This window comes from Neoarius graeffei, chromosome 23 (assembly GCF_027579695.1).
Source record: "Neoarius graeffei isolate fNeoGra1 chromosome 23, fNeoGra1.pri, whole genome shotgun sequence".
Taxonomy (NCBI): Eukaryota; Metazoa; Chordata; class Actinopteri; order Siluriformes; family Ariidae; genus Neoarius; species Neoarius graeffei.
This window is the reverse complement of record NC_083591.1, coordinates 16767342-16894982: the sequence shown is the minus strand read 5'-3', so window position 1 is coordinate 16894982 and position 127641 is coordinate 16767342. Positions and strand designations below refer to the sequence as shown.

Genomic DNA, 127641 nt, shown 5'->3' with positions numbered 1-127641 from the left:
AAACATGAGCTAATTTTATCCCTAATCTATCCCCAATGAGCAAGCCTGTGGCGACGGTGGCAAGGAAAAACTCCCTCAGACGACATGAGGAAGAAACCTCGAGAGGAACCAGACTCAAAAGGGAACCCATCCTCATTTGGGCAACAACAGACAGCCTGACTATAATATTAACAGTTTTAACAGGTATAACCCTCAACTGTCCTCATGGGGCCGTCCTTCACAGGAGTGGGGCGATAAAACTCCGACCAGACACAGGGCACCAGGATGGATCAAGCAGGTCCGAGGGGCAGAAGAGGCCAGCATCTCAATCCCAGGATCAACATGTAACTCAGAGGGACAGATGGGGGGGGGGGGGGGAGAGAGAGAGAGAGAGAGAGAAAGAAAACACGTTGTTAGGTATGCCCTAAAAATGACAAGTATTAAATCTGTGTGGTAGGCTCGCAGAGACTAGAGTCTTTACATCAGGCATGACGCACAATGGCACGTTAATATGGTAAAAAATATATCATGACCTGCTCTGGCTGGATGCTTGATTGGGTGATGGGAGCACACTCCTCAGCAATGATGAGATGCAGATGGGACCGTTAGGCCTGGCCAAGACAATTCAGTTACATTTCACCGGGTCTGGGACATGCGACAGAATGTCTGACGGCCGATTCCCTGCAGGCTACAATAGCCAGTCGAGGTCCCCACCGTCTCCACCAAAAGATTTCCTGTTGACTCCATGTAACTCAGAGGGACAGATTTTGGGGGGGGGGGGGGGGGGGGGGAGAAAGAAAACACAGGTGGTTAGGTATGCCCAATGTCACCTGAATAAGTAGGAACAGTATACATATTGCACCGAGTACAAGCAGGGACTCCGGCAACTAACTATGACAGCATAACTAAAAGGAGAGAGCCAGAAGGTAACACAGGCATGAGGGAGCCCCGGGACATAAAGCAGCCAGCCACTGCACCGTCAACAAACTCGAGTGAGCAAGCGAGTGGGGACTGACAGCATCCATACATCCCAGTTTACCAAAACACTCTATGTCTGAGGACCCTCCAGATCTACTCCTTTACCTCATAAACACCATTAGCAAAAGGCTTGACTAAACAGATATGTTTTCAGCCTAGACTTAAATGCTGAGACTGTGTCTGATTCCCGAACATTACTTGGAAGGCTGTTCCATAACAGTGGGGCTTTGTAAGAAAAGGCTCTGCCCCCTGATGTAGCCTTCACTATACGAGGTACCAGCAGATAGCCTGCACCTTTTGATCTAAGTAGGCGTGGAGGGTCATAGAGGAGCAGAAGTTCACTCAGGTACTGTGGTGCGAGACCATTTAGTGCTTTAAAGGTCAATAGTAGTATTTTATAATCAATACGAAATTTGATTGGGAGCCAATGCAGTGTGGATAAGACAGGCGTGATGTGGTCATATTTTCTAGTTCTAGTAAGGACTCTTGCTGCGGCATTTTGAACTAACTGGAGTTTGTTTATGCACTTATTGGAACATCCAGACAGTAAGGCATTACAATAATCCAACCTGGAGGTAACGAAAGCATGGACTAGTTTTTCTGCATCATGCAATGACATTAAATTTCTTATCTTTGCAATATTTGTGAGATGAAAGAAAGCTATCCGGGTGATGTTATCAATGTGAGTTTCGAATGAAAGACTGGGGTCAATAATCACTCCGAGGTCTTTTACTGCTGCACGTGAAGAAACAAAGGCCATCCAGAGTTACTGTGTAATCAGAAAACTTACTTCTAGCTGTATGTGGTCCTAGCACAAGTACTTCAGTCTTGTCAGAGTTAAGCAGAAGGAAATTTATAAGCATCCAGTGTCTAATGTCCTTAACACATTCCTCAATTTTATTAAGCTGGTGTCTCTCATCAGGTTTTGCAGAGACATACAACTGTGTGTCATCAGCATAACAGTGGAAACTAATACAATGTTTACGAATAATATCGCCCAGAGGTAACATATATAGAGAAAAAAGCAGTGGACCCAAGACAGAACCTTGTGGAACACCAAACTTTACCTCGGTACGTCTAGAAATATCACCATTTATATCAACATACTGATAACGATCAGTTAGATAAGACCTGAGCCAGGAGAGGGCCATTCCCTTAACTCCCACAACATTTTCTAGTCTATCCAGAAGAATGGAATGATCAATGGTATCAAATGCTGCACTAAGGTCAAGCAACACAAGTAGCGAGACACAGCCCTGATCAGACGCCAACAGTAGGTCGTTTACTACTTTAACCAGTGCTGTCTCTGTGCTATGATGAGGTCTAAATCCTGACTGATACATTTCATGGATGTTATTCCTATGTAAATATGAGCATAACTGCTGTGCCACAGCTTTTTCAAGGATCTTGGAGATAAAGGGGAGGTCTGATATTGGCCGATAATTGGACAGCTGACAGGGATCAAGGTCAGGTTTTTTAATCAGGGGTTTGATAACTGCTAGTTTAAAGGATTTGGGTACATAGCCAATCGTAAGAGAAGAATTTATTATTTTTAGAAGCGGTTCAATTACTCCAGGCATTATCTGTTTGAATAGATGTGTCGGTAAGGGATCTAGTACGCAAGTTGAGGCTTTTGATGTAGAGATTAATGAGAATAATTCAGTTTCTTTTAGGGGAGTAAAACATTCTAACTGATGATCTGATACAGTTATATTGTTAACTACAAGGTCACTTTCATTGTCTAACCTTAAATTAGTAGTTTGAATTTTTTGTCGGATATTCTCAATTTTGTCATTAAAAAAATTAATGAAGTCGTTGCTACTACATACTGCAGGTGTGCATGTGTTGATAGTGGACTTATTCCTGGTTAATTTTGCTACAGTATTAAATAGGAATCTAGGATTATTTTTGTTATCTTCTATTAGGGAGGAGAGATATGTTGATCTCGCAGCACTAAGAGCTTTTTTATACTTCAGGAAGCTCTCCTTCCACGTCAATTTGAACACTACCAATTTTGTTTGACGCCATTTACGTTCCAATTTTCGAGTGGTCTGTTTTAATGTGCGAGTGTCATCATTATACCAGGGTGCTAATTTTTTGTCTCTGACCATTTTCCTTTTTAGAGGAGCTACATTATCTAAAGTATGGCGGAATGTTGACTCTAAGCATTCAGTTGCCTGATCGAGTTCTGCAGGGGTTGACAGTGACCCAATCAAAGTTGACAGCTCTGGGAGATCATTTATAAAGCTCTGTGCAGTAGTTGACGTGAAAGTACGTTTAATACAGTAGCGTGGTGAGGTGCATATATTATTACTCAGACATATTTTGAATGAGATGAGACAATGATCTGAGATAACTTCAGACTGTGGAAGTATGACTATATTGTCTACGTTTAATCTGAATGTTAGTATTAGATCAAGGGTGTGACCACCATTATGGGTCGGTCCTATGACATTCTGCTTAATCCCGACTGAATCTAAGATGGACACAAACGCTGTTTTTAAAGGGTCTTCTGGGTTATCAAAGTGAATATTAAAATCTCCGACAACTAAAGCTTTGTCTAAGGAAATAACCAAATCTGAGATAAAATCTGCAAATTCAGAAAGAAACTCAGAATATGGCCCCGGGGGCCTGTAAATAATAAGCAATGGAATTAACTGGGTAGACTTATTTTTCGAGGCTACATACATTATATGAATATGAAGAACTTCAAATGTATTAAATTTATAACCAGGTTTGTGTGTTACACCTAGATAATCGTTATAAATAACCGCGACGCCTCCTCCTCTGCCAGTTAGACGAGGCTGGTGTATATAACTGTATCCAGGAGGACTCGCTTCATTTAATGCTATATATTCATTTGGCTTAATCCATGTTTCTGTTAAACACAGTACATTAAACTCCTGATCAGTAATGAGTTCATTAACCATTAGCGCTTTAGATGTAAGAGATCTAATATTTAATAGCCCCACCTTTAGATCAAAGGTGCTGGCAGCAGCTGTACAGTCAGTCTGATCTAATTTTATATTGATTAGGTTACTGGAACAAACTCTCTGAAAATTTCTACCTTTTTGTTGAGCTCGGGGAACAGACACAGTCTCGATGTAGTGGGCCCTGAGTGACGACTCTGTGCAGCTAGCAGACAGTCGGTTTAGCCTGTTCGTCTGCTCCCTGGCCTTGGCTCTGGATTGTCAGAAATTAACTAGGCCTGTTCTGAGACTATGACCTATGCTGCAGGAAATGAGAGCAGCACCTTCCCGAGTGGGATGGATACCGTCCCGCCCTAACAGGCCAGCAGTGCCCTCAAAATTAGCCCAATTATCTATAAAGCCCACACTGTTTTCAGAGCACCACCTGGACAGCCAGCAGTTCAGCGACCATAACCTGCTGTAAGCTACATCGCCACGCCGCATTGGGATGGGGCCAGAGCATACTACAGCATCGGACATCGCCTTCGCTAATTTAAACACCTCTACAAAGTTACTCTTAGTAACCTCAGACTGACGAAGGCGTATATCATTAGCTCCTGCATGGATAACTATCTTTGAGAACCTGTGCTTGCCTAGGACCCTAAGATTACCTGCTATGTCCGGCACCCTGGCTCCCGGTATACACCTGACTAAAGCTGCTGGTGCCCCTAAAGGCTGAGCTAATTTCACGTGCCGTATGATAGAGTCCCCTATAACCAGAGCTCTTTCAGGTTTCTCAGTGGGTGCATCACTAAGGAGAGCAAACCTGTTCGACACGTGACGCGGAGAGGAGTGGTGCTCCCGTGGGCGAGCCTCAGCGGTAGCTTTGGCTCTACGCTTATGCCGCCAAGCCGTCACCCATTCGCCCCGCTGTAAGGGCTCTAATGCCGGAGTTGGGGGATTGCTAACCCCACCTAGGGCGTCCAGACTTTCCCTAACAGAAACTACACTGTTCTCACGCTCACTAACCTGCTCTAAAGCCTGGACACGCGCTTCTAGCACTGAAATCTTCTCCGTCAGAGAGCTAACTAATCTGCACTTATCACAAGTAAAGCTAATAGAGCTATCGCTAGTGACGGAGGAAGAATGACTAAACATCCTGCACTCAGCACACTGAACAGGCTGAAGGTGTGCCATGATGAAAAGATTCACGTACCTTAAATGAAGATCTGTTGATATTAAAGCAGATCAGATTGCCTCCGCTTGTGGACTTTACACAGGAGGAGAAAAAAAGAAAGCTTCCGGTCTCGGCGTTCTTCCGAAAAAAGAAAGAGAAAAAACCGGAAAAAAACCGGAAAAAGGAAAGCGAAAGTGAAAAGTACAAAAATGAAAGCGACAGTATAATAAAAATGAAGACGATACTGGAAATTTATTTATAGAAAAAAAGTTAAAAAAAAGGATTAGTAATTAACGCCGGCACTCGCGGGAAAAAGGACTCGGCGCGAACCATGAGTAGATAAAAACAAAATGGCGGCGCATATTGCTGAACCAACCGAGGACGAAATAAAAACTCTATTCCAAAACAAAACCCCAAAATATTATCAAGTATTTAAAAGAAACAGAAATAGCAAAAAATATACAGTTTTTTGTTTTTGTTTCCCTCCCATATCCCCTGTTCCACACTCCAGCCCAGTTGGTGGCAGTAATGCACCTTTAAGTTGGTTTGCCAACTACAAAAAAAACCCTAAAGAAGAAGAAAACCCCAAAAATACAAAAAAGGAAAAAAATATTAAATAAAAGTGTCTAATGGTAAGAACGTATCTGTAGCGCTTACGAAGTGTGGGTGGAGCACAGAGGACGGCAGGACAACGCTTTAGATGCAGAGAAGGCTTTTTATTTCTCAACTTTTCAGTTTAAATCGCCAGTTTCTAGCACGCGGCGTAACACACACACACACACACACACACACACACACACACACACACACACACACACACACACACTCTGTGTTCTTGTCCCGGGATGCGCTTCCTCTGCTCTCCCTCTGCCTCCTTAAATAGGCAGCGGTTACTGGGAAAACACACAAAACACAGGTTAATTACCGTCAGGTGTAGCGATTCTGCCACTCACCTTCCCCGGCTCCACCCTCCTATCACAGACCGGCGCTTGACCACGCCCCCGCTGCCACAGTATCTTTTTTATTTTTCAAGAATTATTATTATAGCATTTTTCACAAATTGCTGCTGTCATTTCGCCGGTTTGTTAACATTCTGAGTGGAAATTATTTTGTTGGACGTTTTGTATAAAGTTTTTATTTACCAAATTTGCGAAATTAAAAATAAAAATGCTGTTTCTCAAAATCCAGTGAATGTGGATAGAATAAAACAGCTATTCCACTCAATCTCATCATACATGGCTCATAGTCTACTCGGCGCTACGTACCTCATCGGCTATCAGCTCATGTACGACTCAGTTTCGTGGAATAACTGTTAAATATTAAAGGCACCGTATAAATCAAATTGAAATTGGAAAATTCATTTATGATCAAATAAAAAGAAAAATATTCCAACCACCGGAGACAAAGACATCGTGACATGACCTGAAATGGCATGAGTACAGATTTCAAGAGAAAGAGGAAATTTGTAATGCGCAATTCATCCATTATCTGTATCTACTTATCCTGTTCTACAGGGTCGCAGGCAAGCTGAAGCCCATCCCAGCAGACTATGGGCGAGAGGCAGGGTACACCCTGGGCAAGTCGCCAGGTCATCACTGACACATAGAGACAAACAACCATTCACGGTCAATTTAGAGCCACCAATTAATCTAATCTGCATGTCTTTGGACTGTGGGCGAAACCAGAGCAAACCCATGCAGACATGGGGAGAACATGCAAACTCCACACAGAAAGGCCCCTGTCAGCCACTGGGCTTGAACCCAGGACCTTCTTGCTGTGATGCGACAGTGCTAACCAACTGCACCACTGTGTGCAATTCATAACCACTCAATATTCTACATTATTATTATTCAGTATTTTTAATAGAGTAACCCATGACAAAGTTATATTTTTATCTGTGCAGTTCACTACATTTAAGTGCTAATGAACTCGTTACTGTGTGTCTCTCTGCAATTAACAATGTGTGTGTGTCTCTGTGGGGTTCACAGGATGCTCACATTACCGCACCTTCACACACCAATTAATGTTACAACAGTAAACAGCACACACCCACACACATTTAATTGGCCTTCGGTTTCAGTACACAGTTGGAAAGGGGCGGTTCATCGCACATTCCCCATAATGCATTGCAGCAGGAACTTGCAGTTAAGTCACCTCCATTAAACACCCCTCCTGATGCATTTCCTCTACATTACATCACTATAGTGTTGGTGAAGTAACGAAAGATCTGATTTTTGGAAAAGGAGCCAGACCTGGAAAGTAAACCAGCTGTGTTCTTTTATTCCTAAAGTCATATCAGTGATTTTTTTTAAGCGAGTTACACTTAGCTGAACACAAGGGGCGGGGTTTTGACATTTTGACAGGCGTTTGGGGAAATCATAGACATGCATGACACATCTTATGTTGTGGTGGCATGAGCAGCAGGTTGAATAGATGCTGCGGCTTGGAGGACGCCTTCCTCTAGTCTTCACCCTCGTCAGTTATTAGCTGTAGCATGATGGGGATAGAGCTAGATGGTGGGTGTGAATCAGCAAGAAACCAATTTGCGTGATAAACAATTTCTGAGAACTCTGACTCGGAGTTCCGTATCAGAAAATAATGAAGATTTCATAATGAAAGCATTAATCTACTGTCGTCTCAGCCTCAGATTCTTCACCATGTTTCATACGCTTTTCTGGCCATAAGCTTCAGGATCTTGAAAGACTGATTTTTGAACATCGGTGTGTACATGCAGTGAGCACACTCCTCTGTGTGCTAGTTCCATTAGGGAAACACACACCAGGACACAATGAGCTTTCTGAAGGAAGACATATTTGCTGGATTGAAGAAAGTTAACAGAATAATATCTTTCAAAGTTTTTGAGAAGCAGTTAGATGTGAGTAAATTAGATATTCTCACGTTTTTAAGTGACTATGGACAAAGTGGACGGTCAGCTGCCATGTTAGTCAGATTGCTAATTGATTTGATAGTAGGTGGTTCTTTTACTGATGTTTGCTGATGAAAGGAACCAGACTGGCTTCTGAAACTTATAGAACAATACAATACAATACAATACAATACAATACAATACAATACAATACAGTGTGAACTCCAACAAGAGCACAGTCTTTTGGGAAACTATAGGTTCATCATAGATAAGGAAGTACTCTCTCGCTGTGTGTGTGTTTTTGATGGTTAAAAGTGGACAGGAAACAGAAGGAAGCAGAGTGTGATATGTATCAGATCTCAGAAGGGGGCATTTTTCTCTCTCTTGCTCTTACACACACGTGCGCGCACACACACACACACACACACACACACACACACACACACACACACACACACACTGTAATGAAACCAGTCTTTAATTTCACCTTGCTGTCACAGTTTCTCCTTTTTCCTTTTTCCTCCAATTTGAGAGTTTTTAAAGGTCATGTGACCGAGCAAGGTCAAGAAACAAACAAACAAACAAATGAAAATTAGGACGTGGAAAAATTGTGTGTGTGCTTCTCATCTTGTCTTGTCCTCTCCCCCCTACTGACAGAGGCACCTCGGGCAGAGCCACACACAAGCACACAGAAATTCGTTCTTCCACTGAAAAGAAATGATTTACATAAAAGTACTGACTTGCTCTGCACCATTAATTATTATATTATTTATATGTTAATAACATGATGGTGTCATTGTTGAACTTTAACCTCTAAATAAAGTGTAGTGTTAAAAATCTTTTTAAAGTTTGAAGGAGAAACACTTGTCATGGCTATGTTTTTTTTTTTCTGCCAATGACATCAGACACAAGCTGGGTTTGTCCTGCAAAGTTATGCAAGGCTGACACTTGCACGACTTTTGGCCATGATTTTGTCGTGGCAAGTCGTGCCATTTTGGGGCACGAACTGGGAGGCTCCCGCACTGTTCACGACTAGTTCACGCATAGTTCACGACAAGTTCACGAATGCGTGCCCGTCCACATTCACAAACTGGCACGACGAGTTCACGCATAGTTTGCACATAGTTTACGCACTTCCCGCATTGGCACGACGAGTTTGCACAATTCGGACGGTGTCGTGCCGACTTGGGCACGCCATATAAAAAGGGGGCCTCCCCAACCCCTGGTCATTTTTGAATTGGCTGTGGAAGAGACAAAATGCTGAATACCAGAGACACAATCATTGCAGAGAAGAGAAGATGCCTATACCTGGCAGCTGCTCTAGCCATTGTTGAAGAGCAGCAGAAAAGGCTGGAAGAGGCAGAAGAGGCTGGAAGAGGCAGAAGAGCAAGAAAAGGCAACCCCACCTCGAAGAAAGACACAAAGGAAAGTGTGGGTCCAGGAATGGTTGACCAGAAGGCACGAGTTTGGACAGTATGACAGTCTACTGACTGAACTCCACAAGGAAGATTAAAGGGGCTACAAAAATTACCTCAGAATCACACCTGACCTGTTCCAAGAGATGGTTGAGAAGTTAACCCCTCGCCTCCAGAAGCAGTCCACCTTCATGAGGGAACCGCTTCAAGTTGGACTCAAGCTGGCTGCACCACTGTCGCGCAGTAGTCGTGAACTGCTCGTGAACTCGTCGTGAACTGCTCGTGAACTCGTCGTGAACTGCTCGTGCCATGCGCAAACTGTTCGTGAAGTGCGTAAACTAGTCGTGAACTGCTCGTGCCATCAATGCGTGACCATGTCAGTGGGAAGGCACGGCCACGCTGCGATGCGCACCAATTCGTGAACATGTCGTGAACTACTCGTGAACTCGACGTGAGCTGTTCGTGAACTATTCGTGGCAGTTCGTGACAGTCGTGGCATGGCGCGCACTTCCACGCACTGGCACGCATCCTCCCGCATTGTCCCGACGAGTTCACGACGAGATCACGAACAGTTTGCGCATAGTTCACGACCCGGTCGCGAAATTTTGTCATGACCAAAATTTTGAACATTTCAAAATTCTCGTCCCGACATGGCACGCAGTCACGACGGGTTTATGCACACTTCACGCCAGTTTACGACTAGTTTGCGCACTGGCACGGCTCAAGTCGTGCCAATGCGTGCCACGGAATCGTGCAAGTGTCAGCCTTGCATTAGCTCTCACACACTTCTTACACTATCTATCTATCTATCTATCTATCTATCTATCTATCTATCTATCTATCTACAGCAGGGGTGCCCAATACGTCGATCGCGATCGACTGGTCGATCGCAGGGCCAATGAGAGTAGCTCACAGAACTCCGCAAGAAAAAAAACGGAAAAAAAAAACGCGCGTTTTCAGAAAAGCAATTCATCCTATCACATAATGATATTATAACGTGCCCGCTGATTGACGTGTAGACAGGCCAGTCTGCTGGCTGCTAAAAAGTTTGTTACACCATTACCATAACAACCATAACATATCTCATAGCCTACTACAGACAAGCGCCAGTTGTTGCTTGCTTTCCTTTTACCACTGCATTTTCGTTTTCGCTGTAGCTCGATTCGCTGTGTAGTAGCCTACAAAAAATGATTCAGAAATGAATGAGGGAGATAAACAAATAAAAAAATCGAAGACTTACCATTTCCATCAAGAATGGGAAGAGGACTTCTTGTTCACGATGTCACACTCGAAGTGTGTCTGTCTGATCTGTCAATCCAGCATTGCACTTCCAAAGAAAGGGAACGTAGAGAGACATTTTCGAATGGTTCATCGAACCTTTGATACTGACTTTCCTCCAAGCACTGAATTGAGAAAGAGAAAGGTGAGGGAGTTGAAGTCTCAGCTTCTTGGACAGCAGTCTCTTTTCACTCGGCCAACGTCGAAAGCCAAGGCCGCCACAGAGGCATCGTTCCGGGTGAGTCGCACGATCATTAGGCACAAAAAGTGTTTCCAGGATGGAGTTATGGTGAAGGAAGCCTTCATCGAGGCATCAGATGCGTTGTTTAAAGACTTTAAAAACAAAACGGAAATAATGTCTGCAGTCAAAGCTGTTCAATTGACAGGAAATACAGTGACCAGGCGATGCGAAATGATGGGCGACAACTTAGTACAGCAGCTTGCTAAGGACATTGACTGTTGCGAGTGCTTCTCGTTACAGATGGACGAATCTACTGACATCACAGACAAAGCCCAGTTGTGCATTTTTATTCGGATGGTTCATGATATGACTGCAAAAGAGGAACTTTTAGCAGTTCTGCATATGAACGCACACACACGGGGGGAGGACATTTTTCAGATATTCAAAAACTTTATCGACAAGACTAAGATTCCAGTGTGCAAGTTGGTGTCTATCACCACGGACGGGGCGCCAGCCATGACAGGCAGGCGTAATGGATTTGTTGCCAAATGCCGAGAGGATGAAGCGTTTCCTGACTTTCTAAGTTACCATTGTATCATACACCAACAAGCGTTGTGTGCGAAAATGTTGAACATGAAAGAGATCATGGACGTAGCAACAAAAGTGGCCTGTTCTATCCGTGCAAAATCTCTCCAAAGACGACTCTTCTGCTTGCAGCTTGAGGAGGCTGACAGCGACCACACAGGACTACTGCTTCACACAGACGTAAGGTGGTTGAGTAGGGGGAAATTCCTGCAACGATTTCGCGATCTCCTTCCCGAGATAAAGCAGTTCCTTCAGGAGAAAAAACATGCAGAATACGAGCAACTTAATGATGATCATTGGTTGCTTGATTTGGCGTTTTTAACGGATCTGTCAAACATGCTCAATGAGCTAAACGTGGAATTACAGGGCAAAGAGAAACTCGTGATCAATATGATAAGCACAGTGAATGCCTTCAAAGGAAAACTTAAACTGCTTTCTTCAAAGATCCAACGCAATGATCTGGGAAACTTTAGCAACCTTGCATCTGAGCTGAATAATCAAGGAAAGGACTCAACGGAGTTTGACAGTGCATGTTATGCAGAACAGATTGACACCGTCCTGTCAGACTTTGACAGGAGATTTCAAGACTTCGCTCTACTCGAGCCAGTTGCCATGTTCATGTGCTTCCCTTTTCAGGAGGATGCTGAGGTCGATGTCCTCGCTTCCAAAATCTCAACAATGTTTCAGCTCAGTTCTGCTGAAGTTGAGGATGAGATCTTGACACTGCAAGCAGACATTAACCTGAAGTCCAGGGCCAATGAACAGTTCTGGAGTTTGCTCACAGAAGAAAAGTATCCCAACATGAGAAAATGTGCAACATCTCTGACTGCAATGTTTGGGTCTACTTACTTGTGCGAGTCAGCCTTTTCACATATGAAAATTATAAAATCCAAATACCGCTCCACCCTGACCGACGATCATTTGGAGGCGTGTCTGAGACTGGCTATCAGTAGCTATATCCCGGACTATGCATCCCTTGTTGACTCCATCCAATGCAAGTCATCATCTGAATAAGGTAGCCTACTGACCACTGATGTGAACATGCCCCTGTGTATGCACAAAAAAAGACTACATGCATAAAGTTAATTGTCTGAAAGTTTCAATGTTTCAACAGTGAATTGTAGTGTGAGAGGGTGTGTAATGTAGGCCAATTGCCACTCTATGTATGTTAAAAAAAAGTCCTAGTTTTAAAAAAGTTCATTTTCAATGTGTGGACTTTGATCATAAATGTAGGCCTGAATTTTATGGGCAATGTAATGTGAACCTGCCACATGCAAAAAAAAAAAAAAGGCTACATGCAATGTACACAAAGTTAATTCATTGTCTGAAAGTTTCAGTTTGAACAGTGAGTTCTAGTATGAGAGTGTGTACTGTGGGCCAAATGCCTCTATCTATGTATGTATGTTAAAAGAAAATCGTAGTGTTAAAAAAAGTTACATTTCAATGTGTGGATTTTTTTTATCATAAATGTAGGCTACTAAATTGTATGAGCAATGTAATGTCACTGTGTATGAAATCACATGCTGATTAGTAGCCTCTATTGTGGATGTTACTGTTGTTATTTCCAGGGTTGGTATGGAAATAAAACTCAATCATAAATGAATTCAGCTTGTGATTTAAATGTGAAACCTTAGTGAAATAGCCCGTATGACACTGTGTTCATTTTGGTATTGTAAATTTAAAAAAGACACGTAATGTGCGTAGTTAGTAGATCATTCTGAGTCAGTCACTTAAAAGGTAGATCACCATTAAGAAAAGTGTGGGCACCCCTGATCTACAGCATTCATCCATCTACGGTATCTATCCATCCATCCATCCATTGACTTACCTGTCTGTCTGTCTACCACTCTCTCTGTCTATCTATCTACTCCATCCATCCATGTACTTTATCTATCTACAGCATCCATCCATCTATTCATCCACCTACAGTATCTATCTATCTATCTATCTATCTATCTATCTATCTATCTATCTATCTATCTATCTATCTATCTATCTATCTATAGCATCCATTCATCCATCCATTTATCTATCTACAGCATCCATCCATCCATCTACTCTAGCCACGGTATCTATCTCTACAGCATCCATCCAACCATCCATCCATCCATCCATCCATCCATCTACTCTAGCTATCTATCTACAGCATCCATCCACCTACAGCATCTATCTATCTATCTATCTATCTATCTATCTATCTATCTATCTATCTATCTATCTACAGCATCCATCCATCTATCTACAGCATCCATTCATCCATCTACAGCATCTATCTATCTATCTATCTATCTATCTATCTATCTATCTATCTATCTATCTATCTATCTATCTATCTATCTATTGCATCAATCCATCCATCCATTTATCTACAGCATCCATCCATCCATCCATCCATCCATCCATCCACCTAAAGTATTGTGGCAGCGGGGGCGTGGTCAAGCGCTGGTCTGTGACAGGAGGGTGGAGCCAGGGAAGGTGAGTGGCAGAATCGCTTCACCTGACTGTAATTAACCTGTGTTTGTGTGTTTTCCCAGTAACCGCTCCCTATTTAAGGAGGCAGAGAGAGAGGAGAAGGAGCGCAACCCGGGATCAGACGTGTGTGTGTGTGTGTGTGTGTGTGTGTGTGTGTGTGTGTGTGTGAATGAATGAGAGTACTTACACTGAAAAGTTGTAAAAATAAATCGCCTTGTCTGCCTCCAAACGTTGTCCTGCCGTCCTCTGTGCTCCACCCACACTCGATACGCGCTACAGTGGTGCCGAAACCCGGGATTAAGGTGGAGCACCAACACAGCAGCCCCATGGAATCCTCCCCGTTCGCGGACTTGGTCCACGCCCTCGCCACGGCTCAGCAGAGCCAGCACCAGGCACTTGTCACGCTCCGAAAGGAGCAGGAGCGCTGCTTTGAAGCCCTGGTGCTGGCCCAGCAGGAAGATCGAGAGGCGTTCCGGCATCTCCTCGCGTCGGCGGGGTCCACCAGCGCCCCGGCCACGGGTCCATCTCCCCTCACCTTGACCAAGATGGGCCCGCAGGATGACCCCGAGGCTTTCATCACATTGTTTTAGCAGGTCGCCGACGCCTGGGGGTGGCCGATGGAGCAGCGCGCGGCGCGCCTCCTCCCCCTCCTGACAGGAGAGGCGCAGCTGGCCGCACTACAGCTCCCCGCCGACCGCAGGCTGGCCTACGCCGACCTTCGCAGGGCTGTCCTCCAGCGCGTGGGGCGCACGCCAGAGCAGCAGCGCCAGCGCTTCCGCGCGCTGCGGATGGAGGAAGTCGGCAGCCCGTTCGCGTTCGGCCAGCAGCTCCGGGACGCCTGCTGGCGGTGGCTGAGGGCCGAAGATCGCGACGCCGAGGGAATCATCGACCAGGTGGCGCTGGAACAGTTTATCGCCCGCTTACCAGCTGGAACCGCGGAGTGGGTCTAGTGCCACCGCCCGGCGTCGCTGGATCAGGCCGTAGGACTGGCAGAGGATCATCTGGTGGCTGTTCCGGCGGCAGGACAGCGGACGACATCATCTTCTTTCTCCTCATCTCTCTCTCTTTCTCCCCCCCTCCTCCCGTGTCCCGTCCTCGCCCCATTCCCCCACCGCGGAGGCGGGGGCCGGTTCCACCCCAGCCGGCCCGCCGCACCCGTGGTGCCCTCCCGTTTCTCCCTTCTGTGTCTGTCTCTCCCCCCTCTCAGGTGAGTGAGCCCCAGAACACAGCTGCAGAGGGAAGGCCCGGGCCGGTTTGTTGGCGCTGCGGGGAACCGGGCCACCTGCAGCAACAGTGTGCAGCGATGGAAGTGGGGGCGGTGGTGCGGATCCCCGACACGCCAGAGGCTGCCCTCGATCGGGCCGGAGCGTATCGCATACCGGTAAGTGTACAAGGGGCTACATATCAGGCATTGGTGGATTCAGGTTGCAATCAGACCTCGATCCGCCAAAGCCTGGTGCAAGACGAGGCATTGGGGGGAGCACAAGGGGTGAAGGTGTTGTGTGTGCACGGGGATATTCACAGCTACCCGTTGGTGTCGGTCCACATACATTTCAGAGGGGAAAAATCGATAGTGAAGGCGGCGGTTAATCCTCGCCTTACCCACTCTTTGATCTTGGGGACTGATTGGCCGGGATTTCGGGGTTTAATGGCACGCCTAGTAAAGAGTGGGTCCTGCCGGTTAACAGGGGAAGGTCCCGGTGCTTTGGCTGGAGCTGCGGTCGCAGAGCCGTCTACGTCATCTCCGCGACAGAGTGAGGAGCCACCGGCCCCTCCTCTTTCTATTGGGGAATCCCTCGCGGATTTCCCACTGGAACAATCGCGATACGAGACTCTGCGACACGCGTTTGACCAAGTGAGAGTAATCGATGGTCAGACGCTCCAGCCGGGCGCCACCCCGTCCTTCCCCTATTTTTCCATTTTGAAGGATAGGTTATACCGAGTGACGCAGGACACTCAGACGAAAGAGCGAGTCACCCAATTGTTAATTCCAAAGAGCCGCCGGGAATTGGTATTTCAGGCGGCTCACTTTAATCCCATGGCTGGACACCTTGGGCAGGATAAGACACTCGCCCGGATAATGGCCCGATTCTATTGGCCGGGGATTCGCGGCGACGTCCGTAAGTGGTGTACGGCGTGCCGCGAATGCCAGTTAGTAAATCCAGCGGCCATTCCAAAAGCGCCCTTGCGCCCCCTACCATTAATCGAGACCCCGTTCGAAAGAATTGGGATGGATCTCGTCGGGCCATTAGATCGGTCAACACGAGGGTACCGCTGTATATTGGTTCTGGTGGACTATGCAACGCGATACCCGGAAGCGGTGCCTCTTCGCAATATCTCAGCACGCAGTATTGCGGAGGCCCTCTTCCACGTCATCTCCCGGGTTGGAATCCCAAAAGAGATTCTGACTGACCAAGGCACCTCGTTTATGTCACGAACACTGAGTGAACTGTATGGGCTACTGGGTATTAAGCCGATCCGCACCAGCGTTTATCACCCACAGACGGACGGTTTAGTTGAACGGTTCAATCGCACCCTCAAGAATATTATCAAAAAATTCGTAAGTGAGGACACACGTAACTGGGATAAGTGGCTCGAACCCTTGTTGTTTGCAAGGACCCTTTGAGGTCACACGGCAAGTCGGGGACGTCTACTATGAGGTTAGGCAAACGGACAGGGAGGGGGCACTACAGATCTACCACCTCAATCTGCTGAAACTCTGGAACGAGGAGGTCCCCGTGGCGTTGGTGTCGGTAGTTCCGGAGAAGGCGGAGCTGGGGCCAGAGATCCAAAAAGGGTCATTGGCATCACGTACCTCTCGAACATCTGAGGGCCGTCCTTAGGTCACTGAGGCGAGTGGGTCTCACAGCCAACCCGAGGAAGTGTGCGATTGGGTGGGTGGAAGTATGGTATCTGGGCTTCCACTTGGGCAACATGCAGGTGCGTCCCCAAATTAACAAGACAGCAGCAATTGCAGCCTGCCCGAGGCCCAAGACCAAAAAGGGGGTTAGACAGTTCCTGGGGCTGGCTGGCTATTATCGTAGGTTTATACCTAATTATTCGGACGTCACCAGCCCGCTGACTGATCTGACTAAAAAGGGGGCACCAGATCCGGTCCAGTGGACGGAGCAATGCCAGCGGGCTTTTTCTAAGGTAAAGGCTGCACTGTGTGGGGGGCCACTTTTACACTCCCCTGACTTTTCTCTCCCCTTTATGTTGCAGACGGATGCGTCGGACAGAGGGCTGGGGGCCATTTTGTCCCAGGAGGTGGAGGGGTGGATCGCCCAGTCTTATACATCAGTCGCAAGCTGTCGGTGCGTGAGGGGCGCTACAGCACCATTGAGAAAGAGTGCCTGGTGATCAAGTGGGCGGTCCTCGCCCTCCGTTACTACCTGCTGGGACGCCCTTTCACCCTCTGTTCGGACCACGCACCCCTCCAGTGGCGTACCGCATGAAGGATGCCAATGCACGGATCACCCGTTGGTATCTGGCACTCCAACCCTTTAACTTCAAGGTGGTCCACAGGCCAGGGGCGCAGATGGTTGTGGCGGACTTCCTCTCCCGTCAAGGGGGGGGGGGAGTCGGCTGCAGGCCAGACGGGCGCCCGGCCTGAGTCGAGCGGTGGGGGTATGTGGCAGCTGGGGCGTGGTCAAGCATCGGTCTGTGACAGGAGGGCAGAGTCAGGGAAGGTAAGTGGCAGAATCACTACACCTGTCGTTAATTAATGTGTTTGTGTGTCTTCCCAGTGACCGCGCCCTATTTAAGGAGAGAGAGCGAGAGAAGAGGGAGCTCTCTCCTGAACCAGATGGCTGATGTGTGTACATGTGTGCAGAAAAGCTGAATAAAAGAGTGTTTTGTGAACTCAGTTCTGGCCTGCCGTCCTTCTGTGCTCCACCCACCTACATGAACTGTCACACTATATATATATATATATATATATATATATATATATATATATATATATATATACAGTGGGGCAAAAAAGTATTTAGTCAGTCACCAATTGTGCAACTTCTCCCACTTAAAAAGATGAGAGAGGCCTGTAATTTTCATCATAGGTATACCTCAACTATGAGAGACAAAATGAGAAGAAAAAAAATCCAGAAAATCACATTGTCTGATTTTTAAATAATTTATTTGCAAATTATGGTGGAAAATAAGTATTTGGTCAATAACAAAAGTTCATCTCAATACTTTGTTATATACCCTTTGTTGGCAATGACAGAGGTCAAACATTTTCTGTAAGTCTTCACAAGGTTTTCACACACTGTTGCTGGTATTTTGGCCCGTTCCTCCATGCAGATCTCCTCTAGAGCAGTGATGTTTTGGGGCTGTCGCTGGGCAACACGGACTTTCAACTCCCTCCAAAGATTTTCTATGGGGTTGAGATCTGGAGACTGGCTAGGCCACTCCAGGGCCTTGAAATTCCTCTTACGAAGCCACTCCTTTGTTGCCCGGGTGGTGTGTTTGGGATCATTGTCATGCTGAAAGACCCAGCCACATTTCATCTTCAATGCCCTTGCTGATGGAATGAGGTTTTCACTCAAAATCTCAAGATACATGGCCCCATTCATTCTTTCTTTTACACGGATCAGTCGTTCTGGTCCCTTTGCAGAAAAACAGCCCCAAAGCATGATGTTTCCACCCCCATGCTTCACAGTAGGTATGGTGTTCTTTGGATGCAACTCAGCATTCTTTCTCCTCCAAACACAACAAGTTGAGTTTTTACCAAAAACTTCTATTTTGGTTTCATCTGACCATATGACATTCTCCCAATCCTCTTCTAGATCATCCAAATGCTCTCTAGCAAACTTCAGACGGACCTGGACATGTACTGGCTTAAGCAGGGGGACACATCTGGCAGGAATTTGAGTCCCTGGCGGCGTAGTGTGTTACTGATGGTAGTCTTTGTTACTTTGGTCCCAGCTCTCTGCAGGTCATTCACTAGGTCCCCCTGTGTGGTTCTGGGATTTTTGCTCACCGTTCTTGTGATCATTTTGACCCCACGGGGTGAGATCTTGCATGGAGCCCCAGATTGAGGGAGATTCAGTGGTCTTGTATGTCTTCCATTTTCTAATAATTGCTCCCACAGTTGATTTTTTCACACCAAGCTGCTTACCTATTGCAGATTCAGTCTTCCCAGCCTGGTGCAGGTCTACAATTTTGTTTCTGGTGTCCTTTGACAGCTCTTTGGTCTTGGCCATAGTGGAGTTTGGAGTGTGACTGTTTGAGGTTGTGGACAGGTGTCTTTTATACTGATAACGAGTTCAAACAGGTGCCATTAATACAGGTGGAGGACAGAGGAGCCTCTTAAAGAAGTTGTTACAGGTCTGTGAGAGCCAGAAATCTTGCTTGTTTGTAGGTGACCAAATACTTATTTTACCGAGGAATTTACCAATTAATTCATTAAAAATCCTACAATGTGATTTCCTGGATTCTTTCCCCCCATTCTGTCTCTCATAGTTGAAGTGTACCTATGATGAAAATTACAGGCCTCTCTCATCTTTTTAAGTGGGAGAACTTGCACAATTGGTGGCTGACTAAATACTTTTTTGCCCCACTGTGTGTATATATATATTTCCACTGGATAGTACAGTGGTAATGCTCACTGACTACGATGCAGGAGATCAGGGTTCGAATCCTGGTCGGGGCAAAACATCATCCAGTAAGGGTCCTTAGGCAAGACCCCTCATGATATATCAGCCTACCTCAGGAATGAGTGAAGACATAACTGATAGAGTCATACCAGCTCAGATGTCGCCTGGGTCAACAAGGTCTGCGTCAGTTGCTAGGGAACCAGGGCAAACTGATGAGAAATGGGCTACTGGAACAAGACATCGATGGATGAGGACAGAAAATACGGATTTGCTGGAATGCTACTATACAAGCAATCCCAGAGAGAGGGGATATATGCAGCGAATGTGGGACCATTGGATACTTTGAAACCCACAATCAAGGCTAACAAAGAAACCGCTATTAGCCCAGTGTTCCAACATCCATAATCGAAATCTACTATCACAACTAGAGATTAATGAAATACAACAACGATGCTACGGCAAGGGGGAGCCAGGAAGACAGGTCAGCGGGGAGATGTCATCATCCCCACAACCAGAGATTGGGTACCAAGCCCCAACAGCTAACAACCTCAACACAAGAGCTGCTGACCTGAGAAGGAAAATCGTGACCCAACTGGAAACCTGGAGCCCCCGACGAATACCAAAGCTGAGTTGCCAAGTACCTTCAGAAGATCTACTAGTAGATGTGAATGCTGCTCTGAAGACAATCTCCACAAGAACCATCACTGAGACCAACAAGCTGATACACAGTACAGCAACAGTAATCATGGAGATGCTTGGACACAAGGTGGGCTCGGGACATAACAAACAGTATCCACCATGGAAGAGGCCAAGATAAAGGCAGCACAGAGAGAAGTTAGCCAGCTAGCTGAACTATAGAAAGGGAACATGGTGAATAAAGGGCCACCCAGGAAGTACAACTCACTCTCCATACCAGAGGCACTCGAAACTGCCAAACAGCGACTAACAGCTCTGGCCACCCGGTTGAAGAGATACACCAAGGAGGGAGAGGCCAGGAGAATAAACAAGCTGTTCTCCACTGAACCAGCCAAGGTGTACTCTCAGTGGCAGGGGAACAACAACCGGTCAGACCCACCAAGAGCTGAGGTGAAAAAATACTGGAAAGACATATGGGAAAGAAAAGCATCACACAACACCGATGCCCAATGGTTAGTGGACCTAAGAGCTGACCACAGCAACCTCCCAGAACAAGAACCAGTAACCATCTCAATGGCAGACATCCAAGAAAGAGTGTCAAAGATGAAGAGCTGGACAGCACCAGGCCCCGATATGATCCATACGTACTGGCTGAAGAAGCTAACTGCACTCCATGAACGCCTAGCAGCACAGATGAACCAGCTGCTGAGGGATGGAACCCACCCAGAATGGCTAACCCAAGGCAGGACAGTCCTAATCATGAAGGACCCCCAGAAGGGACCCATCCCATCCAACTATCGGCCAATTATCTGTCTCTGCACAACATGGAAGGCCCTGTCAGGCATCATTGCGGCAAAAATGAGTAAGCATGTGGCTCAATACATGAGCGAGGCACAGAAAGGAATTGGCAGTAACACCAGAGGAGCCAAGCACCAGCTACTGGTCGATAGAACAGTCGCCCGAGACTGTAAGAAGAGACAAACCAACCTGTGCACTGCCTGGATTGACTACAAGAAAGCCTACGACTCAATGCCACACACATGGATACTGGAATGTCTGGAACTGTATAAGATCAACAGGAACCTAACGACCTTCATCCAGAACTCAATGGAAATGTGGAAGATAACCCTAGAGGCCAACTCAAAACCCATTGCCCAAGTCAACATCAAGTGCGGCATATACCAAGGAGATGCGCTATCACCACTGCTGTTCTGCATAGGCCTGAACCCCCTCAGTCGGATCATCACGAAGAGCGGCTACGGGTACCGATTCCGTAGTGGGGCAACAATCAGCCACCTGCTCTACATGGATGACATCAAGCTGTATGCCAGGAATGAGCGAGAAATAGACTCGCTTATCCACACCACCCGGATCTACAGCGATGACATAGGGATGTCATTCGGATTGGACAAGTGTGGCCGGATGGTCTCAAAGAGAGGCAAGATGATCTGGATTGAGGGGATTGACCTACCAGAGGGCAACATAGGTGATATCCAAGACAGCTACAAGTACCTTGGCATCCCACAGGCTAATGGAAACCATGAAGAAGCCACAAGGAAGTCAACCACAGCCAAATACCTCCAGAGAGTAAGGCAGGTCCTGAAAAGTCAGCTGAATGGTAAACACAAGGTCCGAGCCATCAACATGTACGCACTACCAGTCATCAGATACCCCGCTGGTATCATAAACTGGCCAAAGGAGGAGATAGAAGCCACAGATATCAAGACTAGAAAGCTCCTCACCATGCATGGAGGGTTCCACCCCAAGTCCAGCACCCTGAGACTATACACTAAGCGGAAAGAGGGAGGCCGAGGGCTAGTGAGCATCAAGACCATGGTCCAGGATGAAACATCGAAAATCCAAGAATACATCAGAAAGATGGCCCCAAAGGATGAACTGCTAAGTGAATGTCTCAGGCAGCAGAACCCTGATGAGAGCGCAGAGGAGGAGGAGGAACAGATAACCTGGAGAGACAAACCCCTACATGGCATGTACCACCATCAGATAGAGGACGTGGCTGATATCAAGAAATCCTACCAGTGGCTGGATAATGCAGGACTGACAGACAGCACAGAGGCACTAATCATGGCAGCACAAGAACAGGCCATAAGCACAAGAGCCATAGAGGCCAGGATCTATCAGAGTAGATCAGACCCAAGATGCAGACTGTGCAAAGAAGCCCCTGAAACAGTCCAGCACATAGTAGCAGGGTGTAAGATGCTAGCTGGATCAGTGTACATGGAGAGGCACAACCAAGTGGCTGGGATAGTATACAGGAACATCTGCAACCAGTATGGAATAGAAGTACCCAAGTCCCAATGGGCCATACCACAGAAGGTGGCTGAGAACAACAGGGCCAAGGTTCTGTGGGACTTCAGCTTCCAGACTGACAAACAGATCCTGGCTAACCAACCGGACATAGTGGTGGTGGACAAAGAGCAGAAGAGGGTGGTGGTGATAGATGTGCCGATCCCAGCTGACGCCAACATCAGGAAGAAGGAACATGAGAAACTTGAGAAGTATCAAGGGTTGAAAGAGCAGCTGGAACGGATGTGGAAGGTCAAGGGTTGCGTGGTCCCCGTGGTAGTGGGGGCACTTGGGGAAGTAACCCCCAAACTGGGAGAGTGGCTCCAGCAAATCCCAGGAACAACATCTGAAGCCTCAGTCCAGAAGAGCGCAGTCCTAGGAACATCGAAGATACTGCGCAGAACCCTCAAACTCCCAGGCCTCTGGTAGAGGACCCGAGCTTGAGGATGACATGGATACCACCCCCCTGCCGGGGGTGAGAAGGAGATTTTTATATATATAAGGAAGCTAGATAATTAATTTATATTGACTAAAGAAGAGGGGTGGTGGGATTAAATAAGTTTTTACTTCAGCCCACTCCTTTTCGGACATGTAAACTCAAAACTGCTTAGTGCGTCCTCGTTTGTATTTTTGTTTTGTTTTGTTTTGATTTTGATATATTATTATTACCTATATTATTTATGGTTTATTTTTTAATTTAGTGGCTTTTTACATGTTCTTGTTGCAAATGTTGTTTTGCTTTTCTTGTTTTCTGCTTATTTATTCATTGTTTGTTTACATGTTCGAAATAAACTATCATCAAATCAAAATCTATCTATCTATCTATCTATCTATCTATCTATCTGTCTGTCTGTCTGTCTGTCTGTCTGGAGACAGCTGTATTAAGACAGTGATATGGCTTAAGAAGGTTTGTAACTCCTTCTCATTAGTGAACATAGTAAGTGTTCACCTCATTAAATTAACACACACCAGTGAAGACAGAACACACCCTGTCTCCAGAGAGCCAGACTCTGTGTGTGTGTGTGTGTGTGTGAGAGAGAGAGAGAGAGAGAGAGAGAGAGAGAGAGAGAGAGAGAGAGAGAATGCTTGCTGCATCAAGTGAACAGGGTTTCAGGTTTAGAGGTTAAGATTTCACCCTTGCCCTAAAGTAAGCCAGTCTTTAAACACTTGCCGTACATCTGTAGAGAGTTAGAGACAGAGACAGAACACAAGAGAGACAGCGCAGGAGTGACTCATACTCAGAAAAACAAAAAAAAGAAAGAGCAGATGGAAAGGGTGTGTGTGAACATAATGCTGCAATGAAAGGGGTCTTCATGGGAAACATGAATATTCATGATTTATGCTAATGAGGAGTGTCTCACTGCACCAGTTGGCTCTCACAGGGACATTACAGTAATGACTTCATTAATTAGAACTGTGTCTCTTCGAGGCTAATTGAGAAGGTGAAACCCTGAACACACCCCTCCACCCACCCACTCTCTCTCTCTCTCTCTCTCTCTCTCACACACACTTTATTTTCTCTCTTTTTTTGGGGGGGGTGCATTTGAGGTTAGGGACAAAGGGACTTTGATGTCTTTCTTGTCGTCATGGTGATAGTAAGCTTTGAAAGTAAAGGGTTAATGAGACCAGTGATTAGAGGGACACACATTCACGGTCTCGGTGTTAGAGCACTGAGAACTGTAATTAGTCCACAGAGAGTCAAATAAAGACATACAGGACGGCTGTGTCTGTCTGCGGGGTTTGGTACGAGTGTGTGTGTGTGTGTGTGTGTGTGTTCATGCTGATGAATGTCTGAATGATGATGTAACTATTGCGGTGTGTTGATGTCATTACTTTATGGTTTGAGTGATGTAAATGCTAGTTGGGGGTTAAAACACAATTTTAAAAGTGGAGCAATGTCAAGTGACTGATGTAAAAATGCAGTAAACAGTAATAAAAAAGAAAAGAAAAAAGGTTCCATGAGGCCCATGTTTTTCTTGTTGATCTCCTGCTCAACCCACCTGAACATGTACTAACACTTGAACACTTCCTTAAATGTTTTTGACATTTTGCTGCAGGCCTATTTAATGTTTTGTTGTTGTTGTTGTTGTTGTTGTTAAAATACAGACCCTTTCCAAAAAATTAGAATATCATGGAAAAGTTGTTTAATTTCCATAATTTTATTGAAAAAGTTAAACTTTCATAGATTATAGATTCAGGGCCCACAATTTAAACGATTTCAAGTATTTATTTGTTTATTTTTACATAATTTGGGCTTCCAGCTCATAAAACCCACGAAAACAGGAATTCAAAAAATTAGAATACTGTGAACAAATCACCATTTACTTCTCAGTTTTTGCAGAAAAAAAGGAAAGAAATTAGGATCACATCAAATCAATCAAAATATGGTACTTTCAAAACGATATGTCAATCTTCAATACTTGGTTGGGAATCCCTTTGCCTTAATCACTGCCTCGATGCAACGTGGCATTGAGGCAATCAGCCTGTGACATTGCCTGGGAGTTATGGAAGCCCAGATTTCCTTGATGCTTGTTGTCAGCTCTTCTTTGTTGTTGGGTCTGGTGCCCCTCATTTTCCTCTTGAGAATACCCCATAGATTCTCAATGGGGTTTAGGTCCGGCGAGTTGGCTGGCCAGTCAAGCACTGTGATGGCATGGGCATCAAACCAGGTTTTGGTGCTTCTGGCGGTATGGGCAGGGGCCAGGTCCTGCTGGAAGAAGAAATCTGCATCTCCATGCAGATCCTCAGCAGAAGGAATCATGAAGTCCTCTAAAACATTCTGGTAGACTGTTGCGGTGACCTTGGATTTAAGAAAGCAGAGTTTACCAACACCTGCACCGGACATTGCACTCCAAATCATGACTGACTGTGGATATTTCACACTGGACCTCAAGCAGCTTGGGTTCTGTTCCTCACCCGTCTTCCTCCAAACCCTTGGACCTTGATTCCCAAATGAAAGGCACACTTTACTTTCATCAGAAAAAAGGACCTTGGACCACTGGCCAACAGTCCAGTCCTTCTTCTCCTTGGCCCAGTTGAGACGCTTCCTACGTTGGCTCAGGTTCAGAAGTGGCTTGACCCGAGGAACCCGACAGTTGTAGCCCATCTCCCGGATGCGTCTGAATGTGGTGGTTTTTGAAACTTTGACTCCCGCCTCATTCCACTCTTTCTGGATCTCTGCCAGATTTTTGAATCTTCTCTGTTTGATAATCCGCTGAAACCCACGGTCATCTCTTTTGCTGGTGCATCTTCTCCTGCCACATTTTGTCCTTCCACTAGACTTTCTATTGATATGCTTGGACACAGCAGTCTGTGAACAGCCAGCCTCCTTAGCTACGGTATGAACTTTTGTGGCTTACCCATCCTATGGAGGGTATCAATGATGGTCCACTGGCCAGTTGTCAAGTCTGCAGTCTTCCCCATATTGAACCGAACTGAGACAATTGAACCAAACTGAAGCAATTTAATGACACCTGGGGAAACCTGTGCAGGTGCTTTGAGTTTAGTAGATGATTAGTGTGTGACACTCAGTTTAAAACATTCATGCCCTGCAAAATTTGGGCTGATTTGTTCACAGTATTCTAATTTTTTGAATTCCTGTTTTCGTGGGTTTTATGAGCTGGAAGCCCACATTATGTAAAAATAAACAAATAAATACTTGAAATCATTTAAATTGTGGGCCCTGAATCTATAATCTATGAAAGTTTAACTTTTTGAATGGAATTATGGAAATTAAACAACTTTTCCATGATATTCAAATTTTTTGGAAAGGGTCTGTATTTAGCATTTTTTTCCAAAAGTGATATTTTTGGTGTATCCCTAATAGATATAAGGATGTTAGGCACATAGGTTAATTATATACTTGGCTAATGTTATCAAAATAATATACGCCAATCAGCCATAACATTATGACCACTGAGAGGTGAAGTTTTGCTCCATTTTGGAGCATCTCCAAAATGTCACATCTTGTGGGGTGTTCCCAATATGCAGTGGTTAGTACCTACCAAAAGTGGTCCAAGGAAGGACAACCTGTGAACCGGTGACAGGGTCATGGGTGTTGAAGGCTCATTGGTTCGCATGGGGCATGAAGGCTAGCCCATATGGTCCAATCCCATGACTGTCAGGTCTTCTTTGAATCTCCTGAATTTTAGAAAAGAAGCTATGTGGCTTTATCAGATTTCCAATGTTAAGGAATCAATCTCACAAAAGATACCATATAGTGTGCTGTTTAAATGAGCGCTTGCTTGCTTGCTTGCTTATGGTTGTCCATCATTATTGACGATGACATCTCTCAAATGATTCCTTCTATGACTTTTCTTGTGACTGAACAGGCCAATTCTGGATTTGCATTGCTTCTCACAGAACTGGCATGTTCACATTGGATCATCCAGATTGTGTGCCTGTTGTTTACGGCACTGGTGTCACTGCTGCCACCTCTCTTGTGAAAGTTTGACTCTCTGGGTCTCAAAGTATTCAACTCCAGTGACTACAAGCCTGCTCCATGTACTATTATCACTAACTAAAATCTCCAGTTCATTAAATGGAATGTTACAGTTACTCAGTAATTGCTTCATGTAATCACGATATCTCTTCTTGGGCGCTCCTATAGAATGTTTTCCTTCTGCCAGTTCTCCAAATAGGATGATCTTTGGAAGCCGATTACCAGACATTTTAATAACATGACCCAGCCATCAAAGCTGCCTTGTAGCTATCTGAGCTTCGATGCTCTGTAGTCGAGTATGACAGAGAATTTCCACATGTGGTATTCTATCTTCCCATGTAATACCAAGGATCTTTTGGAGGCGCTTAACGTGGAAGCTTTCCAGTTGTTTCAAATGTAGTCGGTAGAGTGTCCATGATTCGGCACCATATAGGAGAATGGAGTGGCATACTGCCCTGTACACACTGACCTTGGTTCTTAGGAGCAAATTTCAATTCAGAAATACCCTTGACTGGAGACGCCCGAAGGCAGCAGATGCAGCTTGAACACGGTGATTAATTTCCTCGTCCACAAATCCAGTATTTGAGATGATGCTACCAAGATATTTGTAGTACTCTGTATTGACTAACATTTCATTGTTCAAGGTCAAGGTGTTTTTATTTACCATTTGTGCATAAACCAACAGTTCAGACACATTGGAATTTTTGTGCAGGGCTCTCTCAGAGTTTAGGAAATAGAACACTATAATAAAAAAATATAAAATATAAAAACACTATACAATACAACGTTAGGAAATAGAACACTATAATAAAAAATATAAAATATAAAGCACTAGGGGAGAGCGGGGTAAGATGAGCCAGGGGGTAAGATGAGCCACCCCCTGTTTCTAAGAAACAGTAAACAAATGTGACCATGTGACCACATTCAAAGGGGGGCGGGACCATTTACTTACACTTGTGGAGAGGAGCACCACATGTCAAACTAGGTGAGGGAGATATTTATAAAAATGTGTTTTTGTGCTTTCTAAGTCAATTCCATGTTTGTCCACAGTGAAGGTGATTTAGAGAAGACAAAAGTAGAATAATATTTAGACACATTAGGGTTAAGTTAGTGGCTTTCTAAGCTATGATATGAATGCTAATAAAAATAATTTTGATTAGCCTAATCCCCTTTATTAGCATTTTTCTACAAAATGGTGGCCACGGGGTAAGATGAGCCATTAGATGTGGGGCAAGTTGAGCCACTGGCTCAACTTACCCCATTGGTGGCTGAGCTTACCCAATATGGATGACACTTAAGTTTTCACATTTGCTGGTCATATATGACAACAACAACAAATAAACAAACAAATAAATAACATGTTAATATAAATAATATGTTTAAAACGGGGCGGCACGGTGGTGTAGTGGTTAGCGCTGTCGCCTCACAGCAAGAAGGTCCTGGGTTCGAGCCCCGGGGCCGGCGAGGGCCTTTCTGTGTGGAGTTTGCATGTTCTCCCCGTGTCCGCGTGGGTTTCCTCCGGGTGCTCCGGTTTCCCCCACAGTCCAAAGACATGCAGGTTAGGTTAACTGGTGACTCTAAATTGACCGTAGGTGTGAATGTGAGTGTGAATGGTTGTCTGTGTCTATGTGTCAGCCCTGTGATGACCTGGCGACTTGTCCAGGGTGTACCCCGCCTTTCGCCCATAGTCAGCTGGGATAGGCTCCAGCTTGCCTGCGACCCTGTAGAAGGATAAAGCGGCTAGAGATAATGAGATGAGATGAGAGATGTTTAAAACGTTTTTAATAAATAAAATAATGCCCTCTGTTATTACAGGTATGCATGATGCCACACTCATACAAAAGAAAAACAGACAGGGCCGCACAGTCCCGTGCAGTTTTGGAGAGAGCCGCAGAGGAAGTCAGGAAAGGCAGGCCTATTCGGGCTGTGGCGAGGGATATGCATTTGGACAGGATGACGCTGACTAGGTTCATTGAAAAGATAAAGAATGGAGAGGTAGAGACAGGTTATACCAAGTTGGTGAAAGTGCATTTCTTCATTGGCCAGATAATCAAATTGGATGTCTTCGAAATAGAGGCAAGATTTCTCAAAAGAAGCCGGTCATGCCATGGCTCTGCAAGAAAGCCAACCTTTGTCTTCAAAGAGAAAGATGAGGCTGTCCTGTCAAGACAGGATATTGTGAAAAAATTGCCCCGCCCCTTTACTGTTGGGGGGACAGCACGGAGGGAGAGGCAAATGGTGTTCCCTTGCAATTTGAACGCTTGGAACATTGAATAATGATGAAATGATTGATGGAATGATTGCTGCATGTTTTAGCAATGTTTTAACCTACTGAAAGAAATAAGATTTTTTGGCACTGCTCTACTGTTTTAGTAATTTCTATAATATAGTATATCTCTCATTCCATCTCTAACCATCCCTCTTTCTATCTATCTACGCATATCTCTCTCTCTATCCATCTATCTATCCCTCCCTATCCCATCTCGTTCTATCACCTCTCTCTTCATCTCCCCTTCTCTATGCAACGGCCCTATCCCCCACTTGATTGACTTGACTTGATTCATTGATTGCATTTCTAATAATAAAAGTTGTTTACTTTGTTAACCTAACATGTTTTGTGTTGGCTCAGTTTACCCCACACAGTGGCTCATCTTACCCCGTGCATGGGGTAAGTTGAGCCACTTGACTTTTTTTTTTCAAGAGGTAATATCACTCTAACCATAAGAGCTTATCAATTGTTTTTTGCTCAGATAGTAACAGTACACTTTGAAATTTGGTATGGTGTGTAGACTGGAAGCAAAAATGGCTTTATCATGTAGTTATGATGAAAAATGTAAAAAGTGGCTCATCTTACCCCGCTCTCCCCTATACAAAACAGTGGTAATATGTACAAAATTAAAAAAAAGTACAAGTATTAAACACAAGGAGAGGGCAAATGTTAAATAACAGTAATGAAATGAAAGGCTAGTCCTGAGTGCTGTTCCTGGATTGTGAAAAAAGGGGAAAGTTATATGGAAATATTGCACATTTTGGGAGGGGGATGAGAGTTATATGGGGATATTGCAAGTTAGAATATTGCACATTTATCAGAGGGTATATAACACATAATCCTATTTCACAGATAATAATATATCACATATTGCATATGACAAGTGGAGTGAGGTAGTAATAGGTTATTGTTACACTTATTCAATAGTTTTGTTTTGCCATCAGTCTGACTGTGGCAGGTAAGAAGCTGTTGAAGAACCGTGTTCTATGAGTGATGATGCTGTCTGCTCTGCTGTGTCTCAGATTGTACGTGCAGTGTTTGTGTCTGAGCAGAGAGTGAGCTGGGTGGAGTGAGTCTCTGATGATTCCCTCTGCTCTTTTCCGACAATGCTGCACATACATAGAGTCCATGGAAGGAAGTTTTGTCCCTATGATCCTCTCCGCAGTCTTTATGACTCTTTGCAGAGCCTTCCTCTCTGCCTGTGTGGTGTTACCATACCAGACAGTGATGCCTGCGGTGAGGATGCTCTCTATCAGTCCTCTGTAGGCCAGGGTGAGAGGGCGATGGTTCAGACCAGCTTTCCTGAGCAGCCTGATGAAATAAAGCCTTTGCTGGGCTTTTTTTCACTGTGGCTGTGGTGTTAAGAGTCCAGCTCAGGTCAGATGTAACCTGTAGTCCCAGAAATCTGTAGCTGTCGGCCCTCTCCACCTCAGTCCCTTTGATGATGAGAGGCTGTAGAGGTGGAGGATTCTTCCTGAAGTCCAGTATTATTTATTTGGTCTTGTCTGTGTTGAGGATGAGGTCGTTCTCCTCTCTGTAGACAAGAATGTTGTTTACCAGGGTCCTGTACCCTGACTCGTCTCCCCCCTTGATGAGTCCCAGGATAGTGGTGTCATCAGCGTGTTTGATGATGATGGTGTTGTCCTGGGTGGAGACACAGTCATGGGCAGAGGTGGAAAGTAACGAATTACATTACTCGCGTTACTGTACTTGAGTAGCTTTTTTGTGTACTTATACTTTTTCAAGTAATTTTTAAAGAGTGTACTTTTACTTTTACTTAAGTATGTTTTCTTTTAAGTAGTGTACTTCGGTACATTTTACATCACAACCGTTACTGAGTAAAAAAAATAAATAAAAATAAATAAAAAAAAAGGCTAAAACGGAGAAGGGGAAATGCATGGGCGTCGCCACCATTGAATGTGAAGGGGACATGTCCCCCTCACATTTCATAATTCTTCGTTTGGACCCCCCCTTTAACATAAAATATTAGTTCACCCAGCGCCGTTTCTATTGCTTCGTGAAAGAATCCATTCCACTTGATCGATAAGAGAATACACAGACCACTGAAAATCCACTCCGGGGTTTCCGGGCGCTCCCTACAACAGCTCACCGCGCGCGAGTGAAGTGAATCTCAGCGCGAGCACAGAAATGTTGGTGCAGCTGCTGGAAAGTGGAGGAAGTGACGTCAGCCCCATTGCCACCTCACAATGTCTAGCTTTTGCTAAAACCTTATTCTTTTGTGATATGCCCTCAAAATTAACCCTAGGACACGTTAAATTAATATTCAACTAAACAGTGAAATAAGCTTAGCCTAATGGGGTATTCTTGATTGATGATGAATTGTTTGCAGTATTTGCTCCCTCCCCAGACACAATGGACATAAGGACATTCTTTACAAAGAAGCGAAAAGTCAGTCAAAATTTCCCCACAGGACAGGGTTTTTTGTCCCAATGGAAATGTTAGTGCAGTTAGCTGGCTAGTCAATGTTAGGAGATGTATCAGCTAGCTTAACGTTAGCTATCATTTAATTCAAACCCAGTAGGCCTGCCTTACTGTAATGCCAAGAATGAGGTCAAGTCTGCTCTGATGATATTTATTGATTCCTTGTTTTGTCTGGTCTTTGGCAGTTTTCTGGAAAGTAAGATGGGAAATCAGTGTATGGGGAAGGAATAGTAGAGAGGAAAGCGATGGAGAGAGATGGATGTTATTCCAGGTGGATTGTGAAGGAAAGGGGGATAAAAGGTATGAAGTGGTAGAAATTGTGGTGGCACCAATATAAGAAGGAGTTATATCTATAAATCTATTTGTTATACTAATCTGTAAATGCTACTGTAGCACCACCATTGCATGTAGGTTGACAAAACTGCACTTGTTCATTGTGTGAAGTTCTCTTTTATGTGTCATTGCTTGACCCAGTGTAATTTTGTGTTATGAAGACTGCATGATGCCATGCCATTTTTGTTATGAGTATCGCTAAATCGGAAAAAAGTAAAATGCACCCACTAAAGTCACTGTTGGTGGTGAACAAAATTGCACCTGTTCATTGTGTGAAGTTATTTTTTATGTGTCACCGTTGCTTGACACAGTGTGATTTTGTGTTATGAAGTTTGCATGATGCCATGTCATGCCTGTTCATTGTGTGAGATTATGAATATTCTTATTTTTAAACATACAGTTGAGTGTCACTATTGCTTGGCCCAGTGGCATGTTGTGTTACATCTAAAACTAAATAGAAAACACAAAATAAAAAGTAAAATGCACCCATAAAGTCATTGTTGGTGATAAATTGTGTCACATTCATCTCATTATCTTAGGCGTAGCGGTGGGTTTAAAAACAGGCTGAAGAATATATGGACTATTTGAATGAGGACTTATTGTTGAAAATTAATTAAAATTTTTCTGGCGGAGGACCCCCCGCCAGTGTGTCCCCCCCACATTAAAAATGCTTCTGACGCCCCTGGGGAAATGCGTTCTGGAAATGAATCACGGGAAGGACAGTTGTCGCGCGCACGAGTCTCACACAGACGATGGCGGACATGCACCGCCGCTTTAAGGGGGGGGGGCTTCGGGGGGCTCAACCCCCTGGGCCACAGCCAATCAGGGGCCTTGTAATATTAATAAAATAATAAACTGTCGGAACCGTGGACCTACATTAATGTACGGATAGAAATAAGGTTAGAAATAAATGAGCGCACAGTAGCCTGCTGTAAGAGACATGGTGGATGTGGTTCGCGAAACGAACACCCACAACTGTACCAGAATAAAATGTAACAAAATGTAACGTCACGCACGAAAGCGCGCCAAAGACTGCAGACTACAGAGACACAAATTTAGAGGCTTTGAAAGATGAAGCGTTCACATGTTAGCGGGGCGCATAAAAGGAAAAAAAGAGAGAGATGCAGGTAATGATAGAATCGTTGCCTAAAGTCACAGACTTTTTTAAGGTAAGGATCACCAATCTGTTCAGAATATCAGCTACTTATCAGTTATCAGCCTACCAGCAGCTAGGCTATGTGCAGCTAGGCTAGATATGCTATGATCTGTCCAACAGTAAAATAAATCAGTTGTGATTTGAATACGTGTCATGTGATTTGAGTTATAATCCTGTTAGTATAATAGCATATTTCGATGGGGATAATAAAATGTCTAAAACGGCATCTACTGAAGAAATTGATGAAAAGATTGTAGCCTATAATGTTCACAGTTCGGGCAGCAGACAGTGTAAGCATACTGAGGGGAATAGCAATACAAAGCTAGCGCATATCCACATTTCTCGCTAGCTGTGTTGGGTGTGTTGTTAACCCGTGTGGATTTAAGTGAAATACTTGAGAAGTTCTGTGGTCAAGACAACGTTTTAAGGTAAGGACGCTTGATTATTAATGTTTGCCCGCCGTGGCTTGTTGTTGATGAAAGGCCCACATGATTTTGCCTTATGCAGCTACTGCTAGCGTCATGCTTTGAACTAGGTTAAGCTCATTTGCGCTAAAGGATGGGTTTATTGAAGGACTTTGATGTAGCTAGTTTCTTTTTAAAAAATCGTATGCTCAAAACAGTATGCCCGTGTTCATCATGTTTAACTTTTTTCTTGATGGAGTGTGTGAAATATTGTTGAGTGGTATTTCGATGCAGTCATGTCAAAAAGGCAGTTGAATGCACGGTCTTATTCAAGGAGAAGGAAGACTTGCATGATGCTTGAACATAGATCGGTAAAATAGACCCTAGTAGGACTCGGTTTCGTGTATTTCGGTCTGTAGAGTTATGAGTTTGGCCGCTGTCCATGGTGTTTACGTTTCATGTGGCCGCCGAGCCAAGTACCTTCATCATCATCATCATCATCATCATCATGTTCCCCTGTCAAAAGTTAAACTCTCTAGGGGTGCTTCTGCTGTAGCAGTTGCAGCAGTTGCTCAAAGTTTGATTTGTCCATCATCATACGTCTTATCTGTTGGGTGTCTATGCCCAGCAGATTTTCCCATTTCGTCCATTTGTAACCATTTTTGTCAAACAGGAGCTGCTTTTGCACTTGGTTATTGCCCATCCGGCAAACGTGAGCAATATATTTTAGTTGTTGTACGTAGCAGGATAGTTTTATATCCTGGGTTCCTGTCAGTTTCCGGAGGTCAGCATTGGACATCTTGTAGCTCCAGTCTATATCTTCATTTATAGTGTTCTTTTGGTCAGGGGCATTCTTTCGTTTATATCCACCTTTAATCATTTTCTTTAGGAAGCCGTGCCACACTACCTCAATTTTGTGAATTTCACTGGATGATAGTTGCTATGCCTGTGTGCTGTACAGGAGACGAGATCGAACGCATGCCACTAGGAACTTTATACGTGTTTTTAGTAGTATTTGGTGGTCGGTTAGAACGTGTTTCAGTTCATTCCATTTCATGAATGCAGCACTTATCCTAGCATGCAGGAAGTGTGAGGATTCATCACAGTTGCTGACATTATAACCAAGATATTTAAAGGTGCGGATGTTTTTAATATTAGTGCCGCCAAGGGAAATGATACTTGGTTTACATTTGATATCCTCATTGACGTTAAAAGCCATTGTTTCTGTTTTGACATATGATATTTGTAAACCAAAGCGGGTGTAGGTCTTATCATACAACTGAAGAATATTCTGAAGCTCCTCGATGGATCCAGCGAGTATGGCCTGATCATCTGTGTATAGAATCTCTGTTATGCAACCCTCTCCTGATGCTCGTGCTTTCGTACGCATTTCTCTTGTGGATACCTCATTTGGAATGCAATATCTGAACTTGAAGCCTGTATCTGGGTACAGTTTTGATATCTCATGCTGTGCAATCCTGACAACAAAGTCCATATAGATATTAAAAACTGATGGCGATTCTAGGGCACCTTGTCTTGCAGTGAATGTTTGTTTTCATGCCGCTGAGCTATTTTTATGTATTTTATTTTTTAAAAGGACTTGTCTGTAGGTGTGTGTGTTTTATGTTTACAACACATAGGTCTACATTAGCGCACACGCGCTTGTGTGGTTATCTCTGGCCATGCCCCTGCGTGAAAGTTACGCAGTATCACTGTCCTGTCCGTGGTAATAATCAGAACCGGCTCTGTAATGATAATGCACGCGTTCTTCTCTCCCTCTGTGGTCGGATGTGTTGAGCGATGTGAGCGTGGGCCTTGCGCAGCTACGCTGAGCCAAACGTAACCTATCGTAGGCTTCTAGGCTAATTACGCGCTTACACTGTAAATGCTTGACACGTATTGCAAATAAAATTAAAGCCGCAAGCGGCCTCGACGGGCCCTCGCGCCAGCGGCCAAGGGGGGCGGGGGCATGCGTCCCCGCGAAATACCTTCCACAGCTTCTTCGGCAAGAGACATTACTCCCACAATGGCGACAAAGCACAGAATTGGACACATGGCAACAATAGGGTCTCGCACTGTACGGTGCTCGGGGGGCGCTATAGAGGCCCTGAGGCCCGCCTGGATCTGGGCTTCTGGTTCTCAGTAGCAGTGGCAGTCTAAGAAGAAGGAGCCAAATTTCGTGCGTTGTCGACCATGGCAAGCGCCCCAATAAGGGTCTTGTAAAGAGTTTGCTTGCCAAGTTTGACAAATCAGAAGCTGCAATATCATTTGTGCCATAACCAGCACCCCCAGGGGCGAAAGTGCACAAAATTTGGCGTATATGTCAGGTGAGCTATGAAGAGTTTGCGTATGAAGTTTGATGACAATTGAGTAAATAGAAGATGTGATATAGATTTTTGAAGAATAAATGTTTTGGTTTTTCCCATGTCAGTAGGTGGCGCTATGCTGTACATGAGCGATTATGAGTTGGAAAAATAAGTGTCTACAACAGCAACGTACTATCACAAGGTAGTGGTGTGAAGGAAGAGCATTATGGAATTATTTACCAAAAACCCGTTTTGGAGCAATTGCGTCGGCCAAAAGCAGCGCCCCCCATGGACGAAAATTCCCAAAATGTGGTATACATGACATGGGAGGTAGTAAGAGGGTGGCCGTGAAGTTTGACCAAATTTGAGGAAAGATTGGATTTTTTGCCCAAAAATAGCGCCCCCAGTGGCGAAATATCACAGAAATTGGGTAACATGTCAGAAGCCCAATGAGTGATTTGCGTGTGAAGTATGAGCAGTTTTGAGCAATTAGAAGATTTGTTATGAATTTTTAAGCATGTAAAATTTTGCAGTGAAAATTGATTGACGTATAACTTCTGAACGGTTTATGCTACGTGAAACGTATTTAGAAACTTTTGTCAGCCATGTCTGTAGATCATGTGTATCAATTTTGGTGACATTCCTATGAACGGTCTAGGAGGAGTTGCGCCGTGTTCGTGGCCATGCATTTCGCACAAAAGTGAAATTACCTCACTTCCTGTTGGGCGTGGCTAATGCATTGGCATTACATTTTTGTCCGGCTTAGTGAGATACATATGCGTACCAAATGGCATGCCACTACTACAAACTACATGGCAACCAGGCACCTTAATGCGGGAGGCCAAAATCACAACGAGTTAGGGGGCGCTATAGAGGCCCTGAGGCCCGCCTGGATCTGGGCTTCTGGTTCTCAGTAGCGGTGGCAGTCTAAGAAAAAGGAGCCAAATTTCGTGCGTTGTCGACCATGGCAAGCGCCCCAATAAGGGTCTTGTAAATAGTTTGCTTGGCAAGTTTGACAGATCAGAAGCTGCAATATCATTTTTGCCATAACCAGCACCCCCAGGGGCGAAAGTGCACAAAATTTGGTGTAGATGTCAGGTGAGCTATGAAGAGTGTGCGTATGAAGTTTGATGACAATTGAGTAAATAGAAGATGAGATATAGATTTTTGAAGAATAAATTTTTTGGTTTTTCCCATGTCAGTAGGTGGCGCTATGCTGTACATGAGCGATTATGAGTTGGAAAAATAAGTGTCTACAACAGCAACGTACTATCACAAGGTAGTGGTGTGAAGGAAAATCATTATGGAATTATTTACAAAAAACCCGTTTTGGAGCAATTGCGTCGGCCAAAAGCAGCGCCCCCCATGGACGAAAATTCCCAAAATGTGGTATACATGACATGGGAGGTAGTAAGAGGGTGGCCGTGAAGTTTGACCAAATTTGAGGAAAGATTGGATTTTTTGCCCAAAAATAGCGCCCCCAGTGGCGAAATATCACAGAAATTGGGTAACATGTCAGAAGCCCAATGAGTGATTTGCGTGTGAAGTATGAGCAGTTTTGACCAAGCAGAAGATTTGTTATGAATTTTTAAGCATGTAAAATTTTGCATCGAAAATTGATTGACGTATAACTTCTGAAGGGTTTATCCTACGTGAAACGTATTTAGTAAATTTTGTCAGCCATGTCTGTAGATGATGTGTATTAATTTTGGTGACATTCCTATGAACGGTCTAGGAGGAGTTGCGCCGTCTTCGTGGCCATGCATTTCGCACAAAAGTGAAATTACCTCACTTCCTGTTGGGCGTGGCTAATGCATTGGCATTACATTTTTGTCCGGCTTAGTGAGATACATATGTGTACCAAATGGCATGCCACTACTACAAACTACATGGCACCCAGGCACCTTAAAGCGGGAGGCCAAAATCACAACGACTTAGGGGGCGCTATAGAGGCCCGGAGCCCCGGCCAAGTTTGGGCTTCTGGTTCTGAGTAGCGGTGGCAATTCTCAGAACTGGTGCCAAATTTCGTGCGTTTTCGCCCATGGCAAGCGCCCCGAAAATGGCCCAACAGCGGAGAAAAATAAAGAAGAAGAAGAAGACGGAAGAAGAAGAAGAAGACGGAAGAAGAATAATAATAGTGAACTCTTACAAGAACAATAGGGCCTTCGCCCATAGGGCTCGGGCCCTAATAAGAGTGTTTTCCTGGCCAACGGTAAGGGTAGGGTTGACAGGTAGCCTATGAGGGGCCTAGCCCCTGGGCCACGGGTGTTGATAAAGCGCCCCTGCGGACATGGAGGAGACTGAGGAACCTATGGTGGACGACCCTGCAGAAAACGCAATTTCTTCCAGTAATGAAGTGCACCCCTGGCCCTACATACGTGATCACTTCAGCTTCGTAGAGAAAAGGGGTGACAGTTTCATTATGCAATGCAGATTGTGTGCCCAAGAAGGCAACCATTGCGGCATACAAAAATTCGACGTCTAATCTGTGCAAGCATGTTGAGGTAAGTATTGTCATTGACATCATAATCACGGGCGCAGATAGAGGGTGGGACGGGTGGGATTCGTCCCACCCAGATTTAAATTCACCTCGTTCGGTCCCCCCCACTTATAGGGAGGAAAAAACATCTATGCTGTCTTTCTTTGCATAAGGCAAACCTCACGGAAAAATCAAAAGACTAATTACCATTCGGTTTATTGAGGTGCACAGCAGTGTATACATAGTTGCAACAACTCACATAAAACAAAACAAAGACTGATATTCGGTTGGTTGAGCTGCGCAGACTGCACAGGTTTCGAGCTCGAGCTTGGTTGCTATGGTTACCCACAACAAGTTTGACAGGCATATCGGGGTTGGGGTTGGTTTGCTGGCAGCTTTGTCCCCCCCAGTTTTTTGTCCCCCCCAGTTTTTTGTCCCCCCCAGTTCAAAAAATGTATCTGCGCCCCTGATCATAATGTTTCCTTTCCATAGTAAAACCGACAATAGGCTGGTTATATTCCAAAAATAGTGGATGGCATTGCTAATGTTGAAGTAGCAACCTGTTGGTACTGTAACATAACGGTAACTAGTCTGTTATTCAGTTGGCTAATCATGCAAGCAAGTTAGCTCGCCAACCTGACGTGATCAGTCCGCCTACCATTCTACATCCAACAGGCCAGAAAGGAATACTAAGCAAAACAAATAATGTTTGAATTGAATTGTTCAATAACACACAGTGCACACAGGCAAGCTACGAGATTTCGGTGCAACATTTCACTTTCATATTTCGTGTACAATGCTTTGTGTGTGGTCAGGGCGATGTAAACGACATGACTGTGTGTATTGACCTTTTTTGTTTGTCTCAGTTTTAATGCAGCATTATCCTAAGCATTCAATTTGATACACTTCCTTTAAATAAAACATCTGGGTTGAGATGTACATATATCCTTGTTTCCTCTTCTTTTTCATTTTTGCACAACACAATGGAGGCAGAAAACACCCATTGTTAAAAGTAACGTTTTACTTTTACTCAAAGTACATTTTAAATGATCTAGTTTTTACTTTTACTTGAGTAGATTTTTTGTCTGGTAACTTTACTTGTACTTAAGTAAAATTTCATCAGAGTAACAGTACTTGTACTGTTATAATATTTTATATATATATATATATATATATATATATATATATATATATATATATATATATATATATATTGTATAATATTTTAGTACTCTTTCCACCTCTGGTCATGGGTGTACAGGGTGAAGAGTTTGGGGCTAAGGCAGCAGCCCTGTGGGGATCCTGTGCTGACTATGAGCTCAGCAGGCACCTGTCCTCCCATTCTCACCACCTGTGGTCTTTCTGTCAGGAAGTCCAGAATCTAGTTACAGGTGGGAGTTGGGACACCAAGGTCTGTCAGCTTCTCGATCAGCTTGCCCGGGCGGATGGTGTTGAAGGCAGAACTGTAGTCCAGGAAGAGCATCCTGGCATACGTTCTGCTGCTTTCCAGGTGTTGCAGAGTGTGGTGTAGGGCTATTGCACTGCAAAAAATGGCCTTTCAAAAATAAGAAATAAAAGATTAAAACAAAGCATATTTGCTTGAATCAGGTGAAAAAAATCTGCCAATGGAACTAGTAAAATTTGACTTGGTAAGATTTCTTAAAGTAAGATGAAAAATCTAACCTGTTTTTAGATGAAATAATTCCAAAATAAGATTGGGGAACTTATTATGCGAGATCTGATTAACTCAAAATAATCAAAATAGTTCTTATAACAAGATCGTACTTCTTACATTTAGCCATTCAAGTCATTTTTATTTATTTCATTTTAAGGGTATTTCACTTAAATTCATGACAAAGTCTTAGCAGTAAAAACTGAATTTAAGATAAATATACTAATATTAGGATTGTTAAATTCTACAACTAAGCATTGCTAGCTTACAAGATTCTCCTTTTGTGACCTGTAATTAGTAAAATACTCTAGATATGAGACCCGAGATTATCTTGAATCAAGTTGACGACACGTGTAGCATTGCAACAAGTTTATTTTTTTTCCCATTTCAACATTCAAACATTAAAACATCTCTTAAGATTCCACTTCCCCAGGACCTCAGGCACCAAAAAAAAAAATTATAATAAAAAAAGTCTACGCATTTTGACTTACAGTCCTTACACAACGCCAAGGCAACAGTGCATTTTGGGGGCACTGACTATTCATGTGTACGAGGGGTTTACAAGATCAGGCACAAAAAAAAAAACCAACCAACCAAACAAACAAACAAACAAAAAAAACACTGAACTTAACTCACAGCATTCCAAAAAGACCTCACTAAAACGCCCTCCACTCACTCATAGCTTTTTTGAAGGCACTTGTCTGGTCTAGAGTATGTACAGCATCTAGAAGGATCTCAATCTGAATGACTGAGTAAACAGTCACAGTAAACTAAGGATATAAAAGGTGACCCAAGCGTCTACGCATTTTGACTTACAGTGTACACAACGCCAAAGCAACAATGCATTTTGGGGGCACTGACTATTTGTTTGTTTTGTTTGTTTGTTTGTTTGGTTGGTTGGTTGGTGCCTGATCTTGTAAACCCCTTATAGAGGATGTGCAGTCACGTGACCCGTCCGTGTTCACTCCGCCATATTGGACAGCTTCAGGATTGTTTACCTTGCGCGAGTGTAATGGATCCAGGGAGTAATCTCCAAGAAAATTCTGAAAATACCCCATCTACATCGCACGATAACTTGTCTAAGTTTGTTCAGCATCTTGAAGGTGACGTGAGGCAGCGTTACGTGGAAAAGTGTTCCAGGTTGGGGATTGCAGATCCGTACAACTTGCCGCAATCCTTGTTCAGGGAAATTCGGAGCTGCGGTGCCGGCGATTTGCCCGATCTAGCCTACCACGACATTTATAATTTTCTTGTTAATCGTGAATCGTGTTACACTGGCAAAGCCCTCAAAGCTTACAAGAGCCTGGAAGCTTATAAATATTTTGTTGCGGGATGGGTATCCCAACTATACCTCTGGAAGGTTCCAAAGAAGAATGTCTACTTGATAACCTCACGGGTAAGTGGCATTAAGACGTTTATCATAAAGAGACTATGCAGGACGTTTTATCATAAGAATGTTCGAAATCTAAACTCAGTTCCAGATAATGACAGGGTTGTAAATATGTATGTTTTTGTCTGAAAAAAAATATCACAAATCACCGCTATCTTTATCTGTGCAGAATTATTATTCAATATCAGATATAAATGTATTAGAAGATTACACCTACCTGATATGAAGTGTTCACTACAAATTTGGCTGGTCGAACTGGGGTACCAGTTTTCTCTTCGCACAGCGGACACCCATTTTGCGCGTCTCTCCTCGTCTGCGGGGAATCTATAAAATGACAGGCCCTCCTTTTGGCCCTGTCTATTGGTACAACCAAATGCTGAACAAGATATAACCATTCTCGAAAGATCTACTCCCACACACTTGATAATTAGAACGGGTTTGTCTAAGTTCTATGCCGTCCAAGATGGCAGATAAACAAATATCACGTGACCTCATGACGTCACATGCACGCTCTCCATACACATAAAAAAAAAACCTCACGAGTGGGTGGGAAAAAAACAAACCACTGAACTTGTCCTCCACTCACTCATAGCCTTTTTGAAGGCACTTATCTGGTCTACACTGCAAAAAATGGCCTTTCAAAAATAAGAAATAAAAGATTAAAACAAAGCATATTTGCTTGAATCAGGTGAAAAAAATCTGCCAGTGGAACTAGTCAAATTTGACTTGGTAAGATTTCTTAAAGTAAGATGACAAATCTAACCTGTTTTTAGATGAAATAATTCCAAAATAAGATTGGGGAACTTATTATGCAAGATCTGATTAACTCAAAATAATCAAAATAGTTCTTATAACAAGATCGTACTTCTTACATTTAGCCATTCAAGTCATTTTTATTTATTTCATTTTAAGGGTATTTCACTTAAATTCATGACAAAGTCTTAGCAGTAAAAACTGAATTTAAGATAAATATATTAATATTAGGATTGTTAAATTCTACAACTAAGCATTGCTAGCTTAAAAGATTCTCCTTTTGTGACCTGTAATTAGTAAAATACTCTAGATATGAGACCAGATACTATCTTGAATCAAGTTGACGACATGTATAGCATTGCAACAAGTTTATTTTTTTTTTTCCCATTTCAACATTCAAACATTAAAACATCTCTTAAGATTCCACTTCCCCAGGACCTCAGGCACCAAAAAAATAATAATAATAATAATAATTTAAAAAAAGTCTACGCATTTTGACTTACAGTGCTTACACAACGCCAAACCAACAGGGCAGTGTATGAGGGGTTTACAAGATCAGGCACAAAAAAAAAAAAGTCTACGCATTTTGACTTACAGTGCTTACACAACGCCAAAGCAACAGTGCATTTTGGGGGCACTGACTATTCATGTGTACGAGGGGTTTACAAGATCAGGCACAAAAAAACCCCAAACAAACAAACAAACAAACAAAAAAAACACTGAACTTAACTCACAACATTCCAAAAAGACCTCACTAAAACGCCCTCCACTCACTCATAGCCTTTTTGAAGGCACTTGTCTGGTCTAGAGTATGTACAGCATCTAGAAGGATCTCACTCTGAATGACTGAGAAAACAGTTGCAGTAAACTTAGGATATGTAAGGTAGAGTTAAATTGTAATGAAAGATTCAAAGATTTCAGTAAAGTTCATTTATTCCCAAAACAAGCATACTTTGTTTTTTTTTCTTGAAACAAGATGAACCGCATTTGACAAATGTCCAAAATGTACTTACTTGTTTTAAAAAAAAACTTGTTTTATTTTCAAAGGTGCTCCAAATAAGACTTTTTCAAGACATTTTGTCTATACAAGATTTTCAAGATGGACTGTCTAAAAACTAGCCTTTCTAGCTAAATGAGGTTTTGCTTGTTGGGCAATTATGTCTTATAATAAGGGTGGCTAGATGTTTTGACTTGAAAATAGACAAATAAACTTCCTAAGATTTTTATTTTTTGCAGTGTGCTACTGCGTCGTCCACTGATCGATTGGGGTGGTAGGCAAACTGGAGGGGGTCAACAATGTCTGGGACTGTGTGGTTGATGTGTGTGAGGACTAGTTTTTCTAGGCACTTCATGGCAACTGATGTGAGTGCCACTGGCCTGAAGTCATTTAGGGTGGATGTATCTGGTCTTTTGGGGACTGGTATGATGGTGGAAGATTTGAAAATACGGGGGACTACAGCCTGGGATAATGACATGTTGAAGATGTCAGCATACACACCAGCTAGTTGTTCCGCACAGGCCTTCAGAACTTTGGCAGGGCTCCGTCGGGTCCCACAGCCTTGTGGGGGTTCACCTTCTTCAGAGTCTTCATGACCTGTGTGTGTGTCACCTGAAAGGCAGTGTCTGTGGGGTCACAGGGGGCTTTTGAGGGTGTGTCCGTATTCAGCCTGTCGAACCTGGCGTAGAAGGTGTTAAGGCTGTCTAGCAGGGTGGCATTTCGGGGGTCTGTGGTTGCTGTGGTTCTCCTATAATTTGAGACAGACTGGATTCCCTGCCACATACTGCGTGTGTTGTGGTTGAAGTAGTAGCTTTCAAGTTTTTGGGAGTGAGCCCTTTTTGCTGCTCTGATGGACTTCTGCAGCTTGTACCAGGCTCTCTTATACTCCACTTGATCTCCTGACTTGAAGGCCTCCTGCCGCTTCCTGATTTTCTGTTTTATGTCCCCATTAAACCAGGGTTTTTGGTTGGGGAACATACACACTGGGAGGTGCACATATGGACGGAGCCCAGCTGATGTAGTCGCTCACAGTCTCTGTGTATTTGTGGATGTCATTAGTGGTCTCTTTGAAAGTGCTCCAGTCTATGGTCTCTAAGCAGCTCTGCAGGCTAGCCTGTGCACCTTTAGTCCAGGTGTTAACGGTTCTGACTGTGACTGGTTTTGTCTTGAGCCTTTTGTTATAAACTGGTTTGAGCCGGATTGCCAGGTGGTCAGACTTTCCAAAATGGGGTTTTGGTTCAGCTGAGAAGGCATTTCTGATGTTGTTGTAGCAGTGATCCAGTGTTTTATTTCCCCTGGTGGGGAAAGTCACAAACTGATGCAGTTTAGGCATGTTTTTCCGGAGATTGCAGTGGTTAAAATCTCCCAGAATAATGACAGCAGCGTCAGGATATGTGTTTTCATGCTCATTGATCATATCATGTAGCTCCTTCAGTGCAGCCTCCTCCTTGGCAGAGGGGGGATATACATGACACTCACAATAATGCATTGCAGTTCTCTGGGCAGATAAAATGGTCTTAGCTTCAAAGTCAGATATTCCACATTTTCAGGACAAGATTTTGAGATGATCTTACAGTTGGTACACCAGGATTGTTTGACGAGGGAGGCCGTTCCTCCTCCGCAAGTCTTGCCGCTTTCCACAGCGCATCGGCCCTCTCTGAAGACCGTATAGCCATCTGGTGTTATTGCCTCATTGGGTGTCCTCTCCCCCAGCCAGGTTTCACAGAAATATGGAGTAATCCTGAATGTCCTTCTGCGTGGAAATCTGAACATGGAGTTCGTCCATTTTATTTTCCAGAGACTGAACGTTTGCAAACAATATGACCGGGAGGATTAGCCTTCCATTGCTAACCAAGCACCGGAGCCTTCGGTCAGCTCCTCCCCGTCTGCCGCGCCTCCGCTTCAGCCTGTTGTTCTCAGGAGAGCTCCCTGTCGGGGGCCAGTCTAGCGTAGAGTCAGCATAGCATGTTAGCACAGGGTGGGATTCCAGCATGCTCTGGTCGAAAAGTACGAAATGACTCCACTCTCTCAGCTGTAATAAGGTCACCCGATCATAGAAAACATTAGCAGAGTGTGTCTTAACTCAGCACAAAAAAATAAGAAGGAGAAGAAGACAAAGAAGTAACTTGACTCGGAGAGCTCCGCGACATCGCCCTCTGGGAGCACCATCTTGAAGAAGAAAAAAAAATGTTGAATTCATAGGGAGATGTGCTATTGATTGAATATTGTAACACTTCAGTTTTACAAGGATTAGTGTGCAAGCCGGCACGGATATAAGCTTCTGTGAATATATCAATCATTCTCTGTAGAGAATCCGGAGAGTGAGAGCCAATAACAGTGTCATCTGAATATTGCAGCTCATACAGTGTAGTACATGATGTCTTTGTTTTTGCTTTAAGTCTTCACAGGTTGAAAAGACTGCCGTCAAATCGATATCTAAGTGGGATCCCGTCTTCTGGTGAGAAATTACTTCTAGACAGCAATGTAATCGCCACAACATAGATATTGAAAAGAACAAGTCCCAGTACACAGCCTTGCTTGACTCCAGTGTTCACACTGAATGGTTCAGACTCCTCTTTCCCAACCACAACATGGGCCTGCATTCCATCATGAAATTGGCGAATCAGACTGAGGATAATTGGTGGGCAGCTGTACTTTTCTAGGATATCCCACAGAAGTTTTCTGTTCACTGTGTCGAATGCCTTGGTGCGATCTATAAAGGCAAGACAAAGACCACGATGCTGTTCATGATATTTTTAAAGTATGAGTCAAGATACAAAAATCATGTCAATAGTGCTTCTGAAACCACACTGTGATTCTGGAAGTATTCTGTTTGTGAATTGTCCAAGAAGCCTCATCAATATAATTAAAGTGAAGAGTTTGCCTGCAACGTCCAAAAGGGATATTCCTCTACTATTACCACATTCCAGCATTGGGGAATTCGTCTGCATTTCCAGCGGGATGTAAGGATGTGGTGCAAGTGTGTGATTATGCTTTCTCCAATGTATTTCAGGAGTTCACCAGCAATTCTGTCTTCACCAGGGGACTTTGTGTTTTTTAGGTGTTGTATTGCAACTTGGACTTCCTCTTTAGTTGGCTCAACATTAAGTTTTTGCATTGTGGGGACTGGAGTGTTGGTAGGTCATGCAGAATTGATTCATCATAGCACCAGTCTTGACTTAATAAAGTTTGAAAATGTTCTGCCCAGCGTTCCACGATCTCATTTTTGTTTTTGAGTAATCTAGAACCATCACTTGATCTAACGGGAGTGAGATGATGTCTAACAGGACCAAAAATATACTTGACTGCTTCATAAAATTTGTGCGTTTTATGTTCATCAGCAAATTTTTGTATTTCATGAGCTTTTCTTGTCCACCAATCATTTTGCAGATACCTTAGGTTTCGTTGCATGTCTGATCTTACTTGATGCCACTGTTGCAAACAGTGCTTAGATGAGGGATGTGCCAGATATGCATCGTGAGCTTTGTTATTCTGTGCTAGTAAAGATCTTATTTCATCTGCTGATTCATCTAACCAGTCCTGATTATGACGAGTTGTTTTACCAAGACAGTCTTGAGTGTTTTTTCTGATTACTGATGCTGTTTTTTCCCAGTAGGAATCCAGTTCCTCTTGTGTCAATTCTGGGCCTGAGTGTGTTGGATCAGATGAAAAGTTATCCAGAAGACTCTGTCTCATCTTTAACTGATAATCACGTTGCGTTTCTTCCTTCAAAAGTGACGCCGTGTTGAGGCAAAGTGCTGGCCGAATTCGTCTTAATAAAGGCCTAATGCTTAGGCACATTTTTGATCAAATAAGCCTATGATCTGTCCAGCATTCAGCTCCGCTCATAGCTCTAGTGATAAGGACATCTTTTACATCTTCTTTGCGGACTAGTACATAGTCTAATAGATGCCATTTCTTAGAGCGAGAATGCTTCCATGAGGTTTTATACTTTTCAGGAAGTTGAAATAGGGTGTTAGTGATGCATAGACAATTTTCCGCACAAAAAGTCAACAGTCGAAGGCCATTTCTGTTCATTTTTCCAACACTGTGCCTACCGATTGTGTCATTCCAAGTGATGTGATTGTGCCCTACTTTGGCATTGAAATCGCTAAGTAGTACAACTTTATCAGAGCGGTGAATTCCTTTAAACAATCTGTCCAGGGACTCATAGAAGTAGTCTTTTATTTCCTCATCTGCATCTAATGTTGGGGCATATGCACTTATGACTGTGAAGCACCGCCCTTTGACAAGCAGAATTCTTAAACTCATGAGCCTTTCACTGATTCCACAAGGTGTTTCTGGGAGAGCTTTTACAATGTTGTTCCAAATGGCTAAACCAACTCCCTGCATTCTAGGTGATCCATTTGGGTACCCCTTCCAAAAGAACGTGTATCCAGCAGTTTCCTCTATAAGAGAGCCCTCATCTACTATCCTTGTCTCACTGAGAGCAGCAATGCCAATTCCATATCTTTCAAGTTCCATAGCAACTAAGGCCATCTGCTGATGAGGTCGGTGATCGCCTGTATCCATATCCAAAAGTGTCCTAACATTCCAATATATTGTCCTTAAAGCCTTGGTCACAACCGGCCATACGTGCTCCTACGGCCGGTCTACGTGCAAAAAAACGCAAGAAATGGATGGAGGGCGCGCGTGTGACGTGCTGATTTTCGAGCCGTAGACTGGCCGCAGAGGTTCTTTGTCATGTCAAACAAACTCTACGGGCGCTTACGTTTTTTTCAGGTTGCAAGACAAACTTACGGCCAACGTGCATCTTTCTCCACGAACAAAAATAACGCAGCGATTTGGGAAATGCCAAAAATCGCACAGCCAAAAAAATTGTACGTCCGGTTGTGACCTAGGCTTAACTATGAAGGTGGGCAGTGCTATCCCTAAATAGGGCTGCCCAGACACACTGGTAGGACCGAAACTGAAGTTTGTCCCAAGTTCCTTCATGAAGCGACCATCTTGCCAGTGCCACCCATGTGCAAAGTTCAGACTAAGAACTTCCAGCCACATCCATAGCCTGTCCTCATCATCTGTTCATCGCTATGGGACTTTGTTTGACAGATAAAAGGAAATTGAAGAGGAGAGACAATGTATTTGAGAGAAACTTGTGCAAAGAGAATTGTTTAAGGTGATGAGAAAGTTGCACAATCCGTAGCCGCACCAAAGGTTCCAGTGGCGAGGAGGAGTTCCAGGACAACTGGGATTCTTAGTGAGACTGCAGTGAAGTGCCAGATTCACTTATTGCGGTCCACCTTAAAGCCACTCCACCTGGCTTGTAGGGGTGGACTAACTTTAGTCAGGCCTCTACCCTTCAACCTCACTGGCTTGGGTGACCCTACCAGGAGCATACGCTCCTGCCAGTACAGCTCTAGGGGTCGCTGAGGCATGCAAGCCTTCCTACCATGGCAAGGTATTAGTCCATGAGGAAGGACATGAGCGCTTGAGTAATCTAATAATTATCAAGATCAGAAACTGATCGTATTTTTACTATGTATGTGAACATGCATAGCGTGTGCTGATTGGCCAGCTGTTGTAACAAGATCTGTTGTTCAAATTTCCCAACATATTTTCATTGTGTTTCAACATGACATATTCAAACACAGAAGTGGAACCACACACGATTGATTTATTCATAATTTTATCCAGTTCAACTGCCAAAAGTGCATTTATTTGAACCATTAACTGTCAGGCATTTCAAAAATCTACAAAACATTACAGGAAAAACTGAATCTGATCCATAGTGTGTGCGCACGTACTCTCCTGATTTGAACAGTTTCACTTGGATCAAGCTCCACACAAAGCTGACTGTACATGAATGCAACACTAATCTTAATTTTATCAAAACGCAGATCTATACTTCATTGATTTGTGTTTTAGCCCTCAGTGCTTTGGCATCTGGCGCCACCTCTTTGGCCCCTCCTACTGAGCTCTCTGGAACTGTCAATCTGGCTCCACCCCCTGACTCTCAAGAGCCACCTTCAGCCCCCATTCAGCTTCGCTCTCTGATGCTCTACACATATCCTCAGCCATCTAGAGCTATTCAGCTGGTCACACCCCCTCGACTCTGGAGTTTTGAATTTGACCACAGCCCCTTTGGACCCTCTGGAGCGCTCCATATATCCCCCCACCCAAGCCAGAAGATTTGTAAACATATGGCTGTAATGCTGTAAAGCTGCAAAATAAGATTCATAGCTGTAACAGAAGAATAATTTTACTCGCCATTGCAGATTTATGAATCTGAGTGTAAATTTCCAGTTTGTAAACCTAAGTGTTGCATTTATAGATACTTTATGCTTTAGGAAAACATCTACAGTGGTTACACATTCCTCTGAAACAATCATTTTAATAATAATAATAATAATAATAAATAATAATAATCCTCTACATCACCCAACAGCAGGTTCAATAGCTGTAGTTTGAGTTACTTAATTAATTGGGTGGAGACAAAAGTATCATATGGCAAAAGGGGTGGGGCGAAACCCTTCAGCCCTGCCACAATCATTCCTGAGTTTCTTGTTTAAGGCTGTCTGGTTCATATGTGACGGGACCCTCAGCAGGTTGGTTTCCTGCATCATCCACAAGCCCTACGTCCTGTCCTGACTCCGCCCCCTCACTCTGGGTATATATGGTGCTGTCAGCTACCTCTGTCACAATATAATGCGTCCCCTCATCATTCACGATCACTTGTGTTAACCCTTCTCTCATCATCAGTTGGCTGGCAGCAAATTGTAGGACTTCCTCATGGGCATGGCCCAACACCTGTACAACCTCCCCGTAGACTTGCACTGCCTCCTGCCCTTCCCCCTGGGTGTGTGCTTGTTGTTCAGTGCTGGTTCTGATGTCCTGCTGAGCGGTACCATCCTGCTGGTCAATCTCTGACACGGCACACAGCAAAGCATCTAGTGCTGTAGAGGGTCCTGCTGCGTCCTGATTCGTTTCAAGCGATGTTTGGTCTGCTGTCTGCAATGTTTGCTCCACCCCCGAGCTTGAAGACTCCACCAGGACATAATTTTTGTGTGTGTAGGGAATAACGCATCCGTCCTGCGTAACCTGCAGCAGCTCAGTGTTGACGGAGGACATGGCCAGCGTTTGCAGAGTAGCAGCTGCCGATTCCTCCAGCTCCGCCTCCTCCATCTCTGTGCCCTGTAGCTCCGCCTCCTCTCCGTATCCTTGGATGATGATGACTTGCTGCAGTGTTTCGGCTCCTAAACGGCCCTCGTCTGGTGTGAAGGGGGCATCAGCCTCCACGTACGATGACCCCTGACCTTTCAGGCGACACTCAAATGACTTCGACACAATTCCTGAACACACACACACACACACGCACGCACACACACACACACACACAATTTTTTATTCTCTCAGTAATGAAACAAGTCTTCAGTCTGTGTTTGAAGAAAGTCAAGCGAGTTCATTCCAACACATGGGCACTGGTAGAAAGAAAATTCTCAATTGCTCTCTACTGCTCTTTCTCTCAGTCTGTCTCTGTCAACTTCTACTTTGTCTGTGAAGGCAGACTCCATTGCATATAGTGTAGCAATGACAGCTGTCAATCACACAGCTTGAGTTTAAGATAAAAACATCAACACAGAACGACAAACACACACCCAGAGGAGTCACAGCTGTCAATCAACCAAACCGACAGCACACACACACACACACACACACAGGTGCCTCAAACACAACAGGGTTTTCATTCTCTCTCATCTTTCCTCCTGCGTGTGTCAGACTTTACACATGCTGTGTGTGTGTGTGTGTGTGTGTATATATATATATATATATATATATATATATATATATATATATATATACACACACATTTTATATATATATATATATATATATATATATATATATATATATATATATATATATATATATATAAATAAAACCCTTTTCAGAACCTGATGGACAGATGAGTGAAGGGAAAGGTAAACAAGCTCAAAGAGGAAGTAGGCAGATAAATAAACTGCCAGTGATGAGGGGTGGAGGGAGTAGAGTAGTGTTCTACCTGCATGAAGGTAAGCAAGGTCAGGGTTCTCAATGTCCCGGTGTTTGTCCTTCAGGTGATTTCGGAAGTCAGATGGTGAATTGGTGCAGAAATCACAGCGAGGGCAGTTGTACATCATCACACCCTCATGTTTTCCCGTGTGCAGGATGTGCTTCCGGATATTCTCTGCACAGTTTGACCTAACAAACAGAGACAGAAGGTTAGGGTGCAGGGAGTAGGGTGTAGGGTGTAGGGATTAGTCTACGGGATGTCACCTGTAGTCACACCAGGGGCAGCGGTATGGTTTCTCTCCTGTGTGCACGCGTTTGTGTCGGGTCAAATGAGACTGAGTGGTCGAGGCAAAACTGCAGAGATCGCAACGGAATGGACGCTCACCTACAAACACATGCAGAAAGATGAGTCAGGCAATTGTACAGTGTCTTGCAAAAGTATTCATCCCCCTTGATGTTTGTCATATTTTGTTGCATTACAAGCTGGTATTAAAATGGATTATTTGGGGGGTTAGCACCATTTGATTTACACAACATGCTTACTACTTTAGAGGTGAAAATTGTTGTTTTATTGTGACAAACAATAATTAAGATTAAAAAAACAGAAATCTTGAGTGTGCATAAGTATTCACCTCCTTTCATATGAAACCCCTAAATAAGAGCTGCTCCAACCAATTCACTTCATAAGTCACATAATTAGTTGATTAAGGTCCACCTGTGTGCTATCAAAGTGTCACATGATCTGTTACATGATGTCTGTATAAATCAACCTGTTCTGGAAGGACCCTGACTCTACAATACTACTAAGCAAGCACAGTGTTTCCCACACATTGACGAGACTATGGCGCCCCGCCATAGTCTAATTTGGGCCGCCACAGTCTCAGTCCGCGCCCGTCCACACGCACGCATGGCGACACTGACGCACCCGGCCTGACATTGCGTGCGTTGCCTATCTGAGACAGCGTGAGGAGACAACTCTGATAAGCTACATCCTGTCTGCATCTACATGTTAAGGTAAGTTTATACAACTTTATGTAGCCTTTGACACGATTGAGAAGGTGACATTTAACTACGCTATTGTGCTTTATAGGCGTATGGAGAGCGCATTGATGGATGATGTTAAGTGTATTGTTTCAGTAAAATTGCTTTGTCCATTTCGTACTGGCAAACCTACCTTTTCTGTAAGGCAACAGTAGGCTATTTTGAGGCAATATTAGTTAGCCCTACATAGTTATCTAATTCGTCAAATTAACTTTATCATCCTACCAGGATCAGGTCGTTTCCAAATTCACCGGCGAAGTGCTTCCCGCTTGACATTGTATGTGCGCAGTCTATCCAAGTGATGGAGACGTGAAGTGACAGCAGTGATAAACTAATCTCGGTCTGCATGTACATGTTAAAAGATAAAAGTAGTCTATTCTAACAGAGAGCGAACTTCGATGTCACTTTTGAGAATTAGTGCTAGCAGCCTTAACGCGATTTGTTACTGGTGAGACAGAAGACGTTAAATTATTTTTAGCCTTTTCTAATAGGCTACCTTCTAAAGGTGAAGCTATTAGGCCACATAATTAAGGGAATGTAATGTTAGTTACCTACTTAATTAAATTAACTTCTTGACTCAAATTTGATCGTTTTTGATTGATGTGATGTGAATCTCAATTGGTGATCGTTTTTGATTCACCAGTGATGTGAATTTCAATTTACATTTACCCATTGTTTTCATGCTCAAATCCCACCTAAGTTCAATCTCACTTTCACTTAATTAAATATTTCAGAGTGAGCTCTACAATCACATGGCTCATTGTAGTAACAAGTTGTTTGCCATTTTAGGTCAAAACAGACCTTCATAACAGACTGCAAAGAGAGCACCTGGCCGCCTGCTTGAGGATTTCCATTAACGGGCCACAGCCAGAAGATATAAATTATGAAAGGGCACTCAAACTCTTTTTTTCTCAAAGCCAAGAAAAATCAAATGCACAAGTGCAGGGTGTGGTCTTTGTAAATAGGGCAGGCATTTGTCAGGGTCACTTCTGACATACAGCAGAGCTAGAAGTCCTTGTTTTGTAGGACTTTTTGTAGGATTTTTGGTTTGGTTTGGTTGCTATCTGTAATATGTTCTTCTTGTAGGACTGCCCTCTGTAGCAACATGCTAAAATAAAATACAAGGTGCATAACCAATACCAACGAATTTGTTCTTTGTTAGTCAGTTTAGTAGTATTAGTAGGCAAAAACAACCCCCGCGCACCCCTGCAATTCAACCGGACACGCGCGCCACGCACTAAACAACCCCCGCGCACCCCTGCAATTCAACTGGACACACGCGCCATGTGCGCCACGCATGCCACGCCCCATGGGCTGCCCCCATAGTCTCCAAAATTTCTGTGGGAAACACTGACGCAACATGAAAACCAAGGAGCATTCCAAACAGGTCAGAGACAAAGTTGTGGAGAAGTATAGATCAGGGTTAGGTTTTTAAAAATATCCGTAACTTTGAATATCCCAGGGAGCACCATTAAATCCATTATAGCAAAATGGAAAGAATGTCACCACTACAAACCTGACAAGAGAAGGCCACCCACCAAAACTCACAGACCAGGCAAGGAGGGCATTAATCAGAGTTGCAACAAAGACACCAAAGATAACACTGAAAGAGCTGCAAAGATGGGAATATCTGTCCATAGGACCACTTTAAGCCGTACACGCAACAGAATGGGGCTTTATGGAAGAGTGGCCAGAAAAAAAGCCATTGCTTAAGAAAGCATGTTTGGAGTTTGCCCAACAGCATGTGGCAGACTCCCCAAACACATGGAAGAAGATTCTCTGGTCAAATGAGACTAAAATTGATCTTTTTGGCCATCATGGGAAATGCCATGTGTGGCGCAAACCCAACACCCTGAGAACACCATTCCTACGGTGAAGCATGATGGTGGCAGCATCATGCTGTGGGGATATTTTTCATCTGCAGGGACAGGAAAGCTGGTCAGGACTGAAGGAAAGATGGATGGCACGAAATACAGGGCAATTCTGGAGGAAAACCTGTTTGAGTCAGCCAGAGGTCTGAGACTGGGATAAAGGTTCACATTCCAGCAGGACAATGACCCTAAACATACTACAAGCTACACTGGAGTGGTTTAAAGGGAAACATTTAAAATGTCTTGGAATGGCCTAATCAAAGGCCAGACTTCAATCCAATTGAGAATTTGTGGCATAACTTGAAGATTACAGTACACCAACGCAACCCATCTAACTTGAAGGACTTGGAGCAGTTTTGCCTTGAGGAATGGGCAAAAATCCCAGTGGCTAGATGTGCTAAGCTAATAGAGACATACCCCAAGAGACTTGCAGCTGTAATTGCAGCAAAAGGTGGCTCTACAAAGTATTGACTTTGGGGGGGTAAATACCTATGCGCACTCCAGATTTCTGGGTTTGTTTTTTTTATTTTTTCATTTTAATTATTGTTTGTATAACAATAAAAAAACAATTTGCACCTTTAAAGTGATAGGTATGTTGTGTAAATCAAATGGTGCTAACCCCCCCAAAATCCATTTAAATTCTGGCTTATAACACGACAAAACAGGACAAACACTAAGGGGGATGAATAATTTTACAAGAGACTGTATATGTATTAAAGGACATGTTTCGGTGTGCGTGTGTGTGTTACCTGTGTGTTGGCGCCGGTGTTTTGTAAGAGCGTGTCGAGTTCCACCAGCAAAACCGCAGAGATCGCACAGAAATGACTTTTCGCCTGAAAAAGAGATTGATTAACAACACAGACCACTCCCTCACATATTTTATGCACCTTTTTAAACAAAAGATTAACCATAATTTACACTTTTTAACCCCAAACTCACAGATTAACAGAGCCAGCTCACCCTTCTCAGAAGCCTCTCTGCTAAGTAGCGAATCGCCATTTTCAATGCCATTGAAACTCCACAACAATGCACACACAATTCAGTGACATCCCAAGCTATAGATCATAAATTGTAATGTGAAATTGAACATATTTTGTCAAAGTATCTATAATTTAAGCTCTTTCAGCTGATGAATTCAATTTTTGTATTGTAACAAACAAACAAACCAACCCAGAAATCTGGAGTGCTGTTATGGACCAGAACTGGCCTTTGTGGGCAGCCATGAAGGAAAGAAAATATCAGGCGTGTTGTGTTCAAAACTTCCATGTGGATGAAAAAAGTTCAAGATGGGTTTCAAAGGCATCACTAACGGTGAATTTGCAGAAGTTTTGCTGCAGCACATGCAAAGAGAGCTAGCAAGAGCTCATATGTAAACAAAAACAACAAATTGGATTTATCTGTGAAGAAACTCAGTCGTCCAGGTACATAGTAATCTGTGGTTGGTTGAAGAGAGCAACTGGACTTGCCTGACGATTCTTGAAAACGTTTCGCCTCTCCTCTGAAAGGCATCCTCAGTTCTGTCTGACTACTAGGGAGTATCCAGTATTTATTCTCTCATGGATCATCATAGAATCAGAATCAGAATGCTGATGGCTGCATTGTGGGCAGCTGATAAGATGTCATAGACACCCACCTCTGTTCAATGATGGTCGTTCCAGGTTGACAAAAATGAACGATCCACTCTGGCTAAGATGTCTGCCAGTTTTCTGGAAGTCCTCTCATACTCCCGCACCAGTCGAAGGGATCTCATTCCAAAGTGCGTACCTTTGGGATGAGATCCCTTCGACTGGTGCAGGAGTATGAGAGGACTTCCAGAAAACTGGCAGACATCTTAGCCAGAGTGGATCGTTCATTTTTGTCAACCTGGAACGACCATCATTGAACAGAGGTGGGTGTCTATGACATCTTATCAGCCGCCCACAATGCAGCCATCAGCATTCTGATTCGGATTCTATGATGATCCATGAGAGAATAAATACTGGATACTCCCTAGTAGTCAGACAGAACTGAGGATGCCTTTCAGAGGAGAGGCGAAACGTTTTCAAGAATCGTCAAGCAAGTCCAGTTGCTCTCTTCAACCAACCACAGATAACAAATTGGATTCTGGGAAGGGTGAGATGCTCCCTTTAACACACCTTCTGATACACCTTCACAATTAGCCACTGATTAACTCATATTTATTATTATATTAACCACACCCCCTCACAGGTTACCATCAACTCCACCCTTTAACAATATAACTACACTTTAAATATCAACCAAACCCCCTAACAAATTAACCACACCCTCAGGGATTAACCACACCCACTAATTAAATAATAATACAGTTTGAAATAATAAACAATTTTCTACTGATTCTTGTTGACTTTACACACAGTGTAAGATGGAGGAGGCAGGAGGAATGTGTGTGTGTGTGTGTGTGTGTGTGTGTGTACACACGTGTGTTTACCTGTGTGTGTCCTGTAGTGGTCCTTCATGGCTGAGTGTGTGAGAAAGGCATAGTGGCATGATGACCAAGGGCACTTAAAGGGTTTGTCTCCAGTGTGAAGCTTCATGTGGTTATTAAGGGCCCATTTCTCACTAAAACTCCGATCACACAATTCACAATCATACTTCCTACACACACACACATAAATAAATAAATCAAAACACAACAATAATACAGTTAAATTATATTACTATATATTAAGTGCTACACACATCATGACCATTGAGTCAGAGAGAGAGAGAGACAGTGTGTGTGTGTGTGTGTGTGTGTGTGTGTGTGGGTAAGCAGGAAAGTGCTGATTGGGTCAACAGTACTGATATGGCCATCTAACAAAACAACAGTGAGGAATGAACTTAATATCTCTCTCTCTCACACACACACACACACACACACACACACACACACACACACACTGCTGAATATGCAGCAAATGAATGCTCACTTTGTTTAATTTGAGCAATAATCACAATGTAATAAACACAGTTTATATTAAAAAAAGGTTATTAGTGTAAAATAATTTTAGTGTGATGATTTCTCAGCTCCCATGATACCTTGCATTAAGGGTCAGGAGTATAATTGAGACTTGGTTCTGTCATATTATACGGTATATAAATTCTGACATATATGTATCTACATCTCTGAAAAACTGTCAAACCCACAAACATACACACATCTTAGTGGTGTAAAAATATCCATTGGTTTGGACCAATGGATGGATGGATGGATGGATTGCAGTGATGAATGCATGCGATGCTTTTTGGCTGTAGTCCAATGTTCTCTGACACACACACAAAGCAGAGTTCCTACTCCCACACACTCCCTTATTCTATTATTTCTGAACCTGTAGTTAATATTCAGCCTGTGACAACCCAGTGCGAGACAGGAGGACCCTGCTCTGTGAAAGCTGTTTCAATTGTTTGTAAACTCAGACATGGCTGTCACACTAGTTCACCCTTCAACACTGAATAGGTCTGAACCAAATTCACCTGGTTGGTCACGAGTTTATGGGTGACACTCATAGCCTAGGCAACTGGACAATCCACAGGAGGACTTCTGAAGGAGCAGGAGGAGGATGCTCTACCAGCAATGGACCTGGTCAGTACTTTTAGCTCAGGACAATGGAGAAGAGGAGGTTGATGCCAAACCTGGGAGACCAGAATCCATTAGTCCTATTCCAAAAGAGCCAAGCTAAAGACGTATTTATCAAGGAACAGCAAGGAGAAGGACCTCCTGTAGATACGCCAACATCTCCCAAAGGAGGACTTCTGAATGTGCACGAGGAGGATACCCTGCCAACGATGGACCTGGCCAGTACTTCTAGCTCAGGACAATGGACAAGAGGAGGTTGAGAACAAACCTGAGAGACCAGAATCCATTAAACCTACATCCAAGCTAAAGGCTTATTTACAAAGGAACAGCAAGGAGGAGGACCTCCTGTAGATACACCAACATCTCCCAAAGGAGGACTTCTGAAGGAGCAGGAGGAGGATAGCCTGCCAACTATGGACCTGGCCAGTACTTCTAGCTCAGGACAATGGAGAACAGGAGGTTGATCCCAAACCTGAGCAACTAGAATCCATTAATCCTACAGTCAATCTACTCCAAAAGATCCAAGCTAAAGACATATTTACAAGGGGAGAGCAAGGAGAAGAACCTCCTGTAGATACACCTACATCTCCCAAAGGAGAACTTCTTATTAATCTTTTTGTGCTGTGAGGGGCACCAACTAACCTACTGGTGATACCTACTTCCAAGACAGACACTAATGTACCTGGTACATCTAACACTAATGCGCACAGCAAGGAGTGGACTCTTGCATGTCCGTGGGATTGGTTCCACTGTTCATCACAGTATGCAATGGTCCACAATTGTGGAACCTCAATGCTGCAATGTCTGACAGAGGACCATACCCCCCATAAATCACCAACAGTTCCCCTTTGTGATCCCACTACATCATCAAGGTGCCCCTTGAGCACCTCAGCAGGGATCTGCCAAAGCAGGGGTCACTGTCACTTTGGTGCAGGAATATCAATCCTGGTGATCTTCCATTACTGTACTGACTACCCTGAGGTACTGGCACTTAAGACAGCCCCCAAGAGCATACAAGTCTGCGGTTCAACCCATGGTTATGGTGTCAAAGCCAGATAGATCTCTCCAATTCTGCAGTGACTTTCAGGTGTTGAACAAGGTGTTTGAGTGATCTCTCCACTCCTGCAACAACACTGGGGTACTGAACAAGGTATCGGAGTCATCTCTCCACTCCCCACTCCTGGATTTCAGGAGTCCTTCAACAACTTTCAGGAGCTGAACTAGGTATCAGAGTCTATGACCTACTTGATGCCCCAGGTGGACAAACTTGTGTGATGCCTTGCAAGGTCAAAGTATTTTTCAATAACTGACCTGGTTAAGTGGTATTAGCAGCTACCCCTTGCCCCAGAAGCACAGTCAAAGATCACCTTCAGCACCCCCAGCAGCCTATGAGGGTCACTGCTACACTACCACATACTGTACCTAGATTACGCTGCGATTCATTCAGAGACATTGACCAAGCACTTTGACTAGAAGGTGCTGGAGGCACTGAGAGGAGTTGGATTAACCACCAACCCAAGAAAAGGCTACCTGGGCTTACATAATGGGCTGCCAGATCAGCTGTGACCTCCTGAGATCACAAGAAAGGCAGAACAAGCTTCCTGCAACCAATTAGTTATTAAACTAGGTATGTGTCTTTTCATAGTTGGTGGAATACTCCTGTTATATTTAACCCAATAATGTGTGCACTTTGTGTGTTCACACTACATTCTCTGCAGGACAGCATCACATACATGAGAAGTGTGTGTGTGTGTGTGTGTGTGTGTGTGTGTGTGTGTGTGTGTGTGTGTACCTCTCTTTTGGCTGGCCTAGTCCATGTTTTCCAAGTAAGTGTGTGTTCAGATGTTTCTTCATCACAAAAGCCCACCTACAACAAGATCAGAGTATGTGAGAACATATGAGTGTGTATGACAATGTGTGTGTGTTTGTTGTCTGTTCTCTTGAGTCAGTCAGTTAGCATCCATTATGTTTATCTCACATCGATTAAAAACTCTGCTTTGGTTTTAAAATGTTTTCACTCGTCCGCTGAGGACACTTAAAAGGGCAGACTAATACCACAATATCTCTCTCACACACACAACTACAGCCCAAATGAACCTAGGTTAATTGAGCAGTTGGCTTTTATTGAAGCAATAATGTGTGTGTTAAGACAAGCTCAGCAGTGCTGTGTAGTGAGACAAACTGTGAGTTACTTGACCAAAACACCCCTCGGTGCATCTCTGGCCTAAACCGGTCAGATCTATAAAACTTGATTATTACAATTATGCTTAATTATGAAGTGTAATGGAAATTTCTAATAAACACTTCAGGATACTTAGCAGTCGTCTTTTCAGTTATTTATTATAGTAGATCATATAAAGATATATAAAATAGGAAAGGAAAGAGAAGAATAGAAGAAGACACCACTTCTGATGATGCCGAGAGTACGCGCACTCTGAGTTGTGTTTTAGTGGCTGTTATCTATTATACTCTAAAGGCATTCGCTTACTGCTTGCATCTTCACGTGATTGGCTCAAGACTTTCTATGAAGCTTTGTTAAAGCGTGCACCTGGCGTGCTCTGGTATGTGCAGGAAGATGCGTAGTTATGGAGAACTCAGGCACCCTGCTTATCACCAAGGCCACAGAAAAGCGATTACAGCATGTGGAAAAACATCTCTTCTCAGTAACTAAGCCACTTTAGCTCAACATACAGAAACACAGAGAATAATAATGTTTGTCTATTAAATTTCCCTCACAGAAGTCAAATTATCTATTTCCTTTATCAGATTAATAATTAATTATGAAAATATGTTGACTCACCCACAGAGGTGGCATTTGTACTCCCTCATGCCGAGGTGTCTCTTTACGTGATTTCTGGCATCTCCGAGTTGCGCAGTTGCAAAATTACAGATTTTACACATAAATGGCTTTGAACCTATTAAAAAAACAATTACAAAACAAAAAGAAACAAGCGGAAATGTGTGCTCAGAGATTTAGAACATTTCTTTTACTTGTACCACATTCATTCATCTTCAGTAACCACTTAATCCTGGGTCACAGTGGATCCGGAAACTATCTCGGGAACAGGCAGGAATAAACCCTGGATGGGAGGCCAGTCTATCTCAGAGCACCATGTGCACACGTGGGTGATTGAGCATAGCCAATTACCTTACCCCCATGTATTTGGATAGTACGAGGAAACCAGAGATCCCAGACGAACCCCACACAAAGCCTGGGAGAACAGGCAAAACTCCAGACAGGGTTCATGATCGAACCTTGGACGCTGGAGCCAAGTGGCAATGCTACCTGCTGTACCACCATCATTCTGTCCATAACACATTATTATTACTGTATACCATGTGCTTGTGTGATACACTGTTCTTATTAGGGGTTGTTTTTAACGTAGAAGGAGACAGAGTGCGTACCTGTGTGTGTGCGGACATGAGCAAGAAAGGCCATGGAGTTGCTGCTCTTGCACACCTTGCCACAGTATTTACACACGTTTCCAGGGTTCTCCTCTCTTTCACGGTTGATCTGCTCCGTGTCCTCCATTACATACTTATTCACCTCGTGCAGTAGTTCCTCATGTTTCTCTTTGATGTGAACGAAAAGCTCTTGCTCGGAGTTGCAAGGATCATTACAGCGCACACATCGGAAGGCAGCGCCTCCATCAGGCCGCTCGTCCACACTGCCACGCTCCGTCCGCAAGTGTGCCGAGCTGCTTAAGTGCTGCTGCAGGCTGTTGTCTGAGTGGAAGGACTTCCCACACAGCAGGCAGTGAAAGTTCTTCTCCTTCGATGAGTGTTTCATGGTGATGTGGACGTTCAGGCCATTGAGCCCTTCCGCCAGGAACCCACAATCGTCACACCGGACCCGCGTGCTGACTTCATCTCCCTCTGACATTTTAAGCATTTTTGCGGCCTGATGGAGGGATGTATACGACTCTCCGTTGTCTTCGCTGAGCAGTCTGTCTGTCGTCGCTTTCAAGGAAAAGACGCACTCATCAAATGGAGCTGCTCTGAACACATGCCTCTCACTTGAAGGACTTTGGGCAGTTGTCTCACACACATTTTCACCCTCTACTTCTTCCTCATCATCATCACCATTGTTGTATTCTTCCTCACCATCCTCAGTGTTTGATGGATCAGGGAACTCTAATGAGTCTTTAGAGCCATTTGTATCTTCACTGGACTTCATCTGTGGGTTAACGTTCGTTGCTTCCTCACCTGCACCATTATTCAGACCATCGTTACTGCCAGAGCCTGCTTCGGGATCCGTGTTTTGACGCAAGATTTTGGTGTTTTGCTGCTTGTTGATGCAAAGTTGAGGGTCGGGCTCAGTGTGTTGGTGCGAGTTGTCAGTATTTTGGTGTGTGTATTCTATGTTCTTGTCCGTGCTGTTTGATTCTTGGTTCACATTTTCAGCAAGTTGGCTTGTGTTCTCGTTGTGTTTATCCACGTTCTTGTCAGATTGGTGTGTATTGTGCCGTTTCTGTAGGTATCTCTGGCATTTGAGTTTGTGTTTCTCGGTCGCAGTGTGGCGTGACATCTCTCTGCGTGTTACTGCGTAATAACTGCATGCCAAACAGACAAACTCAAAATCCCGCGTGTGTTTTCGGCGCACGTGCAGGGCCAGTGAAAGTGCAGAATGTGCAACAAAGTTACAGTGATCGCAGGAGTAAACTGAATCGTACTTGGGCTTTTTACAAGGAACGTCACTTCCTATTCCCTCTGTCTCTCCATCCTCTTTTACATTTGGTGTTTCCTGCTGTGCAGCATTCGGTACATTGTGTATTTTCTCGCCTGACTCTGCCTCGTCACAGAGTTGAGCTGCCTGCTCAGCATTTAGTATGATGACCGCCTCCTGTCCGTCTCCTTCACTCTGCACTCGTTTAATGTGCTTTTTGGTTTCGCAGTGCCGGTCCATGTCTCCTTTGGTCACGCAGGAGTAGTTGCACAGTTTGCAGTGAAAGCTGTACAGGCGGCTGTGTTTGCGGCGGATGTGCACGCTGAGGTTTGTGGGATTAGAGGCCACGAGGCCGCAATGACTACAGCTCATTACCTGAGATGACTTGGGCCTTCCGCGTTTCCGTTTGTGAGAAGCGCTTGATTCAACTAACTCTGCTAAAGCATGTTCAGCCGATTCCGTCTCACGAACGTCCTCACCGACATCCTCACTGATGACCTCATCACGCTCGTTCGGCTCGTCTCTCTGTTTTTGTTTGTCTGATAGAATGACAAGCACTTTTTCAACACACTGCTCAATCAACGGGCTGATGTTTTTCTCCATGGCTAAGTTTTGGTGGGACTCATCGCTCAGGTGAGCATTCATCTCCTCTGCTGTGCTGGTGTAAAAACTACAGCACCTGCAATACAGACGCTCAAAACGCTGGGCTCCAGTGCTGAGCTGGTCTATAGGGGGTGCTGTAGAGATGAGCTGCTCTATAGGGGGTGCATCAGTGCTGAAGGTGTCTATGGAGGGTTCGTCAGTGCTCAGCTGGTCTGTAGATTTCGGTTGCTCTGTAGGAGGCATCTCGTCTGCATCATTTTCAGCTTCAGCGTGCAAGCTACTGTGTTTCTTCCTGCAGTGGATTTTCAGAGCAGTAGGAGTTTTTGCTACAAAATTGCACTCATTACACGCACGGCCGTTATTCTCGTCTGAAGAGGCTATAGAGACTTTGTTAGCATGTTCACACTGACTCACAGTTCCTTCACATTCATCATCATTGACAGCGCCAGTGCTATCAGGGAGATCCGGTTTATCTTTATTGTCAGGCCACTCCTCGCTCGTCTCCTTCCCTGATCGCAACTTCCTCTTCAAACAATCCATTTCTTCAGCCTTAATGCACCATTTCACAAAGCAACTGTAAAAGAGGTTAGAAATCAATAAATACACACGTAATTCAGTAAAAATACAAACCGACAAACAGGTAAAACAGCGATGCAGGACTGATGAGTTTTATTTTGAGGTTTTGCTGCCATCTAGTGTTCAATTATCAGACTTGCATGAGAAAAATAACTACATTATTTTTAAAAATTGGATTTTTTTTTTAAACTTTGGAATAAAAATCACGTAGCTATCCAAAAAATCTGTGCAAACAAACTGAGTTTAAGATCGGATGCTAATGTAGGTGTCTTGTATAATGCATTTCAAATGAGATAAAAATTTTAATATGATGTGTAAAATCCAGTTTCTCCACTTAGCTCACAATTATAGTTTTATAGAAAATGCTGGAAGTTTTCTGTAAGGAGAAGTTTATTCAACATTCATGAAAAATAGCCTTCAGTGTCTGCGCTTTGTCAGAGTAAAGACAGAAGACTTTATGACAGAAAATAAATTGCAATCATCATTAAATTGCTGTGGTATAACAGGAATAAAACATTGTGAGACACACGGCTGTTAGAAAATAATCATATTTAGGGTATAACAGTAAATCTGCTTCACTTCAGGCTGCATCACACCACCCTGTCGTTGATTATTGTCCTAGAACAACACACCCCATTATGTTTATTCCTTACATAAAAGTAGCTCTGAAAGTAATGTTGACTGTAATTCAAATCACAGCTTTATATTACTGCATATGTTCTGAAGCATTATAATTTCTGCATTAACAGTTAATTCACAGGGACTTCTATGGCGGATGCTCTAAAACAGACCACAGACTGAACACTACAGTGTGGACTGTTTGAAGCTGTTGCTCACTCGTCAAAGATTTGGACACATTCACTTTAAAACAGATCCACTGAGAATAAGAGGTTGAATTGTAAAGCTGGTTCTTGTCTTAATGAAAGCAAGAATTATAGTAAATTAAAAAAAGTAGAGGAGAATGTGTAGATATTGTACAAAGTGTAAATAACACATACAGTATGTGGCCAAAAGTTTGTGGACACCTGACAACGACAACAACACTCATATGCTTGCTGAACATCCTATTCCATATTTAGATTTAATCCCCCTTTTGATGTTAGCCAAGCTGACCTCAATCGTGGATAGCCCCTCTCACCCCCTACATGAGGCTGTGAGGGCTTTAAGCAGCTCGTTTAGTAGTAGACTGCTACACCCACGGTGTAAGAAGGAGAGGTACCGCAGGTCATTCATACCTACTGCTGTCAGACTGTATAACACCCACAACTTGTAACGTAGCACCAATAACCTGTTTGTCATTATATTTGCACTACTTCACCACTACTACCTCTGCCATCTCTCATTGATGCAATTATTATGTGCAATTAATATAGGCCCTAAACTATTTTTATGCATACTTATATTTATATATCTCATCTCATTATCTCTAGCCACTTTATCCTGTTCGACAGGGTCGCAGGCAAGCTGGAGCCTATCCCAGCTGACTACGGGCGAAAGGTGGGGTACACCCTGGACAAGTCACCAGGTCATCACAGGGCTGACACATAGACACAGACAACCATTCACACTCACATCTATGGTCAATTTAGAGTCACCAGTTAACCTAACCTGCATGTCTTTGGACTGTGGGGGAAACCAGAGCACCCGGAGGAAACCCACGCGGACACGGGGAGAACATGCAAACTCCGCACAGAAAGGCCCTCGCCGGCCACGGGGCTCGAACCCGGACCTTCTTGCTGTGAGGCGACAGCGCTAACCACTACGCCACACACACACACACACATATATATATATATATATATATATATATATATATATATATATATATATTACATTTATGTATATATATACCATGGATTAAAGCAAAAAAAAAATTATTTGACTGAAAATTTACGGGGGGGGGGGGGGGGGGGGGGTTATGGGTGGATTTCGATGAAATTCTACGGGGGGGGGGGTTATGGGTGGATTTCGATGAAATTCTGAGAATGGTTAACTTAGAACTAATAACTTATCAGTTAATTAATGGATTAATATATTCAATTTATTGCACTTTCTTTCCATTGCTTCCGTATATTATTTTTTTGTGGCAAACCACACAAGTGCAAGCGCCTGGAATGTTGTTTTTTGCACCATGAACTAAATGGCTTTCCGTTTTCACCTATTTCGTACAGCCAAGCCCACCTCCACTTGTTTTTTACACCTTTATCGATGGCAGACACATCAGTGCCTTATTTCATGTAAAGCGCATCCATGCTGCCGAAACCGAAAGCAGAATGATATGCTCCTCTGTGCTCGACGTCAATATAGAAAAAAGATTGGATCTTCGCTTAAATTAAAATTAAAATTTGACCTTACTTTGTGTTGAATACGACTTCAAAAACAGTTCAAGATTTTATTAAGAGAAATATTGTGGCCAACACGAGTGTTAAGTTACCTAAAAGATCGCGTGAAGTTGGCTACTATCTACTTTGCGTTCGTTCTCATTTTCCTCCATCATTTCATAGACCAGAAACAGATGTTTTGACGTAATTTAACTTAGTAGGCTATGATTATTATTTAACCGTAGTCTTCTAGACATTTTGACTGTTTGGGGCATTGAACGCTGGTGGATGATTTTCAGGGAATAAAGTTTAGCGCATGTCGGAACATCATTGCGCTCGCAGCCTCCAACTCCTCAAACGTCCTTTTAACTGTGATATAACGTAGGCTATAAGGCACGGTTCTAACATACCTTACACATTGGCCTAACGAAAATAATAATTGTTGGGGCGTCTGCTGATTTGTTAGCTATAAATTTAGGTCTAATTACTTCTGACAGTCTGCAAGCATTGCACCGTCGGGTCTTCAAGTCTGGCTGAAGCAGAGGAGCGGGCTTTCTGGGGTTTATTTTTTCGTTTTTTTTTTAACATGCTCTATTTCTATATGTCCAGGTTTGAACCAAGTCATTTTGGCAAGATTTAATTTAATACAAAACAGAAGTTGTCAGACACAAGCACGCCAAGCACATGGGAATGTATTTTGCCAATTTTGACAGCGCATGTTTTTTTAATGCCGCACTGTAGACAGCGAACGTTTAAACATGATCAAACATAGGAAATGAACGACACAAAGCATGGCTCAAAAACAAAAAAGTTAAATAAACCCTGCTGATAGTTGATGGTGTTGCAACACATCAGTGTTATAACCCAATCTCTACCCAACCACCCGTCATTTTAATTCTCCTCGGATCAGCACCAACCTCACATTTGGCCTTGAGAGAGTTCAGTTGACGGAAATCCGTCACACGACGGAAAACTTTAATCCATGATATATACAGAGTCTACCTGTAATGTGCAATTTTTCCGAGCCTCTCAATAAGGCAATTTTTTCTATACTTTTTCACGGTAGATAATGCAAATAGCCCTCTGTATTTAATCCTTCGTTTGTCTAATTTTTATTTCAGTTTTATTTGTTATCTGTTTGACATTTTCTTGCTACTGTAACACGTGAATTTCCCCGATGTGGGATGAATAAAGTGAATCTAATCTAATAATAACCTCTGCTCATCTGGGAAAGCTTTCCACTAGATTTTGGGGCGTGGCTGTAGGGATTTGTGATCATTCAGTCACAAGAGCATTAGTGAGGTCAGGCGGTGATGTTAGGCAAGGAGGCCGGGGGGGGGGTTGATGTCAGGGCTCTGTACAAGACACTCGGGTTCTTCTACTCCAACCTGAACAAACCATATCTTCATGGAGCTCGCTTTGTGCACGGGGTATTATCATGCTGGAACAGGTTTGAGCCTCTTAGCGCCAACTAAGGAAAATTGGAACGCTGCAGTATAGAAAGACATCCTGTACAACTATGTGCTTCCAACTCCGTGACAACTTAGGAAAGGAACACACATGGGTGTCATGGGCAGGTGTCCACATACTTTTGGCTATATAGTGTATACAGGGGAAGGGAAGGGTCATAATACAACTGCACCTGCATGCATTGTCTCCTGGAGATTATTAGTATTATTATTCCCAGCTAGTTAATAAGCATCTTTAAGGCTAAATGTTATCTCCTGACTAACCAACAATAGCATCATTACTTAGTTAGACATTAATCGTGCACACAGAATGATTTCACAGCCGCCAGCAAAGTATGTTTAAACAATAATACCGAGTTAAACTAAATTTCAACTTCCAGCCTCCAATTTTAATATTTATTAACTTATTAGAACAAAATCCCCAATCTGACATCCTAACACTACCGAAGCGTTCAAGTAAAACGCAACGGATTTCAGTTTAACTAGCATACACACACTTCCTATTGAGACAAACGCATGAGCGGCGTGTCACCTGTCCAATAAGAACGCTGAACGGAGAGTCACTATCCAATAGAACGCGACAGAGGCGGGGATTACGAGTTCTCAGGCCCAGAAAACGACGGCAGCACAGACGCCCAAAAAGGCCACGATTTGCGACCTTCAAAACACATCACTTTGCATGCTTTAAAACAGCACGAATGTGTTTTGTAACAGCCACCGACCATATAGAAATATGTTACGCAGTTAAAATTGCCACGAAAAGACCAGCTTCTTTTTGTTTACCTCAAATAATTCCCGTTTCACTCAGTCCGCGCTTTCTGAGCTTAGTCACCAGCGGCGTTCCGTAGAGTGGTCGTGACGTCACACGCCCAAGCTCGCGAGGTATTAGGGGCTGGAAATAAAATGGCGACGGGTTTCTGAATGAATAGCATGACTTTTAAGCTTCAAAATTAGGTTCCTTATGTCAGTTGTTGATATGTAGTGAAATTCTAGTGGAATTTCTTATACCGAATAATCTAAAAGTAATGAGCTGATGCTGTTTAAATTACTGTAAATACATTAAAGAAATGTTTTATATGTGAGCATGGTGCATCATCCTTACAATGGTAGAAAAATGGTTTAGGACATCTGAGCAGACCAAACTCATAAAAATAAAATAAACTGTCAGGGAGGTCTCTCACACTCTGCAGTAGATCTGAACTTTACACCGCATCTTAATGAAGAAGAAGCCTTTATTAGTCACATGTACACTCAAGCACAGTGAAAATTCCTCCTCTGCATTTAACCCATCTGAAGCAGTGAGCAGCTATGCTACAACACACAGGAAGCAGTAGGGGTGAGGTACCTTGCTCAAGGGCACTTCAGCTATGATACAGAGGAAAAAGCTGTTCATTCACTCAACTCCCCTCACATTTTTCTGGGACTCAAACCAGCAACCTTTTGGGTCCAAAAGGTTTTTGATATAGTGCTTCTCTAACCTTCAGGCCATGGCTGCCCCAATGGAGTAGATGTACCTGGCAGTAACCCTAACCCATTATCCCTGTCTATGATACCTTTAATAAATCTTGAATATATGTATATAAATGTATATGAATAAATGTTTTGGCTGCCAGACAAGAAAGATGCAACGCGCACACACAGAAACACATAAGTTTCTCAATAGGGCGGCATGGTGGTGTAGTGGTTAGCACTGTCACCTCACAGCAAGAAGGTTCTGGGTTCGAGCCCAGTGGCCGAAGAGGGCCTTTCTGTGTGGAGTTTACATGTTCTCCCCGTGTCTGTGTGGGTTTCCTCCGGGTGCTCCGGTTTCCCCCACAGTCCAAAGACATGCAGCTTAGGCTAATTGGTGGCTCTAAATTGACTGTAGGTGTGAACACAAGTGTGAATGATTGTTTGCCTCTATGTGTCAGCTCTGCGATGACCTGGCGACTTGTCCAGGGTGTACCCCGCCTCTCGCCCATAATCAGCTGGGATAGGCTCCAGCTTGTCCATGACCCTGCACAGGATAAACACTTACAGATAATGGATGGATGGATGGATGGAAGTTTCTCAATAATAATCAAAGGTGAAATGGAGGGGTTGGTGGTGGGGTGTAATTTTGTAAATCTTCTTTCAGCTGTTCCTGTTAGGGGTCGCCACAGTGGATAATGTCCCTCCATCTTCTTTTTGTAGCACCAACCGTCCTCATGTCCTCCTTGACCACATCCATAAATCTCATCTATGGTCTTCCTCTTTTCCTTCTACCTTTAATGTTTTAAATAATTCTGTAACACAGTAGTTGTGGAAGTGGATTACAATACACAGATTACAATAGGGCTTGAGTGAAAAAAAGTATTAAAGTATCCTTCTGCACATGTAAAAAAGATTTTCACTTGTATAAACAGAACTACAAGATTTTCAGGTGTCTATTAATGAACACAGATCAGCATGATAGCACTGCTCATCTAGCCAAGTGCACTAATTCATTAAGATCAGCATATTTGCCAACTCTACTGATTCACGCAGTAGTCTACCACTTTTGGCAGGTGAATCCCGCCTATTGCTTTTAGTTCTAAAAACTACCACATTACAAAATAATCAGTGAACACTGTTGGATTTGCTCTTCTGATCTTGCTTCAGCTGTTTTTGACACAGGGGATACAAGTATATAGTTTCAAATAATCATATTAAATGAAGCCGAGAGCCAATGGAACAACAGCACAATAATGATGTAGAATCTAAATTGTATTGCTCTATCGCCATTCCACTGGTTGTTGTTATGGTTCGAGCCAATTGGCAATGAGGTCACATGTTACAACAAACATGCTCTGGTGATAACTCTGAAAAAAAAAGGAAGATTCACTATGACAAGTTTAAGACAACTTGGTTGTCAGATCATCCAGCAGCAAAGCATCAAGGCAAGGTGAGAAGCAGCATTTTGTGAAGTATGTGTTGGTGTTTTTATGCATATGTAACCACACACATATACATCAATGTAATCACACACATACACTGATTTGTCTTCTGGTGATTATATAATGATTCAAAGCCAATTATGTTGATTTTCAGTCGAGTAAATGACATTGATCCTACTTCAAAGAAATTGCAAGTAGATTTGTTAAAATATTACATTTTTACAGAACTTTGAATCATGTACAAAATCAGAATAAAGTCTTGTTTAAATGTTTTGGGTTTTTTTTATTTAGCTCAATGTGGCCTTGGAAATATTGGTAGCACGAGACCCTAAAGTATTCTTTTTTTTCTTTTCTTTTTTAAATAACATCGTCACCTTGAAAATATTGGTGGATACAAACTTGCAACTTACAGGGTTTATATGTGGACCAATAGAAAATATTGGTTGAAAAGAGGCCAAGTATGGTATGACGTGTGAACCAATCAGAATTCATTAAAGTTGTTAAATTGTATTCTGTGTTCAAGCACTATAAAATGAAAACTTTGTGATTTTGAGTCGGATCACTCTGTAGACTGACTCGGTTTTTGTTACTGATTTAATAAAAATCTATCTTTTCCGCAAACTCTTTGACCTTGGAGTGTTCTTGCTTGAGAGAGTTCCTGTGACATATGTTAGTTTGATGTACCGATCTATTTTCTTCACATGTGGCACTCAGAATGCAGGATAATGCATCATTTTACACTGAATAACCATAAACGTAAAATTTTAAATGTTTTGCAAAGGACCATGCCCTCGGTCCTTGCTAGAAGGGCAGGACTGTGCCACACAATCTGATCTACTGCTTTTCATTCTCTGGGGGTTGACAAGTATGGATCAGGAGGTTCTGTAGTTTTAATAAAACTGCCTTTTGACATAATGCCAAATTCAAATTTTATTGCTGTTACACACATAAGCATACAGTAGGCTTACAATGTGCAGTGAAACACTTTTTACAACTGTGAGAATAAAATGTATACTACTGTGCAATAGTCTTCGACATCCTATACTTTTTTTTAGAACAGACTCTCTTTTTCTAATGTAGAAACGTTTAATTGTATTATTTTCAAGGCATCTCTGCTCTACAGCACGTCTTTTCGTGTGTCTAAGAAAACGTTTGCACAGTACTGTACCATATCAGACACAAATACACGGTGGACTTTTATTTTGACAGGCTGCGTTGAATTGACGCACAGGAAATGGAAACAGCTGGGTTGGCTGACTTTCAGGCGATCTTTATAATTTTATGAGTGTGGAGAGAATCGACTGACAGCCTTTGGGGTGTTCGGTAATTACAATATTATAACTAATGTTAAGAATGTTTGTGGTGTCGGTTGGTGGTTAACTTCATTATACCGAGCAGTGATGAGGAGGGTTGTTTCCTGGCTAGCTAGTGTTAGGAGAAGAGAGGAAAACTCTGAGGTAAAATGCTGTGTTTTTCTGATAAAAATGTCAGCTGTTTATCTGTTTCTCAGTTGAATCTCTTTAAACAATACAGACTACCCAATTAATTAATTTAAAACTTTAATCTAGTTAGCTCGCTCGCTATGGGTGTATGTTGTCGTCAGTAACGTTAATGCTATTGTCCTGGATCTGTTAAGCGGCTCAATTCCAAATTAATGCTTACTCCCTATACACTACTACACAGGCCCTACTGTCAATACTCATACACTCACCCTAGTTAGTGCACTACGTGTTGAATCAGGAATCATTTAGGATGCGGTTAATGTCAACAATATGTAGCGTTAGCTCGTGTAAATTCATTTTGTGTACACGGAAAGTTATTTGTAGCAGAAACATTAAAGACTGAGAAACTTTTAACAATATGTATGGATAATTTAATAATAATAAATAGAGTCGACTTCGGTTCATGGTGTGTTGAGAATCTCTGGAGTCGCAGCGTTCCTCTTGTATTAAGTGGACTTGATGCAGGTTTATACCAATCAAACTGGCACAATTCAAATATTTGTACAGATCCAGGCCTCTCGATAACATAACATTTGCGCTCCACTCCAGCCTCTAATAAGAAAGACTTGATTTTGGACACCATCAAGCTAAAATAAACCTCTTTAGTTTGAGGTTATTTTAGCATAGAGTTATTCAGAAGAGGTATTCGGACTCCCTTTAGCCTTTACTTCAACACAGTACTTGATTTACAATTGAACAGAGTCCAGAAGAGTCTTGGACCAAACAACAGTGAAGGAATCCGAATTTCTTGTCGATTTCTAACCCGAACACAGAATGACACCGCTTTTTTATATCATACGTTAGTAGCTAAAAGAGCAGGGGTCAAGTTTTTCTGGCGCTTGTGGGAAATGGGCATCAAACTTTACAAGGTTATTATCACCCACACACAGTCAAAGGTTATGACATACTATTAGTGATTTTTGCACTGCTCTCTTTAAATGTATGTCGTTCACTTCAGTTTCTCATCTCATCTCATTATCTCTAGCCGCTTTATCCTGTTCTACAGGGTCGCAGGCAAGCTGGAGCCTATCCCAGCTGACTACAGGCGAAAGGCGGCGTACACCCTGGACAAGTCGCCAGGTCATCACAGGGCTGACACATAGACACAGACAACCATTCACACTCACATTCACACCTACGGTCAATTTAGAGTCACCAGTTAACCTAACCTGCATGTCTTTGGACTGTGGGGGAAACCGGAGCACCCAGAGGAAATCCACGGGGAGAACATGCAAACTCCGCACAGAAAGGCCCTCGCCAGCCACAGGGCTCAAACCCGGACCTTCTTGCTGTGAGGCAACAGCGCTAACCACTACACCACCGTGCCGCCCTATGTGGTATTAAGTTAACAAAAAAGGTTTTATTTAAAATTTGTTTACATAGACTTGTATTTAGTACAAAATATCTTTTCTATAAATATATGGGGCGGCATGGTGGTGTAGTGGTTAGCGCTGTCGCCTCACAGCAAGAAGGTCCGGGTTCGAGCCCCGTGGCCGGCGAGGGCCTTTCTGTGTGGAGTTTGCATGTTCTCCCCATGTCCGCGTGGGTTTCCTCCGGGTGCTCCGGTTTCCCCCACAGTCCAAAGACATGCAGGTTAGGTTAACTGGTGACTCTAAATTGACCGTAGGTGTGAATGGTTGTCTGTGTCAGCCCTGTGATGACCTGGCGACTTGTCCAGGGTGTACCCCGCCTTTCGCCTGTAGTCAGCTGGGATAGGCTCCAGCTTGCCTGCGACCCTGTAGAACAGGATAAAGCGGCTAGAGATAATGAGATGAGATAAATATATGGATGTCGGTGCTTATGTAAATGAGGGAGTAATTCTAATGTTTGTAAACAAATGAACTGATGTTTAACCTGTGTCAGAAAATCTTTTTGTTCCACTTTCTAAGTATTTCATAGATCACATTTTGTTAATCGTTCATTGCTTGTATTAATTTCTAGTTTTGTAGTTTACCAATAAATGTCAATGGGTAATTGACATTGGAACCACATGAAAATCCAGGTCAATGTCATTCCTCAAACCAAAATATAAAATGTCTACTGATATTGTAATCTGTGGTAGATATTTACAACAAACTGAAAAAAAAAATTAATTTCTGAATAAAATAGAAAAATCTGAATATAAAGTACTTCATCTACTTCAACAACGTTACACAAAGATCGATACAACATAACAGTTGTAAATGTCACTTAATTCCACATGGTGTCGATAATGGTGGACACCGGTGAAAGTGATCACTAATATCGACACCTCACGTAACTTCTCAAACACACATTTAATACAAAATGGTGACTGTTAAACAAAAGACTAAGAAACAAAGTAGGTTTTGACAAGGATATCATGAAATATGGGTGAATTTGAGGAGTAAAAACATGTCCATGATCTTTCCACCATGCTTACCTGCGATGATAACGTCCAGATTTTTCTCAACTTGCTGATCATGCTAAAAAAAAATTCCATCTCAGGTAATGAGTTGTGTCATCAGATGACAAGATCAAACAGCGAGGGGGTCTTTTGGTTGATTAATTAACCAATAATAATTGTTGTAACTGAAACTCACTTTTGTAAGATTGTTTTTTATTGGTAAATCTGAAAAGGTGTCTAATTATGGACTGTCGTTAATTGTAGCCGTCGCTCTAGTAAACCTTTTCATCAGTTTAATAAAAATATTGTTTCTCACTCACATATCTCTCCTTTAGAACTACAAAGACACCAATTCTAAGCTAAATTATGTATTAAGATATATATTACAACATTCAAAACCCAGATGACATCCAAGTCAGTTGTTTTGTATTAATCTCTTACTTTTTTTGAGGGTGAAAATACCGGGGGATATAGCCCCGAGTTATGGGGCCCATAGACCCGATTGATGGGACCTAACGACATTACTGCGTTTGCCACGGGAACTCAACATGCCATACCGCCCGAAACATGACTTCCTTCAGTCGCTTGCTGGCTGGCAGCACTTTCACTTTGGCATTGTCCCCCCCCCGACCCCTGTATTACTGACACTGTCCGATGTACTAGGGGACGGTCGGGGCTCTGAATGTGCCTCCCTCATGCCTGTTTCTGTCCTTAAATCATCTTCAGTGCTTGAAGAATCCCTCCCAAAAAAATTTGTCACTTTAGACTGCGCCATTGTTTGGTCCACACAGAGATAATTACACCACCGCACCAGGCCGATTAATTCGCTTTGTGATTGGTCAAGAGCTTGGTGCTCATTTGGTCATTATGTGTAGTCGATTTTTATTGGTCACAAGCATGTGCTCATTGTTTACACTCTGGCTTCCCGCTGTCTCTTCACTGCAGTTGGATTTCAGCAAACATTGGGGTTTGTGGAGGGATTTCTAGAAAAGATGCCTTGATGATGATGAATACATTCGTCATTGTAACGACTGCTAGTAATTTTCTCTTCATCACTGATGGATTATGTTCGTTAATGCATGACAAGTGCCAGTGGGAACCCTGGAGTCGATTCCACACAAACAAGTGTGATGTTTTATTAATTTTTGATAAAATACTACAAAATTGCAGATGTTTCTAGTATAAGTGAAAGATTTGGACAACCACTGCTCTCACCTGATAATTTTTCTCTGAGCTGAATCAGTTTTACTGGGTAGCATTGACTCCAAACCTTTCATTCGAATCCTGATTGACTCTAAGAATCGAATCTTACTGGATATAATTGATGCCAAACCTTTCATTTGACTCCTGACTGACTCCAAGAATCAAATCTTACTGGGCATAATTGACTCCAAACCTTTCATTCAACTCCTGATTGACTCTTACTGGAAATAATTGACTCCAAATCTTTCATTCAACTCCTGATTTACTCTAAGAATCGAATCTTACTGGGTATAATTGATTCTAAACCTTTCATTCAGCTCCTGATTGACTCCAAGAATCAAATCTTATGGCCCTTTTCCACTACCCTTTTTCAGCTCACTTCAGCTCACTTCAGCCCGACACGGCTCGCGTTTCGACTACCAAAAACCAGCACGACTCAGCTCGTTTCAGCCCTGCTTAGCCCCTAAAACTCGCACCGTTTTGGAGTGGGGCTGAAGCGAGCCAAGCCGTGCCGAGTGAGGTTGGAGGCGTGAGCAGACACTCCCCTGTGCACTGATTGGTGAGGAGGCGTGTCCTCACATGCCCACACACGCCCCGCGAGTGCGCTGGGATCTGTAAACACCGCAAACCCGGAAGGAGAATAATTACTATACTAAATAAGTTTATTTACTAAATAAATAAACTTGAATTACGAATTACGAGAATTTCTGAAGCCTTATGCGCCTCGCCTCATCTATACGCTCTTGCCAGTATCTGTTGGCGTTGTCGGTGACAACAAGCCACAGCACCAAGACCAGCAACACTAACGACACCATGTCCTCCATGTTTATTGTTTACTATTCGGGTCGTGAGATGACCGCTTAAAAGCTCACTGAATCAGTGACATACACAGAGCATCGTGGACGAGTTCGCGGAGCGCAAGGCTCGTCGTATGCCCTTCAAATAATGCACGCAGTAGGCTATTGATGTTTTATTATGAGCCATGTACAGTATGTCGCCTAATGTTTTTTTGTTTCTGAGTTACATGTTCGTTTGAAGGACTTAATGTACAAAATAACATAGTTGCACCCCGTAGTGTTGAAATTGGTAAACACAGTGCATTCAGTGAGGTTTGCACCGCCCTCCTTTTATTTCTGACTCTTCCTGTCACCGTTGCAACCTCTGAGCGCTCATTCGTATGCCCTTCAAATAATGTGCGCAGTATAGGCTATTGATGTTTTATTATGAGCCATGTACAGTATCCTAATGTTTTTTGTTTCTGAGTTACATGTTCGTTTGAAGGACTTGATGTACTAAATAACATAGTTGCACCCGGTAGTGTTGAAATTGGTAAACACCGCAGTTGCGGACATTTTGTAGCCTAAAATGATGTTATGATAAGCTTTAATAAAGGGCCCGGTCATTTGCCCCGCCCCCGGCCCGGCTCTGACTTGTTCCGCCACTGTCACTGATGTCACTGTTTGCGTTGCTTAACGACATCACGTGACGTCCACCCACTTTCGCTAACTCCACCCAATGTGTCCACCCACTTCCAGCCAGCACGGTTCAGCGCGGTTGTAGTCGAAATGCAACTCCAACAGCCCCGCTCAGCTCGACTCAGCACGGCACAGCTCAGCCGCGTTTGTAGTGGAAAAGCGGCAATACTGGATATAATTGACTCTAAACCTTTCATTTGACTCTTACTGGATATAATTGACTCTAAACCTTTAATTCGACTCCTGATTGACTCCAAGAATTGAATCTTACTGGATATAATTGACTCCCAACCTTTCATTCGACTCCTGATTGACTCCAGGAATCAAATCTTTTTGTGATCAAGCTTTAACTTAAAGACAACCTTCGACCCTTACGTTGTAATGAATTAACTGAAGGCGAGTGTGTGTTTGTCATTTAAATATAACTGTTCTGTACTACTTCATCCACATCCTAATACTGTGCAATATTGTGAGTTTTAGAAACGGACTTGGGCCCATCACAATGGCTGTTTGGTTTTTATAATAATACTAAATTACAGTTCATTGGTTAAGTTTCCAGCTTATACAGTGCTCAGCGTAAATGAGTGCACCCCCTTTGAAAAGTAACATTTTAAACAATATCTCAATGAACACAAACAATTTCCAAAATGTTGACAAGACAAAGTTTAATATAACATCTGTTTAACTTATAACGGGAAAAAGTAAGGTTAATAATATAACTTAGATTACACATTTTTCAGTTTTACTCAAATTAGGGTGGTGCAAAAATGAGTACACTCCACAACAAAAACTACTACATCTAGTACTTTGTATGGCCTCCATGATTTTTGATGACGGCACCAAGTCTTCTAGGCATGGAATGAACAAGTTGGCGACATTTTGCAACATCAATCTTTTTATGCCTCTGCCACCGTAAGGTGCAGGAGGCATTATGTTTTTGGGTTGTCCGTCCGTGCATGCATGCGTCCGTCCCGAAACCTTCCGTGCGTGCGTGCGTGCGTCCGTCCCGAAACATTGTGAACGCAATATCTCAAAGGCTAATGAAAGGAATTTCACCAAACTTTCACCATTTGTGCGCTTTGGGACAAACATGAACTGATTAGATTTTGAGATCAAAAGATCTAAGGTCAAGGTCACTGTGAGGTCAAATGTCTGTCCGAAAATCTTGTGAACACAATACCTCCAAGGCTAATACAAGTAATTTCACCAGATCATGATTACTGTGAGGTCAAATGTCCATCCCCAAATCACAACTTAATAAGGTCTACCAGGCGGAGGCATCCCCATCGACGCCGTTGGCGTCGAGTTCTATCTAGTTTCATTCTTCAACAATGACCTCTTTTAGTGACTGGATGCTGGATGGAGAGTGATGCTCAACTTATCTCTTGAGAATTCCCCATAGGTGTTCGATTGGGTTCAGATCAGGAGACATACTTGGCCACTGAATCACTTTCACCCTGTTCTTCAGAAATCCAACAGTGGCCTTAGATGTGTGTTTAGTCATGTTGGAAAAGTGCACAATGACTAAGGGCACGGAGTGATGGTAGCATCTTCTCTTCCAGTATAGAGCAATACATCTGTGAATTCATGATGCCATCAGTGAAATGCAGCTCCCAGACACCAGCAGCACTCATGCAGCCCCACATAAGGACACTGCCACCACCATGTTTCACTGTAGGCACCATGCATTTTTCTTTGTATTCCTCACCTTTGCGACGCCATACAGTTTTGAAGCCATCAGTTCCAAAAACATTTATCTTGGTCTTATCACTCCAGAGTATAGAGTCCCAGTAGTCTTCATCTTTGTCAGCATGGACCCTGGCAAACTCTAGGCAGGCTTTTTTGTGCTTGGGCTTTAGGAGAGCCTTCTTTTGTGGATGGCATCCATGCATGCCATTCCTTTGCATTGTACACCGTATTGTGTCATGGGAAATAGTCACCCCAGTTTGGCTTTCTACTTCTTTCGATAACTGCAGTGAACTTGCATGCCGATTTTCTTCAGATCTTCTCATCAGAAGATGCTCCTGTCGAGGTGTTAACTTCCGTGGATGACCAGGACGTCTCTGTGAGATGGTTGCCGTTCCATCTTTCTTAAATTTTTGTACCACTTTTGCTACAGTATTCTGACTGATAAGTAAAGCTTTGCTGATCTTCTTGTAGCCTTCACCTTTGTGGCGGAAATAAATTATTTTCTTTGGGGAATTCTGAAGAGACAAGTTGAGCATCACTCTGCATCCAGTCACTAAAAGAGGTCATTGTTGAAGAATGGAAAAAGATTGATGTTGCAAAATGTCGCCAACTTGTTCATTCCATGCCTAGAAGACTTGTTGCTGTCATTAAAAATCATGGAGGCCATACAAAGTACTAGATGTAGTAGTTTTTGTTGTGGGGTGTACTCATTTTTGCACCACCCTAATTTGAGTAAAACTGAAAAATGTGTAATCTAAGTTACATTATTAACCTTACTTTTTCCCGTTATAAGTTAAACAGATGTTATATTAAACTTTGTCTTGTCAACATTTTGGAAATTGTTTGTGTTCATTGAGTTATTGTTTAAAATGTTACTTTTCAAAGGGGGTGTACTCATTTACACTGAGCACTGTATCTTACAGTATAAAAATCTATGATAATGATGTGACATTTCTTCCAGTCCGAGCTTACCATAGTCTGGTTTTATCCTGCACAGGTGTACAGGGAAGAATGAGTTCAAGCACTGAACGTCGAGGAATCTATGTGGATCAAGCGGCCCTGCTCTGCATGAAAGGCTGCAGTTTTTATGGCAATTCAGCCTGGGGAGGTCTCTGTTCCAAATGTTGGCGCGAGGAGAACCAGAAGGCACGAGCCAAGCAGATTGAGGAGGACCACGCACTAGCAGAGAGGTGAGGGTCAAATCAGGAGTGTCTTCTCATTATCGAGTTCAAATCTCGACGATGCCACAGCTATCCATGACCTGGAGATAAGGGACCAGAATTGGGCAGGATGGCTTACTCTGTTCCCCCGTCAGTCACAGGGCACCCGTGAGCTCGTGCAGCGCTCAACATTAACTTTTTAATCCACTCGTCCAGTCGGACAAGCAGTAAGATTTTTTCACTTGTCCTGACCATAACCTTTTTATTCCTATGTATTTACTAGTTCAGTGAAAGGAAAGTGATTAACAACATTTATCAAAAATCAGGTATAGTTACGATAATCATTATGCTTTAACGATTTCTAATTTTTCAATAAAACTCAAACTTTAACTGTAACAACAAACAAAAACTATCCAAAGCCCCATTATGGTGCGTGTGTTGTTCTAACCCATTGGGATTGTAGTCTTTTTCACTTTCTTTCGATGAAAGAAATTAGATATTACGACGTGGTTATTTTTACACACACACAACTGCTGTACTCGGCTTCCCCGGAATTTCGTGAACAAAACACAGCCAGATCACTGAGGGGATTGAACTAGTTTTGTTGGAACTTTATTAATGTACAGTAACTCTTGAATAATTACGATAAAAATTGTAGTTTTCAACAAATATTCAACTTGTCCCATCAGACAGGCAGATGCAGATTTGACTTGTCCGGACTAAACATTTGGTTGTCCCGGACAGTGGGACTCCCATTAATGTCGAGCCCTGACATGTATGTGAAAGATGGTACAACCCCGATTCCAAAAAAGTTGGGACAAAGTACAAATTGTAAATAAAAACAGAATGCAATGATGTGGAAGTTTCAAAATTCCATATTTTATTCAGAATAGAACATAGATGACATATCAAATGTTTAAACTGAGAAAATGTATCATTTAAAGAGAAAAATTAGGTGATTTTAAATTTCATGACAACAACACTTCTCAAAAAAGTTGGGACAAGGCCATGTTTACCACTGTGAGACCTCCCCTTTTCTCTTTACAGCAGTCTGTAAACGTCTGGGGACTTAGGAGACAAGTTGCTCAAGTTTAGGGATAGGAATGTTAACCCATTCTTGTCTAATGTAGGATTCTAGTTGCTCAACTATCTTAGGACTTTTTTGTCGTATCTTCTGTTTTATGATGCGCCAAATGTTTTCTATGGGTGAAAGATCTGGACTGCAGGCTGGCCAGTTCAGTACCCGGACCCTTCTTCTACGCAGCCATGATGCTGTAATTGATGCAGTATGTGGTTTGGCATTGTCATGTTGGAAAATGCAAGGTCTTCCCTGAAAGAGACGTCGTCTGGATGGGAGCATATGTTGCTCTAGAACCTGGATATACCTTTCAGCATTGATGGTGTCTTTCCAGATGTGTAAGCTGCCCATGCCACACACACTAATGCAACCCCATACCATCAGAGATGCAGGCTTCTGAACTGAGCGCTGATAACAACTTGGGTCGTCCTTCTCCTCTTTAGTCCGAATGACACGGCGTCCCTGATTTCCATAAAGAACTTCAAATTTTGATTCGTGACCACAGAACAGTTTTCCACTTTGCCACAGTCCATTTTAAATGAGCCTTGGCCCAGAGAAGACGTCTATGCTTCTGGATCATGTTTAGATACGGCTTCTTCTTTGAACTACAGAGTTTTAGCTGGCAACGGCGGATGGCACGGTGAATTGTGTTCACAGATAATGTTCTCTGGAAATATTCCTGAGCCCATTTTGTGATTTCCAATACAGAAGCATGCCTGTATGTGATGCAGTGCCGTCTAAGGGCCCGAAGATCACAGGCACCCAGTATGGTTTTCCGGCCTTGACCCTTACGCACAGAGATTCTTCCAGATTCTCTGAATCTTTTGATGATATTATGCACTGTAGATGATGATATGTTCAAACTCTTTGCAATTTTACACTGTCAAACTCCTTTCTGATATTGCTCCACTATTTGTCAGCGCAGAATTAGGGGGATTGGTGATCCTCTTCCCATCTTTACTTCTGAGAGCCGCTGCCACTCCAAGATGCTCTTTTTATACCCAGTCATGTTAATGACCTATTGCCAATTGACCTAATGAGTTGCAATTTGGTCCTCCAGCTGTTCCTTTTTTGTACCTTTAACTTTTCCAGCCTCTTATTGCCCCTGTCCCAACTTTTTTGAGAAGTGTTGCTGTCATGAAATTTCAAATGAGCCAATATTTGGCATGACATTTCAAAATGTCTCACTTTTGACATTTGATATGTTGTCTATGTTCTATTGTGAATACAATATCAGTTTTTGAGATTTTGTAAATTATTGCATTCCGTTTTTATTTACAATTTGTACTTTTGTCCCAACTTTTTTGGAATCGGGGTTGTAGATAGCATTTTCTTCCAAGTATGTGTGACACAGCAGTGGATAAAGATGTGGTTGGTTGGCTTCACATGTCTTGAAGGAAGTTTGTTTTTCCCTGACTGGTAGCTGACAGAGAGCTGCCTAGTGTGTGAGATTTGATAGGTGACCAAACTGGGGAGAAAAACGTGAAAAAATGGATTGAACATATGTGCGTTTGTTGTAAATAAACACTCTGCCACATTTATCACATTTATATAAAATGGTATATTGTACAGCCTCATACTCTCCACACATTATCCAGATATGTTGTTTTGTATACTGTGGTTTTGTGCTGTCTGTGACTTATTGTGTATACTTTTTGTTTTTTTTTTGTTTCACCAGACTGCAAAAAGAAGAAGATGCAGCCTATTCAGATAGTAACCAGGGGGCGCACTCAGGGAACTCGTCTACCAAGCTGAGCAAACCAGAAGACAAAAGGAACAGTCAAAAGTCACGCACCGTCCCCACAGGAAAAAAATTTTTCACCACGCTTGCAAAGACAACCCTAGGGAGAGGTAAGTCTGTGGGTTTTTTGAGGAGACAGTGTGTTAACATTATGAATTCTTGTGATTAAGTAAAGATAAGACCGATGTCCTGGTGATTGGAAACGAGGCCCGAAATAAACATGTTGCCTTCTCTCTGCATTTGAAGAATCTGTGAGTCATTTTTGACCACATCTCTAAAGGAACATGAGTAATGTGTGTAGAAATGTGTGCTCACTGTAATATCTTTAAGGACTGAGACATTCTGTCCACTTGGGGTCATGATGAGAGGCTTACACAATGCTTTAGTGTCAGTTAGATTGCGTCACTGAGATTCAACCTTATCTTTTGGTGCAAAATGAAGAAGCAAGTGTGACCGTCAAAGTGTCCAGAAGAACTGTGGCTGGGTGCACAAGATGCTCAGTAAAACCTACAGCTCATTTCCTTATAAAACTGCACTCATTGTACCTGGGACTACTTTGCTTTTTAAAAAAAAAAAAAGGTCGTCTCACACCAAATATTGATTTAGTTTCATTTATTATGGCTTACTGATTACTGTTCATAGAATTTTTTTAATGTTGAAACATGTCATTTCATTATATTTTAAGACATTTTTGGTCTACAGCATTTCTTTACATGTGCCTAAGGGCCTCTGCATGCTCTTGCGACAAGGCTTTCGCAGATAGCTTTTCGCAGACAGTTGTAATTTATCGTTGAGCGGGGAGTAATAGGCGTGCGCGATGTTATTCACCGCCACAACGCAAGGGGGCGCAAAGTCGCGAAATCGCTAGGAGTAGTTGGTGGGTGTGGCTAGTGGAGTGTTTATCCTCCGGTTACTTATAATGACTACAACTGGAGTCGTATAGATGTACGTACTTCCTCACTTCCTCGATCAACCGCTCTTCGTGCTGCTCCATCTTCGCTCGTGTTTTTAAAAATGGCGGTAGTGAAAACAAAACAAACCGGGAAAGTAGGGAAGCGGAAGTGCGTGTACAGCGGATGTAGAGTGGACCAATCAGAGCCCTCTTGTCTGCGAGGCTTCTGCAGTGGTCACAATTTTTTGGGAGGTGCGCGCAGAGCGTCTGCGAAGGGGGGGGGCTACGTAGACGCCATCTGCGACACCATCTGCAAGGACTGCATTGTCGGCATAAATTGGCCTTAAGATTTTTGCACAGTTTTTTTTGTTTGTTTGTTTTTGTTTTTTTAAACCTCTGCTAATTTTGGTTGGAGGAGGTTATGTTTTCACCTCCATTTGTTTGCCTTTCACAACATATCTCAAAAAAGGAGTGAGCAGATTTAGATGAAATTTAAAGGAAATGTGGGTCATGGGCCAAAGAACAATTGACTTGAATTGATGTAAATCCGAATATGTGGCTTGGCGGAGGTGTGCACTCTAGTTTTGAAACTAAACTAACTAAAACTCTATAATGTAAGGAATAAAATAAGAAAATGAAATATGATTGTTCTCCAATAGCAACACTTCCCAAAGTGTTTTGTTTCTCTTCTACTCCAGCAATTCGGTCGTATTATTTTTGTTTAATAAAGACTAACCCCCCACCCCGCCTTTTTTTTTTTTTTAATCGAGGCGTATTTTTAGTTACGTTTTAAGTTAGAAGTTAGTTCCCGAATTGAACATAATCTTAGATTATAGGAGTCATGAACAGTCAATCCCTAACTTTCTCTTGAAGTTAATAAAACAAAAATAAATAAAGCTTGTTACAGAGAAAGTGCAAAGTCCTCTGTTCTGAAGACTGTGCCATGGTGGAAAACCCGCGTCCTGTCGAATACTTCACGGTATTAATGATTTTCTTTGTTAAGTAACAACAGGTTTGTAACATGTAGGCGAATGAGGTAGGAGGCAAGTGAGGATGCCTGGCATGTAACTTTTTAAGGGCAAGTCATCATCATCATCTGTGGCCATAACAGGGATTAAAACACAGGCAAGCAACAAGGATAATCCATTTGCAAAAATGAGAGGAATGGGCATGATTCAAAACGAGAAAGTACACTGAGACATAGAACTCTGAGGCAGCGGGGTATACACAGAAAACTCCTCAAACACTAACACAAGAAAAGTGAACACTTGGATAACAAGCCTTGCCTTTTTGCCATGAAAACTGTGAAAAAAGTTCCAAAATTCAAAGGCAAGAGTTGTACCGTCATCGTATTTAAATATCTTCATTGACTTCATCGACCCTCTCTATCTTGGAGGAATGTTGTTGGATACTATGTTCATGCTGGATCACATATGTTATCAGTCAGCAGTGTGCGGCTGTGCTATGAACAGACTGTTGCTTTGTTAGTTAGATTAAGTGAGAAGTGATAACCCTACAGGTCACTAAAACACTGATTTCACCACAACGTTCTTACTGGAAAGACAAAGATGGACGTGTTTTGCTTATCCGTTCAAGAGCTCTAAGGGGAAGAGTATGTGCACACAAGTTCATGCCCCTGCACTGTCAGCATTCTTTGGATTTTTAGTTGAATTGCTCTTTGTTTCCTGGCAGGAGATGTACTGATCAGTCATAACATCAGGGAAAATGGACCCACAGAAGAGCCACTATAGCACAAATTGCTGAAAATGTTAATATTGGCTATGATAAAGGTGTCAGAACACACAGTGTATCGTAGCTTACTGCGTATGGGGCTGCATAGCCACAGACCAGCCATGTCTCTCTTCGACTAACAAGGAACAGGTTCCGTTCTGGTTCACGCACCAATGTTTGAACCGTTCAGAGCATTTTGACCAAGAATAAATTGGTTCGGAACCTGAAAAGTTGGTTCCCAGCTGGAAACAAAATATAGCTGGGTTTTTTTGTTTGTTTTTTTAAACCACAAATCATGACATCAGTGGGCATGTCATTAGTTTGAAGAGGAAGTGGAGTGAAGCAATGGAGAATGCAACAGAGAAGGATACAGCTTCAGAAAAAATGGGATGAAAACAAATACCTGCAGTAACGGAATAAATGCTCAGAGTAATCAGCGTGCTCCGCCATCTTGCTACGACTGTTGTGTATTGTGCAACACCTTCTGTTCATGATGCATCTTTGATTCTGCTCAGAACTGGTGAAAACGTCGGCTGGTTTGCTACCTGGCACCAAAGTTTAAAGAATTCTGACCAGAACCGGTTCAGGCACCCATTCCCTGCTGGTTGAAAAGGTGTATCAGAGGACCATGGAACCATGGAAGAAGGTGGCCTGATCTGATGAATCACATTTTCTTTTGCATCATTTGGATGGCCGGGTGCATGTGTGTGTCACTTAATCTGGAAAAGAGATAGCACTAGGATGCACTATGTGAAGAGGGCAAGCCGGCAGAGGTCGTGTGATACTCTGGGCAATGTTCTGCTGGGAAACCTTGGGTCTTTGCATTCACATGGATGTGAAATTGAGACTATACAACCTGCCTAAACATTGTTGCAGTCCAACTACAGCCCTTCATGACAAAGGTATTCCCTATTGGCAGTAGCCTTTTCAGTAGGTTAATACGTCCTGCCACACTGCAAAAAATGTTCAGGAATGGCTTGAGGAACGTGGGCAGCATGGTGGTGCAGTGGTTAGCCCTGTCGCCTCACAGCAAGAAGGTTCTGGGTTCGAACCTGTGTGGAGTTTGCATGTTCTCCCTGTGTCTTTGTGGGTTTCCTCCCACAGTTCATTCAGATTAGGTCCCAGCCAGTGGGGTTGCATGAGCCAGTGCATGCTTAGTGCCATTCCCAAAGCTGGATAGATTGCGTCAGAAAGGGCATCCGGTGTAAAAACCTATGCCAGATCAAATATGTGGATCATTATGATCCGCTGAGGTGACCCCTAACGGGAACAGCCGAAAGAAGATGAAGAAAGAAGAATGGTTTGAGGAACAATGCAGAGTTCAAGGTGTTAACTTGGCCTCCAAATTCCCCAGATCTTAATCTGAGCAAGCATCTGTCAAGCAAGTCTGAGCCTCACAACTTGCAGAACTTAAACAATCTGCTGCAAATGTCTTCGTGCCAGATACCACAGCACACCTTCAGAGGACTTGTGGTGTCCATGCCTCAATGGGTCACAAGGGGGACCTGCACAATATTTGTCAGGTGGATTTAACGTTATGGCTGATCAGTGTATCTGAAATGTTTTTAAAAAATGGCCTTATGGGACGTTCTTTAACACCCACTCTTATTTTATACACTCTTAAAACACGTGTTGAAAATAACACAACTTGCGTTGTTTTTTAACACATCTATATGTCCAGATTGGGACAACAGAACTTTTGTTCATTTTAACACATTATTTGTTATTTGTGCAATTTTGGTGTTAAACATTTCTGAAATATAACACAACTCTTGTTGAAATTAAACTTGCACAAAAGATGTGTTGATTTCCAACACATTCGTTTTAAGAGTGTATTCTCTATAGGGCATTTATAAAAGGACAGCCTTATAAAGCACATGACAGTTGATGGTATTCTATGCTGACATCAATATTCAGTAAAACATTAGTATTTGTATGTTTTAACCCCCACACATAATGTACCACACATCCAAAGATCATTATTTTGGCACTTTCCACTCGTGTGCATTCAGAACTTTAAAAGGGAGCCTGCTTGATACTTTATTGCCTAATGTGCGATGTGAATGGCGGCACGGTGGTGTAGTGGTTAGCGCTGTCGCCTCACAGCAAGAAGGTCCGGGTTCGAGCCCCGTGGCCGGCGAGGGCCTTTCTGTGCGGAGTTTGCATGTTCTCCCCGTGTCCGCGTGGGTTTCCTCTGGGTGCTCCGGTTTCCCACACAGTCCAAAGACATGCAGGTTAGGTTAACTGGTGACTCTAAATTGACCGTAGGTGTGAATGTGAGTGTGAATGGTTGTCTGTGTCTATGTGTCAGCCCTGTGATGACCTGGCGACTTGTCCAGGGTGTACCCCGCCTTTCGCCCATAGTCAGCTGGGATAGGCTCCAGCTTGCCTGCGACCCTGTAGAACAGGATAAAGCGGCTAGAGATAATGAGATGAGATGAGGTGCGATGTGAATTTGGTGAAGCATGGTATTAAGTCATCAGGGATAATATAATATATGATGACGTCCTTTCTTCCCCCCCATCAGATGTCAATGTTCCCAGCCAGCCAGCTCCCACCACCTCCATCAGCCAGCGGCCTGTTGCAGAATCAGACCAAGCTACAAGACAATTCATCGATTTCCTGAAGACCATACAAAAGCCTGGACGGGATATTTTTAAACAGTGCCATTCCTTCTGTTATAGTGTCGCTTACAAGAAGGTACTTAAATTGTATTCAAACTTTTTTTTTTTAAGAGCAAATTCTGTGTATTAGGGGTGTAACATAATTCAACTCTGTGTATATGTATCTGTTTAGTGCTCTAAATATCTGTATTTGGATTTAAACTCAAAGTTGGTGTGGCCTAAATTGGAAGTTATTTATTTATTTATTTAACAAATGCAAATAATTGTGTTTGTACTTGCCAGTAGTATTTTTTTTTTAAATGAATTTAGTTGGATCTATTCCCCAAAATATAAACAAAATAGTAGCCTAATATGAAGCAAGCATGACCAGGCAGCTCCTAAGGATGAATTACATTACATTATTAGCATTTATCAGATGCTCCTATCCAGAGCGACTTACAACATCCTGGGGAGCAGTTGGGGGTTAGGTGCCTTGCTCAAGTGCACTTCAGCCATTCCTGCTGGTCCAGGGAATTGAACCAGCAATCTTTTTAGTTCCAAAGCTGTTTCTCTAACCATTAGGCCATGGTTTCCCTTGAATGAACAACATAAATTCAACATGCAACACCACAAGTTTGTACCATGTTTTGGTGTCTCCCATGGGATCCAATTCTTGATGCACACTTGCAGTCTTAACCAATTGTTCTGTGGGGGAGGGGACTCCTTTTTGTATCTCTATTCATATCTGCTTATAGCACATACGTCTGCTTGGTCCAAATATGTATTCCTATTCAGTTATTTATTACATCCTACTACATTCTTTATGGATATACCTTGATTATACAAAAGTGGTGCCACACCTATTTATACCAGATCTGAGTTTACTAACAGAGTACAGCACATTAACACTCAGTTTAGCCTACTGTGTCATCTTTGTTGCTGCAGTGTATCATTCCCTGTGTCCGAAATCACTCACTACTCACTATACAGTGGCCTATATAGTGCGTTCGCCATTTTGTAGTGCAGTCCAAATGTATAGTGAGAATTATTACACCCTATATAGTGCACTCAAAGTATCCCACAATGCATCATGAAAAGTAGTGTACAACCGATGGTCACTAGCCAAGCAATGTATCCCATCATGCATTGCGGTCGCGCTGAAAGAAATCAAATCAAAAGCCTCAAATTTGATTTAATAAAAGGCAGCGGCGAAGAAGAGGAAAGGATTCAGCCTTGATTTTAAAGAGCTGAAAGATGCAGCAGACACAAAGTACTTTGTATTTATGAATGTGGGAAATACGCTCAGTACAGAGATGCCTACCCCAAATTTTGAATTTCAGTATTCTTGAAAACATTTTTCAGTATTTTGGAATGACTTTCAGTAACATTAATTTATGCGCATTTCCATTATAAAGAGGTGTATATATACCAATATGTTTAACATTTAAATTATTAAAAAGAACTGTTTTGTGTGAATTGAATAAACAAAACGCAAGCAGCCATCTCAACTGAATTTCCACTCAACAAATGTCTAGAGCATACAATATATCACATTTTTATAAATACAATAGTGTTCCCTGTTTGCAGACATTACGGTTGACTACCAATCATTGGTATTGAATGTAACTCCTCAAAAGTATTATATTGCCTGGCAAAATGTTCTACCTGTTAACGGATTCTAATAAAATTTAAAAAAAATTTCTTATTTCATGCCAAAGACAGTCCGACATTGTTATCTTAATGTCCCAATATATAAATACTTAAGCATAATGCTTCAGAAGAGACATTGAATAAAATGACATTTATAATTGTATTTAAAACAGTGGAATGATCAATTTTTTGCCACAATCCCAACAGCACTAATCATAAAATTCTGTTTTTGATCATACTACATGTACATTTGCACTTGCAACACTGAAAAGACTTTGAATTAAAGAAGTACAGCCAGTGTTTGATATTTCAGTGAATAAAAATCATACATGTAAAAAGAAGCTGAATAAGTTTAACTCGCATTTCATGGCAATAATTGGCAAGTTCAACTCCAAGCATAGGTCAACCATCACCGCTTCAGCACGTGTCACGTTCTGTGTCTTTTCATCCACAGATTTCGTAAAAAACTGCTGGATACCCCCAGATTTACTTTCCGCCTGACTCGCCATTTCAGCATACTCCATATGTTTTTTGGAGTTGACATGCCGCCTGCAGTCATCGCGACCACCATGAGTGATGTTAATGTCAGTTCTACACAGTTTGCAGTGTGCGTATCCATTGCCCTTTTGACTGGGTGTAATGCACGACCATTCTACCGTATCGAAAATAGCGCGAACAAATGTGCGGAATCTGCACGTCACACACAGCATGTGTGGTTGTCGTAAAAATAAATAGCCTAGCCGTGAATCGCGCATGGATTGAAAAAGTCGCTTGGACATTTAAAAACAACTCACTGGAATTTTTTAAGACTTTATAATAATTCCGTACAGAATAACACTGTTTGCCGTAACATCGTATTTACGTAACTTTTCCGTACAAAATACGGCCAATCCGTACTAGTAGGCATCTCTGTCAGTATAATGTGTATTTATCACAAAAATACATGCATGTATTTATTATTTTGAAAACCCACCAGCCAACTGATCTGGCACATTTTAATTGTGCAACAGAATAGTGTCCGAAAGTGTTTATTCATTTTGCCAATGTATAGTAATGAGGTATATAGTGAGTAGGGAGTAGTGAACGAGCGACTGGTTTCGGACACAGGGTGAGATACCTTATAAATAAGTTATGATATTTAGTGTTGACAAACAAGTTTGTCTGATATTTCTTTCAGGATCTTGGTGCAGAGGATCTCTCGGAATCTGTGCAAGACTTTTACCAGAATTTGTCTGACCGCTTACACAATGTCTACAAAGGTAGAATACACAATTAAACACAGCATTAAAGGGTTTGGAAATCGGTCGATTATGAATGTAATAGTTCATGTATTTGGGGTGTGTGTGTGTGTGTGTGTGTGTGTGTGTGTGTGTGAGAGACAGGGAGTCCAGAGCGAGTAGAGGTAATAATGGATGAAGTGGAGAAGTACATAACGCTGCAGTTGTATGAACAGGCCTTCTGTCCTGAATCTGCAGATGATGAGGTCAAAGACTTGGCCATTCAGAAGAGAATCAGGTGAGACAGCAGAGAGCAGCAGTGGCCAGTCACACGCTTATGTAGTTAGTAAATGCATTAATTGTCATTTTATTTAAATTGCACAAAGGTTTGTGTGTTTTAATTCAAAGCGTGTGTGTGTTTAGGGATTTGCACTGGGTTACGGTTCAGATGCTGTGTGCCCCACTAAAAGAGGAGATGCCTGCAGTATCGGATAGTCTGGACAAGGCTATTACTGGTAAGGTATTTGATGTTGAGGCTTTCTAGGAAAATAATCAAGGATGAGGTGGTATAATGCAGTCTGCTGCAAAGTAGAGTTACTTTTTCCACCATGATGTGTTTTTTATTTCTCTTAGACCACAACGATTTGCCAATGCAAAACAGGTTTATATTTATTAAAGAACAACCACACCTTTTATCTATTTTTAGTTACGTTTAATGTAGCGAAACGTTCGCAAAACATGTTAATCCTCTTGCCGCTTACGGTATAGCAGCTGTAAACCATCGTTCCCTCACCAGCCTCTCTTTTTATTCCTCTCTTTTGAAGCTGAGAAGACAAAACAAGCATTTATTGGGACTGAAAAGTCATTAGACTGCGAGTTGGCCTAGTGGTTAACGTGTCCGCCTCTCGACCAGAAGATCGTGAGTTCTACTCGTGGTCGGGTCATACCAAAGACCATCATAAAAATGGTGCCTATTGCCATCTGGCAAGGCATGCTGCAATACAGATGCGAGTGGGGACTCAAACTCTCACAGTTACCAGAGGACCAGCCTCCCACTGTAGCCCTAGCTGTATAGGTGAGAGGCTGAGGGCTATTGAAATGGAGATCGTTGCCGCGCCCATATGCCTTAAAGCAGTGGTTCCCAAACTGGGGGGCGCGACCCCTGGGGGGGGGGCACAGTAGAACTGCAGGGGGGGCGTCAAAGGATCTCCTGCTATACACTCCAGTCCAGCTAATCGCGGTAATGCACTTACCTTCACTGGGTTTGCAAACTGCAATAAAATAAACAAGAAGAACAAGCGACGTTTGTTCTGCATAAACTGTAGAAGAAGACATGAAAAGTAGAGTGAGAAGTAGCCTAAGAGTGAAAAGTAGAGTGAGAAGTAGAGTGAATAGTAAAGATGGACAGGTTTGTGACAGGCGCAAAGCGAAAATCAGATGGTAAGTCAAAGGTAACAAGCGATGCGACCACCACAACAACGGAAAAGAAAAAGGTAAAAAGAAGAAAATATGACGAGGCATATCTGTCCCTGGGCTTTACAAGCACTGTGGTCGGCCAAGAAGAGAGACCGCAGTGCGTTGTCTAAAAATACTAGCGGCTGACAGTCTAAAGCCCAATAAAATGAAAAGACATTTGGAAACCCACCACCCCGAACATGTGAACAAGCACCTTGATTTTTTTAAAAAGAAACTGGAAAACTGTCGTGCCCAGCAGAGTCACTTTGTCCAAAGTGCATCTGTCCCTGCAAAAGCACAACTCGCTTCTTACAAGGTAGTCTTCAGAGTCGCCCAGTGCAAAAAAGCGCACACCATAGCAGAGGAGTTAATACTACCCGCAGCTATTGACATGGTTTCAACTCTAATTGATGAACCAACTGCCAGTAAACTGAAAACTATCCTGTTGTCAAACAACACTATTTCAAGACGTATAAGTGACCTCTCTGCAGATATGGAAGAGCAGCTTATTGAAAAGATAAAAGATGGTCGTTTTGCGCTGCAAATGGATGAGGCAACGGACAGTAATAAAGACAGTCTGTTAATAACATACGTCAGGTATATTGACGAGGAAGATATAAAAGAGGATTTGCTTTTCTGCAAATATATCCCTAACAGAGCCACTGCAGAGAACCTTTTCCAAATTATTGACACATATTTGAAAGAGGCAGACCTGAAGTGGGAGGACTGTGTGGGAGTTTGTACAGACGGGGCTCAGGCGATGGCTGGTAAACACAGCGGACTGCAAGCTCTCATCAGACGCGTCTCCCCCAAAGCACAGTGGACACACTGCCTGCTTCACAGAGAGGCACTTGCCTCCAAAGAGCTAAGTCCTGAGCTAAACTCAGTGTTGACAGATGTCATCACAACAGTCAACTACATAAAAACCAGACCCCTGAAATCCAGAATCTTATCTTCAGTATGTGAAGAAATGGGATCTCAGCACACAGCTCTGTTGTGGCACAGTGAGTATAGATGGCTTTCACGAGGGAAGGTTCTGTCCAGGGTTTTTGAACTGAAGGATGAGATTGGCGTTTTCTTGACTGAAGAAGGGCATGGCCTTGCCCGCAAGTTTCATGATGAAAAGTTCTTACAAAAGCTTGCCTATCTCAGTGACATATTTCAGAAGCTAAATGAACTGAATTTACAGTTGCAAGGCACCAACACTCATCTTCCACAACTCACAGACAAAATAACTTCTTTCACAAAAAAAAATGAAGATGTGGGAGAGAAGGCTTGCAGAGGGAAATGTGGACTCATTTGAAAACCTGAAAGCATACCTTGACAGAAATGAGCTGGAAAATACAATTCTTCCATGTATGAAGGCTCATATCTCGGCCCTGCAAAAGCACTTTCAGAGGTACTTCCCTGAGGATTATGACTGGATACGAGACCCCTTTCAAGCAACTGTACCTGCAGACCTCAGTGCCACAGAGGAAGAACAGTACATTGACATGACATCTGACTCAAGAAAGAGATTACAGTTCACATCCACTTCACTGACTGTGTTTTGGATTGGAGTGGAGAAAGACTACCCACTACTTGGCCAAAGAGCTATGGGCATACTGTTGCCTTTTGCCACATCCTATTTTATGTGAAACAGGGTTTTCTGCAGTTGCTGCAATCAAGACCAAATACAGATCTAAGTTGAACATTGAACATAAACTGAGAGTGGCTATTTCCAAACAGCAACCCCACTTGAAAAAATTTGCAAAACAAAGCAAGCCCACACCAGTCACTGATTCATATGTAGCACTTTGAATGATGCTGATGCAGGTCACTGCAGAAATAGCGTGCACATAAGGTTTTCATTTCAGTTTGGAATTTGTTGGTGTTGCACTCACTACGTTTACATGCACATGGAGAGAATCGAATTTCTGCCGTTGCTCGACTGAAATCGAAGTTCAAAATGCCATGTATACACCTTAATTCGGCTGAAATTGAACTGAACTTGATTTGTCGGAATCGAGCTACACGACCTAGTTTATGCGATTTCTGCCGAGCTACTTTGTGCATGTATATCCTATCGAGCTAGTTGTCGAGCTACTTCCGGAAGTGACGAGTGACGAGACCACAAGCGGGAAACACAACAGCCTCGGTCGGCATGACAACAGTAGTAGCGAGCAGCAGAAGAGGTCAGGAGGAACAAACAAAGAAGAGAAAATGGCAATGTAGAGCTCTCTGAAGTGTGGGTGGAGCACAGAGGACGGCAGGACAAAGCTTCTGGTACTAATAGGCTTTTTATTGTCAGACTTTTCAGTTTAACAGCCTACTTTTATTCTTGAGAGAAAAACACACACAACAGCCTACTTTTATTCTTGAGAGAAAAAACACACACGCGCGCGCTGTGTTCTAGTCCCGGGATGAGCTGTCCCCTCTGCTCTCCCTCTGCCTCCTTAAATAGGGTGCGGTTACTGGGAAGACACGCAAACACAGGTTAATTACCGTCAGGTGTAGTTATTCTGCCACTCACCTTCCCTGGCTCCGCCCTCCTGTCACAGACCGGCGCTTGACCACGCCCCCACTGCTACAGGCAAGCAGAAACGTGCACTTCTGGAGCAATGAGGAGACAGAGTTCATGCTCATTCAGCTTAAGGAGTTGAATATATTAAAATTCATGGACGGGAGAAAAACGCGCAATGGAGAACACGGAACTGATAACTTTGTTTACACTCTTGAATAGCTCTTCTTCATGACGACAACCGGAAGTGTACCAACACGATGGGGCGTGTTGCGCCACCTGTGGCTCGGGTGCACAATGCACCTCACACAATAGCCCAATTTCAGTTGTGTGCATGTAGGATTGGATTTCTCTGGCACCCTGCTGGGACCTTCAGCTCGATTACCGACAGCAGCTCGATTTGGATGTGCATGTAAACGTAGTCACTGTTCCTCAATTAAATGTTAAAACATGAAGTTAAATTTACCTGAACACATATTCAAGAATGTAATACTGTCTGAATGCTGAATGAATACTAGAGTTCAATTTAAAGTTTGTTAGTATTGCTAGTTTTCAGCATAACAAACAATAAAAACTGTGAAATTGAAATGTGAAGTGATATGTACAGATTTTAGAAAGAAAAGATCTTTTATATAGCGTTTATATATCATTCAATTTATTCAAAACAAAGAAGATGATTTGGGGTGGGTGGGATCGGGTGCGGTGAGGGGTGGGGGGCTTACAATGTTCTTATATTATCAAAGGGGGGCTTGAGAAAAAAAGTTTAGGAACCACTGCCTTAAAGAGTTGGTTAGTACTGGGACAGGAGACTGCCTGGGAAGACCAGATTCTGGTGTGAAAGGGACTTTGACTTGACAAAGTCTTTATCCTTAAGGCTTTCCTGTGGGGGACCTGATACTAACTGTTACAAAGCACTGACATTGGAGACCAAAAAATTTGTTTAAATGTCTCCCCAGTTATCATTGATCCATATCAATAATTGGACACTTTTTTTTTTTTTTAATCTGTGCCTGTTGTACAGTTTCCTGTGACCTAGCTGCTGCGTATTAGGACAAGGGCATTGATATTAATGTGAGATTTGCCTTGCAGTTGAACACTATTGTCAGAGCTGTAGCACTTCAAAAGACCTTTAAATGACCTCCTGAGACTGGAGGACTCAATGTTTCCATTGTCTTTCCATCAACAGTCTTTATTGTGGATGTGGGTGTGTGTTTAAGTACAGTGACTGATTAGATGTTCTGATTCTTGATGATCGTTCTCATTTTGTTTTGGTATCATTCACGCAAAGCCCCACTAGACAAGGCTTTTTAATGCTCCTTGGTACAGATATAATTGAGATGGACTCCAAGCGTGTGCCCAGGGACAAGCTGGGTCACATCACCAGGTGCAGCAAGCACATCTTCAGGGCAATTAAGCGCAGCAAGAAAGAGGCCGCGTCAGCTGACGACTTCCTCCCAACACTCATCTACGTGGTCCTGAGGGCTAATCCGCCCCGGCTGCAGTCCAACATCCAGTACATCACCCGCTTCTGCAACCCCAGACGCCTCATGAGCGGAGAGGACGGATATTACTTCACCAATCTGGTGTGCTTGTAACCTTAACTCTGCTCACTTTTAGCTCATTTTTAATCAGGAGCACTTTAAACTGGAATGGTAGAGAGATTGGTATATGAAGTAATAAAGTGACCTTTTTGGGTCACATTTTAGAAGTGAATGTTAAACAGTGCGTGACTGAATCTCTCTCTTTATCTTTTTCTCATTTAGTGCTGTGCAATAGCTTTCATAGAGAAGCTGGATGCTCAGTCTCTAAACCTGAGTCCAGAGGAATTTGAACTCTATATGTCTGACCAGGCGTCCCCTGACAGGCCACAGGCCCCTGGAATCTCCTTTCCGTCATCCTCTTCATCACGGAGTGGCCCCAGGGCGGACAGGCCGGAGAATGACCTCATCGATTGGAGAGATGGAGCGGAGGCCTCTGTTCAGGATGTTCTACAAGGGCTCCACCTGGACTCTTGCGCTCCGTCCACCTCTGCGATCGACTCGGACAATGTAGACAGTGAGGGGCTACCGCCTCCTCTACAGCCACAGGTTTTTGCTGGGTAGCTCTGTATCGGATCACACCACCCCACTGAGTTCCTGTGTAATTGACTGTTGATCTTTAACATGCTCTACTTTGTGGACCCTGCTGACTGCAGGCTGGTCTGAAATGAGAGATGGTGTCCTCCTCACTTAATCAGCAATCTGTCTCCTTATCTTTTCCGTTATTAGGGGAAAGGGATTTGCACATGTTCGTTCTGTTACAGCTGAGCTCCACACTCTCAGCTTTTGTGTTTTTTATTTTTTAGGTAAAACTTCACATGTTGTAATAGAGTTAGCCAACACTCCAGAGTGACGGTATATAACAGGTTTTCCATGGCCAAGCTAACCTTCTGTTTGATAGGCATTAGCAACGGGAAACAAATTAATAGTAAGTTACAAGTGAAGTTCGTATTAATTAAAGGTGTCACTTTAAACATAGAATTTCAGTTATACTGTAGGAAAAAAATGTGATTCACATAACCACTATTTAACAGATCTGTTTAGTTCACTATGGCTTTCTGGCCCTGAAATTAGCTCCGCCCCTTGAGACAGTGAAAAGTTTCATTTATTTTATTCATTGCAGTTTGTATGTCAATCAGCTAAGGGCTTTAAACTTGATAAACTGCTCCTGTAAAGGTAGCAATCTGCATGGTGACAAGAAGAAAGCTTCACTCCGGTTCATGAACTCGCAGAATAGATCTGTGTAGTTTATGTGAAATTCAAAATGGCCACCAGATATGGGGCACACATGGGGCAGTTCTTCGATAAATTGCTCTGATGAGCCAATGGGACTCAACAGGATCCTTCAAAGCGTTTAATTGGTGTCAACCCCATTATTATTGTTCTTATTATCCCCCGCCACGAAGTGCACAGAGAGGCACAGGGATATAGGAATGGAGTCTGTCCGTCCATCCATCCGTTTCAATCTGGACAAGTTTTCTCAGAAACTATTTAAGCTGCATCAATGAAACTTTGCGTGTTCATATTACTATTCATGATCCAAGTTGAGTTTGAAAATCTTTTACGATTAATTATTATTTTCAGTGTTATGGCCCTTGATTTTCGTTATTGGACTTTATAACAAGTGGACTCAATCTGGACAAGTTTTCTCAGAAACGACATAAGCACCATCGATGAAACTTTGCGTGCTCATACTACTGAAAAAAGCTGGGTAGCGTTTTATGAAGGTGTCCTAGCACTTGCATCATAAATCAATATTAAAGCAATGGGCTTATAAGGGTGTAAGTGTTAAGAGGTCTTCATAAAATGCTCATGGTGGGGGATAGAGATGACCATGTCTTGTTTAAAGACGTATTGCACACTTAAATATGTTTTTTGAGCTGTAAACGTAATGAAGTGAAATGTCAATATTGACAAAATTACCAGTTTTATAAAAATCGCCATTTTGCAAGTTGAAAATGGCTCAAAATGCCACCTACAGGTTTAAATAATCCTGAACTTTCAAAGGCCGATGTTGATGTAGAGTCGACTGTTTGGGACTTGTATATGTTATGAAATTTTATAGATTTAAAAAAGAAGAATGTTAACACACACTATAGGTTTTGGGGTGAATTACACTTAAAAATTATAATTTAAAAATCTGTTGATTTTTGTACATTTTTAAACAAGTAACCCACACCAAGACAGAGAAACGACAACGTGTTCCTGAAGAAGCATGCATCCATGAGAAATTAAATGTGTCTAATGAGGCAACATGCAATAATTGAGCAGTAAACATGACTTCGTTTTGATGAAACTAGGTTTGATTCAGTGTCCGGAAGGCAAGTGAGCAGGCTGTTCTCGATCGTTTGATGATCTGTAATTAACGTGATCTCAAAGCTCATTGAACGAGTGTTGGCCAACTCTCTCAATCCTCCTTTCTTCCATGGCAACTTTCACTGTTTTGAGGTAGCTATATGTATGCACTTTTAACCTATTTGCTGTAAGGAAATCCACTTGAAAGAAACTATTTACAGCAGTCACAATTAAACTTGGTCAAAATGCATTGATTGTGATATTTTTATTCATAATAAAATGATGTAGAATTGAAGTATTAATCAGGGATATACCTTCCTCTTCTGTACAAGTTTGAATTTATGTAGGATTTTATCTTCTACAAAGATTTCATGTTATTTATTAGAGTATTTAATTAATTTTGTTTCATTGATATTGTGAACTTGCAGTCATTTTATTCAGTGGATTATAAACATTCAAATTTTTAGCTGTGTGAATTAAATTTTAGAATTGTATCATTTTAATCTGACTTGTCTAACATGCACACTGTGCATTGGATTATATTATAATTATGCTGTTGATGATGCACTGTGAACATTGTTAATTCAGCCAACACCAGCTCATCCCCAAAGTGCATGTTTTTCTTGTTTCAGTACACACTACTAGTTTAAATCCTGCATTCGGGATGCTATACAATACAGATATCCGCCAACAATGCAAAGTTGAGCAGTGCCTCTATAAGGTTTAATGGGTCTTTTTTCTTTTTTTTTTTTTTTTTTTTTAATTTAAACTTGCCCACTAATCAGGATTTGCTGAAATAACAGCCCAGTAAATTCAGTAGCAATCAATGGCTTGAATTTTCTGCAGTTCCTGATTTTTGAGTTTTAAAAACCACTAAATCTAGCTTATTCTGCAGTATGGGATAAAGAGCAGTCATTTTTAATATCAGGCGCAGTTTTGATGATGCGTCAAGTAAATCTCCGTTATTAAGATTGTTGTTGTTTTTAATTAACATTCTGGGAAGATGAACGCCAAATGCCTCCACTGGTATTCGTTCAGAGTGTGCTTGAGGTCCGTGAGCCGAAATGCTTGATGATATATGACCCAACTGTAATTAAAGGTCATAGGACAGGGCATGGGTATGTATTATTGATTGTTGTAGAGTGCATCAGAATTATGTATGTATGTGTGTGTGTATCTTAAAAATAAATGATGTAATTTACAAGACGTTTTTTGCCACTTGCATCTACTGTGGCAGTTCACTGTAAAGGTCAAATGATTGTTTATGCAGTGAGACCTTTCAAAAGACGAACAAACTGCGAATTAAAGCCTGAGAATGAATGAAGGAATAACCCGTGTTTTGTTGTTTTTCTTACTTTGCATCTAATATAGTGAGCAAGCATTTCCAGTTATTATTTCAATCTGGTTGTGTACGTGTGTTTTGTTGAAGCCAACTTTTTTTCTGTTAAAGGAAGAAATGCTCTTTTCCTGTTTTTGTGCAGTTGAAGCATAAAAGGGAGAAGTGTCTCTCTCTGTCTGAGAGAGAGAGAGTGCATTTTAAACAGATCACAGATCCAAAGGCAGCACGACCACCATGCACTTCTTCCACAAATTCATTGGTGAGTGTGTGCAAAAATGAAGATGTGTAGATCATGGCAAGATTTTGAGTTTTATACTGAAGCTGATCTAATTTTTTTTTTTTGCAGTTTTGTTAACCTTGCTTGCAAATGCCAGACTGGATGGTATGTATTATGGCAATAGTTAATATAATAGTTACTATCGTTATTGGAGCTATGTAAAGGAATTTAAGTGCTTGCAACTTCCTCAATGCTGAAACACTGGAACTTATTCTTGGTTAAGTTGTATGGTTTGTAGATACTAGTAACTAATTTGCTTGACAAACCTTTCCAGTCTCACTGACTAATTTCTTCAATGTAGACATAGATCCCACACCAGTCCCAGTGAAAGCCAAAGCTACAGTGAGTTTGGGAGAGCCACGGCTTTTCTCAGGGGAACCTCTGCAGATAACTTGCAGTGTCCCAGATGACCTTTTGTCCAATTGGAGGTACCAGTGGTTCCGTAATGGTGTACTTTTGAGCTCTACAAAGGTGTACAGTTTAGAGAAGGCACAAGTCCAGCAAAGTGGAAACTATATCTGTCAAGGAGAGAAGAGTATACCAGATTGGCCTTATATAGTGTCATCAATTCCAAGCGACCCTCTTAAAGTAGACGTTGATGGTAAATGTCTTTGTACTAATTGCTGTGTAATTTCATAAATTCAGAATTTAAAAAAAAAATTATAGTGTTATTTATATTCTCTACTAGGTGGTTGGGCTCTCCTACGAACCCCACTTGAGCCATTAATTATTGAGGAAACGACGAACCTAACCTGTCGCGTGCGCAATGGCCTGATCCCGTCAAACGTGATCTTCTACAAGGACGAGGTTGAGATCAAGAAACAAACGGGCAAAAATCTGGTGTTTCCCAGACTCATGCTTGAGGATAATGGCAGTTACTCATGCAGGGCCACATGGTTTAAGAACAGGCAATTTCAGTCTGCTCATTCTCTGCCTTCTTCTCTGACTGTATTAGGTAAGACATTTTAAATGAATTGATTCCAAGCTTTAAAAAAAGCCTCCATGAAATAATAGACTTAAATAAGCAGAGAAAACCTTGTCACGGATGTTTTCTGTCAGTAAACTGGGAGTCTGTTATTTCATGGAGGCATGAAAGTGACAGAGTTGTTAAGACGGCAGGGAAGCTAGTAGTGATGAATGATCTCATGAAAGCATGATCATGCATGCTAACCCGCTCAGCATTCATTCACTGTTATCAATGTCCAGTCCGTAACATGCCAGAACTTCATGTTTGTTTGCAGATAAATTGGACCCTCCCAGGTTGGAGTTTTACAGAGGTCAGCGTCTGGTGCTCACTGGGAAGGAAGTGGTCTTCAAATGCATCACCAAAGTAAATGCTAGAGAACAAGGCCTGAATGTAGAATATCACTACACCAAAGATGACAACAGGCTAGGACCTGCTTCAGCCAAAAGCACATACGTCATCCCCCAGGTGAACAAAGATGATACTGGAATCTACGCCTGCAAAGTCCGTGTAAGGGCTCTGAATGTGGAGAAGTGGAGTAACACATTACAGCTGAAGGTCTGGTCTCTTAAGTAAACGAAATGTAAGTTTCTAAGATTTTTGGATTTTTAGTCACAGTGCATTTATTTAACATCTAACACACCATCATTCTGTGATGTGAGATCAAAATGTTCCAAGACTGTGCCTGTTGTGAACAAACGGTGCGCGGCACAGTCATGTGCGTGCAGCAAGATCGAGCAGTAACTTTCATGAGTCAGTATGCCATGTGACGTCACACTGACAACATTGAGACCTGCGTTACACACATTTTTGTGACTGCATACAAGTGTGCATTTGCGATTTTTACTATGGACCTCAAACTTGAGCAAAGAACAAACATCAAATTCTGTATCAAACTTGGGAAATCGGCAGCAGAGACCCTTGAAACGCTTCACAAGCACAACTCTGCTCTTGAAAATGTCCAAGAAATTAAGCGCATTGTGAGTAAGGATCTTGAATCTTTTTTACTTCTGCCAGCGTGAACGCCACTCAAAACACCTCATCTGGCTCGTTGCTTCGTTGCCGTACGCCTGCTGCAGCATTTCAAGGGTTGCCGACTCCCGAATCTGACACACAATTTGATGTTTGCTGTCTATATAAAATCTTAAATGTGTATGTGCCAGGGCTTTGAACCGGTTCAAGGAACGAAAATGAAAACCGGGAACTTTTTCTATTTCACATGGAACAGAAACGAAACCAGAAACTTTATTATTTTTTATGTTCCGGAACAGAAACGCTTATTAAAAATAATGGTAACCGGTTAATACCGGTTTTTATTTCGTTCCTCAAAGTTTCCGTAGCCTACAAATAAAAAAGTCATTCTTCTGCCCAAGTTTCTATGACCCGCTGGGGTTCACTTCCTGTGTGACGTTCGCTGACTGAATGGAGAGAGCGGGAGGGTGGACTACTATCACGTCTCCACATCTTAAATAAGAGGTAAATATTGCAGTCTATCGTTATTCAAAAACATCAATTTCAAACACGATATCAATATATTTGTCCACGTTAATGAGAGGCTCGCGAACATTAAATGACGTTAACCTCTGTTAGCCTATCAATGCATAGGGCCTGACTAGCCTTTGGTAACACACTAAACGAATTATCTTTCATTTTTGGCACTTTTTCAGTTTGTGTAGATGGGAAGACATACTGAGAATCCAAATCGCCAACATTTGAAATAATAATTGTTTTGAATTATTTCTTGTCTTATTTAATGAAGGTTGTAATAGAATTGGCCTACATTTGGCTTAAGCTGGATGAGACAGAGACATAATTTTATAGCCATTTGTTAAACAGCTGACAGGGAACGTAATTAACCGTTCCGGGAACAAAATTTTTTTGTTCTAACCGGTTCGGGAACGTCTATTTAATGGTGGAACCCAAAACCGGAAACATTAAAATTCCGTTTCTGTTCGGAACAAACCAATAGGAAAAAAATTCTGGTTCAAAGCCCTGGTATGTGCACATTTTCACAAAAACGCATCTAATACAGGTCTTGATGTTGACAATCACACAGTATACTGACTCATAAATCACTGCTCACCAGTGTTGTAGTTGAGTCACTAAACCTCGAGTCCGAGTCCAGCCTCGAGTCCTCAGTGTTCAAATCCAAGTCATTAAAGAAAATTTTGAGTCAAGTCCACTATTGATCCAAGTTGAGTCCAACACAAGTCCCGCTATCAACAGGGCAAATAACATACATACATGAAAATCCCTCACCTTTCGGCGAAATTCGCCGTTTTGAAACCAAAATGGGTGACCTACGTGAATCGTGTAGATCCGATGAGAAAAAAAAATGGGGGGGGGGGGGGTTTGATATTGACCCAAAGGGCAAGGAGGTCGCTTCGCACTCATAGACAGTTCGTGCCGGTTTGCGCCTCTTCCTCCTCCTGCTTTGATCCAGGGCTTTCCACAAGCGCCGGCTGCCAGCCATACAGCCGACTACACAATTAAGTCCAGCCGGCTACTTTAATGACTATTATTTTTGTAGCCCACAGGCTCTAAATATTAATTTTCGATTTTAATAAAATTAAATGTTTATCTAACGGACTGACAATAATGTCAAACTGAACCGCACTCATTTAAGTTGTGATTCGCGCTGTTTGTACCGATAATAACCACAAATTCCCCGCCGACTTTGTTGATCAAGGGAGAGTAACTCATCCACGGCCCCGACATGCGGTGTGTGCGCGCGCACTCGGCGGAGGCAGTAGTGTGTCGGGGCCGTCGGAGGGAACAGAAGCAGAGATAACGCTTATTTTGTCTTTCACCTAGAGACATGATTCAAACTTTAAAACGGAGACAAAATTCTCCTGTGTGGATCTGGCATTCAACTTTTTTGCTGGGTTCTATACTTTTTGATCAGTCACAGATCAAACACCATGATCACACCTGGACAAATTCAGACTTTATAATGGGTGTCTATTGCGTTACACACCAGTGGAGCTCAGGAGTTTAGAGTGTAGAGAGCTTGAAAAAAAAAGCTCCAACTTTTCTCATTTAAACTGTGTTTTCAGCCACAATTTTCACTCTACACACACAATTTTCTCAAAAGTTGTAGTCACACTTGTCTTGATTCACACAATGTGTCTACCTGAGCGATAGGATTTACAGTTTTTGAATGAGAAGCCTGAAAGTAACGAGAGGACAGCCGCGCTCTCCCATAGACTCCCATTATAAACGTGGCAGCGCTTTTACTGCAAAATCAGAAAAGTCACTTGTTTTTAACTCGCTCTAGTGTCCACATTTTTTACACTAGGGACAAAAAAATTACATTAATGTGTTCATGGGAGCCTTGTAGCACTCAATGTGAAAGAATTTTGTGAATAGCTCATTTCGTTTCCGTGTAAATCAGCATTGTTCGAGGAGAGGGAACTCTGAGAAAAAGCGCTCTTTGCTTGTTATATTGTGTCTTTTCCCTGCACCGTTACCAAGGCGACGAGCTCCACTCAGGGAGCAGAGAGGGGAGGGGCTGCTCTCTCTCAACCCCCCCTCCCCCCCGGCTGGCTACTTATTTGTCATGGCTGGCTAGTATGAGCCTTAGTGGAAAGCCCTGATTGACGCCATAGCAACGAGTACATCTCGCTGCGAAGGGCAAGCAGCATCATTTCGTGCCTCTTCTCCTGCTGGCCAGAGTGTGCACACATCAGTCAGAGTGCAGACCAGACCACCAGAAGCTGGAAGCTGGATTGAGTCATCGGACTGAATTTCCTACTTTTTTCAAACTTTCCTGATTGTTATCAAAACAAAACTTCTGGCTTGATTACGTCAGCATTCGAAAGAAGGTGCACGCGTCTTTTGACAATCCCTGTGTCCGAAATTGCTCGCTACTCACTATATAGCGCACTGTATAGTGGAGACGCCATTTTGTAGTGCTGTCCGTGCTGAAAGAAATCAAATTAAAAGTCTCAAATTTGATTTAATAAAAGACAGCAGCAAAGAAGAAAGTATTCAGCCTTGATTTAAAAAGAACTGAAAGCTGCAGGTACTTCCATATCTTGGCAGGCTGAGTGGTATGCTGGGGCACCTCTTGCCAGCAGACCAGGATATCCAGAGGGAACTTGTGCGGTTCAGTGTTGACCTGACCATCCCCAGCTTCAAGGAGGGAGAGAGCATCGTGGATTGGTGGGGTCATGTCTTCGACAAACCAGACAAGTACCCCCCCTGGGTGCACTGGTTAAGTGTTGCCTCTCCATCTTTCATGGACCTAGAGTCGAGTCCTCATTTAGTCTGATGAATGATGTAATTGATCAAAGGAGTGGCAACATGAATGTGGAAACATTTAATGCAATACAGACGGTCAAGTATACGCTGATGTCCAAGGGGAAGACAGCTATGCAGCTCTTTAGAAGGGAGGATGTGAAGTTTGGGGAAGTGGACAGAACATTGTGCAAGAACATTAACTCTGCAGCAGCCACATACAAACACCAGCAGAGGGTGAACAAGGAGGAAAAGCAGCAGCAGCAGAGCAAGTATGGCTCTCAAGCAACTTGCAGTGCTCAGCAGGCCAAGAAACAGACTGCTGAAGGAGAGAAGCGGGCAAGGCTGAAACATGTGGCAACTCAGCGAAAGCGGGCCATGGAGACACTGGTGGTCCAGGCAAATAAAAGGAAAAAATGATCACTATTCCTTGTGTGTTCTCCACTTTCTTCATTCTATTATTCACATTTTTTTCCAGGGCATAATTTCACTATAACTACATGTATTTGAATTTGTATTTGCACTGTATGTCCTTGCGCAAATGTCAATACAGTATACTTAGTAAGGAGGCTATAATATTTATTCTGGGGGAGGACCCCCCCAAACAAAATAAAACAACACCAGAGGCCACATCGTCACTCGTGCACCCTTCTCACCTTTTTCACCCCGACCCGTTTTCATGCCTGTAACATAGCATGTCACTTGTTTCTCTGGGTGGAGTCTTGCCAAATGATGATTGAAGTTCGAAGTTGTCCTCATCATCTCCTCGATAGTTCTTCTACATATGGAACACATAGCAGTGCATTTTTTCCCACTGCACAAGAAGTCTGTATAAGAAAAGCAGACAATCCTAGGGACATTCTCTCCAGGCATTTTAGCGCCATTAAGGCTACTATCACACTGTCTCGTATCTTGCCATGTAAGCAGCGTGTGGGTCAAACGGCAAGAAATGAGGCGTATTTTGTCCAAACTTAAAGTCCTGTGATGTACACGGCGTATGTGTGACGTTTCTGTGGCGTATCTGGGGTTTGTATGGGGTTCAAGGGACATAAAGTTATGGCGTACTGAGGCGTATGATATGTTGCCGCGGCTTAACTGTTTCGTTGGTGTGGCATATTCGTTCTTACGTGTGACGTTGCTGCTGCGTACCTGCGCCATTCACAGGTGGGTATAAAAGGGGGTCCCACACTGCATTCATTATCATTCGTCACAGTCAAGAAAGCATCATGCCAGCAAAGAAGTCAAGACCCAAGAAGGGCAAGGGAAGAGGGAAGACATCAGCCGCATCCACCCAGCCAGCCCCAGAGCCACCTTCATCAGACACAGGTCAACTAAAGCATTCAGACAGCGTAATAGGTGTTCAAGCAATGTTCCTGCTGCATCACTGCTGTGTAGCTTTCGTTTTTACAGCATACACATGACATATGTGCGACGTATCAAAGCTGCTACGTATGTGCTGTGTATTTTTAAGTGCGGACTTAAAAATACACCGCACCCTGGTGTACAAGGAGATCGTGTTATGCATCCTGGAGTATTAGCTACGTAAGCTGGTGATGCTGTGACGTTCCTTTCTTACTGCCATGTATCCTGATACGCCGTACATATGCAAGGCTGAAACACTAATGTGTGAACCAAGCATAACATTCATTTGTTCCTGAACATGACGTATGAACAGGTGATTGTGCATTCTCTTGCACAAAATGAGTATAAAAATTAATGTAGATATAAATATCGTGTGGGTGGCATGGTGGTGTAGTGTCTAGCACTGTCGCCTCACAGCAAGAAGGTCCTGGGTTCGAGCCCAGCGGCCAGCGAGGGCCTTTCTGTGTGGAGTTTGCATGTTCTTCCCGTGTCCACGTGGGTTTCCTCCGGGTGCTCCGGTTTCCCCTACAGTCCAAAGGCATGCAGGTTAGGCTAATTGGTGGCTCTAAATTGACCATAGGTGTGAATATGAGCGTAAATGGTTGTCTGTGTCTATGTGTCAGCCCTGCGATGGCCTGGTGACTTGTCCAGGGTGTACCCCGCCTCTCGCCCCATGGTCAGCTGGGATAGGCTCCAGCTTGCCTGCTACCCTGTAGGACAGGATAAGCGGCTACAGATAATGGATGGATAAATATCTTGTGCCAAATTATTATGGCATGTTACATAAATAAAGAAAAAATCAGAGTCCTCGTCTCCAATTTACAAGTCCGAATGCAGTTAATGCGTGAGTCCGAGTCAAGTCACGAGTCCTTAAAATTAGGGCATGAGTCGGATTCGAGTCCAAGTCCTGGACTCGAGTACTATATGCCTGCTGCTCACTTTTGCTACACGTGCTTGATGGTGCCAAAACGTTTTGATCACACCTCGTAATAAATATTTGGATTATTATATCCATTGTAAGTACACACTGTTATTAAAGTAGTATGTGGTAATTTAAAATTCATTCATTTAGCCCTAACTGGGGACTGTATTTAAAAACATAATATATATTGAATGATTTTCATTGGATGTTTGACCCAGAAGCTGAAAATCACCTGGACTTGAAGCTGACATTCTGCAAATTCATCTCATAATTCAATGTAATAGAATATGAAACTAAAACAGCAAAAAACTGTCAAGTTGGGTTTTTTTTTTAACCAACTCTTCTGTATGTTTCTTGTTTCTACCAACAGAGCCATGTTCCAGACCTGCAATGTATGAAGCAAGTTTCAGATATTATCCAAGTTCTTCACTGTTTTGGAATACCCTTGCATAATTTACTGTTTTCTGCCTTTCTCCCATCCATCTGATCACAATTTTGACCCTTAAATGTATGTTTTATATTGGATTGTCATGATGCAAGTTATATTTTGAATCTGAGAAACTTTTATAGCTTACCATACTTTATCATCTAAACAGAAAGCCTTAAGCATCAGTTTTTGTGTTTTGATTTTAATACGTGTGTATGATTGATTGGCTGATTTAAATCTGACAAAGCAATACCTTCTTTTCTTTGAAAAATGTGTAATAAATGTAAAAAAAAATCTATGAATAAACACAGAACTGCTTCTATAGTTTATAACATGGGCTATTAAAGAGGAAAAAAAACTTTTATAACGAGAAATACAGTGTGCAGCAGTGATGTACAAAGATGATGGTGATCATTGACTGTAGTAGGTTGGTCAAACAATTTTCAAAACAAAAGTTACTCTTTCACATATGGGGGTGATGCAGCACAAATGTATATATTTAAAGGATATGAAGCATCTTATTGTTCTAATTAATGCATAACATAATACATAGGTTGCCTAAACATGGACATATTGGTTATATTGTATGGTGTTTGTTATCAAGGCTTAGTTGCTTAAGACATTTAGTTGCCTAAGGTTTATAGAAAGGCAAAAAATAAAACAAAAATAAAAGCAATTAATATTTTACATTAAATAAAAAATAATAATAAAGTCATTAAAATAATAATGGGTGTAGTAAGTTGGTGGTAATACAGGGAGTCACATCTGACTCACTCATCCAGATATGAAGACTGCAGTATGAAGAAAGGCCACATTTGTTAACATAAGCGTATTGGATGCAGGATTTTGCACACTGTACAATGAATTTACAGTATTTATTCATTCATCCTTGGTAACTGCTTCATCCTGTTTAGTTTATATATGATTTAAAGTACTAATTTGTTTATATTTTGAGAACCAGAACCAACTATGTTCATTAGAAAATATCATGGGTAAGTAGAAACAAAAATAATTTCAGGATTGGTCCAGAGGGTCTGTGCGAGTGGGAGGGATTGGTCAGAATTCCTTCAAGAGTGAGTGGGAATGGGATTAAAAACCAGTCCCACCCATTCCTTGAATCTGTACCTCAATCCCACAGATGATGGTTATGTAGATTTCAGTGCAATACCTGACGCCGGTTTGTCTTTGATGTCAGTCAGGATAGAGCAAAAACCCTGAAAAGGTGCTGTCATCCTCACTGCTTGAATAGGCACCATTCCAATCCCTTAGGGTCTCCACCCACACCTGATCTCCAGCAACAAGCTTCAGAAGCACCAGGCTGGAGGCCTGGTCAATGTCCTGGCCCTGAAGTGCATCCCGTGAACGCAACTTGCGCACCCCGTTCACAACCAAGGATGCACGCAAAGGCTTGTTTCTTACAGTTATCTGGTAAGAGAAGACATAAACCCCTGGGTAAGTACAGTTGAATTTGCTAGTGGTGACATCATAATGGTTTTCTTCATTGTAGAATATCTTGTCGAAGCGCACTGGGAAGCCTGAGGGTGGAAATGACTTGCTTGGGTAGAGACCTACACTGAAGGCAGAGCGCAATTGCCCCACAGTGTCACCTGCTGTCCCTTTCATACCTTGAAGGCCACGGTCACCGCGCTTTCCCGGAAGACCCCTTTCACCTTTTGGTCCTCTTGGACCTTTTGTTCCTTGAGCTCCTTCAAGACCTCGTGGTCCTGGCTCCCCCTTCATTCCTGGGCTCCCAGGTTCACCACGTTCTCCAGGTATGCCAGGGTTCCCATGCAGTCCATGTTGCCCTGGAGAACCAGGATCACCCCTCATACCTGGGGGCCCAGGTTCACCTGGTTCTCCTTTTTGTCCTCTCTCCCCCAGCAGTCCGCATTCTCCCCTCTCACCTTTCTCACCCTTGTCTCCAGGCATGCCTTGTCGTCCAGGTGGTCCATCTTTACCTGCCTCACCTCTGTCACCTTTAGTTGTGTTTTCACTAGGCTCTCCTTTTTCACCTTTAACACCTTTGAGTCCTGACATACCACCAGCACCTTTTTCACCTTTAAGTCCGGTATCACCTGTATGAAGTTAAAAATGCATTTATATCTTATCATAATAAGCATATTGTATGTATCTTATTGTTAGATTAATGTATGACATAGACCTTTCTGTCCAGCCTTCCCTGGAATGCCTGGAGAGCCTGCAATTCCACTGCTTCCTTTCTCACCCTTTTCTCCTAAAGCATTGCAAATGAGAACATGTATACTATGATCTATCATCATTTACCTTTATTGTGCAACAAATTTGTTACAGATCATCTGCAGTTACAAAAGTTAAATATTTCACCTGTCCTTTATAGTGCTCACCTTTGTCACCCTTCAATCCTGGCATCCCTGGTGGACCCATTGGTCCTATAGCCCCTTTGAGTCCTGGGTCCCCTTTTTGACCAGGACGTCCTACACACCAAGCATATTTAAAGTAAACCATGTATAATAAATATATACTAGTGCATCTCAAAAAATTAGAATATTGTGAAAAAGTTCAATATTTTCCATCAGTTATTTAAGAAAGTGAAAATGTTATATATTATAGACTCATTACACAAACTAAAATGTTTCAAGCATTTTTCTATTTCAATTTTAATCAGTATGGCATACAGTACAAAAACATTTTAAAAAATCTCAAAATATTAGAATATTTCATTTCGAGTTTGAGTAAAACAGTATGAACACAGTGTATCTCTCGGTCTAGTTCAGTACACACAACCACAATCATGGGGAAGACTGCTGACTTGACTGTTGTCCAGAAGATGATCACTGATGCCCTCCACAAGGAGGGTAAGCCACAAAAGGTCGTTGCTGAAAAGGGTGGCTAGAAAAGGTGCACAAGCAACAGGGATGGTCGCAGTCTTGAGAGGATTGTCAAGAAAAGTTGATTCAAGAACTTGGGATAGCTTCACAAGGAGTGGACTGAGGCTGGTGTCAGTGTATCAAGACCCATCACGAACAGACATCTTCAAGAAAGGGGATACAACTTTTGCATTCCTAATATCAAGCTACTCCTGAGCCAGAGACAATGTCAGAAGTGTCTTATCTGGGCTAAGGAGAGAAAGAAATGGACTGTTACTCAGTGGTCCAAAGTCCTCTTTTCAGATGAAAGTACATTTTGCATTTAATTTGGAAATCACGGTTCTAGAGTCTGGAGGAAGAGTGGAGAGGCACAGAATCCAAGGTGTTTGAAGCCCAGTGTGAAGTTTCCACAGTCTGTGATGATTTGGGGTGCCATGTCATCTGCTGGTGTTGGTCCACTGTATTTTATCAAGTCCAAAGTCAACACAGCCATCTACCAGGAAATTTTAGAGCACTTCATGCTTCCATCTGCTGACGAGCTTTTTGGAGATGCTGATTTCCTTTTCCAGCAGGACTTGGCACCTACCCACAGTGCCAAAACTACTACCAAATGGTTTGCTGACCATGATATTACTGTGTTTGATTGGCCAGCCAACTTGCCTGACCTGAACCCCATAGAGAATCTATGGGGTATTGTCAAGAGGAAGATGAGAAACACCCGACCCAAAAATACAGATACGCTGAAGGCCACTATCAAAGCAACCTGGGCTTCAATAACACCTCAGCAGTGCCACAGACTGATCACCTCCATGCCACACCGCATTGATACAATAATTCATGGTAAAGGAGCCCCAACCAAGTATTGAGTGTATAAATGAATATACTTTTCAGAAGTTGGACATTTCTGTATTGTAAATCCTTTTTTTGATTGATCTTAGGGAATATTCTAATAATTTGAGATACTGGATTTCTGATTTTCATGAGCTATAAGCCATAATCATCAAAATTAAAACAAAAAAGGCTTTAAATATTTCACTTTACATGTAATGAATATAGAATATATGAAAGTTTACCTTTTTAAATTAAATTATGAAAAAAAAGAAACTTTTTCATGGTATTCTAATTTTTTGAGATGCACTAGTATGCTCCACCTACAACTTATGGACCATCTCTGATATCTTTTGTATATCTGTCTGGCCACAAGCATCGAAACCTTAAAAGCTGAAATCTGATCATTCTTTATACCAGTTACCAAGGAGAAAACAAATTTTGAACACAATAACTTAAGCTTTAAAGGGCAAGATACACCAATCAGTCATAACATTATGACCACTGACAGGTGAAGTGAATAACATTGATTATCTCATTACAATGGCACCTGTCAAGGGGTGGGATATATTAGGCAGCAAGAAAACAGTCAGTTCTCAAAGTTGATGTGTTGGAAGCAGGGAAAATGGGCAAGCATATGGATCTGAGTGACTTTGACAAGGGCCAAATTGTGATGGCAAATGACTGGGTCTGAGCATCTCCAAAATGGCACATCTTGTCGGGTGTTCCCGGTATGCAGTGGTTAGTACCTACCAAAAGTGGTCCAAGGAAGGTGAACCGGCGACAGGGTCATGGGTGTCAAAGGCTCATTGATTCGCATGGGGCACGAAGGCTAGCCCATATGGTCCAATCCCACAGAAGAGCTACTGTTGCAAAAAATGCTGAAAAAGTTAATGCTGGCTAAAACAGAAAGGTGTCAACATTAACTTTTTCAGCAGTTTGTGCTACAGTAGCTCTTCTGTGGGATTGGACCATATGGGCTAGCCTTTGTGTCCAATGCAAATCACTGAGCTTTGGCCGCCCATGACCCCGTCACCGGTTCACCGGTTGTCCTTCCTTGGACCACTTTTGATAGGTACTAACCACTGCATACCGGGAACACCCCACAAGATGTGCCATTTTGGAGATGCTCAAACCCAGTCATCTTGCCATCACAATTTGGCCCTTGTCAAAGTCACTCAGATCCTTCAACACATCAAGAACTAACTGTTCTCTTGCTGCCTAATATATCCCACCCCTTGACAGACCATTGTAATGAGATAATCAATGTTATTCACATCACCTCTCAGTGGTCATAATGTTATGACTGATTGGTGTATATTTACATTATCTTTAAAATTAATTAGATGTTTTCTTAAAAATGGTGCAGCATAGATGTGGTTGAACAAGTCAGGTAAACTCCCTCATATGTATGTGAGTATGTGATTCTTACCCAAGTTGAAAACAACATATGAAGCTTATAAAACTCTTAAGCAAATGTTTGAGGTCTGCCTCATGAGACTAGTGTCTAATAAACTGGAAACACATTGTGTCACAAGATCTAGTTGCTAACCTGGAGGTCCTATGTCTCCCCTTGGTCCAGCAGGTCCACGTTCTGGAGGGCAGCAATCACAGAAGTTGAGGTAACATTCTGTATAGTCCAGAGTATAATTATCCTGCACACTGTTGAGTGTGGCTGTGGTGTCTGAGTGATAACCCCCATATGTATTAGCAGGGACAGTGGTACTTTCTGTGATAACAGAAGAAACACGGTCTTTTGCCTTGGTATAGTCCACTGTCTTTGGTGTACTTGTGGATTTACCAACATATGTGGCAGTGTGAGCCAACTCCCGAGGAGGCTTCTTGGTGTATTGGTACTTGGGCCGTGGGGTTATCTTAATAGTATCGCTCATGGGTGATAAAAGCAGTATAGTCGCTGCTAGGAAGACAGATTGAATCCAGAGCTCAGTCATTGTGGATCTGCAGATAAAAAAGAAAATTAAGAATTATCTGAGAATTACATATTTTATATGCTCAACCACTCAGTAGTGTTTTTCCAATCTACAGGAAATTCTGAGAGATGACCAAGCCATAGTTTGACACTTACTAAAATTTATTGCTTAATGGTTCTTTGGGTAGTTAATGATTCTTAGCTCCCAAAAGGGCGGCACAGTGGTGTGGTGTTTAGCACTGTTGCTTCACAGCAAGAAAGTTCTAGGTTCGAGCCCAGTGGCCAACAAGGGCCTTTCTGTGTGGAGTTTGTATGTTCTCCCTGTGTCTATGTAGGTTTCCTCCGGGTGCTCTGGTTTCCCCCAAAGACATACAGTTAGGTTACTCTAAATTGTCAAGTGAATGCACAGAAAGGAACTGGCCACCCTACTGCTGCAATTCTGGCCAAGTCAACCAAACATGGTTCGACTCAAGGTCCAGTTCAGGTTCGGCAGTGAAGACGATGACAAGCTCCCAAAAGCTCTGATAGGGATCTACAAATAGAGTCTTTAATGATTGTTCCTGAGGGTCAACTGGACCTCAATGGGCTCCATTTCAATAGATGCAAGTTAGATGTATTCAACACTGTTGCATGGTCTGTCACCTGTGCAGAGGTGGACAGTAACAAAGTACATTTACTTGAGGACTGTACTTAAGTACACTTTTTGAGTATCTGTACTTTACTTGAGTATTTTTTTTTGGAAACTTATGACTTTAACTTCACTATATTTGAAAGACAAATATCATACTTTTCACTCCACTACATTTCTGTTAAGGTCCTCGTTACTTGTTACTATGAAGCGGCTTTGAAAGTGGATGTTTTTTCTTTTCTAAAACGTGATTGGGTTTTTTTCGCAGGTGACACTAAGACAGCCTATCAGTAATCACTAGGGTCAGGCCACGTCCATAGACTGTATAAAATCAAGCTCAATGATTTCTCAACAGCATTATTTAACACAATCAGTTGATGGAAGAATGAAAGGAGGCAGTTCTTCTGGGGAAAGCACACACCCATGGCCATACCTGGAACCCATGTTTCAGTTTTCTGAAAGGATTAAAGATACGTTTTAAATATTTGCTTTGTTTGCCGAAAACAAACCACATCACGGCCTACAAAAACTCGCCGTCCAACCTGTGGGAGTATATTGAGGTATATAAACATTTTATTCCAAGAGAAACCTTGCAATGAAGTTGTCTGTCCTTTTAGAGCTAGCGATAATGTTGCAAACGTAGCTATGCAGTCTGGTTAGTCAAATGACTTGCTGTGGATTTGTCCACCAAGTTGCCATAGCCTTGCCCACGGCTGACTTTTACACATAGCTAGTTAATTTGGACACTGTTAGTTAGCATGTAAAAATGGAGTTATGCTAACATGACTAATGTTAACTTATCTGAAAGTCCTTTCAGAAATATGTTTCAGCATAATCTTGCCAAATAAACAGAATGGAGAATTCTTTATTTTGTAGTAGCATTTGCTACCCAATATGATTTCAAGTTTGAAAAGAGTTTGCAAGCATGTCAGGTGGAGCTTCACTGACTAGCTAGCTTAACATTAAACCACCATGATGGCACAGCATGCGTTCATTTTGTGAATTTACATTTCTGTCCGGCGGCACGGTGGTGTAGTGGTTAGCGCTGTCGCCTCACAGCAAGAAGGTCCTGGGTTTGAGCCCCGTGGCCGGCGAGGGCCTTTCTGTGCGGAGTTTGCATATTCTCCCTGTGTCTGCGTGGGTTTCCTCCGGGTGCTCCGGTTTCCCCCACAGTCCAAAGACATGCAGGTTAGGTTAACTGGTGACTCTAAATTGACCGTAGGTGTGAATGTGAGTGTGAATGGTTGTCTGTGTCTATGTGTCAGCCCTGTGATGACCTGGCGACTTGTCCAGGGTGTACCCCGCCTTTCGCCCGTAGTCAGCTGGGATAGGCTCCAGCTTGCCTGCGACCCTGTAGAAGGATAAAGCGGCTAGAGATAATGAGATGAGATGAGACATTTCTGTCCTTGGTAGCAGCATTAGGTAATTTCTAAGCACTTGGTAGCAGTAAGTGTTGTGGCAATAATACAACAATGCGTTGACAGAAAATGTATTTTTAATACTTAAGTATTTTTAAAAGCAAGTACTTCAGTACTTTAACTTAAGTAAAAAATGTGACTGTACAACTTTCACTTGTATTGGAGTAACATTTGACCAGTGGGATCTGTACTTTGACTTAAGTAATGAAGTTGGGCAATTTGTCCACCTCTGCACCTGTGAAGAAGTGTAATGAACTACCATGATGCTCATGACATCTCAAGATTTTTAGGATGTGCCAAATGTCTTTTTAAAAATATATATATATTTTTTTTCTTGATGACTTGTTATTCTAAACTCATTTTTGTTCTGGGCACAATTTATGGTGCAATAGTAGGTGTTAATTCTGAAAAACTAACATACATTTTGTTCTCATGCATGTCAAATTTGAGATCCGCTGAGTATCTGATGTTAAAACATTTTTTGCCTGGTTCAAAGCAAAAAACATAAGTACCATGTGTTATACTGACAACAAGAACCTGCAATCTGCAGTTACTCACTAGCAATAAAGATTAATATTGGTCCAGGATACAGCCTTGTAGTACTCTTTAAGTTTAGGGTTTCTTTGTAAGTTGCTTACTTCCAAAAATATACAGTTAGTCCTCAAGAGATTCTGAGATTATAGCTTTGATTAATGATATTGTATATCCACTACTACGGAGGTGATAATAGGGACTCTTTAATCCTAATGCTCCAAGACTGAGCGATGAAGAATCCTGCTAGAGTGGCCAACTTTCTTTACCTCTCATGTGTATTGTGCTTTTGTGAGATGCGATACAGCACCCTCATGAATCAATCCATCTAGTAGACAGCCAAAAAAAGAAAAAGAGACAGGTTGCCAACTGGATGTAGGGCAATTAGACTGGTCATTCAATATGGGAAGAATTTCTTCAGCACTTTTATCAAACCCCAATGAATGGACTGGTGCCAAGCTTTGGGGTTAAAGCAGAAAACTTGGGAGTTTGGGCACTCAACAGAAGAAGAAGAAGAAGCCTTTATTTGTCACATGCACACTCAAGCACCGTGAAATTCATCATCTGCATTTAACCCATCTGAAGCAGTGAACACACACACCCAGAGCAGTGGGCAGCCATACTACAGCGCCCGGGGAGCAGTAAGGGATTAGGTACCTTGCTCAAGTGCACTTCAGCCCAAGGCTGCCCCATGTTAACCTAACTGCATGTCTTTGAACTGTGGGGGAAAACGGAGCACCTAGAGGAAACCCACACAGACACAGGGAGAACATGCAAACTCCACACAGAAAGGCCCCCCGTCAGCCACTGGGTCCGAACCCAGAACATTCTTGCTGTGAGGCGACAATGCTAACCACTACATCACCAAACCAATGTTACCAAAGCAGGATGAATGATTTATGCTGTTTCACTCTGTAATTCAACTGGCTTCATTCTTCATATACTGACAATGGATGAGGGATCAATGAATGGTTTGAAAATTATGTACAGTAAATCATATGCAATGTCCTTGGTAGTTGCCAGCTCTCGACTTTGTTAACCACCAATGAAGGATTTTGAACCAGTGTTTGATCGCTCTCCACCACCATTATCAAAACACCCACTGAGGGAATATGTTTTAAACAAATTGTGTTCATTTCTCTGTTACAGTTTCAGAGACTTGTAGAATCTATGGCAAGATCCAATGAAGATGTTCTTGCTGGGTTGTCGTGGTCCAACAAGACACTTAATGTTGTTTAAAGGAGCCTTTAATCAAGCAGCATCATATAGGTATCAGAGGCGGACAGTAACAAAGTACATTTACTTGAGTACTGTACTTAAGTACAGTTTTTGAGTACCTGCACTTTACTTGAGGGGTTTTTTTTTTGAAAACTTGTGACTTTAATTTCACTACATTTGAAAGACAAATATCGTACTTTTCACTCCACTACATTTCTGTCAAGGTCCTCGTTACTTGTTACTATGAAGCGGCTTTGAAAGTGGATGTTTTTTCTTTTCTTTTCTAAAATGTGATTGGTTTTTTCGCAGGTGACACTGAGAAAGCCCATCAGTAATCACTAGGGTCAGGCCACGTCCATAGACTGTATAAAATCAAGCTCACTGATTTCTCAACAGCGTTATTTGAACACAATCAGTTGATGGCAGAATGAAAAGAGGCAGCTGTTCTGGGGAATGCACACACTCCTGGCCATACCTGGAACCCATGTTTCAGTTTTCTGAAAGGATTAAAGATACATTTTGTTTTAAATGTTTGCTTTGGGGCGGCACGGTGGTGTAGTGGTTAGCGCTGTCGCCTCACAGCAAGAAGGTCTGGGTTCGAGCCCCGTGGCCAGCGAGGGCCTTTCTGTGCAGAGTTTGCATGTTGTCCGCGTGGGTTTCCTCCAGGTGCTCCGGTTTCCCCCACAGTCCAAAGACATGCAGGTTAGGTTAACTAGTGACTCTAAATTGACCGTGAGTGTGAATGGTTGTCTGTGTCTATCTGTCAGCCCTGTGATGACCTGGCGACTTGTCCAGGGTGTACCCCGCCTTTTGCCCGTAGTCAGCTGGGATAGGCTCCAGCTTGCCTGCGACCCTATAGAACAGGATAAAGCGGCTAGAGATAATGAGATGAGATGATGAGATGTCTGCTTTGTTTGCTGAAACGAACCAAATCACGGCCTACAAAAACTCGCCATCCAACATGCGGAAGCATATTGAGGGATGTAAACATTTTATTCCAAGAGAAAGCTTGCAATGAAGTTGTCTGTCCTTTTAGAGCTAGCAATAATGTTGCAATAGCTATGCAGTCTGGTTAGTCAAATGACTTTCTATGGATTTGCCCGCCAAGTTGCCATAGCCTTGTCCACGGCTAATGTTTACACATAGCTAGTTAACTTGGACGCTGTTAGTTAGCATGTAAAAACAGAGTTACGCTAACATGACTAATGTTAACTTATCTGAAGTCCTTTCAGAAAGCATAATCTTGCCAAATAAACAGAATATAGAAATCTTTCTTTTCTAGTAGCATTAGCTACCCAATATGATGTCAAGTTTAAAAAGAGTTTGCTAGCATGTCAGGTGGAGCGTCACTGACTAGCTAGCTTAACGTTAAACCACCATGATGGCACAGCATGCGTTCATTTTGTGAATTCACATTTCTGTCCTTGGTAGCGGCATTAGCTTTTGTAAATGTTGTGGCAATAATACAACAATGCATTGACAGAAAATGTACTTTTAATACTTGAGTATTTTTAAAAGCAAGTACTTCAGTACTTTAACTTAAATAAAAATTTGGCTGTACAACTTTCAATTGTATCGGAGTAACATTTGACCAGTGGGATCTGTACTTTGACTTAAGTAATGAAGTTGGGTACTTTGTCCACCTCTGATAAGTATACAGTTACCATTGGCATAATTGTGTATAGTACTGGTACAAGTGTATCAGATGAAGTAGTATGTAACTGGGATTTTTTTTACACCTCAATGCCACTACTATGCTAAGAAAGGTCCACCAAATTATATCTGCTCAAAAGTGGTTCCATGGTGGTACCTTCACTCTGAAGCAGGTGGGGGTTGCACATGCATAGCAACAGATGGGATACAGTCAGTAACTGTACACCTACAAAGTCATCTAAGGTTTAATTTTAACTCTTGGCTATTTCTCCTCTGTTTTTGGATCTCAGATTTACCCCATGTGTTAGCTCAGGGAGTCAGAGTTTTATTCCAAGGTATTTGGTGTTACTCCAAAAAAGCTTTTGCCCAAAAGAGCACTGATAATCTCACCATAGCCTAAACCTGAGCTGTTTTTTTTTTTTTTTTTTTTTTTTTTTACGAGGAAAGAGCTTATCTAATGAAGCATCTGTTTGGGTAAAATGAATGAATGAAGACCATATTAAGAGGGGAGAAAATTCAGACAGAAGGCAGACCACACACACACATGCACACAAATATATATTCATTCAATAATTCTAATTTATATATCTCTGGATACAATCTCTGGAAACTGACTGATGAATCAACAGATGGGAGGCTAGCTTTTCCCTTTTCATTGAAGAACTGATATGCATCAGAAGCATAAGAGGTTCGGATATTGAAGAGTCTTTCCTGAGGAGAACACTCTGCACTTGGCCTGCTGTTTTCACTCCACTCCATTCAACAGCCTCAACCATAGTGCTCACTTTACGTCCCTTCTACTCAACCCTTTCACTTATCAAAGGCCCTCAGCTTGACCCTGGCCACTCCAGGGTGAGACAGGGAAGATCCCCTATCACAATACAATCCCATCAACCTGCAATCAATCCCAGCTAACCTGACGCGAAGAAATTATTTTTATATTTTAAGTCTTTGACTGAGAAATTTAAACTTGCACAAGAATTGTGTCCCAGGAGTAGGTGCGCTCAGCATATGCCTGCATTTTTGCCCCCCCCCCCCCCTTCCCCTTTTGTGAAGAGAGGGCATGTCTGCCATCTGAGCCCAAAGTGTGTTTAGCCTCTGGTAGAGTAACAGTTCAGTTTGTGCTCGAGTGGTAAGCTCTTAATGGGGTTCACTATGACCCTGTAAAGAAAGGAGTAGCTGTTGAACCATTTGCCTAAAAAGCCTCATTCTACTTCTTTATCTTTTTTCATCTCCCTCTTTCTGTTTCTCAGGCTCTCCATGCTGTCTGATTTTCATCCTTATGTGAGAGGTTGTTGAAGCAAATGCACACATTTATACTATATAATGACTGTGTTCAATTTCTTTAAAACAAAAAAAGGAAAGAAAGAAAACACTTATCAAGGCATAACAACAACAATGGACGAAAATAACTATAACCAAGAGACACATTTCAAGAACAACTAGATCCATATCAAATATATAGTTTGGATGATCTACATTTTCGAGCTATATATTGATTTTCCTCAAAGTGCAGTACACAATATTGTACTAGCATGATGTACTGATATAGATCAGAAATGTGACACATACACTGCTAAGACACAAGATACAACTCAGACACCCAAACTAAACGTTTCACCTATTTTTTTCTAATACGGAAGTTCCAATAGAGAAAAGAACTACTCATGCACAGCTACATCTACTGTAATACCATTGTATCAGTACTTTATTACAATATGCAGTATAGCAAATTTGCAGAAAACATCTGAAAAAAAGTTTAAAAACCTTGCTCTCAGATCAAGGTAACTGTCTTTGGTTCCATACAGTACAAGTATCTTAGTAATGGTGGTGGTTGTTCTTTAATAGACATACACACTAGAATAATTAATTCCAATATTAAGTGTTAGCTTAATTCTAAAATATGGCCAATATTCAAATTTCAACACTGTGCTTCTGAAACAATGAGCATTATCATTAGAAATTTGAAATTTATCATTATATCTAATCTAGTCTTAATCCTAGAAATAACAGTCTCCAGAAATTATCTGTTACTCAGAAGCATCTTGAAAAACTATTTACCAGATGTCAAGGTCGTGCTGCCTTATTTTCCTGTGCGTCCAGATATTTCCGTCTGATTAAAGACCAGAACTGCGAGAGGGAATGTTCTAATCAGGATTCATGTACTGGATATAAAGCTATACCTGCCAAAGGAGGAGTGGAGTGTCACCCACTCCCCCCCTCTCAAATACACACAAACACACACACACACTCTCTCTCTTCCCAGAAGTGGGTGGACTACGTTGGTTCTGGCCCAGTGCTCTTCAGTCACCCAGACTGAATCTGAACAAAGTGCTGTTGCTGAGAATGACCCAGAAACCTGACCCAGGCCCTCAGAGCACTGTACACCTCATTCACCTGCTTATCCTCCTCTCTTTCTTCCTCTCTCTCTCTCTCTCTCTCTCTCTCTCTCTCTCTCTCCCTCCATTCATCTCTCTTATAACATATAATGTATTTAAAGGGAAAGGTTTATACAAGAATTTGAGACTTAGGTTTGTTTCAATTTACATATCTAAAATCAAATTAAGGCCAAACAAATTTGCATTTATTATTATTATTATTATTATTATTATTATTATTATTATTGTGCTGTTCTCCAAAATAAGGATATGAATAAAAAATAATAATAAATCTGTCTTTACTTTAGGATTCTTTCCAGAGCAGATAAAGAACCATCTTGGCATGAAACACTTCTTTATCCATCCGTACAGAAAAGTCACATCTTGTGTAAATCTTGTGATTTACAGATGTGGCTTTTAGACTCTACACCTGTTAAGCTACATACATTTTTCACATATAAGGCTTTTTTTTAAATACAATTCATTTATTTAACATTTTATATATATATATATATATATATATATATATATATATATATATATATATATATAAAAATTTATTTTTTTTTTTACTCATGATTATTTTCACATATAGCTTTGGCATAATGATAATTGGATCCAAAATGATCATGTGACAGCTTTTTCTACAGTTCTTCTACAGATAGCACCTTTACATTGTAATTTGTCAAATGAGTCATTCAAGAACCTTGCAATAGCTAGAATAACTGTGGGATAAAAACCAACTTTGGTTGAAATATGTTTCTAACTGAGCTTTAAAAATCATTCATTTTTGTTTGGTGATTCATGGAAAAAACAAAAACAACAACAAGAACTTCAGTTGTTTTTCAAAAGCAAGACTGAGTCATGGACTCTTGGGATAAATATTTCTTTACCCACAAGAGGGGGATATTGGTTAGACTTTGGCAACCTCAAAGAAAAGTATCCTGTCCTCTTTAGGACATTAGGACCACCCATAGAAAAATAAAGTGTTTGTTAAGGCCTATAAAACAGATTTTTGATTAATTCAGTGGTTCTATTGTTCAGTCTCAAAAAGTACAGCAGCCCAGAGAGTTACAGCACAACATTCATTCATTCATTCATCTTTATTATCCTGGTCAGGGTCTTTGAGCTTACCCTGGGAACACTGTTTGTGTGGTGAGATTATACCCTGAATGGAAGCCATCCTATCTCAAGTGCACACATGTTTTTGGGAGGTGGAAGGAAACCAGAGAACCTGGAGGAAACCCACTGAGACATGGCGAGAACATAGGAAATGTGACACAAACAGTAACCAGAGATCAGGATCACACTGGAGACCCTAGACTACCGAGGGTAACACTACCCACCGTGCCAGCACAACAGTATTTACAAAACAAACAAAAGATAAGAAAAGGACAGCTTTCAGGATGATCATGATAACAGTAATGGAAAAAATTAGAGCTTTAAAGGAGAATGTCACGAATCAACATTTAAAACATAAACATGCTTAATTTGTGAAAATAGTAAAAACTGTATTTTACGACAGTGTACATAAACCTTAAATTTGATGATTCCACAGATGACGTGATTGTCAAATCATTCACAGGAAGTCTGCATGTCTGTCATGTATCATGATTTTAGCCCCTAGTCAAATGAAGTGGTACATATTTTTGAAGTAAACAACCTTTAAATGTAAAGTTTGTGCATATTTTATGGCATAATGTTGTTACTGATTCCTTCCATTAATGCAGCATTTTTTATTATTATCATCAGGGGCGATTTCTCAGAGACAACAAGGGAAGCCGAGCTTCCCCTAAAATTCTCTCCCCAAACTGCGGCATCTACGACGTTGAATTCTCATTAAAACCATAACTTGCATAACATAATATATGCCCAAGATTGTATTTATGTTCATAACTATCCTGTAACTTATTTGAGTGATGTCTGACGAACTTGCAGTTCGCTACGAGAATCACCTTTGCTGCCAGGCTGTAACCTTTCTTATTTCAATGGGCTCTATGGACTGGCAGCAGTGTTGCCAGATTGGGCGGTTTTAAGTGCATTTTGGCGGGTTTTGAACATATTTTGGGATGGAAAACGTCAGCAGTATCTGGCAACACTGACTGGCAGCCGGGTATCCGTTGCAGTCTACGAGATGGCTCTGAACAGCCAATTTCGGCTAGTTGTTATTGGTTAAAATCAACAAAATCGTCACTTCCAGGGAAGCCGGGCTTCTCTGGGACTAAACGAGACAGTGGGAGGGACAAGAAGCCGGGCTGATAAAGGATTATTGGAGGTAGTGTTTGAAAGACATGAGGAGGGCGGTACTTCGGCGAGGAACACGGAAGTATGATCAGTCAGTCCCTAGCGGATGTCGAGAAAGTGTAGTCGTGTGCCAAAGTGCTGTCCGAATTTCTTTTCATATAAACGGTTCTTTTCATTGACGTCTCTGTACATTACTCTGTAAATAAATGTAAATATTACTCGTTCTGCTCCGTTAACTTTCATCCATTCTATCAGTTTGATCATTTGTGAATTCACTCGTTTATTTCATTTGTAGTTCAATCTGGTTGTAGGCTAGCTTGAGCCTTATTGGGATCTGCAGTGCTAGCTGCTAACAGAAATTGGTAAAGTCTCTGGAAAGCACAACCAGCTGGTATGACAGGGTCACAGACCATTTTCTGGAAAAGGAGCGGAGGGCAGAATTTGTGTATAAATAGTGTTCATGTTCATGAATCTGAAGTGTGTATGTTAAGAGAATGGTGGGCTCTGTGTTATAGGTTATACCTGGGTATAATATTCAAGGTTCTGTGTGTTGCATAGCCTACCTGGTTATGAATTTCCAGACTGTGTTGCAGAAGATGTTCAAGGATGTGTTGCACAGCTGGGTGTTGTGTTAAAGACTCTGTGTTGCATATCAGGGTATGATGTTCAAGGCTCTTCGTTGAATAGCCCGTGATTTTTGGATGTTTGATATTTTTGATTAAGGATATGAGGCGCTAGCCTGGCAAGCCAGACTATAACATGAAATGTACAAGCAAAAATACTTTCTGCCACTAGGTAGGGAAACCTTTCTATGCTTTGATATCCGGCCTACAGGTTTTACGATGGGCGGCACGGTGGTGTAGTGGTTAGCGCTGTCGCCTCACAGCAAGAAGGTCCTGGGTTTGAGCCCCGGGGCCGGCGAGGGCCTTTCTGTGTGGAGTTTGCATGTTCTCCCCGTGTCCGCGTGGGTTTCCTCCGGGTGCTCCGGTTTCCCCCACAGTCCAAAGACATGCAGGTTAGGTTAACTGGTGACTCTAAATTGACCGTAGGTGTGAATGTGAGTGTGAATGGTTGTCTGTGTCTATGTGTCAGCCCTGTGATGACCTGGCGACTTGTCCAGGGTGTACCCCGCCTTTCGCCCGTAGTCAGCTGGGATAGGCTCCAGCTTGCCTGCGACCCTGTAGAAGGATAAAGCGGCTAGAGATAATGAGATGAGATGAGGTTTTACGATGAATGCGTAAAATGGGCTTCCCCTGTTTTAAAAACCAGCAGCCGCCACTGATTATCATCCATACAGAACACTTATTCGATGGAATAAAAACGTGTGTTCTATTCCTTTCTAGCGGGTTTCATTCATTTGGTTTGATAGCATGGAATATTGTTAGCATATCGCTTATCCTACATGTATCACGTCACTCTAACCAATGGAGAATGAGCATTAAATATGGTTTACGATATTGTATGGTTGTCAAAACAACATGACGCCACACGTCAGGGACGTAAAACCTCTGCGCTAGTGAGCGACTGTGACAATATGTAAACAAACATGGCTGCCAGGTTTGTTTTGTTAAATACAGAAGATTTTGAGAGAATTTTGAAAGAGAAAGATGCTTTTTGAACACCCGAAAGGAACGTGTATGTATAATAATAATAATAATAATAATAATAATAATAATAATATCAGCTGGCTTATTTTGTGGTATATCAGATATATTCCATTCAGCTACTCGTCTTTGACTCATTCAATATCATGCTAGCTGGATGGAATATATCTGATAGACCACTCAACACCAGCCAGTATTATTTAAATATTTTATTTCTGGTAACATTTATAAAAATTAGCATCATGTATGCAGTTTTTAAAAATGTTTCATTTCTGATAATGCTGCCTTTTGGCATAATGTTGTCATAGTTCCTCTTAATGATTTCTGTCATGTTCTTGTCTATTGTTTGTTTTGTAAATGTTGAACTACATTACAGAGATACCACTCTGCCTAATTATAGGCTACAGAGGAATGAATAGAACCCAAAATACCACAATATGAGATGCCATTCCATCCATTTTGGCATATCACTACAGTGACATGGCCGCTCTGATAGTTTCAGCCATCAAAGTTTCTAGGGAACATTACAGTAGTGGTTTCCCGTTGCCTTCTACTGGATTATTATAGAGGTTTCCTCCTCTCAACCATTCATACTCACATTCACACCTACAGTCAATTTAGAGCCACCTATTAGCTTAACCTGCATGCTTTTTGACTGTGGGGGAAACCGGAGCACCCGGAGAAAACCCACACAGACACGAGGAGAACATGCAAACTCCACACAGAAAAGCCCCCTTCGACCGCAGGGCTGAAACCCAGAACCTTCTTGCTGTGAGGCTACAGTGCTAACCACTACACCACAGTGCTGCCATGAGATACCATTAAGTACCTTTAATTGTCCTGTTATTACAGGCACAATAGAAGCTATTAGGTTGCTGGTTAAAACAAAGAAGAGACTGTTACAGATGCACATAACAGTAACGGTCACTATGTCTACATCTTTAATCCCAAGACTGTGGCTACATCCACACGACAACAGCAACGAGATTTTATTAAAAAAAATATCGCGTCCTCATGGGCAACGGATCAGTAAAATATCAGGTCCATATGGCAACGCAACGCTTGCTGAAAACGATGCAATACACATGCCACACCTCTAGGGGCACTGTAAGACGGTCCCTTCAGAGACACTAGAACAATAGAAGAAGTAAGGACGCATGCGCATAAACTATTATGCGCGAGACTTCATATTAGCCACAAAGTCAGGAAAATCTGTTCGTAAAATTACATTATAATGACCAAATACAATGAAAAGTATTTTTCCAGTCTCACCTGTGAAAGGTAATCCCATGTGATCTCGTTTGGACGGCAAACCTGTTGGTACAGTTAAACGCAGCTAATCTTTATTCTCCGCTTTGACCTATCCAATATGGCGGCGAGGATGACGTATGATTCTACGCGGAAGGCTGCGTCTTTAATGGTCCGGAATAAATTGAATGCTACACGTTGATGGATTAATTTGTTGTTTCTCACCTGGGAAAGGTAATCCCATGTGATCTCATTTGGACGGTAAACCTGTTGGTACAGTTAAACGCAGCACATGAATCTTTATTCTCCGCTTTGACCTATCCAATATGGCGGCGAGGATGACGTATGATTCTACGCAGAAAGCGGCGTCTTTAATGGTCCGGAATAAATTGAATGCTACACGTTGATGGATTAATTTGCTCTTCTACGCCCTTTTTGAGGAATGTATTGTCGGACTTAAACCAACATCTGAAGAGGTGAGATCGCTCCTTTTTTTCCCTATTTTTGCTGGCGGGATTGACTCTGCCCTAAGGGCAGAGTCTCTCTCTCTCTCTCACTTTGCACCATTACACAATAAATATTCACAGTGAAAATATTTTGTAAGCGCGTTTCATGAACCAAGTTATAGGATTTGTTGACAACTCGCATCGAGTTCGTTACACTTCTACCCGGCGTGAAGCACTGACAGTCATGTGGTTGTGACGTCATCGTAAACAAATCCGTTCTACTCATCCAGACGACTTCACAACGGCAACGTTGCCAGATCTTTCCACTCTGGAACCCGTTCTCAAAAAGATTGCGTTTTGGGCACCCAAAACGCCGGTGCCGTGTGGACGCTAGGCCTAAACGATAAGCAATTGTATCGGAGTTACCTGAATCTGTTGCCATGTGGACAGGGCCTAAGACGGTCCCATCGGAGACACCAGAACAATAGAAGAAGTAGGACGCATGCGCATAAACCCCTTCTTCTCCCTGGCGTGAAGCACTCACAGGAACAAACACACAACAACAACAAGAAGATGGCTGCGACTATGTGAGGAAATCGTGCCTTCTGTGTGTACAAATTAGTTTTATTAGTGTGCATAGATTTATATAACTTAATTTTCTTATTGTGTGTGAACATTTTGAAAAGCATTTTTATATAATTTATATAACTTTTTATATTGTGTGTGAACATTTTGAAAAGCAGTCTTATCCAATAAAAAAAGAAATTCTAGAAATGGTTCAGTTACTTGTTTATTTAAAAGAAAAGCTGTATACAAAAGTGAATGCAATACAGTGGTTCATACAAAACAGCGAGAGTGCTGCTTGTTCTAGTCATGTGGTTATGATGTCATCGTAAACAAATCCATTCTACTCATCTAGACGACTTCGCAATGGCGCCGTTGCCAGATTTTTCCACTCTGGAACCCGTTCTCAAAAAATATCGTTTTGGGGCACC

The 127641-nt window shown here is 42.4% G+C and overlaps 5 protein-coding genes across 7 annotated transcripts; 3 read left to right on the top strand and 2 right to left on the bottom strand.

The window, feature by feature from the left end:
• The first annotated feature begins 10687 nt into the window (after nt 1-10687).
• Nucleotides 10688-12382, top strand: LOC132871986 (general transcription factor II-I repeat domain-containing protein 2A-like). The gene has a single exon (XM_060906638.1). It carries the CDS (start codon nt 10688-10690, stop codon nt 12380-12382), a length of 1695 nt encoding a protein of 564 aa, XP_060762621.1.
• Nucleotides 12383-48667: 36285 nt separating this feature from the next.
• On the bottom strand, nt 48668-68017 carry znf407 (zinc finger protein 407). The gene is made up of 9 exons (XM_060905855.1): nt 67940-68017; nt 60927-63364; nt 60322-60436; nt 59314-59388; nt 56394-56560; nt 54694-54777; nt 51297-51417; nt 51043-51221; nt 48668-50332 (listed from the first exon to the last, which is right to left on the bottom strand). Exons 2-9 carry the CDS (start codon nt 63328-63330, stop codon nt 49530-49532), a joined length of 3948 nt encoding a protein of 1315 aa, XP_060761838.1. The 5' UTR covers nt 63331-63364; nt 67940-68017; the 3' UTR covers nt 48668-49529.
• Nucleotides 68018-71282: 3265 nt separating this feature from the next.
• On the top strand, nt 71283-99475 carry rabgef1l (RAB guanine nucleotide exchange factor (GEF) 1, like). Of its 2 annotated transcripts, none has more exons than XM_060905853.1 (9): nt 71283-71373; nt 79282-79474; nt 82201-82373; nt 87414-87586; nt 90317-90398; nt 90522-90654; nt 90780-90871; nt 95638-95894; nt 96075-99475. In XM_060905853.1, the coding sequence occupies exons 2-9, from the start codon at nt 79296-79298 to the stop codon at nt 96411-96413; spliced, it is 1428 nt and encodes a 475-aa protein (XP_060761836.1). In that variant the 5' UTR covers nt 71283-71373; nt 79282-79295; the 3' UTR covers nt 96414-99475. The 2 variants fall into 2 exon arrangements, with proteins under 2 accessions (XP_060761836.1, XP_060761837.1); XM_060905854.1 differs by lacking the exon at nt 71283-71373 and adding an exon at nt 71413-71507.
• A 159-nt stretch (nt 99476-99634) lies between these two features.
• Nucleotides 99635-107925, top strand: LOC132871172 (high affinity immunoglobulin gamma Fc receptor I-like). Of its 2 annotated transcripts, none has more exons than XM_060905279.1 (6): nt 99635-99742; nt 99830-99865; nt 100062-100361; nt 100449-100715; nt 101002-101307; nt 107618-107925. In XM_060905279.1, the coding sequence occupies exons 1-5, from the start codon at nt 99718-99720 to the stop codon at nt 101298-101300; spliced, it is 927 nt and encodes a 308-aa protein (XP_060761262.1). In that variant the 5' UTR covers nt 99635-99717; the 3' UTR covers nt 101301-101307; nt 107618-107925. The 2 variants fall into 2 exon arrangements, with proteins under 2 accessions (XP_060761262.1, XP_060761263.1); XM_060905280.1 differs by lacking the exon at nt 107618-107925 and adding an exon at nt 102098-102322.
• A 940-nt stretch (nt 107926-108865) lies between these two features.
• On the bottom strand, nt 108866-120859 carry otol1b (otolin 1b). Its single transcript, XM_060905278.1, has 5 exons — nt 120788-120859; nt 112901-113307; nt 110038-110127; nt 109836-109907; nt 108866-109749 (listed from the first exon to the last, which is right to left on the bottom strand). Exons 2-5 carry the CDS (start codon nt 113298-113300, stop codon nt 108866-108868), a joined length of 1446 nt encoding a protein of 481 aa, XP_060761261.1. The 5' UTR covers nt 113301-113307; nt 120788-120859.
• Between the last annotated feature and the right edge of the window lie 6782 nt (nt 120860-127641).

Coding starts and splice junctions, on each gene's coding strand:
- LOC132871986 (XM_060906638.1), top strand. CDS start 10,688: ATGGTTCATCGAACCTTTGATACTGACTTTCCTCCAAGCACTGAATTG.
- znf407 (XM_060905855.1), bottom strand. CDS start 63,330: ATGGATTGTTTGAAGAGGAAGTTGCGATCAGGGAAGGAGACGAGCGAG. Junction 60,437..60,926: donor TCATGTCCGCACACACACAG/GTACGCACTCTG, acceptor TTTTTTTAATAG/GTTCAAAGCCATTTATGTGT. Junction 50,333..51,042: donor CCTTGCTTACCTTCATGCAG/GTAGAACACTAC, acceptor GTGTGTGTTCAG/GAATTGTGTCGAAGTCATTT.
- rabgef1l (XM_060905853.1), top strand. CDS start 79,296: ATGAGTTCAAGCACTGAACGTCGAGGAATCTATGTGGATCAAGCGGCC. Junction 90,399..90,521: donor CTTACACAATGTCTACAAAG/GTAGAATACACA, acceptor TGTGAGAGACAG/GGAGTCCAGAGCGAGTAGAG. Junction 90,872..95,637: donor TCTGGACAAGGCTATTACTG/GTAAGGTATTTG, acceptor TCCTTGGTACAG/ATATAATTGAGATGGACTCC.
- LOC132871172 (XM_060905279.1), top strand. CDS start 99,718: ATGCACTTCTTCCACAAATTCATTG. Junction 99,743..99,829: donor CTTCTTCCACAAATTCATTG/GTGAGTGTGTGC, acceptor TTTTTTTTGCAG/TTTTGTTAACCTTGCTTGCA. Junction 100,362..100,448: donor TCTTAAAGTAGACGTTGATG/GTAAATGTCTTT, acceptor ATTCTCTACTAG/GTGGTTGGGCTCTCCTACGA.
- otol1b (XM_060905278.1), bottom strand. CDS start 113,300: ATGACTGAGCTCTGGATTCAATCTGTCTTCCTAGCAGCGACTATACTG. Junction 110,128..112,900: donor GGGAGACATAGGACCTCCAG/GTTAGCAACTAG, acceptor CTTGGTGTGTAG/GACGTCCTGGTCAAAAAGGG. Junction 109,908..110,037: donor AGGATTGAAGGGTGACAAAG/GTGAGCACTATA, acceptor GCAATGCTTTAG/GAGAAAAGGGTGAGAAAGGA.